Here is a 128,167-nt window from a genome sequence, read left to right as displayed (position 1 = left end):
CTGTGCGAACTCGAGATCGAGCTCGATCTTACTGATCGATCTCGAGTTCGAGTACTCAGCTCGAGCTCGGCTCAAGTTAGAGCATTTTAAGCTTTGAAAAAAAAAAATCAACTGAAAAAATGAACAAATTTTATTAATTAACTTTTCTAAATAACATAACTTAAATTTGCCTAATGATATCACGATCTAGTGCACGATGTGGCACTCCTTGATGGGCAATGAGTGGAGGTAGATCTGCTTCAATGACTTAATCTTTATGGCTTTCACGAGACACCCCAACTTCGTCACCAGCACCCACTTCTGTAATGAAATCCATAACGGCCTTCGGCAATGAAGATCTTAGTATCTACGCAAGGGCCAAGGAGTTATGAGGAAGGAGAAGTTCATGGTGTTTGTCTGAATGGAATATTTGAAATAGAAACGAAATAAGGGGAGAGGGAAGAACATAAGAGATATGAAGATTGGGAAATTGTGGTTTTGGAGTGGATTGGAGAGTTGGAGAAGATATTGATAGGTTGTGACTGTTTGGGGCGTATGACTACTATGGGTGGTTGCGTAAATGAGGGGAAGTGAATGCTCAGAGTTGTGGTTGTGGTTTGATGGCTGAGATTTGAGGGGTTAAAAAATTGGCACGGAAGGGATGAGTATCATGATAAGGGATTTAATTTTTTTTTTCTCCTCTACACGTGTGTAGCTGAAATCAGCTCCACTTGCGATCCTGGCCGTTTATAATAATCACTAATTTGATGATTCTGTTTAAGTCGTTAGATACTATTTAAAAGAGTGTGCTCATCATAATTTGAAACATCATATAATATTTAGTGATATTAGTGCCTTATAGCTGTAACCCATATTCCAACAGCAAACGGCTGCGATTGAAGAAAAAAATTGATCAGACGCTATCGATTAAAGCTTGGTAACTGGTAAGCATGGGTTGTCACTGCTCAGAAAAAAGAAAAGAAAAAAAGCATGGGCTGTCAGGCGTGGTATCAGTGCATATAGCTGTAACCCGTATTTCAAAAACAAATGGCTGGGATTGAAGAAAAAAATAATCCAATGGCATGGATTAAATCTCGGTAACTGGTAAGCATTGGTTGTCAGGCGTCAACACTCAGCAGCCTTGGTCCATGTGCGTGTGGTGTACTGCCGCAATTAATGCCCCTGTGGCCCTGTTTGCCATGTATTAGAAAAAATAAAAACTAATTATATATGACAATTCAGTGTCGTATTAAACTTAATGATTAAGCTCTATTCACTATTATTTATATTGCTGAAATTGTAGAACAATTTAAGATATTCTGTAGGTAAGGTTATTATACAAAAGATAAGAAATAAAAAAGTAATTTAATTCTTTTTTTTTCTAATAAAAAAATAAGGCAATGTTTATAAATAATAATAATAATAATAATAATAATAATAATATTAACAATGATAATTATTATATGGTCATATGTATCTAATAATAATATTTTTTTTTAGTCTAATAATACTGATATCATATGATCTAATGATTATATAGCATAATGTTAGATCATATGATCATGTGATCTAAATTTCAATGATAATACATATAATCATATGATTTAAATTCTACTGATAATATTTAATTTGTGGTTATAATTAACATATTGGTGATTTCAATCCTAATCATTTTATTTAGATACTTAGATACTTATTTTATATACTTAGGGTTTGTTTGGGTTTGTGATTTTAAAAAGTGCGATTTGAAAAAAGTGATTTTTAAAAACACAGTTAAGCGTTTGACAAAATCGTAGTTTAGCTTTTAAAATTATGTGTTTTCAAAAAAGCACAATCTTGCATGCGATTTGAAAAAGTATATTTTCTGCGTTTTCAAATTACAATTTTTAAAAATGTAGTTCTCAAACGATTTATATAACATCATATGGTCCTATGTATCTAATGATACTTTCTTTCTTTTTTTAATCTAATGATAATACTTAGATCACATTATTTAATAATTATATAACACAATGTTAGATTATATGATAATGGGGTCTAAATTATAATTATAATATATATAATCATAAAAATCATATGATATAAATTATAATGATAATACTTAATTCATGATTATAATTAACACATTGGTGATTTCAATTAATCATAATCATAATCATAATCCTTGTTATTGTATATGACTAATGTTATTAAGTTTTGAAATTGTCATTATATCATATGATTAATGTGAATTCTTACTTACATATGTAATTTATATAGCTAACCATTGTATTTAAGTATAATTAATAGTGATTAAATACTTATAATTTTAAACATACTTAATCTTTGTAACTAATTAGCTAGATCCCAATTATTTTATTTGTATGAATTTGTATACATATAGCTTAAGTTATATATTTATATATATGAATCAAATTATATGACTTACAAGATTATCTATGATAAATATGATCATTACGAATCATAACTATCATAATTCATAACTATGTACTGATAGTACATATTTCATATAATTATACGATCTAAGTATTATCATATGATCATATCATCTTATATTTTGAATCACGTGATCTAACGTTTCTTAAGTATCTAATGATAATACTTATAACATATAATCATATTTAACTGATATAGTGATTATATGGCATATGACACAATGTTATATTATTATATGATTATATAAAGCTATTATATTACATGGATAATATGACTGGCAAATTAAGTATGACATATGGCACAATAGCTTCAGCCTCTTGATAATACTAATTAGATCATATCTAACGGTTATATAGCACAAATTTAAATCATATGATCTACATTATAATGATAATTTATAACTTATGAATTGTGGTTATAATTAATATATAAGTTATTTCAATCCTAATAACTTAACTTGGGATTGTATGAATCACATTATTATTATATATGAATAATATGATTAAGTTTCATAAATGTCATTATATCATATGAATAATGTGAATCCATACTTACTGTAACTTACGTACGTAATCTATATACATAGTCATTACATCTAAATATTACTAATAATTATTAAATACTTAAAATCATAAATCATACTTATTAAATGTATCTAAATACTAAACCATTATATTAGTATGAATTTGTATACTATATCATATATGACACTAAACTATATATAGGTATAGTTATATATGTTACTAATATGTATATATATTTATGATTATGAATTATGAATCATATCACATCACTTGATTTATGAGATTATCTATGAATCTATAATAAGTAATTAAGTATGATTATTATAAATTTATGAGTCATAAATCATAATTATCAAATTTTTCATAATTCATAACTACCTACTAATAATACTAATATTATATGCTCATATGATTTAAGTATTATCATATGATAATATATTTAACATATTAACATGATCTAACAATCCGTATGTAATGATTATTAAATATTTAATGATAATACTCATAAAATATTATAAAGTGATTGCATATTTTATATTTATATGTCATATGGTAGTATGGTACAATGTTATGTTATTATATGATTATATAATCCTATAAATTATAATCCTATTATATTACATGAATAATTTGATTAAGTATCTAGATTGTCATTATATCATATGACTAACAATTAATTATTGATATTATTTACTTTTACTATTTTATATACATATGACCAATTAATATATATTGACTAATAACTATTGTTATTTGTTACTTAATTTATTCTTACATAATACACATAGTATATTATTCATTAATATATGTATATATATATACACGAGTCAAGCCTTAATAAACGAGTCGATCCTTATACGAGCGGGTTCACGAGCTTTAGTCGAGTCGAGCCGAGTTTATACGAGTTTGCATCGTTTAATAATCGAGTTTGATTTTCGTGTTCACGAGTAGCTCATTTAATAATCGATTCGAGCACGAGCCGAGTTTATTCGAGCCGATCTCGAGTAAGTTCACGAGTAGCTCAGCTCGTTTACACCCCTAACTGTATGGCTCGTACTCCACACATGTAGGGGTCCATAGTCCTAAATGCATTAGTCTCTTATTATCGTTTTCGTAGTCTTAACTCATTGTTTTGCATTCTTGTTTCATCATCATTTCTTATCACATTCTCATCATGCATACATTCACATTCCAACAATCATATGCAACATCTTGCCATTTATAAAAGGAAATAATTCTTTACTTTCACAATCATGCCATATCCAACATTTTTTCTTTAACTTATTTTTGACACATCTTGTAACACTCCGTATTTTAAAATATTAAATAAAAAATCTTAAATTATGATTTAAAACTTAATAATAAGACAAAAGAATAAATATGAATATTTATGAAAATAAATATTCATTTATTAAGAAACATTTATAGTTTTAGTTTAATAAAAGTTCAAACGGACCTTAAACTTTGAAATAACGAAAATAGGATCAAATGAACTCCGTTTTTGTCGATTCAAAAGCTAGAACGTTTACCTCAAAGTCTTTTAGCTACCTTCCGAATTTCATAATTTTTGGACTTCGCTAAAGGTACAAGAACACCCGCGAAAAATACCACCTCTGTTTTGGACGAAAATTCATATATAGCATTATTAATTATTAGGCCTTTGATTTTTACCAAAATCATCATTACCCATTGATGATTTTGTCTATCCATGAACTTAGTTCCTTAATTTCCAGCTCTTAGACGTTATGAAGATTATAGGAAATTAATTGTCTAGTTAGAAGTTAAGTCCTAGTTAAATTCTCTAGGTTAGAAACAAAGGATAGTTAGTTATAGATAAGAGATATGATAAGGTTAATGATTACTAAGATTCCTTGATGAGTCACTACCAGATTCAGCCCCCTTTCATCACAACTTGCTGCTCAAGTTGCAGCTCCCAACCGTGGATCAGCTTAGCTCCAAACAATCTTAGCCTTCCATTTGTGTTTAAAATAAAGTACAGCTCCCTTAACCAAAAAAATAAAAAAATATCTCACCTCTAAACTTGCTGCCCAAGAACCTCTCCCAGCCGTTGGATCAGATCAACACCAAGCCATCACAATCGTCCAAAACAATATAAAAGGAGGCGAGCACCCCCTTTCATTTCACGCCAACTTCTCCGTCTTAATTCTCTCGGCTTCCTTTGTTTTTGCAGCAACGAAATTGCAGAAAATACACTCTTCCTCCCTCGGTATGTCTTAGTTTACAGCAGAAAAACCAGGAAGCCAGCTCCCCAAAGTACAAACTCACCCCTTCTCCTTTCTCGGCTTGTAACAGAATTAGCAAAGAAAATTCTGTCTCTCTCTCTTTCTGTCTTTCTCATTCGGCCAGTAGCATAGAAAGCAGGAATAAACGACTCGCTCTCTCTGGTTTTCTGTTTATATTTTCTGCAGAATCACTCACTCTTCCTCTCTTTGTGTTTCGGTTAAATAGCAGAAAATTAGCAAAGGAACTCTCAGTTTTCTTTCCCAAAACAGCAGCTCTTTCACGGACAGCAACTCCTCTATTCCTTTTCTGGTTTTGTCTCATGTATAGTAGCAAGTGAAGACCCTTTCCTTCTCTTCTTTGTTGCTGTTTTCTGCAGAAATCTCTCTTTTATTCCTCAGTTTGCAGAAAAATCAGCAAGAAGAAAAACCCTTCTTTGCTCTCACTTCTCTCGGTCTGTAATAGAAAAGAAAAGCAGCAAAGCTGCAGAAAAACATTCCTTGTTTACCTTCCTACTAGAAGCCCGAAAAAAAAAAAAAAAAAGATAAAAGAAAAAAGAAAGAAAGAAGAAGAAGAAGAAAAAGAAGAACCCTCTCCTTTTACTTTATTTCACGTCCAGCAAAGCAGTAAGCTCTCGGCTGCTCATCTCTCTGTTTTTAATCCAGCCCTCTTCTCTGTTTCCACTTGGTCCAGCAGCAAGCAAGTTTCCCCTTCCACCCGTGGTAAGTCTCTCTCTTTTCTCTCTTCCTCTCCCTCTCTTATAACCCTCTGTCTCTCTCGGGTTCACCTGCAGTGAAGAAAACGAAAAGAAAAGAGAAACAGAGGTATATAACAAAGGAAAGAAAAGATAAGGACAAAATAAAGAAAAAAGAAACCTTTGTACATCTAAAAAATATATCACTTTAGCTTTAGTAAGTTCTTATATAGCTTTGTTTATTTATTTCATTAGTATTTTAAATGGTTATGATTTTATGAGTTTAAAAGTATTCTAATGTTTTCATGGTTTATGTTGTTTTTAAACATGGAATTTCAAGTGGCGTATTTAAGTAATAAATCACGCCGTTGTGATGCCCGAATAAAATATGACTATTTTATAAAAGCGCCGTTATAATGCTTGAGTAAAAAGTTCCTATTTTATAAAAGCGCTGTTACGCTGCCCTAAGATTTTAAAGTATTTTAGGCTTTATTAATACTAATGCCGTTATTCTGCCCAGATTTTGTAAGAATAAAATAAGGTTATTATTCTATTAACTTGTTTTGAAACATAAAATTTATTATTTATATTTGGTAAGCTATTATGTTTAACTGATATATATATATATATATATATATATATATATATATATATATATATATATATATATATATATATATATATATATATATATATATATATATATATATATATGCTTTTTAATGTTAAGGCTTTTATAATGACATTTTAACTAAAATTGGTTTGTTTGGGGTATGGAGTGTTGGACTAATGATTAGGTGACTCAAGGGAATTACTGTTTTTGGGGGGAATTTTATGTGGTTTAGGCCGAATGAGTTCTTATTGAAATTCCTAAAATGTTAACGATTTAGTCTATTAAGTAGTAATGTTGATAGGTAGTATAATTTGGAGATCTATGGTTACATGTTATAGGATACCTTAATTTAAGTTTTTAGGTTTCAAATCTCTGAATATTTCTCTAAACTTCTTCTTGCAATTTATTTAGGTAGAAGGTAGCTAAATTACTGCTCAAAAAATACCAGGTAAGGGAAACACTCTCTCAAAACCCCGACAAAGTTTTAATAGAATTTTTTTTAAAAGAAAAAGTCGGAGATTTTCTAAACTTTTTCAACTCTTTTAATATTACTTGTCTTTTTATATTACCATTATAATAATGCTCGTCATATGATGTGATTGAAATCTAATGTGATCATACTTGGTTTATATTTGATACATGTGCACCATATGAATAAAGTTGGTAAAATCATAGTTCCCAAACACTACAAAAAAACATGCAATTAGCCACGTGGCTACTGTAGCCGTTACTGTAGCCACGTGGCTAGATGACAGTTAGCCACGTGTATTAATTACACGTGGCTAATTGGCCACATGTAATTAATACACGTGGCTAAAATATTTATATTTTTTTTTTATAATTTTTTATATTTATATTTGTAATTGGCCACGTGTATTAAATACACGTGACCAATTGGCCACGTGTATTAATTACACGTGGCCAAATGCGTGGCCAAGTAGCCACGTGTATTTATTACACGTGGCTAATTGGCCACGTGTAATAAATACGCGTGGCTAAAATATTTATATTTTTTTATAATTTTTTATATTTATATTTGCATTTAATACACGTGGCCAACTGTTTTTGAAAATATATTTAAAATATAAATATAAAATAAAAATATATATATATAAAATAAAAATATATTTAAAATGTAAATAAAAAAGAATTTGGCCACGTGGCTTCAGGCCACGTGGCCAAAATTGGTGCAAGTAGGTGCGCGGGAGTTGTCCCGCGCGCCTACCTGCACCAGTTTTGAAATATATCATATATATATATATATATTCTCTCAAGCTCTCAATTCTCTCTCTCTTTCCGTTCTCTCTCTCTCTCTCTCTCTCTCTCTCTCTCTCAGTGTTCTCTCTCTCTCTCTCTCTCGCTCGTTCCGTTCTCTCTGTTCTCTCTCTCTCCCTCTCGCTCGCTCTCTCTCGCAGTGTTCTCTCTCTCTCCCTCACGCTCGCTCTCTCTCTCTCTCTCTCTCTCTCAGTGTTCTCTCTCTCTCCCTCTCGCTCTCTCTCGCTCTCTCTCTCAGTGTTCTCTCTCTCTCCCTCTCACTCGCTCTCTCTCTCTCTCTCCCTCTCGCTCGCTCTCTCTCTCTCTCTCTCTCTGTATTGCTCTCTCTCTCTCTCTCTCTCTCCGTCAGACGCGCACCACCGGCCAACTCTCCGTCAGGCGCGCACCACCGGCCAGCTCCCCGACCACCGTGTGGCCGGCCTTCCCGACGTCGACGTCTCTCTCTTTGTCTCTCTCACTCTCTGTCTGTCTCACTCTCTGTATCTCTCTCTCACTCTCTGTATCTCTCTCACTCTGTCTCACTCTCTGTTCTCTGTATCTCTCTCACTCTCGACGTCGGAGGAAAAAAAAAAAAGAATAAAAAGAAGACTCCAGAATATTAAGTATACTGGCCCAAAAAAATATAATTTTTTTTTTTTAAAAAAAAAAAAAAAAATACATTTAGCCGCGTGTATTTTAATACACACGGCTAACCCAAAAAATATATTTTTTTTTTTTTTAAAAAAAAAAATACATTTAGCCGAATGTATTAAAATACACGTGGCCAATTGTTAGCCACGTGTATTTTAATACACGCGGCCAACTGTGCAGTTAGTGTTACCCGGATCCGCCACGTGTATTTACGTGGCCACTTGCACGTGGCCAACAGTTCGCCACGTGTACAGTGACCGTACGCGTGGCGAACTGCAATTGGCAAAAAACAATTTTTTTTTGTAGTGAAAGTATGTGCACCATATGAATAAAGTTGATGATATCATAGTATATATGTTACATGTGCACCATATGAGCAAAGGTTGATGATATCATAGTATATGTTACATGTGCACACAGTTTTACTCCCGCGGTACCATGTCATAGACAATCCGAATCATATATGTGTTATGTGGGTAGCATGGCAACCACACGGAAAGACGAAAGTGTAGGCTATCGGCCGAGTGGCCTTCACCTAGGAAAGTTTCCAACCCGGTACAGCTCTCCCTTGTGACGACAGGATGAGCCCATAGTTGTCCTTTGGGATGAGCCAAACGTGCACCGCTCATGGTTAAAAGTGAAATTGGGCCAATGGAGGTTAAAACTTAGAAGCTATATAAATGATACATGCATTTGATCTAATTATATTTTATTGAACTGTTTCTTTATTTGTAGAAGTATTTGAACTCTATTTAGAATTCCTAAAATGAAAATTACACTTTTATTATTGTGTTTTTCTTACTAAGTTGTCAAACTCACCCCCTTTCCCCCTCCCCCCTCCAATCTTTTCAGATGACACTGTAGACCGGAGTCTTTTCTTTATGGATGGCATATACCCCACCCCTAATAGCAATATATCGAAAAAGACTGGCCTAACTTTTGTATTGTGTATATTTTTTTGAAATTCCTGAAAATATGATATAATAACTAAAGAACTACTATATATATATATATATAATATGAAATATAGCCATGTGCTATTCCTAGAAAAATGTGTGCATGCTTTAAATTATAAGGATGTTTTATAGCTCAAGTTCGCGTTCCCCTTATATCCCAAAACGGGGGCGGAACACATCTCATATCACATATAAAGCACATCAAACCCATCCTTTGTTCAATAAGCATTTCATTTATAAAACATTTAAATCCTTAAAAGTAGGGGTGGGCAAATTATCCGATTACCGATTACCGTTTATCCGCCGACCGCCACCGAACCGACTTCGACCGCTTACCGCCTACCGATAAAAAATATAGTTGGAATTCAGAATAAAATTTTTTTTTCGATTTATTGTCGGTCGGTAATCGGAATAACCGACTTTTTCGTCGGTAACCGACCCGACCCGACCCGACATGAATAGGCTAAACGGTGTCGCACAGCGCTTTAGTTAAAACGACGTCGTTTTTCGACTGTCAAAACGACGTCGTTGCATATAAATTAAAACGGCGTCTTTTTGATTTAGATCAGAAACGACGCCGTTTGAAATGGCATATATATTCATACTTTGTGGAACAGTGGAACCCTAAAACCTTCATTCTTCAATTCTTCAAAGTTCAAACTTTAAAACAAACCCTCGAGTCCTCGACGAAACCGGTCGAGTGGTCGACCCACCGCGGCACCGCCCACGTCACCCACTGACCCACAGCCCACAGGCCACAGGCCACAACGCCGTCTCCCTCTCCCACTCTCCGTCTCTCCCCAGTCCCCACCCAAACGGCCAAACCTAGAAACCCTAGGCAGCCCGTTCGGCCGTTCGCGGCTCGCCATTGTCGCGGTCGCCAATCGCTTTTTCGGCCTCTGGCCACAGGCCCACAGCGGCACAGCGCTCGCCAATCGCCCCACCGGCCGTTCGCAATCGCCGTCTCCCACTCTCCGAGTCTCTCTCACTGTCTCACAGAGTCACAAATCAGTCCGACCGATGCTCAGTCCCACTGAAACCCTAGTCCCTAGCCCGTCCGTTCACCAATCCCCAATCGTCCCTTTTCTGAGTTTCTCAAGGCCCCAAGGTTAGTTTATTTTTTTTGTTAGTTTTTTTCAGTAGTTGTTAATGTTTAGTTGCATAATTGCATTTGTGATTCACTGATTTGTACATCTTTGACTGTTGGTTATGTTCAAGCATGCCAGAAGTTTTTGGCATGAGGAACGGAGTATGTTAGCATAATATGCAGATATAGTAATTACAGATACAAAATTACTATCGGCCTCAAAGAGTAGTCTTACTATTTGTTCTTCATGGATAAGCTCTAGTATATACATATTGTTCCCATCCAAAGGATAAAAATTTGATGTTACAAAATTCATTGGAAAAACAGAAGTTATTCTTATTTCTTTCCTTCACAGTTACATGAATATATAGGTGAAGTTATCATAGGACAAATCACTGTGAAAAAATGATGAAGCAATGAAGTTATATATAAAGTCTTAGATAGTAAATAAACTAATATAAACAATCGACAAAACTTATCTTACTCCACCCCCTTAGAATCAAACCCTATAGCCAAAGTGCAAATCTAGCCCATCCTTTCATTTTATGCGATTGAAGTATCATTTTTGTCCCGAGAGAGAAGCTAATGATTTTGTTGCCTTTAACACTTTGAGACTAACTTAGAATACCCATTGGTGACTAATCATTAGTTATACCACTTATAAATGTTACAATTCTCTACCATAAGAAATCAATGGCTATAAAAAAAATCCCTCATCTTGTTCTCGTATAAGGGACTAGTTATAGGTCTCAAGAGAGTTATATTATTTCAAAAGCACAAACATGAAAGAGCCATAAACAAACCTGATGTTCTCATTTAACTAGCTTCTTCCTTGAGTATCTTGTAGAAACTTCAGTTTGATCTTGTTGAGTGTGATTAAAATACTTTTTGCATTAATCCTCTCCAACAAACATATCATCGGTAGGTTTTTTTTTTTTTTTTTTCTACTTTGATATTTTGCCATTTTGTAATTTTTGTTGATGTCAAGTGCTGCATTTTGTTGTCATTTTTTCAGATGGATGAATCTACACATACTAGTGGTTCTAAAGATAGTAGTGGTGCACCTAAAGTAAAAGGTGGTATTACACCTATTGGTCCTACACCTACAGTACCTACTGGTCCTACACCTACACCACCAGGTCCACCACCTCCACAAGTATGTACACCTACTCATGGATGTCCTGGTCCGATAGGCACACCACCACCACCAGTAGGTACACCTACATCTTCTGCATCAACCACTGCTTCTTGTTATCATTATCCACCATCTCCTATTGATAATTTGATGGGTGGGGTAGATATAGATGAGGATAATGATTCTGATGAGATGGAAACTGATAGGTCTTCTGGTTCTATGAGAGGTCGTGGTGGTCGTCCACCACTCCCTAAGAAGAGAAAATCTAGAAAAGTGGCAAAACCATCTATAGTTTGGGAGCATTTCACTAAAGATTTAAATAGTCCTGAAAATAATCCTGTGGCACACTGTAACTATTGTGAGGCTCCGTATATGTGTCATGCAAAAAATTATGGGACCTCTAACATGTTGTATCATGTCAAGACTTGCCAAAAGTACAGGAGTTTAAAAGCTAACCAAGATACCTCTCAAACTAAGTTTACTTTTTCATCTGGGCAGACTCAGGGTAGTAAGAACCTAATGATTGCCAAGTATTCTGAAAAACTCATTAGGGATACACTCTGTGAGATGATCATTGTTGATGAGATGCCTTTTTCGATTGTGGAGAGGATGGGGTTTAGGAAATTGTTTAGTGTTCTTGAGCCTAGATTTAAGCTTCCTTCCCGGTATACGGTGATGAAAGATTGTGTCAAGATGTTTATGAATCTTAAGAATACAATAAAGGCTGAGTTTTTGATGAGTGGCCAAAGGGTTTGTTTGACCACTGACACATGGACTTCAATTCAGAATATGACTTACATGTGCATCACTGGCCATTTCATTGACCAATCTTGGAAGTATCACAAAAAGATATTGTCATTTCGCCAAGTGTCGGATCACAAGGGGCCAACAATTGCAAAGGAAGTAGAGCAATGTTTGGTAGATTGGGGAATTGGAAAGTTGTTGACAATATCTGTTGACAATGCAAGCGCTAATGATAGCGCAATTGATTTTTTTTAAAAAAAAAGAAATTTGGGTAATAATGATGTTCTTTGTTGCCACGAATTTATTCATGTAAGGTGTTGTGCCCATATTCTCAATCTTATTGTGCATGAGGGTTTGAAGGATATAGATGATTCAGTAGTAAAGGTTCGAAATATGGTGAAGTATGTGAAGGAATCCCCTCATAGATTGGCCCAATTCAAGTCTTGTGCGGAAAGAAAAACAATTGCATGTAATGCTTCCTTGACCCTTGATGTTCCCACTAGATGGAACTCCACTTATACCATGTTAGAGGTGGCGGTGAAATATGAAAGGGCCTTTGATCTAATGATAGACGAAGATTCAAATTTTGTAACATATTTGTGTGATGATGGGCCAGGGAAAAGGGGGGTGGGGCTTCCAAATGATGATGATTGGGCTAATGTTCAACACTTTATAAAATTTTTGAAAGTGTTTTATGATGTGACTATGCAAATATCGGCTTCCTCGTACACAACTACCAACATATATTTCAAAACACTGCAGAAAGTTTATAATTGTTTGATTGCGTATTGTGGTAGTGATGATGATAAGTTGAGTGACATGGCTTTCAAAATGAAACTGAAATATGATAAGTATTGGGGAGATTTTGATAAAATTAATCCATTGTTGTTCATTGCTTCTGTGCTTGATCCTCGTTACAAGATGGAAGTATTGGAGTTTTGGTTCTTGAGTAATATAGGGGAAGCAAAAACAGACCGAATTGTCTCCAAGTTGAAGAATATTTTGGAACAATTATATAGTCACTATGCTATGCATGATGGAGAAAGTGGGCCTAGTGGGGCAAGAATGTCAAATGAAGGTTGGATTTCCTCAACTTCAACCTCATTGGGTGTGGGACTGGGTAGTGGTACTTCTTCTGATCCTCAATTGAATAAAGATGCTTTGAAGGACTTCCATACATTTCGGGCAAGGAGAAATTTGATGCTAGCTCGGACAGAGATAGAAAAATATTATGTGGAGGGTGTTGAGATACCAAGTGATACATTTGATATCTTAATGTGGTGGAATGTAAACTCAGCAAAGTATCCAGTTCTTTCCCGGATTGCGCGAGATGTCTTAGCTATTCCACTTACCACCGTTGCTTCTGAGTCTGCATTTAGCACTGGAGGTCGCGTCATAGATTGTTATCGGAGTTCTTTAGCTCCAAAAACAGTGGAGGCTCTTATATGTACTCAGAATTGGTTGAGATCTACTTGGAGTGAGCATAACGAGCAAAACAAGGACTTGCTTTTGCAGCTTTTTCCTAGTATTGAAGATGAAGAGAGCTACAAGCTTGACTCAGGTAATATACTAATATTTGTTATTTAACTTATTTGTTTCAATTGATTGAGTTGATTTTTACTAATACTTTAAAAATTGCATTGTGATAGAAATTTTGTCTAATTCCGTCACACTTGACGACGAGTAAGGCTCGAGGGATGTACTTTGTCAAGAATGTTTATTTGGTAAGTTTTTTGCATCCTATTATTATCTTACTTGATATTTACTTCTTGTCTTCTTTATAGTTTATATGGTCTTTTATTATTTTTATTTGATCACTAACATTTAACTATGTTTATGACATTATGTGTTGGTTTTTTTTTATTATTATTATTGTTATTATTGAAGGATGCAAATTGAAGGTTTATGAATTTCTGATCGATGCGGCTCATGGAACTTTGGATTTGGGAATGGTTGATACAATGACACTTGATTTTAGATTTGAAATGACTTACTGATTGTAATCGTTTAATTTGCTTTGCCTTGCTTTTTGATTTTGTTTGAGAATGGGTTGAATTGTTTTGCTTTCCTTTCCTTTCCTTTTGAATTCTGCTTTTGTTTGCTTGCTTTTAAGTTTTATGGTTGCTAGGCCTTTAATATATGTATTTTGTTTTTTTGAATTTGGATATTAAAAAGTAGTTTGGACTTTGGAATGTGTTATCAGGTTATGTAATTATGTTGGGTTTATATTGTGAGTATTAGAAAGTAGTTTGGACTTTGGAATGTGTTGTCAGGTTATGTAATTATGTTGGGTTTATATTGTGAGTATTAGAAAGTAGTTTGGACTTTGGAATGTGTTATCAGGTTATGTAATTATGTTGGGTTTATATTGTGAGTATTAGAAAGTAGTTTGGACTTTGGAATGTGTTATCAGGTTATGTAATTATGTTGGGTTTATATTGTGAGTGTTAGAAAGTAGTTTGAATTTGGAATGTGTATGTGGTTATCACTTATCAGATTATGTAACTTATGTGTAATTATGTTGGGTTTATATTGTGAGTGTTAGAAAGTAGTTTGGATTTGGAATGTGTATGTGGTTATCAGCTTATGTAATTTATGTTGGTAACTTGGTAGTTTGGAATGTGGTTATTCAGTGTATTGGAAATTTGGAATGTGGATCATGTGGTAGTTTGATTGTTGGAACTCTTGAATGTTGGTATGTAAATATGTAATGTGTTGGTTGGGTTTATTGGAATGTGGTATGTAAGTTTTTTATTAAAAAAAGAAAAAAACCAGCAAACTTATGTTGGTATAATGGTATGTAAGTACATTTTACAAGTTGGATACTTGGTATGTAAGTATGTATGATGGAATGTAAGTACATTTTTGTTAAAAAAAGAAAAAAACCAGCAAACTGATAAAAGATTTAAATTTTAAAGTTAGAAAGTTTTTACAAGTTGGATATTTGGATCCAACGTCCAAATTCCAATTGTCCAAATTGTCCAATTTTTTCTTAGACATATAATTGTCATTTGTGGGCCAGTTTGGCAATTTAAAAGGCCCAGCTTACAAAACTGAAAATTTCAAATTAAAAGCCTAAAAAACCAACCGGTTAAGGCCCAATTTTGAAAAGCCCAATTCGGGAAAAAGCCCACCTACTACCGATTTAACCGACTAGTTTCGACCGACTGTTCCGATTTCCCGATTTATCCGACAATTTCGAAAATAATGTTTAACGGAAAACTGTCGGGTATTATTCCGACTTTACCGACAAGGGCGGTTCGGTAATCGGAAATAGCATTTTCGACACCGATTTACCCGATACCCACCCCTACTTAAAAGTATTTTAAAGAGATAGTATCATTCTCAGTAAGTAATTATACTTGCTTTGGTAGACTATGAAGGACTCACGACTCGAATATTCACGTTCGTTAGCTCGACTCGAAAATGGGCATCGATCCAATTACCTTGTACGATACATTAGAGGACTAGTTTCAGTCCTAAACCTCCAAAAAAAAAAATTAAATTGAAGATTTGATACCCGGACTCTGAGAGTGGAGCGAAGGTGGTGGTTGATGCCCATATTTCATGCAATCTATACCGAAACAATGCAAGAAAAAAGGAGCATATGCTGTTGCAGCTGTAGTGAGCGACCGTGGAAATAATCTGCCTTGGATTTAATTGTGAGGACTGGGCTGTGAGGAGGTGAAGACGGTAGACAGCCAATTGGCCGAGTTTTCTGGAATCAAAATAAAAATGAATAAAAAAATAAAAGTATGAAAGAGAAAAAACAATAAATAAGAATAGAAAATAATATTTAATTGATATAGAGAAAGGTAAGAGAATCTATTGTGGAGTGTTTTTTTATAGGGAAGCAAAAAATAGTTTTGTTCCCTAAATATAAGAAAAATGGTTGAAAATCTGCTGCTAGTACTCTTATGTATGTAACTGTTATTGGGTAGGAATTTGTAATCTTTTATATATGCGTGAGCCTATTTAAGGCAACGTATTATGAATAAAAAGGCATGCAACATTGCGCTTTGATTTCACGAACCTGTGAATATTCTACAATTATTTGTATCAAAATTACACTTAAAAAAAGAAAAACAAAACAAACTAACAAACATATATACTAGGAAATATATATGGTATGATTCACACATGGCAACACTATGAATTCCAAAATCTTTTGACTTTGATGATTCGCACATCGGCCTTTTCAAGTCGCAATATGAGGTTATGCATGTTACTGGATTCTCAACTCTTTTCTGTGAACCTTGAGTGTTAAGTAAAGTACGTAAGCAAAATATGAAAACAAGTAGCGCGCGCATCAGATTTGGTCCTGTTCTTATATATATATATATATAATTCACCAAATACGTACAAATCAAGCAAAATATGGAAACAAGCAGTGCAGCAGATTTGCTTCATGCAATCCATCAAACATGCAACAATCACACCACCTACCACAAATGATTCAATGCACAGAATCTCATTTATGTCAATTCTAAAGTGAACGACGAAGTTTTTTTTGTATAAATTGAACATCGGATTGTACAGAGAAAATCATGAGTAAAAGAATAATTTTCCATATTACCTCCTTTGTTCAGCACAAGCTAGTTACTAGCTAGCTAGATTCTTGCGCTGCTTGTGGAAAGCTTGCTACTTTAATTTTGTCGAGAGTGAGCGCTGCTAGATCTGCTTTAAAAGAAAGCTCAAATGGAGGTCAAAATTATTTCCAAAGAGTACATCAAACCCTCTTCACCAACACCCCCTAACCTGAAAACCCACAGGCTCTCTCTCTTGGACCAATTCGCTTCTTTCGGCTATGTTCCTGTGGTCTTCTTCTATCCCATGAACCAAAGCATAAGCCATGCAGTTGCTGATATTGTCTCTCAAATATCACACTCGCTAAAGCAATCCCTATCAGAAACCCTAACTCGCTTTTACCCATTTGCTGGCAAAATCAAAGATCATCTCTCCATCGATTGTAATGACGATAGGGTTTTTTATTTGGAAGCCTGTGTGAATTGTCATCTTGTTGAGTGCCTCAGCCAGCCTAATATCCCATCACTCCAAAAATTTCTTCCCCGGGAGTCATGGAAAGATCCAACTGAGGGAGATCATGTTACTATGATACAAGTAACCAGGTTTGCATGCGGCGGTATTGCCATTGGTGTCCTTGTTTCCCACATGATCGCTGATGGAATTTCCTTGAGTATCTTTCTCAAAGGTTGGGCAGCAACTGCTCGTAAGGCATGTGAAGTTGTATGTCCTAATTTTGACGCCCCGTCAATTTTCATTCAAAACGATGAATATTCTAGAGAAGCCGTTGTGACGGCTTTTTCCAAGCCCTTCAAATTGGGCAGGTGTATAGTAAGGAGAATTGTGTTTGATGCCTCAGCCATTGCATCACTCAAAGCCAAAGCAAGCAGCTCAAGCGTGCGAAACCCAACGAGAGTCGAGGCTGTGTCCGCACTCCTATGGAAATGCATCATGACTGCTTTCAAGGCCACTTCTGGTATCCAAAGGCCTACCTTTATTACCCATGCAGTGAATTTGCGACCAAGAGCAGATCCACAATTCACAGAATCTTCCATGGGAAATATACTTTGGTCAACATGCGCATTATGCACGGCTGAGGAGATAGATTTAGCTTCCATGGTGAGCAAGCTTAGAGAAGCAAGAGTGAAAATCAATATTGCTGATTTTGTAAAAAACATACAAGGCGATGGAGGGTTTTCCAAACTCTGGGAGCTTGTGAAAGCAAGGACTGGAGCAGTCTCGAGTATGGCATTTTCTTGTGGAGTACGTGGATTACATTGGGTTTACCAGTTGGTGTAACATTGGTGTCTATGACATTGATTTTGGGTGGGGAAAGCCGATGTGGGTAAGCCAAGTTGGTACAATCGAAGATTCGGAAACCATGTTTCGAAATAGGATATATCTAATGGATACAAGATCCGGCGATGGAATAGAAGCATGGATTTTGTTAGACGCAAAAGATATGATTATGTTAGCACAAGACAATGAACTTCTTGCTTTCGCTTCTTTGGATCGGAGTCCCATAGAATAGAAAATGGTATTTCTCACCTGCGAAGATCAATGTTCAATTCTGGGAAGATAATTGTGTTAATAAGTGGATGATATCATCCATACCATTCTCCTTGTTAGAGCATGGTAGTCATCAAATAAATGCATAATTTCACCTTAGGTGATTGTTAGAGCAATTTAGTCCGAATATGTCCCAAAATAAGTTGATCGACCGCCCTACATATTTCAAATTTGGAGAAACTATACACTTACTTCCCTCAATTTATCTCTTTTCAATTTTTTTAATCGAGTTAATGCATCCGACTGATCTACTATTAACGTTCATTGGGATTGCAATATCCCCATTTTGCCTCAAAATAACAAAAATTCCATTTTTTCTTAAAAAAAAGGACAAAAATTCAGAAAAAAAAAAATAGACAAAATTAGGGGAAAAAAAAAATTATTACCCACGGCAATGTCGTGGGTTAGTTTTTAGTTTTGTTTTGAATTTTTACTTTTTTTTTGGCATTTTTCATATTTTTATGGGCATTTTAGGGGCCAAATGAACACATTGCAATCCTAATGATAAATTAGTAAGGCACATTAACCAAATTGAAAGATTCGGAGACATTGCAACAAGAGTAGTAGATTTGAAGTGGGTAAGTGTAATTTCTCTTGGTATAGAGAAAAAATTACTAAACTGGTATGTGGAATTTGACCTTCTTACCAATAAATTTTTGGAATTCAAATAATGAAATAAATTATTGTGATATTTCTGCAGATTTGCTTCATTCAATCCATCAAACATGCACCAATCACACCACCTACGACAAATGATTCAATGCACAGAATCTCATTTATGTAAATTCCTAAAGTGAACGACATATATAGTTTGTGTATAAAAGCCATGAACATCGAATAGTACAGAGAAAATAATTGAGTAAAAGAATAATTTTCCTGAATTCTTACTAATAGAATTTGAAGTTCAATACTTTCTATTGATGTTTAGTAAAGTATAAATAGAAGAAGAGATTACATGATCTTCGGATCAGTTACGATCTATCTAGAGTTTGAATTACAAACCAGAAACTTATCTAAAGATAATCCTATCTAGATATTTGAATTGAAAACAGAATTCAAATATCTCTATATTTGAATTTACAGAATCCTATCTATCTATTAGCTAGGAGTCTTGTATCCAAGTTTGTTGAAGTAGTTGGACGCCGACTAGTATTTTGCACTAGAGAGGAGTCTTCACATTCAGATGTATTTGGACATGTTGAGATGACATTGGTATTGTTTACAGCCCCCCGCAAGCTAATAGCTAGGTACAGAAAAAACCATAAGCTTGTCACGTAGAAAGAAAAACCGAGCTGAACTGAGTCCCTTAGTGAAAACATCAGCTAGTTGGTCATGAGTGCTGATATACTTGATGGAGATATCACCATTGAGCACCTTCTCTTGAATAAAATGGTAGTCAACTTCAATATGCTTAATCCTAGCATGATAAATGGGGTTAGAGGCAAGTGCAAGTGAACCAATGTTATCGCACCATAGGCCCGCAACCAAAAGAGATCAGTAGTAGCAAGAGCCATGGCACGATATTCAGCCTCTGTACTCGAACGTGCAACCACCGATTGTTTCTTGACAGTCCAAGAAATGAGAGAGGATCCCAAAAGAATACCAATGCCAGTAGTAGACCGACGATCATCTGGATTACCTGCCCAATCAGAGTCACAGAAGGCCTAAAGAATCAAGGGACCTTTGGTGTACCATAAGCCATGATCAATAGTCCCTTTAAGGTATCGAATGACTCGTTTTGCAGCTGTCCAATGAAGTGTAGAAGGGTTATGCATGTGTTGACATAACTGATTCACAGATAAGGCAATATCCGGACGTGTTAAGGTACAATATTGCAAAGCACCCACTGTCTACCGATATGTAGTAACATCAGTTGGAGATAAAGGATCACCAGCTGCATTGGACATCTTGGGACCCGTAATGCATGGAGAAGAAAAAGGCTTAGCACCCATCATTTTGGATCTTGACAGTGGGTCTGAGATATATTTAGCTTGCCTCAAATGTAGACCTTGAGATGACCGAACAACTTGGATGCCTAAGAAGAAACTCAAGTTGCCAAGGTCCTTGACTTTAAAAACCTGCTGAAGCTGAGCTATAACAGAGGCAATATGAGGAGAGGATGTACTAGTGAACAAAATATCATCAACATAAATCAGGAAGTAAAGATGGACACTTCCCTGATGAAATACAAATAAAGAACTGTCAACAGTAGAAGAAACAAACCCAAGCTCCAGCAATGTCTGAGATAGTCGGGTAAACCAAGCACGGGGGGCTTGTTTAAGACCATAAAAGGACTTGTGTAATCTGCAAACATGAGATGGAAACTGAGAATCAATGAATCCTCGAGGTTGTTCCATATACACCTCTTCCATCAAATAGCCATGTAGAAACGTATTAGACACGTCTAATTGGCGAATAGTCCAATTAAACTGAACTGCAAGAGCCAAAATAACCCGGATTGTAGAAGTTTTAACAACCGGACTAAAAGTTTCTGTAAAATCTACCCCACTTTCTTGATCAAACCCCTTAGCAACCAACCGTGCCTTATACCTATCATTTATTCTTGATCTTGTTTCTGCTTGATCTTGTTTCTGCTTGATCTTGTAAACCCATTTATTCTGAATGATGTTGTGCTGAGAAGGACGAGGACATAGAGACTACGTTTTATTAGCAAGTAAGGCATCAAATTCATCACCCATAGCAGCACGCCATTCAGGAGACTTCTCAGCTTGTGTATAGCATGTAGGTTCAAGGGGAATTGACACACTGGAAAGAGCACATAAGGGATGCTTGGTGGAGAGAAAAGTTGTGTAATCCGGGAATGAACGAGACCGCAAAGTTCCTGTTTTGGAACGTGTGGCCATAGGATGAGAAGGAATAAGGGCTGAAGAAGAATCAAGAATTGGAGGATTGATCGGAGCAATAGAACCAAGAAGTGGTGAATTGTCCAGTGTAGGAGAAGCACTCGGTAGAGGAGAGTTTTGTAGCTAAACTGCAAGAGGAACAGAAGTACTAGACAGAGAATCAGCACTTGAAATATTGGAGATCTGTAGTGAAGTAGGGGATGTAAAGCTAGGGAGAGCAGGAAAGGGAACACAAGGGATGATAAAACACCCTATTTAGCAGGAAATCGTGATTCGTCAAATACAACGTGCCTTGACACATACACCTTACGAGAAACCGGATCTAGACAGCGATAACCACGTTGATTAGAGCTATATCCTAGAAAAATGTAGTGTTTACTCCTAAACATTAATTTATGATTGGAGTAAGGACGTAAAAGTGGAAAACACGAACACCCAAAGGAACGAAACAGGGAATAATCAGGACCTTTGTTAAAGAGTTTAAAAAATGGGGAAACATTTTCTAGAACCGAAGAAGGAAGACAGTTGATTATAAAAACAGATGTGATAAAAGCATCAACCCAAAATAAAGTGGAGAGATGAGATTGAGCAAGCAAGGACAATTCCATTTCCATGATATGACGATGCTTGCACTCGGCCACACCATTTTGTTGTGGTGTGTAAGGGGAAGATACACAGTGAAGTATGCCATGAGAGACCAAAAAATTCTTAAATTGATTAGACATAAATTCACCAGCACCATCACATTGAAATTGTTTAATGGAAGAAGAGAACTGAATTTCAATAAGAGACTTAAATTGGACAAAAACAGTGAAAACATCCGATTTATTATGAATGGGATGCAACTAGGTAAATCTGGAAAAATCATCGATAAACAAAACATAGTACGAACAACCACCTAATGACTTTGTAGAGCATGATCAAACATCCGAATGGATGAGATCTAAAGGACACAAAAAGACACGAGGAGAAGATTGAAATGGAAGCTGCTTGCTTTTGCCAAGTTGACAAGGTTTGCAGATACCATTCAAGTTCTTGACACCACTAACCGGAAGGGAAAATTGCTGTAATACTTGAGAAACAGCTTGCTGAGAGGCATGGCCTAGATGAGAATGCCACACAGCTGCAAAAGTCTTGACACCTAAGAAAGCAGTCAAGGCACGCTGCTTATTGACCGAAAAGGACTGCAAATGAAGAGGGTAGAGACCACCTTCACTCCGACCTTCCAGTAGAGTGATTCCCATGAGGTTGTCCTTAGCAAAGTAATGAGAACCATTGAGAAGAAAAAAAAAACAGTTATTATCTCGGCAAATTTGATTGATGAAAAGGAGATTAGCATAAGCTTGAGGACAATGTAAAACATTAGACAAATGAAAGGAGGATTGAGGAGTATGAAAACTCATAGAACCAGTGTTTTGAATGTGCAAACCTGTGCCATTCCCCACGGCTACATCTTCAGAACCCGAGTATGGCTGCTGCAAGGAGAGATTCTCAAGATTGGCAGTGATGTGTTGATTTGCAGCACTGTCAGCATACTAGGGACCATTATCAGCATCTTGGTTGGAGTTAGCTACCATGGCAGAGAGTTGAGCAGGAGGGTGACGGCCTTGGAAGGCATGATCCATCCTATGAAAGCAATCCAACGCTTTGTGACTCAACTTCCCACAAATCTGACATGCGGGTCTAGCAGGGATAGTAGATGGGGTAGACTGATATTTTGGTGAATTGGTGAAGAAGAGTTGGGTTTAGGACCATTCCAACGCTTACCAGAGGGTTTAGATTTATGGTTTTGAGTGTAGGCATTGGGCTTGGAGGAGAACATGGCAAACTGATGACTGTCTGCAGTATTGGAAGCTGTTTGACTATCCAATAGAAGCTCATAAGAGAGCAATTCATCCTGAAACTCAATGATTGTAAGGGATTTATAACGGGAAGCCATAGACAAGGATGTGACAACAGGATTAAATGAAGGGTGAAGTCCACCAATTACATAACCAATAAGAGCATCATCAGTAACTGGTTGACCCACTGCAGCAAACTGAGCAGAAAATTGCTTAGCAGTTTCAATATAATCAATACACCCTTTTGAACCTTGATGCAGACTCTGTAGTTGGTGCTGAAGATGAGAAATATGGGTCTTGGAATGGGAGGCAAAGCGGCTGGAGAGGGAATCCCAGGCTTGTTGAGCGCTGGTGACACCAAAGGTGGTTGACATTACCTTCTCCTTGAGAGTGGCATTAAGCCAAGAAAGAACAAATTGGTCTTTCTTATTTCAAAGTAGGAATACTGGATTCAGAGTAGCAGTAGCTTTCCCCTGGTCATCCAGAACGTACTTGAGAGGGCACAGTTCAAAACCATCCACGAAACCCATCAAGTCGTTGGTCTTCAAAATAGGGATAACTTGGTTGGACCACGTGATGTAGTTAGGTCCTTCTAATTTGAAGGTCATAAGTTGGCCAATATTAGGCAGAATGAATGGGACAACAGGGCTGGATGCCATTGAGAAAAATGATAGAAGCGGAAAAAAAGAAAAAAAAAAAAAAGAAACGTAGAAGAGATCGAAAAAAAATCTGTGTGAGCAATTTAGAATTCTGATACCATAATAGAATTTGAAGTTCAATACTTTCTATTGATGTTTAGTAAAGCATAAATAGAAGAAGAGATTACATGATCTTTGGATCAGTTACAATCTATCTAGAGTTTGAATTACAAACCTAAAACTTATCTAAAGATAATCCTATCTAGATATTTGGATTGAAAACAGAATTCAAATATCTCTATATTTGAATTTACAGAATCCTATCTAAAGGTATTATCTATTAGCTAGGAGTCTTGTATCCGAGTTTGTTGAAGTAGTTGGATGCTGACTAGTATTCCGTACTAGAAAGGAGTCTTCACATTCAGATGTATCTGGACCTGTTGGGATGACATTGGTATTGTTTACACTTACCTCCTTTGTTTAGTCTTTTCCGTTGTAGTAAAAAGCACAAGCTACTTACTATAGCTAGATACTTGCGCTACTTGTGGAAAGCTTGCTACTTTAATTTTGGCTTTTACCAATCCCTATCGGAAACCTTAACTCACTTTTACCAATTTGTTGGAAAAATCCACTTTAAACTTTTTTCATATTTCGTGTTTTAACTATGCTCGGTTTGCTTCGGCGTAAAATGGTTTCTGGAAAATGATTTTGGCATTTTTCGGTATTTGGTGGGAATGAAAATAATAGTAAACCGAAAAATGATTTTCGTTTAACAAAAAATGCTTAGTAAATTTCAGAAAATGATTTACGTTTTTTAAAAGCGTAAATCATTTTCCCCAGACGGCAGACGCATTCAACCATTTTTTAAACGATGCAGTCAACCTTCACGTTCAAATAGTCGACCATCACCAGAATTTGGTCGGTGCCGAAATCCGACAACGTCCGGTCACTATCGTCGGATTCCTGTCACCTTCGCTGAAATCTGGTCAACCTAGATTTCGGCCATCTGGCCGGGATCTTGCCAGTACGGCAGGATTTTGGCCACCTTCGCTGAAATTCGGCCAACCCAAATTTCGACGAAACTGTCTAGATTTTGGCCTTTATTGCCGGAATCCTGCTGGTCAGTGACAGAATCTCGTCATCGGTGATTTTTATATTATTTTACAACTCACAACGTTAATGACAAACATCGATCCCAATGAAGACAATGAAGAGACCATTCATAAAATTTGTAAAATTGAAGATAATAATTAGAAAGGTGAAAAGATCTCACCTCTCATTAATTCATATGTTAGAATATGTATATTTAGATAAGAGATGAATAGTTGTAACCTCTCATTATTGATGTAAAAGTTGTAAGGTTGTATAGTAGTTATAAATACCAATATATGGATCCCTCAATTGAACTGGAGAAATATTGTGAATTCACATTTCTTACATGCAAATGATCTTAAAAAAATATGACATTAGTGTCCTTAGAATAACTCTAATACCATATAATTGTAGTAGAAGTTGAATGGTAGAAAGACCATGCTATTTTTATGTGGTCATTTGCACGTGTTACGTGTAGCACACTTCATAATGGATTAAGTCAAGTTTGAAGTATACAAGTAAAAACAAAAGTGACGTCCTCCAATACCCTGCTTGGAAGTTTTAAGAAAATTTTAATCATATGACTAATTGTATAAAAAAATAAATAAATCATACAAATGATGTAATATATCTGCCCACTCTGCTTAAATGATAACATCGATGTTATCCGCATATATATATTTTAAGAGATTTTTTTTTCTTCTTTTTTTTTTCTAATTATATTTTAATAGACTTGACACCGTCATAATTGACTTCATCATGCTCAATCGAATTGGCCGGTGTATATTAAATTTGAGAGATATATATGTTAGCTGCATAATAATTGTATAAACATTAATATTGTTACTGTGTTCAGTATTTTTTTTTTTTATTTTTTAAAAAAAAAAAAATATTAGGCACATCAATATTGTTGTATAAATATTGTTTAAGAATTATGCAAATAACATCTCTAAATTTGTTAATTGCCACTTGGGTTTTGGAGGTTATATATGCTTGTCGAATATCACTGAATAATCCTCAACTCTTTTTTGTGAATCTTGAGGTTACTTCCGCCGCTTGAGAAAAACTTGCTCTTTTTAGCCAGAGTGAGCTTCCTAAATCTCCCTGTAGAAAGGCTGAAATGGAGGTGGAAATTATATTCGAAGATCGAATACATCAAACCCTCTTCTCCAACGCCCACTAACCTGAAAACCCACAAGCACTCCTTCTTGGACCAGTTCGTTCCTAACGTCTATGTTCCCATAATCCTCTTCTACCCATGAATCAAAGCACGGACCATTCTGTTGATGATATCGTCTCTCAAAGATCACAACTACTAAAGCAATCCCTATCAGAAACCTTAGGTCGTTTTTACCCATTTGCTAGAAAAGTCAAAGACAGTACCCTCTCCATGAAAGAATATTGCACAAGAGAATGAAAGTCTCAAATTATATTTCTTTGTAGTTTACATGTCTATATATACACACTGAGTTTACATGGAAAATGACAATGAATAGCAACTTTACTAATCTAGAGGATTGACTGCGTGTCTGCAATATACGAATTGCCTTTGCTGCATAATTGATTGCTGTATATACTTTCCTTGTGTGGTTGCTTGCCAATAGTGAGGTCTTGCTTGATATGGTTTGATTGCATGACTTGCGATGATCTTAATGAGTCATTGATTGTTGACATCTCTGCAGGTATGGAAGGTTTTCCATGATCTGTGATATCCTTGACAAATGCTTGATTGGAGGGATCTCTGTAAGGCATACTGTGAGCTGTTGGTTGCCTTGGAAGGAAGGGTGCAGCATGGTCTGCAACCTTCGTATCTGTAGGATCTTGGTTAACACTCCATCGATTGTAATGACGAGGGAGTTTACTATGCAGAGGCCAGTGTAAACTGTCATCTTGTTGAATGCCACAACCAACCCAACACTGCTTTATTCTACAGATTTCTTCGCGGAGAGGCCCTTGGGAAAGAGCTAACCGCGGGAGATCATGTTGCTATGATACAAGCGAGCGCCTTTACATGTGGCGGTATTGCCATTGGTGTCCTTGTTTCCCACATGTTCGCTGATGGAACTGCCATTAGTGTCTTTCTCAAAGGTTGGGCTACCACGGCTCACAAGGCCCGTGAAGCTGTATTATGTCCTACTTTTGACACCCAATCAATTTTTGTTCAAAACGATGCATACTCTAAAGAAGAGCCTTGCACCGCTTTGTTCAATCCCTTCTTCAAATCAGGCAGGTTAATTACAAGGAGAGTTGTGTTTGATGCCTCGGCCATTGCATCACTCAAGGCCAAAGCAACAAGCCCAAGCGTACAAAACCCAACAAGAGTTGAGGTTGTCTCGGCCCTGCTTTGGAAATGCATGATGGTTGCTTTCAAGGCCACTTCTGGTATCTATATGCCAACTTTTATCATCCATGCGGTGAATTTCCGTCGAAGAGCAATTCCACCATTCGCAGAATCTTCAATGGGAAATTAATTAGTTTGGCCAGCATTGGCATCATGCACGGTCGAGGAGATAAAGTTGTCGGACACGGTTTGTAAGCTGAGAGAAGCAATAACAAAAATTGATGGTGATTTTGTGAAAAGCCTACAAGGTGATGGGGGGCTTACCAAGCACCGTGAGCTTGTGAAGGAAATGGTTGAGGCATGCACAAGTGTGGCAAGTTCTAGTGGAATGAATTACATTGCGTTTACGAGTTGGTGTAACTTTGGTCTCTATGACATTGATTTTGGGTGGGGAAAGCCGACTTGGGTAAGTTGTCTTGGTTCGAGCCGTAATTCGGAGGACATGTTCTCAAATGTGGTCCTGCTAATGGACACAAGATCCGGCGATGGAATAGATGCGTGGGTGTTGTTAGATAAAGAAGATATATACGGTTGTATTAAGACAAGACAAGGAACTTTTTGCTTTCGCTTCCATGGATCCTAGTCCCATAAACTAGAAAATATATTGCGATGTAGGCTTGATCATGCATGTTGATCAACAAATCTGTTCAAGTGTTAGAACAATATTATCTAAATGTTTAATTTTCATTTTTCCTTTATGCAGTATTGTAATGCCCCTATGACATATAAACACTAGCAAAGTGACTCTGCATATTTCTTGTATATCGCATAGGGAAAAATGAAAAGTCAGGTCCATGTGATTTTAAAATGTTCTAAGAGTTTCTTGTGCTATCAAAAATAACAAATTAATCTCTACTATCACATTCTGTCAAAAAACTTGATGAATTCTTATAATGTCACATTAGATCCAATGAAATTAAAACATGTACATGTCACCTATAATAAAAAAAAATATATACAATATATATAATATTTAAACTAAAAATTTTAAAAAATATATATTAAAAACTAAATATACAAAATTTTTTAGAGAGACAGTGACAAATTTTTGAATTTTGGAGAGTATATTATATAGTTTTGAGTGGATAATGAAGATGAGATAATAGTTTGAAGTGGACATTGACAGTGGCCTATGTTGTGTCCCCCTAATGACAAAAATATCATTCATGAAATTATTAAAATAAAATAAAAATCTAAAAATATATAAAATAACAAAAATTTATACAAAAAAAATAAATAAAATAAAAATTGGTTTTTTTTTTTTTTTTTTTTTTTCCGTTTGTTTTACAATTTTCAGTTATTTTTTTTGCCTTGTTTTTTTATTAAAAAAATAGTTATTTTTCGTTTTTTTTTAAAAAAAAAAATATATTTGTCCTTTTTTTTAAAAAAAAGTTTTTCTTCTTCTTTTTTTTCTTCTCGAATTTATAAGGACATTTTTGTGTTATTAAAAAAAATATGGTCATTTTTGTCTTTTTATTGGTCTTAGGAGGGACATTGACATTTTTTTCGTAGTTTGAGAGGAATATTGACACAGTTGGTAGTTTGAGGAAGACATTAATAATTGAGTGATAGTTTGAGGAGAATATGTGTATTTTTCCCTTCTTAATAATATCTTTCGTCATCCTAAAGATATATGCACGTAATTGTTATTGGGTAGGAATTTGTAGTCTTTTATACATAAGCCTATTTAAGGCAACGTATTATGAATAAAAAGGCATGCAACATTGCACTTTGATCGATTTCACAAACTTGTGAATCAGCAATGATTTATATCAAAATTGAGTAATGATTCATCACCGCTCATAGATATCTCTTTTCGATCACCATCTTGCCTATGTGGCAAAGTGGCTCCCCACTACCTTTTGAGTTTTAAAAATAAAATAGGAAAAAAACAGTTGCACAACTGTTGTGCAATGTCTTAGAGACATGGGGTGGGTCTCATCCCATGTCTCTAGAGTGGTGTACAATAGTTGCACAACTGTTGTACACCAATCACCCCTCAATAAAATAACGTGGGGAATTACCTTACCACATAGACAAGGTGGTGAAAAGTACTGGTATCTATGGGTGGTAGTGAATCATTACTCATCAAAATTATATATAAAAAAATAATAATAAAATAATAAAAACAAAAAAAAAAAAAAAAAAAAGAAAAAAAAAAAAAAAACACAATAGGAATATACACTGTGAATTCCAAAATCTTTGACTTTGATGATAGTGTTATTTAGGGTATTACACTTTTTACTACAAATTCCTTACAAACTGATGTGGTAGTCCATATTTTACATATCATGTTAATCACTAATTAAGGCATCGTTTGGTTCATGAAATGGGTATTCCATTAAAAAAATGAATAGTTATTACTAGGAATGAGGAAGAATGAAACAGAATAATTATTTCAATTCCTTACTTTGATGACAACACATATACCGCAATTGGAATTGACCCAAAATTACTAAAAAATGTACATAATTTCTTTCTTTTTTTTTAAAAAAAAAAAAAAACTCTAATCTTAAAAAGAATAAAATAAAATAAAGAAATGTTGGATCTTAGATTTGTGGGTGGGCGGCCACCCACAAATCTGATCTAAATTATTTGTTTTTTTTTAAAAAAAAAAAAAAATTCTTTAATTTTTAATTAATTTTATTATTATTATTATTATTATTATTATTATTATTATTAAGTTTAGTTTTGAAAAATTAAAGAAAAATATGGTTTTTTTTTTTTGAAAAGGTTGTTTATTTCCTCATGAATAGCTATTCCTTTAAAAAGATGAAAGGAATAGCTATTCTTATTCCTCTTCTTAAGGGAATAGTTATTCCCATAGAATAGTTATTCTAAGGAATAAGTCCCTACCAAATAAATGAATAGCTAATTCAATAGAATAATCATTCAATTCTAAGGACTTATTCCGCAAACCAAACGAAGCTTAAGTTTCATATTAACTGATGAGGTAGTCCATAATTGGTAAAATAAATAAGAGATTGAGGTTGACAAGTCAACCACTTATTTCTTTAAATAGTAAGTCATGTTTTCTGTTTAATCATTTAACCACTGCCACATAACCTGTAAAAAACAATTAGTAATAAAAGATGTAATATTCCTAGTAGCACTTAATAATTAAATTTACTCGTCAAATTTTGTTGCTTGATTTTTTTACCATTAATATACAACCTCGTAAGTTTATAAGAGAATTGTAATAAAAGTTGTAGTACTGTAAGTGTTTTCTATTTTGATAACTAACTCATCAAGGAAAATAAGGATCCATTTGGTTTTATGGTTTCAAAACATGCGATTTAAAAAATAGCGTTTTCAAAATATGTGTTTTTAAAAACACATACACTTTCTTACCTACAATTACAAACGTAAATTTTTCTTCGTTTTTAAGCACCATTTTCTAAAAATATACACTCAAACAAAACATTTTCTACAATTTAATCACTTACTTTAACATTGGCCCACACTTGTAGGATCAAAGTCATTTTTTATTAGGTGATGTCCAACATGTGAAATATTTAATTAAAATGGAAGGTGAATATTTGACGGAAACAATGTTTAAATTCAAGATTTCAGCTTTGGGTTGGAGAGCCGGAGACACACCAAAAAGTTGCTCCCCAACTCAAATTTTGTGAAATCTTTTGCCAAGGAACATCAACCATCACCAGATCTAACCCGAGGGGAACAAAACTCCACAACTCTAATGGCTATGAGACACCTAAACTCCACTTGATCTAATCAAGGAGGGACAAAAACATCCCTAACCCTAGAAGGGCGAGGAGGGAAACACCACCGGGAAGAGGGAGGCGAGGACGCTCCCCCCCCCCCCCTCCCCCCCAACGCCCAGAACACCCAGTTTCTTTCTCAAACTCTCCCTCTCTAGAACGGGACCCTTTCTCTCTGTCACAGTGCTGGGAGAGGAAGAAGGGTAAAGTTGGAGTCTTGAAGAAATGAAGAGTTCAGAAGAAGTTTGAAGAATAAGTGGAGTTGCAAGAGACACATGGCTGAGGAAGATGAGTAGCTGGTGAGATGTGTTCCAGTTGGAGTCACTAGTGCGATCTAAATCGGTGCGTCAAAGAGAGTGTATTTGGGCCACTTAACTTAGTAAATAAAGGCTAGCTTGATAGGGCCTTATGTGGGCCTTTTATTATCTATGTCTTAGTGGCTTAATTGTAAGGGGCTATAAATATAAAGCCTCAAAGTTGTTAGGGTTATCTTTCTGGCATTTATTACTTTTATCTTCTAAAGGGTGACACCTCGAATCTGCCATTTTATTACAATTCTCCTAATTTTCCAACACCATTAATGATACTATCAGAATTCCTCCATTAATCTGCCTTTTTCCACTCTCCCCCAACAAATTTATTCCTATTCAATCAAAGTCCGAAATCAATATCTACCCTAGTGTCCCCCTCTCATTTGAAGATTGACCACCCTCCACCTCGATCCCCTCACTGGCGTTTGTTCAAACTCCCAACGTATTAACCCTAGCTTACACCCACCCCCAAGCCCTAGTCCAACCACCCTTGCGTCCATGATCACTACTCCCTAGCCCAATTCCCGTTAGCTAGGGAGATTAGTTTCTTGAATAATTCTTTCAAAAAGATAATAAGAGGATATATTAGGAACAACTTAACTCAATAAATAAATAAATTAAGGGAATTGGTATGCAGTTAATTGTATCGATCGTATGAACCATTTAGTCCTACAACATTTTTCTAACATGGAACTCAATTCTTTTTCACTTTCGTGTGAGTCCATTACCATATCAACTAAACTCCTCCCTTGAGCAAGAGTTTTTACCAGGTGCTCACTTGTCATCACCAAAAACCAACACTCATAACTATGCATTGAAGCCATATTATTTGCCCAGAAAAGAAAAAGTTTACAGTTGTAGTTCTATCCTCCGTTGAATTTTGATTTCAATTCTCTTTTATTTTGTTACTCAATTTATCACTATTTTTAAGGAAGATTATTTACCGTCAGTTGTTGTCCCCAATAAAAAAAATAAAAAATAAAAAAATCAACTTTAAAACATTTTAATTTTTTTTTTTTTATATCATATCAATAATTTTTTATTATTATTTAAATAAAAATTTTATTATAATAAAAAAAATTTCTATTTTATATTACGTCAAACACTTTTTATTACCGCTTAAAAGAAAAAAAAAAAAAATTCCCCCTCAAATATGAGGGAAAGAGGTTGCGAAACAAGGCTTACTCCTGCATGGCTTCAGCCTCCTTTCTTTCTTTTAATTTGCATTAATGATCCGTACGCTGATTAGCCAACCTAGATCAACTAATATCATAGCTAGCTCTAGCCAAAATGGGAACTAACTGGATGTGCACACGTCTGGCTAGATGAGTGTACCCACCTAGCTAGCTAGCTAGGATACATGTTGGAACTTAATCAATAGGTCGGCTCGGCGCGCGTTTCATTAATTAATACAAAGACAAATTAGTTGTAGAACACAGCTGCTAGCCATAATTTTTTTTTTTTTTTTAATACAACAGAAACCATTACAAAACTAAATATAAAAAACACAAATACAAAAGGGCTTAGGCAACCCAAAATATAATCTAAGAATGTAAGTACGCGGGAGCAATGCTTCTGAAGATGCAAGCCCATTAGCTTGAGGCACGGATGCCACGAAGCCGGGGTCACCAATGAAGGTGATTTCACAAGTGTATTGAGTCACAAGGACCCAAACACCAAAACAGAAGTAAACAAGAGAAGAGAAATACAACAAATAAGCCCAATAAAACAAACAAATAAACACAAAAACAGCAGCAACAAGACTGATGGAGGCAGGGTGGGAGCCCTCCCGGGAGGCGCGTGAGAGCCACGCGCCGCCCAAGGACGGCCTCTTAGCAGTAGGGAACGGCGGAATCGACCGGAACCACCGGGGGTTGGTGCGGAAAGTGGAGGAGGGTGCTATCGAAATCTGCACGCGCCGGTTGAATCCAAGAGAGTACTGGCGCGTAGGAGAAGCACGCGCCTTCTTCCTGGCGACGGAGGAGAAGGGGAAGACCATCGGCAGACTCCAGAGACTCCGGCGAACTCAATGTTGAGGAGCAAGACCAGAGAGAGAGGAAATTATTAAAAAAAATTATGGTCATTTTTATTTTTTTTAATGGTCTTATGAGGAACATTGACATTTTTTTAGTAGTTTAAAGGGGATATTGACAAAATTGATAATTTGAAGAAGACACTAAAAATTAAGTGATAATTTAAAGAAAATATGTGTATTTTTTCCTTCTTAACATTATCTTTGTCCTCCTAAAGAGAATTGTAATAGTACCGTAAGCATTAAGATAATACCGCGTAAGTTTATAATGGAATCGTAACAAAATTTGTAATACTGTAAGCATTTTCTATATAATAGAACTTGTATGTAGAAAATTTATATCCTAAATATATATATTAAGTAATATATTAAGAGAGTTGACGCCGTCATAATTGACTTCATCACAACCATATGCTGGATCGAATTGGCCGGTGTATATTAAATTTGGTTACAGTACTGCCAAAATCGATGACTTGTTCGATTGCCGGCCACTTGGGTTTTGGAGGTTATATATATGTATATATATATATATGCTTGTGGATCACTGAATAATCCTCAACTCTTTTCTGTGAATATATCTTGAGGTTACTTGCGGCGCTTGAGAAAAACTTGCTCTTTTTTGCCGGAGTGAGCTTCCTAAATCTCCGTGTAGAAAGGCTGAAATGGAGGTGGAAATTATTTCCAAAGCATACATCAAACCCTCTTCTCCAACGCCCCCTAACCTGAAAACCCACAAGCTCTCATTCTTGGACCAGTTCATTCCTTCCGCCTATGTTCCCGTAATCCTCTTCTATCCCATGAATCAAAGCACGGGCCATTCTGTTGCTGATATCGTCTCTCAAAGATCACAACTGCTAAAGCAATCCCTATCAGAAACCTTAACTCACTTTTACCCATTTGCTGGAAAAGTCAAAGACACCATCTCCATCGATTGTAATGACGAGGGGGTTTACTATGTAGAGGCCCGAGTAAACTGTCATCTTCTTGAATGCCTCAACCAACCCAACACTGCTTTATTCTACCAATTTCTTCGAGGAGAGGCCCTTGGGAAAGAGCTAACCGCGGGAGATCATGTTGCTATGATACAAGCGAGCACCTTTGCATGCGGCGGTATTGCCATTGGTGTACTTCTTTCCCACATGATCGCTGATGGAATTGGCATGAGTGTCTTTCTCAAAGGTTGGGCTACCACGGCTCACAAGGCCCGTGAAGCTGTATTATGTCCTAATTTTGACGCCCCATCAGCTTTCATTCAAAACGATGGACACTCTAGAGAAGAGTCTTACACTTACACCGCTTTGTTCAATCCCTTCTTCAAATCAGGCAGGTTCCTTTCAAGGAGAGTTGTGTTTGATGCCTCGGCCATTGCATCACTCAAGGCCAAAGCAACAAGCCCAAGCGTACAAAACCCAACAAGAGTTGAGGTTGTCTCGGCCCTGCTTTGGAAATGCATGATGGCTGCTTTCAAGGCCACTTCTGGTATCCATATGCCAACTTTTATCATCCATTCGGTGAATTTCCGTCGAAGAGCAATTCCACCATTCGTAGAATCTTCAATGGGAAATTTAGTTTGGTCAGCATTCGCATCATGCACGGGCGAGGAGATAGAGTTGCCGGACACAGTCCGTAAGCTGAGAGAAGCAATAACAAAAATCGATGGTGATTTTGTGAAAAGCCTACAAGGTGATGGGGGGTTTGCCAAGCACCGTGAGCTTGTGAAGGAAATGGTTGGGGCATGCGCAAGTGCGGCAAGTTCTAGTGGAATGAATTACATTGCGTTTACGAGTTGGTGTAACTTTGGTCTCTATGACATTGATTTTGGGTGGGGAAAGCCGATATGGGTAAGTTCGGTTGGTTCGAGCGGCAATTCGGAGGCCGTGTTCTCAAATCTGGTTCTGCTAATGGACACAAGATCCGGTGATGGAATAGAAGCGTGGGTGTCGTTAGATAAAGAAGATATGGTTGTGTTAGGACAAGACAAGGAACTCCTTGCTTTCGCTTCCATGGATCCTAGTCCCATAAACTAGAAAATATATTGCGATGTAGGCTTGATCATGCATGTTGATCAACAAATCTGTTCAAGTGTTAGAACAATATTATCTAAATGTTTAATTTTCCTTTTTCCTATATGCATGTAATATTGCAATACCCCTATGTAATATTTTAAAATGTTCTGAGAGTTCCTTGTGCTATGCAAAAATAACAAATTAATCTTCACTATCCAATTCCGTAAAAAATATAAACTTGATGAATTCTGTTAGTGTGCCACGTTAGATCCAATGAAATTACGACATGTGTCATCTATAATATATATATATATATATATATATATATATATATATATATATATATATATATATTAAAACTAAAAAATTTAAAAATATATATATATTGAAAACTAAATAGAAAAATGTTTTGAGGGAGAATATATTATATAGTATGGAGTGGACATTGACAATGAGATGATAGTTTGAAGTGAACATTGACGGTGGCCAATGTCGTGTCCCCCAAATGACAAAAATACCATTCATAAAATTATTAAAATAAAATTAAAACTAAAAAAAATATATATATTTAAAAAATATAAAATAACTAAAATTTATACAAAAAATAAATATATAAAAATAAAAACTGGTTTTTTTTTCTTTCGTTTGTTGTATAATTTTCAATAATTTTTTTGTTTGTTTTTTTATTTAAAGAAATCGTTCTTTTTTCTTTTTCTTTTTTTTTTTTAAAAAAAATTCTTCTTTTTTTTCCGAATTTAGGACATTTTTGTCTTATTCAAAAAAAATATGGTCATTTTTGTATTTTTATTGGTCTTAGGATGGACATTGACATTTTTTTGGTAATTTGAAGAAGACATTTTTTTTTTTTTTTGACATGTACGTCCACACAGGAGGGTGGAGGAGGGATTCAATCATGAGGCGTGGTCCCAACTGATTGAACTATCATTTGAAGACATTTGAGGAAAACATTGATAATTGAGTGATAGTTTGAGAAGAATATGTGTATTTTTCCCTTCTTAATTGTAGCGCCCCGACTTTATATAACAAGTCGAAAGTGAAAATTTTATTAATTAACCACAAGATGCTACTTTTAAAACCTCAAACAAATAACGCAACGGAAAACTTGAATAATTTTTTCCTTTGAATTGACCTCATAGACATATACAAGAAACTAACCAAAGCATCTATATCATTATACAAATTCATTACATCTCACAATGCTAATACATTATACAAATTACTACAAATGAGGAGGAATTGACTTTGGCAAAGTCTACGCCTCCCAAAGCACTACAAAAGAATTCCCTTCGATAACGTCTAGGCTCGCACACAATCTATCGCACGTGACACCTAAACCTGCAACACAAACAATATCTAAATAGTCGTAGTGTTGGCCACGTCTGCATAGGTGAAAGTATGAGTCCACCACCTCAGCAGTATAAAACCTTACTAACTTTAAACAATAAGCTGTTTTTAATTTTTCTACTATGGGATTACAATAATAGCTACACTAGGTTTTATGTTTCATCAAAGCAAACCATAACTAATAAAGTAAACATTGTAGAGAAATTAATCTTTTACAATATGCGCACACCTAAGCAAGAATAATTCATAAGCATCAATCTCTATCTCATGAAAACTATTTCACAATATATGGACACATAACATATGTAATGCTTTCATTTATTCTTCTCATACTTTCTCATTATATTTTTTTTTTTCTCACATAAGGGCTCGTACTCCCTTTGGCTTACCAGAGGCCCGTACTCCTCTGCGTTTACGGCTGATGGGGCTAGTACTCACCACGATTAACTTCTTCAATTGTATTACAGCACTGGGGCCCGTACTCCCGATATTATTATTATTAAGTTAACAACACTGTGTAGCCCGTACTCCACACATGTAGGGGTCCATAGTCCCAAATGCATTATTCTCTTATTATCGTTTTCGTAGTCTTAACTCATTGTTTTGCATTCTTGTTTCATCATCATTTCTTATCACATTCTCATCATGCATTACATTCACATTCCAACAATCATATGCAACATCATGCCATTAATAAAAGGAAATAATTCTTTACTTTCACAATCATGCCATATCCAACATCTTTTCTTTAACTTATTTTTGACACATCTTGTAACACCCCGTATTTTAAGATATTAAATAAAAAATCTTAAACAATGATTTAAAACTTAATAATAAGGCAAAATAATAAATATGAATATTTATGAAAATAAATATTCATTTATTAAGAAGCGTTTATAGTTTTAGTTTAATAAAAGTTCAAACGAACCTTAAACTTTGGAATAACAAAAATAGGATCAAACGAACTCCGTTTTTGTCGATTCAAAAGCCAGAACGTTTACCTCGAAGTCCTTTAGCTACTTTCCGAATTTCATAATTTTTGGACTTCGTTAAAGGTACAAGAACACCCGCGAAAAATACCACCCCTGTTTTGGACGAAAATTCATATATGTCATTATTAATTATTAGGCCTTTGATTTTTATCAAAATCATCATTACCCATTGATGATTTTGTCTATCCATGAACTTAGTTCCTTAATTTTCAGCTCTTAGACGTTATGAAGGTTATAGGAAATTAATTGTCTAGTCAGAAGTTAAGTACTAGTTATTTTCTCTATGTTAGAAACAAAGGATATATAGTTAATTATAGATAAGAGATATGATAAGGTTAATGATTACTAAGATTCCTTGATGAGTCACCACCAGATTCAGCCCCCTTTCATCACAACTTGCTGCTCAAGTTGCAGCTCCCAACTGTGGATCAGCTTAGCCCCAACAATCTTAGCCTTCCATTTGTGTTTAAAAGAAAGTACAGCTCCCTTAACCAAAAAAAAATAAAAAACATCTCACCTCTAAACTTGCTGCCCAAGAACCTCTCCAAGCCGTTGGATCAGATCAACACCAAGCTATCACAATCGTCCAAAACAATATAAAAGGAGGCGAGCACCCCCATTCATTTCACGCCAACTTCTCCTTCTTAATTCTCTCGGCTTCCTTTGTTTTTGCAGCAACGAAATTGCAGAAAATACACTCTCTTCCTCCCTCGGTATGTTTTAGTTTACAGCAGAAAAACTAGGAAGCCAGCTCCCCAAAGCACAAACTCACCCCTCCTCCTTTCTCGGCTTGTAACAGAATTAGCAAAGAAAATTCTGTCTCTCTCTCTTTCTGTCTTTCTCATTCGGCCAGTAGCATAGAAAGCAGGAATAAACGACTCGCTCTCTCTGGTTTTCTATTTATATTTTCTGCAGAATCACTCACTCTTCCTCGCTTTGTGTTTCGGTTGAATAGCAGAAAATTAAAAAAGGAACTCTCTGTTTTCTCTCCCAAAACAGCAGCTCTTTCACGGACAGCAACTCCTCTATTCCTTTTCTGGTTTTGTCTCACGTATAGTAGCAAGTGACGACCCTTTCCTTCTCTTCTTTGTTGCTGTTTTCTGCAGAAATCTCTCTTTTATTCCTCAGTTTGCAGAAAAATCAGCAAGAAGAAAAACCCTTCTTTGCTCTCACTTTTCTCGGTCTGTAATAGAAAAGAAAAGCAGCAAAGCTGCAGAAAAACATTCCTTGTTTACCTTCCTACTAGAAGCCCGAAAAAAAAAAGAAGAAGAAGAAAAAGAACCCTCTCCTTTTACTTTATTTCACGTCCAGCAAAGCAGCAAGCTCTCGGCTGCTCTCTCTCTGTTTTTTAATCCAGCCCTCTTCTCTGTTTCCACTTGGTCCAGCAGCAAGCAAGTTTCCCCTTCCATCCGTGGTAAGTCTCTCTCTTTTCTCTCTTCCTCTCCCTCTCTTAGAACTCTCTGTCTCTCTCGGGTTCACCTGCAGGGAAGAAAAAGAAAAGAAAAGAGAAACAGAGGTATATAACAAAGGAAATAAAAGATAAGAATAAAAAGATAAGGACAAAATAAAGAAAAAAGAAACATTTTGTACATTTACAAAATATATCACCTTAGCTTTGATAAGTTTTGTTTATTTATTTCATTAGTATTTTAAATGGTTATGATTTTATGAGTTTAAAAGTATTCTAATGTTTTCATGTTGTTGTTTTTAAACATGGTATTTCAAGTGGCGTATTTAAGTAATAAATCACGCCGTTGTGATGTCCGAATAAAATGTGACTATTTTATAAAAGTGCCGTTATAATGCTCGAGTAAAAAGTTCCTATTTTACAAAAGCGCTGTTACGCTGCCCTAATATTTTAAAGTATTTTAAGCATTATTGATACTAATACCGTTATTCTGCCCGAATTTTGTAAGAATAAAATAAGGTTATTATCGTATTAACTTGTTTTTAAACATAAATTTTATTATTTATATTTGGTAAGCTATTATGTTTAACTGATATATATATATATATATATATATATATATATATATATATATATATATATATATATATATATATATATATATATATATATATGTTTTTTAATGTTAAAGCTTTTATAATGACATTTTAACTAAAATTGGTTTGTTTGGGGTATGGAGTGTTGAACTAATGATTAGGTAATTCAAGGGAATTACTGTTTTTGGGGGGAATTTTATGCTGTTTAGGCCGAATGAGTTCTTATTGAAATTCCTAAAATGTTAACGATTTAGTCTATTAAGTGATAATGTTGATAGGTAGTATAATTTGGAGATCTATGGTTGCATGTTATAGGATATCTTAGTTTAAGTTTTTAGGTTTCAAATCTCAGAATATTTCTCTAAACTTCTTCTTGCAATTTATTTAGGTAGAAGGTAGCTAAAATACTGCTCAGAAAATATTAGGTAAGGGAAACACTCTCTCAAAACCTCGGCAAAGTTTTAATAGAATTTTTTTTAAAAGAAAAAGTCGGGAATTTTCTAAACTCTTTCAACTCTTTTAATATTACTTGTCTTTTTATATTACTATTATAATAATGCTCTTGTCATATGATGTGATTGAAATCTCATATGATCATACTTGGTTTATATTTGATACATGTGCACCATATAAATAAAGTTGGTAAAATCATAGTTCCCAAAGTATGTGCACCATATGAATAAAGTTGATGATATCATAGTATATGTGTTACATATACACCATATGAGCAAAGGTTGGTGATATCATAGCGTATGTTACATGTGCACACAGTTTTACCCCCGCGGTACCATGTCATAGACGATCCGGATCATATATGTGTTATGTGTTATGTGGGTAGCATGACAACCACACGGAAGGACGAAAGTGTGGGCTATCGGCCGGGTGGCCTTCACCTAGGGAAGTTCCCAACCCGGTACAGTTCTCCCTTGTGACAACAGGATGAGCCCATAATTATCTTTTGGGACGAGCCAAACGTGCGCCGATCATGGTTAAAAGCGGAATTGGGCCAAGGGAGGTTAAAACTTACAAGCTATATAAATGATACATGCATTTGATCTAATTATATTTTATTTAACTGTTTCTTTATTTGTAGCTTTATGGATGGCATAGGCCCCACCCCTAAGAGCAATATATCAATAAAGACTGGCCTAACTTTTGTATTGTGCATATTTTTTTGAAATTCCTGAAAATAAGATGTAATAACTAAAGAACTACTATATATATATATATATATATATATTCATATAATGAAATATAGCCACGTGCTATTCCTGGGAAAATGTGTGCATGCTTTAAATTATAGGGATGTGTTATAGCTCAAGTTCGAGTTCCCCTTATATCCCAAAATGGGGGCGTGACACATCTCATATCCTTATACAAGCGAATTCACGAGTTTTAATCGAGCCGAGCTAAGTTTATACGAGTTTGCATTGTTTAATAATCGAGTTTGATTTCGTGTTTACGAATAGCTCATTTAATAATCGAGTCGAGTTTATTCGTGTTCACGAATAATAACTCCGCTCGTTTACACCCGTCTGTCAACATCTGACTGTAAATCATCTCCCTTAAAAGTAGTGATATATTGAGTAACAAAATAAAAGAGAATTGAAATCAAAATTCAACGGAGGATAGAACTACAACTGTAAACTTTTTATTCTGGGCAAATAATATGCCTTCAATGCATAGTTACGAGTGTTGGCTTTCTGTGAGGAGTGTAGTTGGCGCAATTCTTTTTGGCCACCGGATTGAACTGCTTTGGTTTTCTCAAATATGAAAGAGTCATCCTTTCTCCTGGGATAAGCCTCACAATTCTTAAGGAAGATAACCACAAATTTCAAATCTTTGCTGCTGTGACTTGTAATCTTATTTGGTCTTATCGAAATAGAGCCTACCATGATGGCCTATCCTTTGATGCCTTACAAATGTCCAGAAATATTAATCAGGTTTCTCATGAACATATTCCAGCTTGGAAACAGCTTTCCCAATTCCCAGCTCCGGTTGATGACAAATGGAACCTCCTCCACCATCTTGGTTCAAAATCAACTTTGACACAACCATTCGATAAACCTACTCGGCACAAGCTACAGTGTGTCGTAATCATTACGGGCATATTATCAAAATGAACTCTCAAATCAGTAACAGGTGTCTACCCAAATATGGGAGAAACCTTAATTAGCAGCGAAATTGGCTATGTCACTAGCCTCTTCTCTCAACATCAAATAATTCATTCTGGAATGAGACTCTCAAATTGTCATCTTAGCTCTAGAATAGTCTCAAATTGCGCAAGATTAGTGAATCTCTTAAATTATCCATTATACCATTGACTCTATCTCAGCAGAGGCAGTGTGGTCGATCAGTTCAAAAAATCAATAGAAGTGCAAATTTCTGTACCTATTATGTGGCACATTGGGCCGCAACCAGAGTTAAAACTGACAACATTCCCATTACCCCCCTTCTTCCCTTATGAATTTGAATCCTCTCTATTTAAAATGGAAAGAATCCCCTCCTTCCCTTATTCCCTCAATTCCAATAGCGAGCGGGAAATGATCCTCCCTTCGTTTAGTTTCTCGGTAAGTACCAGTATGTTATATTCCCTTTATTCTAAGCCATGGCTTTAGTTTTGTAACTCCTTTTCAAGTATGAAGTATCTATAAAAGTAATAATAATAAAATAAAATAAAATGAAAAAGAAAGATTGGTTGATGCCTTGGTTTTATGCCTAGCTACCTCCTATTGCAATAGTACAGGTCTAAAGACTTGGGTAAGGTTTATATATATATATATATATATATATATATATATATATATATATATATATATATATATATATATATATATATATATATATATATATATATATTTTGTGTAAAATAGACTTGGGTAAAAAGAAAGTAGACATGTATAAGTTGTAATTTACTGTTTATCATAAGTTGATTAGTACAATTTCAAGATTAAAATATCGGCGGGGATGCCAAACAATATTAAGAAAGACTGGAAAGCGGGCTCAAAAAGATTATTATTTTTTTATTTTTTTGGTTGAAAGCGGTAGTTATCGATGTCATCATAAAAAATTAAAAATGGACACAATACGTCTCTCTTTCATTTAAGAAAGAATTGCTAAGTTTATTAGTGTAATTTTGAGATTAAAATATGATTTTATTTTATTATTATTATTTTGATTGGAATCGAGCAATTAACATAGAGGAATGTTAAAGCATTTTCTGGTGTTCTCCTGGTGTACATCTGAAATGACATAGAGGTAATTTTTTTGATTAAAAAATTACATCTATGCCATTCAAGATGTACACTAGGAGAACATTAGAAGATGCTATAGCATTCCTCATTAAAATATGAATTTGCTTGTCTTTGACGCTTGGTTTTAGGTGAGAAATCCGTGGGGATGACAAAAACAAATATAAAGAAAGATTTGCTAAGTCAATTCATATTTTTGGCCTCCTCACGAATCTCTCGCCTTAAACCAAGGGTCAAAAACACGCTCAATAATTATTCTAATAAAATATTTGTGGGGATGCCAAAAAAATTTTTATGTCCATGGGCCACTATCAATGTCCACTCCAAATGGATTAAGATCTCTACAACTATTTGTCCAAATTTGAGAAAATTCGGACAAGTGATTGTGAGATACCACTTATGGGATACACCTGATCAAATAAAAATTGGGTTATCCAGTCACTTATTCAGTCAAATGGGTCTTATAAATAATCTCTCACAATCATATTTGGATAAATAATTGTAGAGGATCTGATCCACTCCAAACTACCATCTCGTTATCAATATTCACTCTAAATTTTATAATATACCCCTCAAACTACAAAAAATTATCAATGTCTCCCTCAAAAATTTTATATATTTTGTTTTTAATATATATATATATATATATCATATTTTCTTTTATAGGTGACACATGTCGTAATTTCATTAGATTTGACGTGGCACACTAACAGAATCCATCAAGTATTTTATGGAATTTGATAGTGAAAATTAATTTGTTATTTTTGCATAACACAAGAAGCTCTCAGAACATTTAAAAATGCACATGGACCTGATTTTGCATTTTTTCCCTAAACGATATACAAGAAATATGCCGGAGTCACTTCGCTAGTGTTTATATGTCATAGAGGCATTACAATTTACAATATTACATATGGGAAAAAGGAAAATTAAACATTTAGATAATATTGTTCAACACTTGAACAGATTTGTTGATCAACATGCATGATCAAGCCTACAGCGCTATATATTTTCTAGTTTATGGGACTAGGATCCAAGGAAGCAAAAGCAAGGAGTTCCTTGTCTTGTCCTAATACAACCATATCTTCTTTATCTGAGAAAACCCACGCTTCTATTTCGTCGCCGGATCTTGTGTCCATTAGCACGACCACATTTGAGAACACGTTCTCCGAATGACCGCTCGAACCAACCGAACTTACCCCTGTCGGCTTTCCCCACCCAAAATCAATTTCATAGAGACCCAAGTTACACAAACTCGTAAACGCAATGTAATTCATTCCACTAGAATTTGTCGCACGTGCACATGCCCCAACCCTTTCCTTCACAAGCTCACAGTGCTTGGCAAACCCCTCATCACCTTATAGGCTTTTCACAAAATCACCATCGATTTTTGTTATTGCTTCTCTCAGCTTATAGACTGTGTCCGACAACTCTATCTCCTCAGCTATGCATGATGCGAATGCTGACCAAGCTAAATTTCCTATGGAAGATTTTGCGAATGGTGGAATTGCTCTTTGACGGAAATTCACTGCATGGGTGATAAAAGTTGGCATATGGATACCAGAAGTAGCCTTGAAAGCAGCCATCATGCATTTCCAAAGCAGGGACGAGACAACCTCAACTCTTGTTGGGTTTTGTACGCTTGGACTTGTTGCTTTGGCCTTGAGTGATGCAATGGCCAAGGCATCGAACACAACTCTCCTTGAAATGAACCTGCCCGATTTGTAGAAGGGATTGAACAAAGCGGTGTAAGTGTAAGTCTGTTTTTTAGAGTATGCATCATTTTGAATAAAAACTGGTGGGCTGTCAAAATTAGGACATAATACAGCTTCACCGGCCTCGTGAGCCATGGTAGCCCAACCTTTGAGAAAGACACTCAAGGCATTTCCATCAGCGATCATGTGGGCAACAAGGACACCAATGGCAATACCGCCGCATGCAAAGGTGCTCGCTTGTATCATAGCGACATGATCTCCCGCAGTTAGCTCTTTCCCAAGGGCCTCTCCGCGAAGAAATCGGTAGAATAAAGCGGTGTTAGGTTGGTTGAGGCATTCAACAAGATGACAGTTTATACGGGCCTCTGCATAGTAAACCCCCTCGTCATTGCAATCGATGGAGAGAGTGTCTTTGACTTTTCCAGCAAATGGGTAAAAGCGAGTTAAGGTTTCTGATAGGGATTGCTTTAGCAGTTGTGATCTTTGAGAAACGATATCAGCAACAGAATGACCCGTGCTTTGATTCATGGGATAGAAGAGGATTATGGGAACATAGATGGTAGGAAAGAACTGGCCCAAGAAGGAGAGCTTGTGGGTTTTCAGGTTAGGGGGCGTTGGAGAAGAGGGTTTGATGTATTCTTGGGAAATAATTTCCACCTCCATTTCAGCCTTTCTACACGGGGATTTAGGAAGCTCACTCCGGCCAAAAAGAGCAAGTTTTTCTCAAGCGGCGCAAGTAACCTCAAGATTCACTGAAAAGAGTTGAGGATTTTTCAGTGATCCACAAGCATATATAACCTCCAAAACCCAAGTGGCAATCAACAAATCATCGGTTAACTGTGGCAGTACTGTAACCAAATTTAATATACACCGGTGTATCATTTAAGCAGAGTGGGCAGGTATATATATATATAACACCATTTGTATGATTTTTTTTTTTTTTTTAAAAAAAAATTAATTAATTTTTAATTTTTAATTTTTTTATACAATTAGTCATATGATTAAAATTTTCTCAAAACTTCGGAGCAGGGTATTGGAGGACGTCACTTTTGTTTTTACTTGTACACTTTAAACTTGACCTAATCCATTATGAAGCGTGCCTCACGTAACACGTAAGGCTCTTAAACAAAAATTACTGCTTGTGTGATAGCTACATGTGCTGATGGAGATGTTCCAATCTGGCCGGTTGCCTAATTATATTGACCAGATTGGTGGAGAAACTTGCATGGGTGAGTGTATCGGGCCTATTTAGGATAATCCTCTCGTCATTGCAATCAAAAGCTGGCCTTTGATTCTTTGGCGAGGGGGTAAACGTTACTTAAGGTTTCTGATAGAGATTGCCTTAAGAGTTGTCATCTTTCTGTGGGGGAAGAAATCATATGTTGGTGGTCATGTATTGTCTAACAGAAATTACTCCAATTGTAATTACGATGTAAAACACCATCAGACCCATCTGGACTGATGGCAAGGGAAATTTAAAATAATCTAATGTTAAAGATTTTTTATTTTTTTATTTTTTAAATAGAACCATTTATTTGTGCTTCATTTTCATTTTACTCTTTAAGTTTAAATTCATCTCTTTTTTCTTTTCTTTTTCTTTATTTTTTTTTAATTTATAGGAAAAAAAAAAATGCAAAATCAGTTTATTTGAATATTGCACCTATTTGCAGCTCCATAGAGTTTAAAGAATTGCTTAAAACTTTCGTAATAAGCGTAAATGACAAATAACTCGTTATTTTGAACTTCTGTTTAAATTTTAACAAAAATTGTCGGAGTGTATGTAACATTTATTTCTTATATTAAAAAAAAATATAAAAAGAAAATAACAAATTTTGTGGAGGCCAAACAATTCGCTGTTGGTCGATAGAAAAGTTGTCGAAGTCATTGCAAGTACTGAAAAAAGGAAGTCTTTCTGTTTCCTCTGGGTGCCCAAAAAAAATTTAATTAGGAGGCGAAAAAGTGTTTAAAAAGACTTGGGTAAGTTTTTTATTTTTATTTTCATTTTTTTATTTTGTGTAAAATAGACTTGGGTAAGTTGTAATTTATTGTTTATTATAATTAAGTTGATTAGTACAATTTCAAAAAGATTAAAATATTCGCAGGGATGCCAAACAAATTAAACAATATTAAGAAAGACTGTCCAAGTCAACTAATGTTGTTGAGCCGCCCGCTTGGTTGATAGCGGAAGTTTTCGATGTCATCATAAAAATGGACACAAAAAGTCTCTTCTTTTTCTACTAGACGCCCAACATGCAAGTCTTTAGGAGGACCAAAGATATTATTAATAAAGACTTGCTAAGTTTATTAGTATAATTTTGAGATTAAAATATAAAATTGCGTCTTTGACGCTTGGTTTTAGGTGAGAAATTCGTGGGATGACAAAAAAAAAATATTTTATGCCTATGGCCAATGGTAGTGTTCACTTCAAATTATATAATATATTTCCTAAATTATAAAAAATTGTTACCGTCTCCTTTAAAAGTTTTATATATTTAGTTTTTGATATATATATTTTAATATTATATATATTATTATTTTTTTATTATAAGTGACGCGTGTTGTAATTTCATTAGATCTAATATGACACACTAACATAATCCATGTAAGGGTTCAATTGGATTAAAAAGGAAAAACAAAGGGATTTCAAGAGAAAGTGAAGATAAATTCAATAAACGAAAGAAAGGAATACAAGATACGGGCTCTTCGAGAGGCCCTAGCTCCCCCGGTTACACTTTAGCTCAATATTCTTTTTCTTACCCTACTACTCACTACAGCCTTTTTAAGTACGCAATTCTGTTGAGATATATTCCAACAGAAATGCATAGCTGTAATCGGTTACAAGCAATACAGAAAAGAAATACAAATAAGGAAATGGAATAACAAGTTCCTTCTTCTTCTAGAATCTTCTACTATCTTCCTGCCAGATACCCAGAAGACACGTCAGCTAGCTGACTCTTCACGGTGCATGACACGTCAGCTAGCATGCACGTACATAACAGATGCCCCCTCTTCGAAGCACCTTGCCCACAAGGTGAGGGTAACGATTCTGCAATGTCTGGAGCTCCCAAGAAGCTTCGTCTGCCAAAGCTCCTTGCCAATGCAGCAATACCTTAGTGACAGCACGAACACGCGGGTTAACCAGACGGTGGAACAGCACCTCGGCCGGTTTTGGTTGAATTTTGCCATAAAGATTAATTGGGAAAGGGTAGACATAGGCGCGGTGCGGGTGGCCCATGTAAGCTGCAAACAGGAGACAGGAAAAACCGGTTGAAGCTGGAAGGAGGGAAGGAGGTCCAATGTATGAGCCACCAAGCCAAGCTGCTGCAATATCTTGAAGGGACCAAAAAAATTCAGAAGACAAACTCTGAGAGTTTGGTATGGCAACCAAATTCTGGTTGGATGGCTAGAGGTGGAGAGAAATCCAGTCACCAATCTGGAATCCCCGCACCGTTCTGTGGTTGTTAGCCTGGAGGTGCATGCGATGCTTGGCCTGTAGCAAATGTGCCTTAAGAAGGTTAATAATGGAGGTCCCATGCCGGAGCTGAGAATCTAACGCCAAGTCGGTGGGAGTAACCAGCACATAAGAAAGTAATGAAGGATGAATAGAGCCGTAAACTGTCGCAAAGGAAGTGAACCCGGTAGAGGAGTGAAAGGTGCTGGTGAACAGAGAATCGGGGGCAGAGATGATGGTCTGGGGCATGCCATAAGTACCCGATTTGGGGTTGGACCGTAGGTATTTTAGAGGCTGGGCGTGAAAAGGGGAGGCCGTCACAATCCACAAACGGTCCTGTTTGAAAAGCAGGCCCTGCTGCAGTGAAAAACGTGAAGTAGGAGAGCCCTCTAGGAGATTAGCTAACAAAGAGGCAGTGTCCATGTCGTGAGCATAAGAGATCCTTAAGTCCGGTTTCCATGAAGGAGTAGGAAAGGAGATCAAAGAAAGGGATAGCTCCTTAGTGTCCATGGAATCTTTATGCTGGCGGAACAAGGCATCCGCAAAACCCTTAGTAGCCGGGACTGTGGAACGGAGTAAAGGAACCGCATCCGTTAATGGCAGCTCAGTTGGATGGAAATCCGTGAGGGTCGTAGTGTGAGAGTGAATAGTATAATGCATGGTCATCAAAGTGAAATCCCAGATGATGGGACCCAAAGTACGAAGCCAAGCAACCCCAACACGACGTCACAGTCGCCCAAGGGTAAGAGATAAAACTCTGACTCAATAGTAGTTCCCTGGACCGTAATAGCAACAGAATTATATTTTCCAGAACACAACAGAGTATCACCATTAGCCACCCGAACAGGCAATTGCAAGGGATGAATAGCACCCAAGGAATATTTCTGAAAAGTCTTTGAATCAATGACGTTATGGGTGCTACCGGAGTCAATGAGGATGACTATCCGGTGAGCACGAATCAACCCTTCGAGCCTCATAGTGTTAGGAGACACTGAACCAGAAATGACATGGAGAGAAATATCTGGTTCAAGAACCTCCTGAATTATGGGCTCGGTAACCAGTTCAACCGGCTCAACCAATGCCACTGAAGGATCATCACCCCCTTCTCCATGGAATATGTCATGGCCATGTAACAAATACAGGTTAAGAGACTTACACTTGTGTGCAGGGGTCCATTTGTCGTCACAATTGTAGCAAAGGCCTTTGTCACGGCGATCGCGCATTTGAGCAGGGGATAGGCGTTGTATATGAACGCCTGAATTAGAGCGAGGGGAAAAAGTGGTGGAAGAGTCACCAGTTGGAGGAAGGGACTCCGATTGTTGACTCCAAGAAGACTGCCTGCTGTAAGAAGAAACACTTTGGGACTTGAGAGATTTCGGGCCACTAATCAGATATTCCTCCTGTAATTTGGCAAGGCCAAATGCAGCTACTAAATTCCGTGGGGAAAGCATCTGCAAGGGAAGACGAATCTCGTCCTTGAGTCCACTGAGAAAGCAACTCAGTTTGTACTTATCCGAGAGACCCCTAAGTCGGTTGGAAAGAGATTCGAACCGGGCCGTATTTTCAGCCACAGTTGATGACTGACGCAATTTCACCAAAGATTCCATAGGGTCGTCGTAAGCCGGCCCAAATCGGACCAGCAAAGCTTGTATAAAATCATCCCACGTTGGGAATTGACCATCTTCATCGGCATCTTGGAACCACACGAGGGCCTTGCCCTCCATATGGAAAGAGGCCATGCGGACTCGCTGGTAGAGGGGTGTTTGATAGTAATCAAAAAACTAAGTTACCTTGTATGTCCATGCGGCTGGATTCTTGCCGTCGAAACGAGGAAAGTCTAAGCGTAATGGCCGGTGGTGCACATGCCGGTCACCCCGAGGATTATCAGCCACTTCATCCTCCTGATACCAACGATCTTCTCTGTCATCATGCCGATCTTGATTAAAACGGCGACGATCCTCCCGACCCTCACGCCGTTCTTCCCTATCGTCTCGGTCCTCACGGTCGTCTTGATAAAAACGGCGAAGATCCTCCTGTTCATCACGCCTTTCAGGACCTCTATAAAAACGATCCTGCCTGTCTTGGCCAAAAGGAGGCAGATGACCTCTATCTCGACCCTCCACTGGCCTTTCCGGAATTGGAGCATTTTGGGGCTGAAGAACTGCATGAAGAAGGTCGGTGAAGTTGTTGAGTTTCTGCTCCAACATTGCGTTGAAGGTCTGCTGGTGAGCGTTAACATTCTGTTGCTGGGATTGAAACTCATTAAACTCCTTGATGGATTCTTGAAGCTGGGAAATCCGAGTACCATCAGCCATGATAATCGAAAAAGAGAGGAGAACGAGAGAAAAAAAAAAAAAAAAAAAAATTTGGTGGGCAAGGGAGGTGAAAAGGAGAAGATCGGTGACGCTCTGATACCAATTGTAAGGGCTCAATTGGATTAAAAAGAAAAAAAAAAAAAAAAAAAAAAAAAAAAAAAAAAAAAAGGGATTTCAAGAGAAAGTGAAGATAAATTCAATAAACGAAAGAAGTAAATACAAGATACGGGCTCTTCGAGAGGCCTGGCTCTCCATATTACACTTTAACTCAATATTCTTTTTCTTACCCTACTACTCACTACAGCCTTCTTTAAGTAGGCAATTCTGTTGAGATATATTCCAACAGAAATGCATAGCTGTAATCGGTTACAAGCAATACAGAAAAGAAATACAAATAAGGAAATGGAATAACAAATTCCTTCTTCTTCTTCTAGAATCTTCTACTATCTTCCTGCCAGATACCCAGAAGACACGTCAGCTAGCTGACTCTTCATGGTGCATGACACGTCAGCTAGCATGCACATAACAATCCATCAAGTTTTTTTGACAGAATTTGATAGTGGAGACTAATTTGTTATTTTTGCTTAGCATGAAGAACTTTTAGAGCATTTTAAAACCACATAAACCCGATTTTGCATTTTTCCCTAAGCGATATACAAGAAATATGCAGAGTCACTTTGCTAGTGTTTATATGTCATAAGGGCATTACAATATTACATATAGGAAAAATGAAAATTAAACATTTAGATAGTATTGTTCTAACACTCGAACAGATTTGTTGATCAACATGCATGATCAAGCCTACATCGCTATATATTTTCTAGTTTATGGAACTAGGTTCTAAAGAAGCGAAAGTAAGGAGTTCCTTCTCTTGTCCTAATACAACCATATCTTCTTTATCTAACAACACCCAATCATCTATTCCATCGCCGGATCTTGTGTCCATTAGCAGGATCACATTTGAGAACACGTCCTCTGAATTACGCCTCGAGCCAACATACGGAACTTACCCATGTCAGCTTTGCCCACCCAAAATCAATGTCATAGAGACAAAAGTTACACCAACTCGTAAACGCAATGTAATTCATTCCACTAGAACTTGCCACAATTGCGCATGCCCCAACCATTTCCTTCACAAGCTCACAGTGCTTGGTAAACCTCCCATCACCTTGTAGGCTTTTCACAAAATCACCATCGGTTTTTGTTATTACTTCACTGAGCTTACAAACCGTGTCCGGCAACTTTATCTCCTTGACCGTGCATGATGCGAATGCTAGCCAAACTAAATTTCCCATGAAAGATTCTGCGAATGGTGGAATACTGGAATTGCTCTTCGTTGGAAATTCACCAGATGGATGATAAAAGTTGGCATATGGATACCAGAAGTGGCCTTGAAAGAAGCCATCATGCATTTCCAAAGCAAGGCCGAGACAACCTCAACTCTTGTTGGGTTTTGTACGCTTGGGCTTGTTGCTTTGGCCTTGAGTGATGCAACTCTTTAAAATTTGTATGATATGCGGATAACGTCGATGTTATCATTTAAGCAGAGTGGGCAGATATATAACATCATTTGTATGATTTATTTATTTTTTTATACAATTAGTCATATGATTAAAATTTTCTCAAAACTTCCGAGCACGGTATTGGAGGACGTCACTTTAATTTGTTTGTACTTGTACAGTTGTACACTTTAAACTTGACCTAATCCATTATGAAGAGTGCTACACATAACACATGCAAATGACCAAATAAAAATAGCATGGCCTTTCTACCATTTACCTTTTATTACAATTATATGGTATCAAAGTCATTTTAAAGGCACTACCGTCATTTTTTATTTTTAAAGATTATTTTCATATAAGAAATATGAATTCAAAATATTTCTCCCGATCAATTGAGGGATCCATATTACATATATTGGTATTTAATACAACTATACAACCTTACAACTTCTACATCAATAATGAGAGGTTACAACTATTCATCTCCTATCTAGCTATACATATTCTAACATATGAATTAACGAGAGATGAGATCTCTTCACTTTTCTAATCATTATCTTCAACTTTACAAATTCTATGAATGGTCTCTTCATTGTCTTTATTGGGATGTTTGTCATTAACACTATGAGTTGGAACTTTAACAGTCTTCGCTATAGAACTCTGCTTTGAATGGAGTTGTGCTTCAACAGCCTTTACCTTGTGATTTTGTAAGTTAAAAGAACGTTTTCAATTAAAAATTTTAACGTAATTGATTAAATGATTAAATTTATCAATTTTTATTAGCTTAAGCTTTTTGGGATAAGTGATAATTTAACATGATATCAAAACCAAGGTCTTGAATTCGAATCTTGTTTCCGTCAATTCACCCTCCATTTCAATTAAATATTCCACATGTTGGGCATCACCTATTAAAAAATGAGTTTAAGCCCACAAGTAAGGGCAGTGTTAAGTAATTGATTAAATGATTAAATTGTAGAAAATGTTTCTTTTGAGAGTATATTTTTAGAAAATGGTGGCTTGAAAACGTAGAAAAATTTACATTTGTAAATCGTAGGTAAGGAAGTGCGTTTTTAAAAACACACATTTTGAAAAGGCTATTTTCTAAATCCCATGTTTTGAAACCGTAAAACTAAATGGATCCTTATTTTCCTTAATGAGCTAGTTATCAAAATAGAAAATTTTTACAGTATTACAACTTTTATTATAATTTTCTTATAAACGTACGAGGTAGTATTTTAATGGTGAAAAAATCAAACAACAAAATTTGACGTGTAAATTTAATTATTGAGTGTTACTAGGGGTACTACATCTTTTACCACTAATTTTTTTAGAAGTTATGTGCCCGTCAATAATTGATTAAATGATTAAACAAAAAACATGACTTACAATTTTAAAAATTAGTGGCTGACTTGTCAACCTTAATCACTTATTTATTTTACCAATTTTGGACTATCTCATCAATTTGTATGAAACTTAATTAGTGACTAACGTGATAAATACCACATAGACTACTACATCAGTTTGTAAAGAATTTTTAGTAAAAACTGTAATACCCTAAATAACAGTACTCTATCAGAATTTTATAATTTGCTAACAACCAGAATCGATCAGATTCGAAATGCCCAAATAGGGTTTGAGTTCATCTCACATAAAGTTGTCCATTGCAATTACTGCTCTCGATCTCCATCCATTTAACACATGTTTGACATTGATCCAAATTCTTTGCAATTACATACGCGGTGTGATGGGTAGCATTACGTGTGAGGCCCATTTTTCCTCATCTGCTTTGACAAGTGTTTCGAAAGTCTGAGCAAGATTGGTTGCAAACCATCTTGGTAGAATTTGAGAGCCTATTTGGTTGCTATTTTCAAAGCAAGTTTTCTGTTTTCAAAACAGCAAATTAAACACGTTTCATTTTGTGTGCAAGCATTTGGGTAGTTGTTTTAACAATGAAAACAAGTAAAAACAAAAATAATGCTCCGTTTGTTTCAACATAAAATATTTTTCATCGTAAAATGGTTTTAGGAAAGTCATTTTTCAGGAAAATGTTTTTCTCCGAAAACATTTTTCAGTGTTTGGCGCGTACGGAAAATCACAAATATTTTTTATATTTTCATTCAATCATATGAACTTATAAAAAATCAATTTTTATTCACAACATAGAAATATTACTGTAAAATAATATACAAATCACCAATGACTAGATTACGTCATTGACTGGCAGGATTCCAACCACTTTCACTGGATTTTGACTACTATTGCTGAATTCCGACGATAAAGGCCGATATCCGGACAGTTTCGTCGGAATCTAGGTCAGTCAGATTTCGGTGAAGGTGGCCGGAATCTGACCATTCTAGTTGCTGGAATTTGGGTTGACCGAATTTTGGCGAAGGTGGCTAGAATCCAGCGACAATGACCTAACGTTGTTGGAATTCGGCACCGGCCAGATTCCGGTGGTGGTCGACTACTTGAACGTAAAGGTCGATTGCGTCGTTTAAAAAATCGTCGAATGCGTTTGCCGTCTAGGTAAAATGATTTATGCTTTTAAAAAACGTAAATCATTTTCTAAAATTTACTAAACATTTTTTGTCAAACAGAAATCATTTTTCGGTTCATTATTATTTTCACCTCCATCAAATACCGGAAAATGCCGAAATCATTTCTCAGAAACTATTTAAAGCCGAAACAAACAGAGCACAAGTAAAAACATGAAATGTGGAAAAAGTTTAAAGTTGATTTTTCCAACAAATTGGTAAAAGCGAGTTAAGGTTTCTGACATGGATTGGTAAAAGCCAAAATTAAAGTAGCAAGCTTTCCACAATTAAGCAGCGCAAGTAGGCTTGGCAATTCGGGTCTGGTTCGTGTCAACCCGACTGACCCAATTACATATTCGGGTCTAACACGAACCCGACCCGATTATTAATCAGGTTGAATTCTGGAACCTAAACACGACCCACTTGCCAACTATGTTACCCGAATATAACCCGGGCAACCTGTGTGACAATCGCCCGAAGAAGAAGAAGAAGAAGGATGAAAGATCGTCCAATCGAGAGAAGCAAACAACACAATCTAGCGAGAGAAGCAATCCAGAGGTTGTGGAAGAGCTTTTTCTGTCTCTCTCTGAACAACACAATCTCATTTTCATCGCATTTCCAAATTGTAGCTAAACCGCACACAAATCACAATCCTCGCTCACTGTCTCTCTGTGAACAAACCCCTGTTTCCAAAACCCTCTACCCCGAGCACGAGCGTGAAGCCCATCTCATCCAAGCCCTTGGAAGACTCGGCCTTGAAGGCCACCACCAAGCCCAAATCCAAGCCAACCTCGTCGGCCACAAGATCGTCGACGGTGACCAAGCGGCCAATTGCCAAGCACAGACAGCGTCGTTTTGCTTGACGACACGAAGGAGTCAACCATCGGAGATGAGAAAAAGCTCTTCTAGAGGGCCGGTGTGGAGTGAAAATGAAAAGGAAACGAGTGAAAGTGAAAAGAAGAAAAGGCCTGCTCGGTTTCCATAAGTTTTTTTTTATTTTTTTTTAATATCTAACCATGTTATAATCGTGTTTGGCGGGTCACTCGCGGGTTAATTAACCCGCCAGATACGATTATAAACGGGTCATAATCGGATCAACCCAGTTATCCCGAACTCAAATCCTGTATTTTCATGTCGGGTTCGTGGATCGTGTCAAAAATTGACAATCCAAAATACAAGTATGTAGCTATATATAGTAAGTAGCTTGTGCTGAACTACAACGGAAAAGACTAAACAAAGGAGGTAAGAAATTCAGGCAAATTATTCTCTGTACAATTCGATGTTCACTTTTATACACATACTATATTTGTCGTTCACTTTAGGAATTTACATAAATGAGATTCTGTGCATTGAATCATTTGTGGTAGATGGTGTGAGTGGTGCATGTTTGATGGATTGAATGAAGCAAATCTGCAGGAATACCACAATAAGTTATTTCATTATTTGAATTCCCAAAAATTTATTTGTAAGAAGGTTAAATTCCACATACCAGTTTAGTAATTTTTTCTCTATACCAAGAGAAATTACACTTACCCACTTCAAATCTACTACTCTTGTTGCAATGTCTCCAAAACTTTCAATTTGGTTAATTTGCCTTACAAATTTATCATTAGGATTGCAATGTGTTCATTTCGCCCCTAAAATTCCCATAAAAATATGGAAAATGCCCAAAAAAAGTAAAAATTCAAAACAAAACTAAAAACTAACCCACGACATGGCCGTGGGTAATATTTTTTTCCCCTAATTTTGTCTACTTTTTTTTTTTCCTGAATTTGTCTTTTTTGTTTTTCTTTTTTTGAAAGGAATTTTTGTTATTTTGAGGCGAAATGGGGATATTGCAATCCCAATAAACAATAGTAGCTAGATCAGTCGGATGCATTAACTCAATTAAAAAAATTGAAAAGAGATAAATTGAGGGAAAGTAAGTGTATAGTTTCTCCAAATTTGAAATATGTAGGGCGGTCGATCAACTTATTTTGGGACATATTCGGACTAAATTCCTCTAACAAGCACCTAAAGTGAAATTATGCATTTATTTGATGACTACCATGCTCTAACAAGGAGAATGGTATGGATGATATCATACACTTATTAACACAATTATCTTCAGAGAACAATGATCTTCGCAGGTGAGAAATACCATTTTCTATTCTATGGGACTCCGACCCAAAGAAGCAAAAGCAAGAAGTTCCTTGTCTTGTGGTAACATAATCATATCTTTTGCATCTAACAAAACCCATGCTTCTATTCCATCGCCGGATCTTGTATCCATTAGATATATCCTATTTCGAAACATGGTTTCCGAATCTTCGATTGTACCAACTTGGCTTACCCATATCGGCTTTGCCCACCGAAAATCAATGTCATAGACACCAAAGTTGCACCAATTGGTAAACCCAACGGAATCCACTCCACAAGAAAATGCCATACTCGAGACTGCTCCAGTCCTTGCTTTCACAATCTCCCAGAGTTTGGAAAACCCTCCATCGCCTTGTATGTTTTTAACAAAATCAGCAATATTGATTTTCATTCTTGCTTCTCTAAGCTTTCTCACCATGCAAGCTAAATCTATCTCCTCAGCCGTGCATAATGCGCATGTTGACCAAAGTTATTTCCCATGGAAGATTCTGCGAATTGTTGATCTGCTCTTGGGCGAAAATTCATTGCATGGGTAATAAAGGTAGGCCTTTGGATACCAGAAGTGGCCTTGAAAGCAGTCATGATGCATTTCCATAGGAGTGCGGACGCAACCTCGACTCTTGTTGGGTTTCGCACGCTTGAGCTGCTTGCTTTGGCTTTGAGTGATGCAATGGCTGAGGCATCAAACACAATTCACCTTACCATACAGCTGCCCAATTTGAAGGGCTTGGAAAAAGCCGTCACAACTTAACGGCTTCTCTAGAATATGCATCGTTTTGAAAGAAAATTGATGGGGCATCAAAATTAAGACATACAACTTCACATGCCTTACGAGCGCTCAGTTGCTGCCCAACCTTTGAGAAAGATACTCAAAGAAATTCCATCAGCGATCATATGGGAAACAAGGACACCAATGGCAATACCGCCGCATGCAAACCTGGTTACTTGTATCATAGTAACATGATCTTTCTCAGTTGGATCTTTCCATGACTCCCGGGGAAGAAATTTTTGGAGTGATGGGATATTAATTAGGCTGGCTGAGGCACTCAACAAGATGACAATTCACACAAGCTTCCAAATGAAAAACCTTCTCGTCATTACAATCGATGGAGAGATGATCTTTGATTTTGCCAGCAAATGGGTAAAAGCGAGTTAGGGTTTCTGATAGGGATTGCTTTAGCGAGTGTGATATTTGAGAGACAATATCAGCAACAGCATGGCTTATGCTTTGGTTCATGGGATAGAAGAAGATCACAGGAACATAGCCGAAAGAAGCGAATTGGTCCAAGAGAGAGAGCCTGTGGGTTTTCAGGTTAGGGGGTGTTGGAAAAGAGGGTTTGATGTACTCTTTGGAAATAATTTTGACCTCCATTAATTCAGCTTTCTTTTAAAGCAGATCTAGCAGCTCACTCTCGACAAAATTAAAATAGCAAGCTTTCCACAAGCAGCGCAAGAATCTAGCTAGTAAGTAGCTTGTGCTGAACAAAGAAGGTAAGAAAGGAAAATTATTCTTTTACTCCTGATTTTCTCTGTACAATCCGACGTTCAATTTATACAAAAACTACGTCGTTCACTTTAGAATTGACATAAATGAGATTCTGTGCATTGAATCATTTGTTGTAGGTGGTGTGATTGGTGCATGTCTGATGGATTGCATGAAGCAAATCTGCTGCACTGCTTGTTTCCATATTTTGCTTGATTTGTACGTATTTGGTGAATTATATATATATATAAGAACCAAATCTGATGCGCGCTACTTGTTTTCATATTTTGCTTACGTACTTTACTTAACACGCAAGGTTCACAGAAAAGAGTTGAGAATTCAGTAACTTGCATTACCTCATATTGCGACTTGAAGAGGCCGATGTACGTGCGAATCATCGAAGTCAAAGATTTTGGAATTCATAGTGTTGCCATGTGCGAATCATACCGTATATATTTCCTAGTATATATGTTTGTTTGTTTGTTTTGTTTTTCTTTTTTAAGTGTAATTTTGATATAAATCATTGTTGAATATTCACAGGTTCGTGAAATCAAAGCGCCATATTAATGTTGCATGCCTTCTTATTCATAATACGTTTCCTTAAATAGGCTCACGCATATATAAAAGATTACAAATTCCAACCCAATAACAATTACGTGCATAAGAGATAGACTAAAACAAAGTATGATAACAAATATCATCTCCAGGATAGCTTGGAGATAGACTACTCCTTATTCCTTCAGAACTAACAGTAATATATAGTACTCCTTATTTAAGTGAGATAATTTGATGTAGTGAAAGATAAGAGAAAGGAGAGGATTAATTTCCAACTTATCTTACTTTACCACGTCGTGTGTGCCTCTTAGTCCAGCATACTACTCCTAATCACGTAACAAAATTATTGGTGAAAATGCCATATTCTAGTTTATGGGACTAGGATCCCAGGAACCCAAAGCAAGGATTTCCTTGTCTTGTGCTAAGATGGCCATAACTTCTTTATCTAAATACAACCATGCTTCTATTCCGCCTACGGATCTTGTGTCCATTAGCGCTATCGTGCTTGGGAACCTGAGGTCTAAATCTTCGTTTAAACCAATGCAGCTTACCCACACAGGCTTTCCCCACCCGAAATCAATATCATAGACACCAAAGTTGCACCAACTGGTAAACCCAATGTAATCCATTCCACAAGAATTTGTAGCACTTGAGCATGCGCCAGCCATTGCTTTCACATGCTCACAAAGCTTGTGAAACCCTCCATCACCTTGTAGGCCTTTCACAAAACCAGGACTTACATTTGTTATTGCTTCTCTGAGCTTACTTACCATGTAAGCTAACTCCATCTCCTCAGGCGTGCATAATGCTCCTGCCCTCCAGTATAAATTACCAATAGAAGACTCTGGTAATGGTGGAGCTGCTCTTCCGCGCAAATTCACTGAAAGGGTAATAAAAGTTGGCCCCTGGCTCTGGATACCCGATTTTTGATTGGAGGCAGCCATGATGCATTTCCATAGGAGTGCCGACACAACCTCAACTCTTGTGGGGTTTTGTACGCTTTTGCTGGTTGCTTTGGCCTTGAGTGATGTAATGGCTGATGCATCAAACACAATTCTCCTTGTAGTAAACTTCCCTAATTTGAGGAATGGACGGCAAAAAGACATAAAAGATGCTTCTTCTCTTAAGCATGCAACGTTTTGTGGGAAAATTGATGGAGCATCAAAATTAGGATATACAGCTTCGTCACAGGCCTTACGAGCCATGGCAGCCCAACCCTTGAGAAAGATATTCAAGGAAGTTCCATCAGCGATCATGTGAGAAACAAGGATACCAATGGCCATACCGCCGCATGTAAAGCTGGTCACTTTTATCATAGCCACATGATCATCTCCCGCACCTGTCTCTTTCCAGGTGTAGTCTCGGGGAATAAATTTTTCAAATGATGGGAGATTAGGCTGGCTGAGGCAATCAACAAGACGACAGTTCACTCGGGCTTCTAAATAATAAACCCCCTTGTCATTACAATCAATGGAGAGATTGTCTTTGATTGTGCCAGCAAATACATAAAAGCGAGTTAAAACTTCTGATAGGGATTGCTTTAGCAGTTGTGATCTTTGAAAGAAATTATCAACAGCAGCATGGCTTGTGCTCTGGTTCATGGGATAGAAGATGATCAAAGGAAAATGGGCGGCAGCATCGATTTGGTCCAAGAGGGAGAGCTTGTGGGTTCTCAGGTTAGGGGGTGTTGGAGAAGAGGGTTTGATGCACTCTTTGGAAATAATTTCCACCTCCATTTTCGTCTTTCCTTCAAGCAGATATGGGAAGCTAACGAATGGCTGATTTTTCACAAGCAGCGCGAGTACGTCTATAAATAGGCGTCGAATTAACAGAGGAAAATGTAGGTAGGATGATTTTTTCACTGTAACGAGCAGCATACCCTCACGTTGCGCCTAGCAAAAGCCATGCTCCAATTATAAATGTCAAGAACTTGGCAAAATTCATGATGGTGGCTAGAGCTACCATTTACTTTCTAAATTTGTAATGGAGGCTACTATGCCGTGTACGTCGAAGTATGCAAATTAATACTAATTCATCCCTCTTTATAAATTATTGATCTCCAAGTTATTCTTATCAAAATATTAGGCCGGCCCGTTCATTGAATGTGCGGGCAAAATACTAATTGTTTGGATTTGGATGCAAGTTTTTTTTTAACCTAAAAAAAAAACAAAAGGAAAAAGTTTATACCCAGCAATGACTGAGTGACCCTCAACTGTTTTTTTAGTTGTGGTTTGACTACCCGTAAGATTTGATAGTGGGCAACGGCTATTAAAAATATTACTGAACGACTAGATTTGTTCTTTCATATTTTCTTGGCATGAAAAAAAATGTCATTTAAAGTGAAAAGTTAATTTATTCAAACAAGTAGCTGAATCAACTATTCAATCAAATGATATTGATCAGCACGTTTCCTATCTCTTCTCAAAAAATAAATAGTCTATTTCTTTGTAAAATTGTGCTCAATTTCATATTTGACAATACATTTATATTAATTAAATATTTAAAATTAATCTAACCTACCAAAATTTGTCCACAATTCTTGAGCCTCCTACAACTAATGAAACGCGCGCCGCGCCTAGCCGACCTATAAATTAAGTTCCAATCAATACACATCATAGTACGCATCTAGGCTTGCCAAAACAAGGCCCAGTCGAAAATAGACTACTTCCTCTCAATGGCTTCAGCCTTCTTTCATTTAACTTGCATTAATGATCAGCCAACCAAGCTAGATCAACCAATGTCATAGCTGGCTCTAGTCAACATGGGAACAGACGTCAGTTGATGTGCACACTTCTGGTGAGATGTAAAAATAGCAGCACAGAAAATGGAGTAGAGGAAACGGCGCATGAAGGAAAATAGAAACAGAGGCAAAATATGAAAATGCCCTTTTCTCTGCGGTTTAAGTAAATCGTGCAGAATAAGTTTTTTAAAAATAATTTCCCCTGCAAGCGTGTATACGTGAAACCAACATTTAGTGTGAAGCATGTCCATTGACTACATTAACCTATTCAATGATTTAATTTCAGTAGTTGGATTAAATCAATGGTGCGTGCTCATAGAGCTGTAATGCAAAACACCATTTACTCTCAAGTGGACATATGGGGAATAAGAACACCAATTGCACCGCTTCCCTCGAATCCTTTGGCTTTTTGTTTTTCAATTTTTAGGCTTTTAGCTGTCAGTGTTAGTGGCTCAGTGCAAACGACACCGTGCTTTGAAACTTAAAGGAAATAATTAAAATAAAAATTTGGTTTTTTTTACTTTTCATCTCTTTGCAATAGTTCTGCGGTCTACACCATCTTAGTGTAGGATTAAAGTTTGATTTTGGCAGGAGGGATAGGAATGGAGAAATAATCAAATCAAGGTAAAAAATTGGAAACGCCACTATGAATTTGTTTATCTCCTTATTTGGCCAAAAAAATAAAGAAAGAAAAAGATTTGCTTTATTCCAAGCAAGGTCTTCATAAAAACTTTTATTTTCTGCACAATCTTTTTAGCTAATAGAGCGGCAAGCCTTGAGGCATTGCCTATAATTTCTTGAGACTTTGTAGTGAATTTCAAATAGTTCAACTATGCTTTAGTATGGGCACTTACATAAAGACCGATCGGACTCGCAACATTATAAATTCATGATGAAAGCTAACAATTGATGCAATTCACAAAAAATACTAGTTAGTACTCAACATTAAAGTTTCCTTTTAAAGAAATTAAGATGCATTTTACTATTTTAGGGCATTACAGAATCATACTATAGAGAGCTCGTTGTTGTTGAATAATCTTCTAGCGATCTTGATGGCGAAGACAAGTAAGGCTTGGGTGGTACTTGTAAGGATTCGAGACTCTCTTCCAATATATTTAGGTCAAAATTTCTAAAATATTCACAATTTTTGTTTTAAAAAAAAAAATTGCAAAGATGTATGTGTTAGTAAAAAGTTAACGGAATTTGCAAAAATACTCATGCTGGTATCTTTAAAAAGTTCTATAATTTTTTTTTTTTTTTAAAAAAAAAAAAAAAACTAGGATATTTTTAAAATTTTGACAAAATTTAATGGAATTTTAACGGATGGTTAAAATCGAAAGAAAAAAAAAAAAAAAAAAAAAAAAAAAAAAAAAAAGAAGATTGATACCCTAAATGTCACTTTTTAAAGTATGAAGTTATGATGAATTGCAAAAGTGATGAATCATCAAGGTTGTAAGAGAAATTTTCCAAAAAAAAAAAAAAAAAAAAAAAAAAAAAAAAAAAAACTTCTTTAAAAGTTATCATTCTTAAACAAGTTATTCATCACATCATAGCTTTTCTTAGGGATAAAGCTCTTTGTCCATTCTTAAACTAAAAAAAAGGTAAAAAATAAATCTCTATTTTGAAACTAACCCATAGATATATAACAAGTGTTTGGACTTTGTATATACATGTTAAACATTTAGCTTCCACATAATATATAGTTTGAAAAGAAAGTGAGAAGTTATGGATTGAATTGGTAGAATGAAATTTGTGTGGATGATGATGATGGGAATATTGAGTGTAGTAAATATGCAAGAAGTACATCTCAATATATGGCCCACCACTACCAGCAAGGGAGAGTATGTTCAGCCATGCAGGCTTTAGATTTAGATTTTTGTTCTAACCACCTTAATCATTAAGAACAAATAATGAGCATTTCTACTCCAGCATCGACCAACTGTGAGCTCTGAATGAACGACGGCAATCATAATGGACCGCTCACTCCAGGGAAGAGTTCCGATAATTTATTGAAAAGATCCATAACCTGGAATTGGAAACAAAAAGGGAAAAAAAAAAATTAAAATAAGGACAACTCTTGGATGCATAGTTTAATTTTAGAGAAAAAAATTGGGGTCGAATTTGTATTCTTATAGAAACATCAATTTAAAAGCGCGCAGACACTTCTAGGAATGAAAAATCATGTCTAAGGTCAAAATTTGGCCTTACCTCCTTGTCATTTTGATATTTTGCAATGCTCAGAGGGTTCTGTGAACTCTGGAAAGGCAACATAATGTTTGAGATTTGGTATTAAAGATTGAAAAAGAGCTTCAGGAAGAACATACATCCATGATTGCTGCTTGGACTCTTGGGTTTTGAAAGGCCTGAGCAACTTCAGGGTTGGCCATAATTTTTGCAATAGTTTCTTCAGGTGAAAGCTAGCCCAATTTGATCTGCAAAATGTAAAATAGAAGCAGAATTAAAAAAGGGAAGTTAAAACAGGAAACTAAATATCCACCCAAAGAGGGTTTACCTTGATTACACAACAATGTAATGAAACTGTATCCAAACAGAAATGTGAAACAGAGAAAAGTAAACATTATGAGATACTTAAAAGTATTCAATAAATTTATGGAAAAAGAAAGAAGAGGAAAACCGAAAAGAAAAAAATTTGGTTGAAGAAAAGCAAAAAAAAATTATAAAAAGAAAAAAAAAAAGAGGCCAAGTGGATATATTGTTTCGGCCCTTTGTTGGCCCAATTGTTTGATCTTATTGGTTCATTTATTGACCAAGACCCATCTTTTGGCCTTTGAGTTATAACCTAAAACCTAAGCCCATTAAGCAATTTGTTGGCTCTCTTATTTCGGCCTTTAGTTGGCCCATCTCTCCTGACCTTTGTGATATTGTTTAAAATTCAGGTCTATTTCAGCTCATAGTTTGCTCTTACTTTGGTCCATAGTTGACCAATTCTTTTTTAGCATTTGTGGTATTAACTGTTTAAAACCAATACCCATTTTAGCCCATAGTTGGCTTTAATTTTTGCCTATAGTTGGACTATTAAAATTTAAGGTGCATCTCCAATCGCCGTTGTCCATCGCCTCCGGCCATCGTCGTTGACCGTCGTCCGACAGAACAAAAATAAAAATTTATTGCAAACTCAACTTCCTAAATCTTTGCACCTTGAGTTTGAAGGGGAATGTTAGAGTATATATTGGATTACTTAAAGTTAGGGATTTGATGAGGATTGTATTGCCTTTGATAAATATTATATTACCTTGTATTTAGGGATTTGATGATATTGATCACCCTAAATTCAAGGTAATATAATATTTATCAAATGCAATAAAATTTTCATCAAATTCCTAACTTTAAAGTAATCCATTATGAGTAATGATTCACTACCACATAAATATACAACTTTTCACCACCTTGCTTATGTGGCAAGGTGGTCCCCCACCTTAATTTATTTTTAAAAAATAAAAAAACTCAAAAAATAGTGGGGGACCACCTTGCCACATAGGCAAGATGGTGAAAAGTTGTATCTTTAGATGGTATTGAATCATTACTCAATCCATTATACTCTAACAAGGAGTTTGTGCGAGAGAACGCGACGAGGTAGCTCGTGAGGGTTCATGCCTTTCTCTCTCACCTACAGCCCTCCAATCTTCCTAGCGTTTTCGATGCGCCCCCCAATGTCTCAAGTGTTTGCTTCTTTATATATATATATATATATATATAATTAAAAAAATATGGGAAAAAATACATATATGTCCTCCAAATTATCAATTGTGTTAATGTCCCATCTTCAAACTATCAAAAAATGTCAACGTCCTCATAAGACCAACAAAAAGACAAAAATGTCTTTATGAATATGAAAAATAAAAAAATAATAATAAATAAAAACCAAAAAAAAAAATATATATTTTTAAAAAAAAAAAAAATTAAAGAAAAACGAAAAATAAAATAAAATTAAAAAAATAAAATCAGATTTTATTATTTTTATAAATTTTTCTTTTTTTTTTAATTTTAATAATTTTATAAAGAGTATTTTTGTCATTAGGAAAAATATTGACATTTTTTGATAATTTTAAAAGAGACATTGACGTACAATTAATAGTTTGAAAGGGATGTTAACAATTGAATGGTTGTTTAAGAGAGATATGTGTATTTTTCTAAAAAATAAAAAATAAAAATCCCAACCCAATGTTTCACGATAGCTCACAAACGACGTGAACAAAAAGACATCAATTAGTTGTTTCAGCGACCCTATTTAGCCTGTTGGAGGTAACTGAATCACTGCATGGGCCATAAGGGTTGCTCACTACTCCTAAACTCTTTGGAAGGTGTTGGAGCCAACCAGAAGGCAATGGGGGTCAAGAGGGGGCACTCAACCCCCTCACCTAGCCATGATAAAAATCTGTAAGGCAGAATTAATGCCCATGTGTTCTAATTGGCCCCGTGAAAAAAAAAAAGGGTTATAGTTATGAGCAACCCTTGTAAACCCACGTAGAATTGTCAAACTTTCAAAATCAAAAGGCAAGGGAAGGGCACTGTCTGCCTTGAAAAATAAAAAAAAACATATGTGAAAAAGAAATGCTACACGGACTTAAACTTTTATAATTGAAGCCTTACGAATTGAAGTGGAGTTTACACATTAGTACTCATAATATTTTTTTTTATTAATTGTTTTAATCATCTTCAATTAATAAGCTCCACATCAATTAATAAAAATTTTTTTGTAAAAGTTTAAATATATATAGCATTATATTTATCTATGTGAATGCAATTACAATATGTGGCTACATTTCTTTAAGTGCTTATAAACCAACCCTAAAATGCATAGGCCTCTTAAAAATAATTAATACCAAGAAAAATGGAGTACACGTAGCGAAGATGATTTTTTTTTTTTTTTTTTTGGAAAAAAAAAATGGAAAAGAAAAGCTAGAACAATAGGTTTTTTTTTTTTTTTTTTTGGAACAATAGAACAATAGTTATTGGTCCAGATGATAGTTTTCAAGGCATTGTGATTGTGGGGTTGAGGTGGCCGTATCCACTCCTTTTTTTTCTTTTTTCTTTCTGTTTCAATTTTTTTAAAAAAAAAAAAAAAAAAAAATGAGAGCATTTTGAACTTTTCGTTCCCTAAAAATTCATGTGTGGTGCACATAGGCCTTCTTCCATAAGAAAAGACAATGATTATTAACAGATGGATTTCATTAACAGTTTTAAAAACTTAGTAAAAAGACGTTGCTAATTTTTGAACATTTGAAGCAGGAAAAAAAAAAAAGAAGCGATGCAACTTCATGGAAGGGATAAAATTTATTTTTTCTAAAAAAAAAAAAATTATTGGAACGGAATAGTCTTTTTTTTTTTTTTTTTTTTGAAGGGATCTTGTAATATCATTAAATAACTGGCAAAATAAGCTCAGAATTTACAAGTCCCGACAGACATGTCGGGTAAGAGTCAAACCACACTTTGTTTTGCTCGGAAGAAATAGCAAATTTTGCAAGATTGTGTGCAACCCGATTACCTTCCCGTTTTACATGAGAAACAACCCAAGACCCAAACTCCCGAAGAGTAGCCCGAGCATCCGCAATAAAATTGCCAAACTTACCAACGTTGTCTTCGGTATTGTTCATAGAGTTAGTGATTTCTAAAGCATCGCCCTCCAAAAGAATTGATTGAATACCCAGAAAGAGCCCAAATTGCACTGCTTGGCGCGTACCGTAAGCCTCTACAATAGATGAGTCCATAATATACCTTTGAGTTGAACACATAGAAGCAATTACTCGACCAGCTGCATCCCGTGCAACCACTCCCACCCCAATCATTTTCTTTCGACGACTGAGAGCTGAGTCTCAGTTCACTTTAATCACATTCCCCATTGGATGAGACCACTTCACTGTAGAAGGACTAAAACCAAGCCCGGCATTTGACATCACACCTTCACTGGATTTCCGAAATTCCTCTAGATCTTCAATTGCACATTTCATCGAACAAATGGGGGGCACAAGCTCTCCTTCAAAAACCCATCGATTCCTCCTAAACCATATCTTCTGGGCAATCATGATCAGTAATTCGATCTCCTCCTTCTCCAATCGGACATGCAATTTCCCAAATAAATCCATAAAACTAGTCTCCATCACCGGACACTTCTGAATTCGGACTGGGCTCTCATTCCACACGGCCTTAGCTGCTTCACAACTCCAAATGGCATGGACAGTAGACTCGGCTTCTAAACCACACATGGGACAGAGTGGATCATCAGCAATCCTTCGTTTGCATAAATTGTGCTTTGTGGGCAGAATCTCATTGCAAGCTTGCCAAAGAAAAAGCAAAACATTCCGTGGAAGATGCAGCTCCCAAAGTTTCTTCCACAGTGGCGTAGTCAAAGCTGCAGAAGAGGTAGATCCTTGTAAACTTGAATGACGTTCCATTTCAAGATGATATGCACTCTTTACTGAAAAATGCCCTGTTTTTGTATCTGCCTAGATCACCCGGTCTTGCAAAAATCGTGGAGAAATGGCTATGCTGCATATTTGTTCAACAATATCAGCTGGGAATAATTGCTCAATTACAGGTAAATTCCACCAATTCACAGTAATGTCAATTAAATCACTGACTTTAGCCTCTGAACTAATCCCTGAAATTGGAATTTGAATTTTGTGAGAAAAAGTGTTTGGTATCCATTTATCCCCCATAATTTTAACATTCAACCCATCACCAATCCTCCACATAATACCATCTCTGAGAAGTTGTTTGGAACCCCAAATGCTTCGCCATGCATAAGATGGATTAACCCCCAATGAAGAACTCAGAAAATCACCTTCAGAAAAATACTTCTCCTTAAACACCCTTGCTGCCAGTGTGTGAGGATATTTCAATAAACACCACCCCTGCTTAGCAAGAAGGGCTGTATTGAAACTGACCAAATCTCTATACCCCAGCCCTCCTTCCAATTTCTTCTTACCCATTCCCTTCCAAGACATCCAAGGAATTTTAGATAGATTTTCCTTGTGTCCCCACCAAAACCAACCCATCATCGCATTTATCTCCTTACATAATGTCTTTGGAAACCTAAAAACACTCATTGTATATGTGGGGATTGCTTGAATGACCGATTTTAGGAGAACTTCCTTCCCGGCATGGGAAAGAAACTTCTCCTTCCATCCGTTAATCCGATTCCAAATCCTACCCTTTATGCCATTGAAAGTGGAGATCCTAGATCTTCCAATTAGAGCCTGTAAACCAAGGTATTTCTCAAAATTTGCAGTTGAGTTGAGCCCCGTACCATTTAGGATTAACATCCTATCATCCATTTGAGTATTACGACTGAAAAATAAAGACGTTTTCGCACGATTTAGTTGCTGCCCTGAAGCTGCCTCATACTGCCCAAGAAGTCGATGTATATGATCCCATTCTCTTAAATTTGCCCGACAAAATAGGAGACTATCATCGGCGAAGAGGAGATGATTAATCCGAATCCCTCCTCTAGAAATGGGAATGCCCGTAATAGAACCTTCGTAAACTGAATGTTGTATCATTGTAGACATTGCCTCCGCACATAAGATAAAAAAAAATAAGGTGATAGAGGGTCACCTTGACGAATACCTCTAGTCGGGATAATTTGACCAAAAGCTGTCCATTAACAAGAATAGCATAGGAAACTGTACGGACACAAGACATCAAAAGGTTGACCCACCTATTATCAAATCCAAGCTTCCTCATCATCTCTTCCAAAAAGTCCCACTCAAGCCTATCATAGGCCTTGCTCATATCCAATTTCATGGCCATGACCCTTTAACCACGTATCCATAGTATGTAATGTTTCGAAAGCCACCAAAATATTGTCCGTTATGAGCCTTCCTGGAATGAATGCGCTTTGTTCCTGTGAAATGATATGAGGCAACACATGTTTCAACCGATTGGCAATGGCTTTTGAAATTATTTTATAAAGCACATTACATAGACTAATTGGCCGAAACTCGGTTACACTTGTAGGGTTAGTCACCTTAGGAATTAAACAAATGTTAGTAACATTCAGCCCAGCCTCCATAGACCCTCCATTTAAAACTAATAAAACTGCCCGAGTCACCTCCTTACCCACAACATCCCAAGATTTTTGATAGAAACCTACAAAATACCCATCCGGACCCGGAGACTTCAAAGGATGTATTTGGAAAAGGGCCACCCTAACCTCCTCCTCCGTAAAAGGTTGAAGAAGCCTTTGATTCATAGATAGAGTTACCCGGCCATTCACAAATTGTAAACAATTTGAAATGCCAGTAGGATTAGTAGTGGCAAACAAATCCCTATAATAAGAAAGGAACAAATTGCTCAAATCTTTCTTCTTTCTCCAAACCCGGCCTACCCCATCTGTGATACTTCGAATAGTATTAATCTTCCGACGGTGATTCGCCCAAGAATGAAAAAATTGAGTGTTCCTGTCCCCATGTTGAAACCAATTCTGTTTTGAGCGTTGTTTCCAGTACAAGTCCTCCCTTAATAATATCTCCTCAATTTCAGCCTTTATCCGTTTAATCTCCACAACAGTACCCGGTCTCGAACTAGATTGAAGATGAAGGAGCTGATTTTTCTTTCTCTTTAAACTCTCCTCGGATTGGCCAAATTTCTTTTTACTCCAACGTGAGAGCTTGTGTTGACACGAAGATAATTTGATCTGAACTGCCCGAATATCTGATTCTCCAAAACTATTTCCTCCCCAAGCCGATTGGACTATACTACTATACTCCACATCCTTAGTCCAAGCTTCTTCAAATTTAAACCTCCTTCGATATTGCTGCATCTCCTCTTGAAATTCAGAAAATTGGATCAAAAGAGGATTGTGATCCGAACGTGATGCAGCCAAAACAGTCACAGATACAAAAGGGAAAATGAGATTCCATTCCCGGTTTGCCACAGCTCGATCCAAACACTCTTGCATAAAATCTTCATCATCTCGTCCGTTATTCCAGGTAAAATAGGGACCAATGAACCCCAAATCTCCCAAGCCACATCCCTCCAAACAGTGTCTAAAATTATTCATTTGAGATTCACGTCGAAGTGTAGCCCCCTCCTTCTCTTTTTGCTCCAAAATTTCATTGAAATCCCCTGCACATAACCAAGGCAGGGGCTGAAACCGGCTTAAATGTTTGAGCAAAGCCCATGATTCCATTCTTTTAGCACTGTTCAGTTGGCCATAAAACCGGTGAAATGCCATTATTCATTCCCATCCAAATCTTTCACCACTGCATTTATATGAAACCTAGAATAATTATAAATATCAAGAGCATTTGAATGCAACCACAAAAGAGCTAAACCTCCGCTTCGACCCACCAGATTAACAACAAACATACTGTCAAAGCCCAACCGACTCCTTATACGATCCATATGCCTTTGTGCACAAAGTGTTTCCATAAGAAACACCATGTTTGGCCTCTTTTCCTTCACCAATTGGTGGAGGTCCCGAATTGTCCGAGGGTTGCCAAGCCCTCGGCAATTCCAGCTTAGCAGAATCATTGTGGCAGGCGGGGCTGTTCAACAGCCTCCTCCATCGCCAATGGATCATTAATCGACTCATCCTTCCGTCCTTTCTTATTTCCTGCAGCCTTCTCCTTCAAAGAAAGAGGAGTAATATCCACTTCTTTCCGCTTGCCTCTAATAGCCGACACACACGTCCCCAAAACAGAATCTCGTGGCCTCCGTTTCCAGGTACGAGAGAGACGCACACTGGTATGTTCCTCAGACATCCCTGGAGTTTGGACGTTGTGCTGCATAATGGAATTTTCCATGGGAGAAGAAGACCCCTGTGTATCGTCCACTATAGACACATACCCTTTGCATACATGAAGATCGTGCGAAAGAGAAGCAGCTACAAAGACAGCTGGACCAGCCAAACTATTTTGTTTAGAAACAAGACCCCCATGATCCTCCTGCACGTAACATTCCATAAGCTCCTCCGAGAAAGGCTCTACCGAACAACCCTCTTTTTCCACATTTTCTGTGTTCCTTAGAATTCCTCCCTCAATAGGAAATTGAGAGATAGACTCCTTCAGACCCACATCAACAGGATGGTGAGAAGTATGAACAACTACCGTCTACCGCAACTCTAGCCTCAACTATCGGAATTATTGGAACATTTTGATTATTCCTACTTATACAGCCAATTTTTGATTTGCCCTTATCAACTGAACTACCATCACCAGCTGCCCCCAAATTGCCGAAATCCTCTGACTCCGTTGTTGCTCCACTTGAATTCCCCTTCGAAAATTTCCCCTTCTGGAATCGAAAGTCATCTGCCCACATCCATGCACCCCACTGTTTGACCACTGCCTCACCATTCAAACGAAATCCTCCACTTCCCCTACAGTTGTTCTTCCCATGGAAAATCCGACCACATGAATAACAAAACTGAGGAAACTTTTCGTACTTGAACGAAATCCACACTGATTTCCCATTAATAAGCAGAGCCCTACCTCGTTCAAGAGGTTTAGTGAGATCCAAAAAGATTCGAATACGAAGACATCTCCCCCATCCTATACCTTCACTCGTGACATCCACTTCCTCAACCTTCCCTAGAGATTCCCCAATACGGAGCCCCACTCCCTTATTCATGCATGTTAAAGGCATATCATGCACCTGTACCCAAAACAAAGCTTTGGTAAAATCCATCTGAAGAGGAGGTGTACTGTCATCCACCTCCTTTAGAACCAAAACGCTTCTATCAAATAGCCAAGGCCTACCCTCCTTAATTCTTCTTTTATCCGATTCATTGGCAAACTCCAAGAGCCACATGTTATCATGTATTTCCTTGAAGGTTACCGACGCAAATGTTTTCCATAAACGAGACATCATAAGATGGAAAGCTTCCTTTTGAACCCGTCGTTCTGAAAGCAATCTACCGATAAGACAAAGCCCACTTTTAGAACGCAAGTCGGCAGTGTCATCTTCATTAATAGTGATACCAAGTTTTTCTCCTTCCGTCAAAGTCATAACGTCACCCAGTTTATATAATATATCCTCCATAGCCCAATGAAAACCAATCACCCACAAGCACAAGAGATAGTACCACACAGCAACCAAAAAATACCTGAACTCCCAGCAGTGAACAGCAGGAGACTAATGGTGCGTTTGGGTATCGAATATTTCGAATATGAATAATATTCTGAATCTGATCACGGATTTCAAGGCAATGAAAATGTGTTTGGATGTTGAATATAATTTTAGATTCTTTTGAATATGTGTTTGGGTGTTGAATTTGAAAGATTGGAAAAAGGTGTTTTATAATAGTATAAAGTGATTGGAAATGATTGGATTGTATGAAAAGTTGTGTATAATGATTGGTATGGTAAAAAATAATAATAAAAAATATATGATGGGTTTTAAAAAAGTGTTTTATAATAGTATAAAATGATTGGATTGTATGAAAAGTTGTGTATAATGATTGGTATGGTAAAGAATAATAATAATAAATATATGATGGGTTTATTCAAACTATTCAAACTTTATTCAAGTGACCCATGGGTTTTATTCAACTTGGATCCGGGTATGGGTTTTTGAATAAAAACCCGGTTCGAATATTGAATATTATTACGAACCAAACGCACCATAAATCTTCTCAAAACCCTAAATTCCTCGAAAGAGAAAAACTAGAGAGAGGAAACCGACTTCTTCTGTCAACGGAGTAGTCTTTTACGCCTAGAAAAAGGATCGGCTCCTTTTCATTTTAAGTGAAATGGTGGAGGTCCTACTCCTAGAAAAAGTCATGAGCGCCGATATGGTCATCCATTGAAGGCTTGAAGCCAATGGTTTTGGAATTCATAATGTTACCATGCATGGCCATACTATCTTTGAAAGTATCAAATACAAAAAGTCATTTCTCTCTTTCTTTTTTTCTTTTTTTTTTTAATATAGATACATGCAAAAGAAATTACATTAACTAGGGCTAACAACCTAAAACATAAAGAAAAAAGAGAAACTATGAATGAGAGTTTGCAAAGACAATGAGCCTGTTTGGTTATTGTTTTGAAAACAGGTTTTCTGTTTTCAAAACAGCAAAACAGGTTTTATTACTGTAGCTAAGCGTTTGGCTACTTGTTTTAAAAACAAAAACACTGAAAAACACGAAAATTGAAAACAAGTCTAACTTGTTTTCAAAAACAGTTCTCATTTGTATGTTTGCGGAACAACTAAATGCGCCTTATCTTAAGTGCACAGTAACGAGGGAAGAAGTGTTGATCTGGGGTTCGATTCGTGGGAATGATGAGGTAATTAAAGCTCAAATCCAGCGAGACCAACTAAGAACAATTGTGCAAACTTGCGAGAATCGACCCAGTAAACATAGCTCTTCCTAGGGGGAATTTCGCCCTAGAATCTGTTTCCGGCAAGGTAGAGGTGGCACAGATTCTCCATCAGGAGTGCCGAAATGGGAATCGGTTGCTGAAGATGTTCAAGAAGGCGCGGTGGTCGCACAAGGAGAGGGCGCCGGCAACGTCCCCTGAGAACTTGTTGGCAAAGATGTCGAGGTGCTCCAGAGCCAAGCAATTACCGAAAGAGGGAATAGCCACAGAGAAATTGTTGGACAATTGCTGGAGGTAAGGTCCACCACTTGTGATTTCCCTTCCGTCACTACCTTTCAGTACCTACCACTGTCTTTCTTTTCTTTTTTTCTTTGTCATTTCATTTAATGGGTTTTGTAGGTGAGAAATCTGATTCTTCGAATTTATGGGATAGTTTGTTAGTAATTGGGTACTGGGTCTCATGGGGATTATTACATTGTTCCATTTCTTTGGGTTAGTAAGACCATTGCTCATTACAAATTATTCCTTGAGTATCGCATTTGGATAATTGGATGTTCATCATGTTCTTGAGACGAAATTTATTTTTTGTTAGTTTGAAAAAATTGAATGTATTTATAGGAGGAAGATGGGGACGAGACATTGTGGAAGTTGGACTTGAGGTTGTAGAATCTGTAGTTGACATGAGAAAGGGTAGGGAAGGTCTTTAAAGAAAAACCTCAATGAAACAGATGAAGAAAATAGAGAACGTCTAGTCGTATAACTATGATACCATACTGAATTTTGAAACAATGATTGGATTGAATTGTTTTCCCGTGTGTTTTGGGATTTCTTTAAGTATTGATATTTGTAGAAAGTTATCCTTCTGATTTTTAGAAGTGGACTGATTTTTATTATTGTTTTTTGACTATTAGATGTTGTGAAGGCCTGGAAAAATTGTGTTGTGCTATATTCAGGAAATTGTGATGAAATTGATCAGTTAGATACCTTATGGAGAGCATGATAAGGAAGATGAAGAACAGTATACAGTTGATAGCATATTGTATGGTGATGAGAAGCTACATAATGGAGATATAGGGGGTGAAAATATGGTTGATGTTGGAGTTGACCTACACGTTGAAGATGGTGAATCCCCACAATGGACAAGTTTAATGTTTCTGGACGATGGCATCTATTGTATGCGACATGAAGTTTTATTGTGTGTATTGGCATGATCTCTACGGTTTGATTCATCAAATTGTATGTGAAATATTGTAATCTCCTACCATGTAAATTATGTATCTGCACTTAAAGCTTCCTTATCAAAAGTTTGGAGTATGATATGAGGCAGATAATTTGTAGTTTTATTATTAAATATTGGAGTCATAGACTCATAGAGACCAAGCTTTTTGTATCAAGATTGTTAGAAAAAAATAGGCTTTACTTTTATTGCTTGGTTTGATTTCTTTGTAAGTAACAGTTGTCCAAACACCTTAACAACTGTTTTAGGTTTTTAAAATTGTTTTTAGAAACAGTTTGTCAAACGCTTTTTTAACAAAAAATTACAGAAAACGGTTTTCAATTTTTATTTTTGAAAACAGTTCTTAAAAAAAAAAAAAAAAAAAAAACCAATTTGTCAAACAGGCTCAATACTTCCGAAGATGCGAGCTAATTGAGCCTTGATACGAATGCCAAAAAACTTGAACCAAAGCGAATGTAGGATTCATAGGATCCAAACACCACGAGGGTAACCATTACAAAGACCACAACATTACATTACAGAGACCACAACAGAATACACAACAGAAAATCCTACAGAACATACAAATATAACAGAAACACACAAATTTAAATGCCCAGAAATACAAAAGATGGAAAAAAATCACAACACAACAACAGCATCTAAACGGCGGTGGGGCAAGGACTGGGAGTCCCTGGAGATGGCGCGTGTAGTCCACGCACCTACTTCGGAGGACCTCTCTCCATCGGCTAACACCAGGAACAGCTCTAGACCACCAACAGCAGAGGCGGGGGAAGGGGGAAAGCCGGATCTGTCCCTTTACGCACCGGCGCGTGCACAACACTCTCCGATTGCGGGAGGCCGGTGGAACCGCTTCTGATGTCAGTGGAGTCGGAGGGTGACGGCGAAGTTGATGGAGAGGCGCGTGTCCAGCAAATAGTGGCAGAGGATCGTAGATCTAGAATAAAAAATTCTAATCCAAGAACTGAACCAAAATAGACAGTGAACACGATGGACGGAGGAAAAGACCGGTAGATGAGTTGTTGAGGAGCAGAAAAGCAAGAAATATAAGGCAAAAACAAGATCCAGCGAGAGAAAGGCTAGATCATGATTGAGCAGGATAAAGGCTTCTCCAAAGGAAGAAGTAAGAGCCACAACGGAGGCGGCAGGAGAGGGGGAAAAAGGGGGAAAAGGAAGAGGGAAAAAAGTAAAGGGAGAGATGACGCCGGAACAGAATAGCGATTATTCTGTAGGCTAATCAACAGGCAATTTGCAAGGAAGAAAACAGAAAATTCACCCCAAAACAGAGAGAAAACTCTGAATTTGATAAAATATCAATAACAATAAGCTGTCAGAAAAACGCCCACAAGCCGGGCTAATATAGCTGAAAATTCGACCTCTAGGATTTTACCAAAAATAGCAAAACCCTAAAAAAATCTCCTAAGACTTGAATAAATACAAATAAGCATATTATGGAAATACTTGGTACCAAAGAATATCTCCAAATTAATGAAAAATACTTGGTGCCAAAGAATGACCATATTTAGGAAAAAAAATAATAACTATAATATTACTTAACGACAACGTAAATATAAATATGAGAATTCTTTAAAAGATTAATCAAGAGATTTGTCGATAGTCTCTTCTTTCCTTCTTGGTCTTTCTCTTGATGGATGTTGACAACTCGGTAGAGAATATCTTTTAAATTACAATTTGTTGACAACTCAAGATTTTGTTGAAGGAAGGGAATGTTGTTGCTGCTGTTTGTGCTGTTTTGGATTACTTTGCACTTGTTAGGAGGAACAACAAGAGTGATTTGTAGAATAATTACATGTTTTTTTGTTTTTTGTACTTGATTCTGACGAGGTGGTTTCTGCTATGCGGATTGATTTGGGGAGATGGGTGGGGGGGGTGGATTTGGTAAAGTTTCGCTTGGTTTCTATTTTGATTCGCTTTTGAGAGTGCTGCTCCACCAAAACCAGATCTACGAGCAGCTCCACCATTTCGCACTGCCAACATGAAATCCTCCTAGGCTACCAAGCCTGCCACGAACATCTCCAAGAAGCAGTAGATGCTCCTCTCTCAGCGCATTTCTTGATTGTTTATGTTTTAGTGAGTTAGCTGTTGAAAATTGCAAATTCTTCCATTAGGGTTGAAGAAAAAAACTATAAATCATTTATTCTCTCAACGAATGAAAGCAGAAAAAATGGAGAATGGAGGGGTGGGCACCGCGGGCTTAATTTGCAGAAAAAGAAGGCTTTTAATTTGTTGAAGAAGAAAGTAAAAAAAACTAGTTTCTGTTTTTTTGGCAATAAATGTCTTTTCACTCTCTGTTTCGTGGCCGGCCGGTTGAAAAAAAGAAAGTAGTGAAAATATGACGTGGTTTATGCCAAGTCAGGGTGTAAGGAGATGGGAGTAAAAATAATCCAAAAATAAAAACATAATAAAATATGTATATTTTATCATGGGGCAGTCAATTGCACTTTAGGACACATAATTGCTCTTACAAAGCACCTGGAATGAAACTCATGAAGTGCATTAATTATTTTTTACTACCATTAATCTCTAACAAGGAGAATGGTGTGGATGATATATATGTTCCATTGAACAAAATCTTCCATTTATTTGTTGGTAACCATGATCAAGCCAAACTTAAAAAAAAAAAAAAAAAAAAAAAAAAAAAAAAAAAAGTGCCATGATCCTTCCTACGTCACAAGGGCTAGAATGATCTTCACCGGTGAGAAAAACCATTTTCTATTCTATGGGACTAGGATCCAAAGAAGCGAAAGCAAGAAGTTCATTGTCTTGTGCCAAGATAGTCATATCTTCTTTTTCTAACGCAACCCAAGCTTCTACTCCATCGCCGGATTTTGTATCCATTAGAATTATTGCTGTTGGGAACACGGTCTCCGAATCGCCGCTTGAACCAACACCGCTTGCCCAAATCGGTTTTCCCCACCCGAAATCAATGTTATAGATACCAAAGTTAACCCAACTGGTTACCGCAATGAAATTCATTCCATAAGAAGATTCTATTTTTGAGAGCGCTTCATTCGTTGCTTTCATAAGCTCACAAACTCTGGAAAGCCCTCCATCACCTTGTAGGCTTTTTACCAAATCAGCATCGATTTTCATTATGGCTTCTCTAAGCTTGCTCACCATGTAAGGTAAATCTATCTCCTCAGCCATGCATAATGCGCCTGCTCCCCAAAATAAATTTCCCATGGAAGAGTCTGTGAATTGTGGATCAGCTCTTCGGCGGAAATTCACTGAATGGGTCATATAGGTTGGCTTTTGAATACCAGAAGTGGCCTTGGAAGCAGCAATGATACATTTCCATAGGAGTGCCGACACAACCTCAACTCTTGTTGGGTTTTGCACACTTGAGCTGGTTGCTTTGGCTTTAAGTGATGCAATGGCTGGGGCATCAAACACAAATCTCCTTACAATACACCGGCCTAGTTTGTAGGCCTTGGAAAAAGTCGTCATAGCTGCTTCTTTAGAGAATGCATCGTTTTGTATGAAAATTGATGGGGCATCAAAATTAGGACATACAAGTTCAGTGGCCTTACGAGCAGTGGCTGCCCAACCATTGAGAAATGCACTGAAGGCAGTACCATCGGCGACCATGTGGCAAACAAAGACACCAATGGCAATACCGCCGCATGCAAAGCTGGTCACTTTTATCATAGCTACATAATCTCCCGCAACTGGATCTGTGAAAGTCATCGGTTGTGGAAAAAGTTGTTGCAATGATGCGAGATTAGGTTGGTTGAGGCAATCAAGAAGATGACAGTTTGCATAAGCTTCTAAATATAAAACCCCCTCGTCATTACAATCGATGGAGAGATCATCTTTGACTTTGCCAGCAAGTGGGTAAAAACGAGTTAGGGTTTCTGATAGGGATTGCTTTAGCAGCTGTGATCTTTGAGAGACAATGTCAACAATATGATGGCTTATGCTTTGGTTTATGGGATAGAAGAGGATCACAGGAATATAGATGGATGAATGGACCTGGTCCAAGAGGGAGAGCTTGTAAGTTTTCAGGTTGGGGGGTGTTGGAGAAGATGGTTTGATGCACTCTTTGGAAATTATTTCGACCTGCATCTTCATCTTTCCTTCAAGCAGATATATATGGAAAGCTAACAAATGGATGATTTTCACAAGCAGCGCAAGTATGTAGTAACTAGGTGCTGAGTGGAGTTGTGCCGAACTATAATCACGTTGTAATATATATAGCCTCGTGGTTCACAGAAAAGAGTTGAGAATTCAAGATCTAATATGTGGTAAAGTAACGTAACTACCAATTACTTGTAAGCATGGAAATACTATCATAATTTTTTTTTTAAAAAAAAAAAGAAGAAGAAAATACTTGTCAATGGTCATGTGCTGATAGTCAAAGTCAACGAAACCATATCCGTAGCTTAAGCAATTACTCTCTCTATCATCATAAATTATTGAAAAATGATTTTTACACATCACTATTACCATACATCTTTTTGGATTAATCCGGTTTCAACCTTCTTTTTTTTTTATATAGATATCCGGTTTCAACCTTCAACAACGAACAATATGAAAAGTGGAATTTATGGGCTTGTTTGACAAAGACATGTACAGAATAGAACAGAACAGAGTAATGAGTTGTTAATTTTTGAAATTAGTAAAAAGTGATGATGTGATATAAAATAAAATGAATTTGTATAAAAAAGTGAAAAAGTTTTGTATTGTAGTGAATTTTTTATTTGAATAGTAATAAAAAATTATTGATATGATATAAAAAAGTGAAAAAAAAAAAAAGTAAAAATATTTTGATATTGATTAGTAGTGAAAAATATAAAAAAATGATAAAAAAAAAATATATATAAATAGTACATTATTCCTTCACAAACAAGCCCTATATGTGACGAAGGCCTTTATAAAATATAAACCGTTAACGAACGCCGCCTTTATAGACCTGTTAACGAACGCCTTTATGATAAGGCCACTGAAAGTCAGCTTACAGATGTTTGAATTTTGAATTTTCCGATTGGCGTGGTCCCCAGTAGAATGTCGTGGTTCCCATATAGAATTTCGTGATTGAATATTATATAAATCTTTTGGTTAGGTTGATTCTATTAAAATATTTATTAAAGGATGAAAATTTCATTTTTTTTATTAATTTAAACATTAAAAAAAAAAAATGATGATTTAACATAGTATTAAAATTAAAAGTTTTGAATTCAAACTTTGACCCCAATAATTCTTTTTATTTTAATTAAATATTTCACGTGTTGAGCCACACCTATTAAAATAGTGTTTAAGCCCACATCTGAGGAAGAGTTTTAAAATATTTATTAAATAATTAAATTTACTTATTATCACTAGTTTAAGCTTTTAAAAAAAGTAGTGAACCAAAAACTCAATTCACATGCACCAAATATACGAGGGATCACGTCACATAAGTTTTGGAGTAATGGAAGATAATAGGGTGATGTGTAAATTACTCAAGAAAAAGCATTTATATCTTATCAAATTAACATTCAATTTGTAATGTCCTTTCAAACTAAAGATTGCATCAATGTCCACCCAATTATTAAAATTTGCAATGTATGTCTTTCTCAATTTTAGTATTTCTCAGATTCCCTCCCCAAATATCAAGAGCTGAAAAATAAAAGCTAGTTCGTTTTTTAATATTATTTCGTTTTGGCGCTAATTAATTTCCTTCCAAAGTGAAAAACATGCTATGAGAATTAAAATAATAATAATAATAATTAATTAAAGTAGATAAAGATGTAAAGAGTTTGATGTTTGGTTCCTTTGAAAAATGGCTCCACAAAATTTTTTAAATAAAAATGTGGAACCTTCTCTTCAAACTTAGAGAAATTTTGAAAAGTAAACTAGTCGTACCCTAATTAGGTGAATAGCCCAGTAGGACCTACCAATGCAAATTTCAAAATTTCAAATCCATGATCTTTGACATTTGACAATATAGGTATACTATAACGACAGAAATTCAAATATGACATTCAAAAATACCATGGATGTGTTGGATAAACATCATAAACCTTTTTAAGAGGCTTTTATATATATATATATATATATATATATATATATAGAATAATGATTCAATGCCACCTAAATATACAATTTTTCACCACTTTGCCTATGTGGCAAGGTGGTCCCCCACTACTTTTTGAGTTTTTTTATTTTTTAAAAATAAATTAAAGTGGGGGACCACCTTCCCACATAGACAAAGTGGTGGAAAGTTGTATATTTAGGTGGTAGTGAATCATTACTCATATATATATATATATATATAATTTTGATTGATAAGAGGAAAAGATTACAACTTACAAGGGAGTGGTGTTAAAAATTGACATCGGTTGCGATCGTCTTTTATTTCTTGGGCGCTACCTTAGTAACTAGTAAGTACACCATTTACTACTAGAATAATGATTTACTGCCACTTAAAGACACTACAAGAAATTACTACATTTATATCCTTTTTAAAAAGACTACATACAAAGAAATAAGACTTAAAAAAAGTGGGTGTCCTTTTTATGTAGTCATTTATAAAATGTAGTAAACCTTTAGTCTAGAAAATTTTTTGGAAGCCTTTTAATTTAAAAGGTGGGCAACCCACGTCATTCTACCAATAAGGTCTTGAATAGTCTTCAAGTCCTTTGAAAAAGGACACACAAATTGTTCACGCTTTTACAGGGACGGAAATTAACGTGGGCAACGCCCGTCTTAGTTAATGGGTCTTCAAAGCTTGAAACCTGCTTCGCGTCGTTATAAAGGTCGTAAAACCACGTCTCAAGCCTGCTTCCTTCTACCTGCTACACGACTAGAATTCTTGAATTGCACAGCACAGCACGTCATTTATTTGAGGACGTGAATTGTGCCCAATAACGTGAGCTACAAAAGGTAGCTTAAAGAAGTCATTTTCAAAAGGTTCTAAAATTGTATTCTTTGACTTTTGTAAAAGGTAGTGATTTTGCTCCATTTTATTCTTTATATTTAATATATTTCAAAAATTAAAATTTAAAATCAACTTTAATGTTTCCAAATCTGAGAACCTATATACCTATACATATATATAATTGCTCTCCCAAAAATTACAACCATACACAAATCATACACATTGACATCTCCATATACACAGACATCAATTACAATAACTGGTCAATTATAATTGTTTCACCAAAATAGTTATGCTTGTAACGAAATTTAAAATACATAAATAATGGAGTTCAGTCAGTCTCTCTTACCAAAAAAAAAAAAACAAAAAAAAAACGCATCGTCCATAATTAAATGTGAATAGCATACAACTTTCACATTCTGTCTAAGACGAACGGCCAGCAGCATTTCAGCATCTCCCAATACTCAGATAACTACATTAAAAACAAAAATAATCTCGTTATGATCCATATAAGAGAAATGTATATACTAGTTAATTAATAAATAACCCAAATATGTATTAGTAAACTTCAAATACACATATCTATAACTTGAAAACTGAAAAGGAGTGCTAATGTGGTTGTTTTTAATCTTTTATATAATGAATGAGAAGTAAAGGTTTTGAAGTGGGGATAAAATCTCAGTAGAAGACCTCATCTATCATTTATAAGGTGAATATATTCAGAACTTCTATCACATAGCATGCAGTAAAATTTTATGAACCAGGTGAATATAAAAGAGAATAAATTTACTGAATACCTGAACTACTCTTCAATCTTGTAGAAAAAGACAACAAAAAAATAATTGCGAAAATAAAAAAAAAAACTGCATGTGCTTGTCATAAATTCAAATTCACAATGATACCTCTAAAAAAAAAAAAAAAAGTTACAATTGATTGGGCAGAACTCAAAAAGCTTTTCTCCTAAAATTTTCTCACCAAACACACAACTTCCCAAGAGCATGCTATGCCATGTTGTATAAACTTCTGATTTCACTTCATTAACAACTTATGGATGTCTTACTCATAGCTCAGTGGAAGCCAAATATCAGGTAAATTTCTGCATTATCATATCACCCAATGGAACCCAAACGTCCCATAAAATAATGAGGATTAATCCCTCACAACCTGTGTAGTATGAATACTTCTCAGAGGGAGTTGGTATCCTTACACATCTTGAATGTTTTTAATAAGTACTAGATACAATGTTAATATTAGAGGATATAAACATAGGAAGGATAACACAGCATGTTTGGAATAACATACAAAAGAAGATGGCCTGCATGCTAAAATTATTTCACTTTATGAGCATGAAATGTTTAACGTTAATAGTAAAACAAGTACAATATATTAAGAAAGTCTTAATTAAGATTGTGGATCCCCAAACTTCTAATCTAGATAGAATAATGAACCACTTTCTAATTTACTCGTGTCCAAGAAATATAAGCATGTACAGGATCAAGAGGTAAGCATACTAGTAAACAATTGTCTTCATATTAGTTTAAATAACTTTACCTTCACAGCCACCAACTTCACAGCTACCTCGCTACAAAGTTCCTTTAGCATCCATTTCCTAAACACGTACAACATCACAAGTACAAGACTAGAATTAGTGGATTGCATATGTACGTTATTTCATTAATAAAATTTGTTCGAAAATTCACCCGGTGTCCTGCTGTCCTCTTCCCCACCATCATCTCTCGCTTGCACGACATCCGCATTTCGAACAATAGGGTCTTCATCACCTACATAATTAATTGTAACACATTCTCATGACAACAAACTTTCATATGTATAGTTTGCTCTTACAGCATTGACAACAAATTACCATGTGTTGTTCATTTTCTTGGGGATTCAACAAAGTATGTAAGACAAAAAGATGTAATTTCATATCCTAAATTTAGAGTGCACTCTTCTCCATATTAGTTAATTAACACTGGCTGCTTGTAATATTTCTATATATGTGCTGATTAAAGCAATGTTAGGTATTGATGATACCTGAATTAACATTGTAATAAACTGTCGTAGTACTTAATCTTAACAATAGAAATACTACAAAATACACCATTAACATTAGTGAAATGTCGTACCTGGAATGTTTGCGGCATTGCCGACACGCGCTGCCCATGGAACATCCTTTTCCCGCATAAGCAAATCAATCATGTTTCGCATCTGATCCACGGTTGTTTCCAACCTACTAATCTGACTTGCACAACCTTCATGATTGTTAGATGTAGATGCCCCATTAAAATTGAACCTTGCTCTACCAGAAGTACGCCCGAAGCCAACTCCACGGACATGGCCAGGCCGTTCCGAGCCCATTACTTGTGCATATGGGTCGTCGGGTGACCATGATATTGACCCATTCGCACGTACCCCACTTGTCGGAGCATCTCGCGACATTAATTCCTCCATTTGGGCCTGTAAAATATAGAAAACCTTATATATATTTTGTCGTTAACCTAATTAATTAGAATATGTGCATGTGTACATCTATAGATCTTTACGCATATTCATAAAGTGAATACACTTACCATCATCCTCGCAGCCTCTTCATTGACAGGGTTGCCGTCCTTCTTTTTGTGAGTCACCATAAAAAGTTGGCTACGATTCGGGGTATACCCTGACTCTTTTTCCTGCATGTAAAAAGTCATATATTTATACAACAATGTCAAACAATAAATCAAGCCAACACATATTTGTTCCGGATAAAACACGTACCATTTGATATGCAAGACGTGCAAAGCTTTTTGACCCAGAGGTGTGGTGAAATTTCTGCAAGGCCCGGCTTTCTTTGTTTACATTGGCCCTTTCCTATATTATTTATTACCATAGTGAGATATAGAACGCATGTAAATCATAATACATCATAATAGTCATGTTATGTATTACCTTATCAAGTTCACTTTTCCATCTCCGAACCATTACTTCCAGAGTTTCAGGAGGGAGCCCGTGGTTGGTAGGCGTCGATTCAAGGATTTCTTCAACTGTCTCACCCTCCTTAATTTGTAGTGAATGCTTGATCCCATACCTATAATCCTTCCTCTTTTTCCCCAGGTCCATGAATGTGATCCTTTTAATTTCACTCAGTTGTTGACTAGTCTCAACATGGAATTTTGACTACATACAAATTGACAATTATAATGTTATAATTTTGTAGCTTCAAGTGTAACAAAACAAACATTACCTACCATTAGAGTAGCCCAAATATCTTCCTTCTTTTGAGTTGATACCCTCCTCCAATTATGTGTTTCTAACTCGCTAAATTGACTGCTTCTGATCAGCTTCCCCCCAAGGCTTCTCAATTTTTCACTGCCAGGGCCAACCGGCTGACATCCTTCATTAAATTCAATCACTACCCTTTCACCTCGTGGCAACTGCCAAACATTAGCAGGCGAAGGCATTGGCCTGACATTCACTCTACCATCGCTATCTGTAGTTCAAATCTAATAGATGTTAGACATGAACCACACAATTCAATAAAAAGTTTGAATTTTTACAACATACCAATAGTGCGGACCTCTCCCGGCCCAACGACCTGTGGTTGTGGCCGTTCCGTGTCTAGACCAGGTGTGGATGTGCGTAAAGATGCATGTAGGTCACCGGTGGAAGGTGATGGCAGTTGGTTTTCACTTCGCTCTGGAATGGGTACGACGGTGGTGGACCCAATACGTTGTGACGCATCCTCCCATCCCATGTACCAACCCGGTGGAGGGGGGGGCATAGTAAATCCTTTTTCAAATTGTGAATGAGACAGAGTATCATTCTCTTCAAATGCAGGTCTGTATGGAGATTCAGCATTAGGATCTTGTGTCTCGTCGTCATCAGAGGATGGACATGAACCAACGAGTGGTTCTTTACCTTTATCAACTCTTGAGAACGCAGGGAATCTTGGTCTTTTATTGGGTGCCATTCATACCTGCATATTTCAATTTGTTAGATGCAATTAAAAATATGTAATTGTCCAAAATATAATTTTTAAAAAGAGAAAGAATATGCATACAACATATTAAATACTATTTCATTGCTTCGTAATTTCAACTGGTTGTTGTTTATTCACCATTACTACAATCCCACTTCAGTGACATCTACGTCATTTTGAGCGCAATCAACGTCATCATTGCCAAAATCATTCGTTTCTTGGAGCATGTTCAGATTGAAAGGCACGTTCTCACGGTAGTCCCCAACATCATCGTCAAGACCCTCCCCTTGGCCGACATCGTATACATTTCGTGGTTTTGTCTTAACAACAACAGCCCAATCTGGGTGCCTTGGATCCTCAACATAATAGACTTGTGATACCTGAGAAGATAATACAAAGGGTTCATCATTTATCCTCTCTCCCGTGTGTATCAGGCGTTTGAAGCTCACTAATTCTATACCATATCCATCCTCCTTGTACCCCTTATCTTTTTTTATATCCGCCCAATCACACTTGAACATCACATATCGAGTCCCATCATAATATTGCACTTCAATTATGTTAGTTAGCTTGCCGTAGTAGGTCGGGCCATCTATTGTGGACACACTTACTCCGCTATTTTGAGTTCTCTTTCCAATATCATGAGCCAAAGTCCGAAACATCATGCCATTAGTGACATATCGGTTAAATGAGACAGCGGATTGCATAGGTCCTTTTGCATGCCAAACAAGCTTGGACCCCAAATAATTTCTGTGTACCTCATCCAAGCTGTCAACCTGATGATTGGATAACGTTCATCAGAGTGATTATTTAAAATAAATGTGGTGGAAGTAAGTCTTACCGGTGTTATATAAATTAATAGTCACAACATGACACTTACATAACCCAGGTACCAGTCACAAAATTCTTGTACATGCTTATTTTGCAAATCCTTTTCAGATCCATCGTGAGAAACCCTTAGAATCTGTAGGTGCATCCTACATAAAGATCACAACTAATCGTTACATTAATGTTCATAATCCTTTGTACACTTCTCAATTTGGTAAATAAAATTATGAAACTCACATGCGCAACGGTAGGAAATCGTCAGAGTTGAAAACTATATATCGATGTGCTTGTTTCATGCTCAATCCCCCAAGATTGATATTAGTAACTGCTCCCCTTGATTCCTCTAGGTTCCGTGGTGGTCTATTGTGAATTGTGGGTGCGTTTTCTAAATAACGAGAACAAAACGTCAATAATTCATTCATTATGTACCCTTCTGCAATAGAGCCTTCTGGAGCAGCTTTGTTGCGAACGCTACATTTGTATTGATGAAGGCACCTATAATAATGACGCAAAATCTCACTCAGTTGCACAAAAGTGATGTTAATAATTAACTTTTTCAAGTCAAGAACTAATACCTCTCAGCAGGATACATCCATCTAAAGTGGACCGGTCCACCTAGTTTACATTCAGTAGCTAGATGTACAACAACATGCACCATCGAGGTAAAAAAGCCCGGTGGGAATATTTGTTCCAGTTGGCATAATATGATGGGGATCTGAGACTCAAGACGATCCAAATCCTCTAACCGCATTGTTTTGGAACATATCTCCCTGAAGTACCCAGACAACTGTATCAAAGGTTCTACAACATTCTTTGGTAAGGAACCGCGTAGGGCAACCGGCAGCAGTTGTTGCATGAGGATGTGACTGTCATGACTTTTCATCCCTCCCATAGTATGTTCCTTGAGTTTAACACAACGTGACACATTTGAAGCGTACCCATCTGGCACTCTTACATCCTGTATGACCTTTAAAAAGTTATATTTCTGCTCCTTAGACATTGTGAAGCAAGCAGAGGGAAAGTATGTCTTGTTTTGCTCTGTGGTAACCTGATGCAGATTAGGTCTTAAATTCATTTTTTGAAGGTCCATACGTGCTTCGTCGTTGTCCTTTGTTTTCCCCTTCATGTCCAACAACGTTCCAAGAATATTATCAACCACATTTTTTTCAATGTGCATTACATCAAGGTTATGACGCAACAAGTTATGTCTCCAGTAGGGGAGTCTGAAGAAAATACTTTGCTTCTTCCAAATACTTTTCTCTTTGTTGATCGAGGAATCAGTTCTTGGTCTTTTGCCCATAGAGTGCCCAAACAAAGATTCTACACCCTCTAACTGTCTCATTAGCTCATCACCATTTGGCGTCACAGGCTTTGTTCCCGCTTCTTTTGTACCATCGAAAGATTTCTTCATCTTTCTCCACCTATGATCCTTATGCAGCCATCTCCTATGCCCCATATAACAATATTTTCTCCCATAAGTTAACCAGATAGAATGAGTTGAATCCATACAACAGGGACATGCATGAGGGCCTTTTGTACTCCATCCAGACAAATCGGCATATGCGGGAAAATCATTAATTGTCCACATCAATGTTGCACGCATCGTAAACTTCTTCTTCGATGATACATCATAAGTAGTAACACCGACATCCCACAATTCCATCAATTCGTGTACTAGAGGTTGTAGGTATACATCTATATTCATTCCTGGTGCTCTTGGACCTGGGATAATTGAGGATAACATAAAATAAGGTTGTTTCATACACATCCAAGGAGGAAAGTTGTATGTTACCAACATAACTGGCCAAATACTGTGGGAAGTACTCATGTTTCCGTAAGGGTTAAATCCATCTGACGCTAGGCCAAGCCTAACATTGCGTGGTTCTGAGGCAAAATCAGGATACCGTTCATCAAATGTCTTCCAAGCTTCACCATCGGCCGGATGCCTTAGGACACCATCTTTTGTGCGCTCGTTAGCATGCCACTGCATGTGCGATGCTGTATGATGTGACATAAACAACCTTTGTAACCTAGGTATCAATGGAAACCATCGCAAGACCTTCGCTGGCTTTTTTTTTGGCTTTCGAGACGTCCCATCAATCATACCATTATCTTCCTTCCACTTAGACATTTTGCATGTTGTACAGTTTTCTAAATTCTCGGACTCCTTCCAAAATAACATACAACCATTACGGCAACACGGGATCTTCTGATATTCAAGTCCCAAGTCCTTCATGTACTTTTTCGCTTCATATGTGTCTTTTGGCAATGGTGATTCGGTTGGAATCAACTCATTGATAAATTCAAGCAAAAAGGTGAACAACGCATTACTCAATCCACCCATACACTTCAAACTATAGAGACGTACAATGGCCCCCAATTTACTATGTTTTGTGTTATCATGGAGGGGCTTATCAGCATCCTTAAGCATTTCATAGAACTTCCTAGCATTCTCATCGGGACCCTCAAGATCTTCTTCCACTTCAGTGGGATCCACGTCTACTCGAGAATCGTGCATAGTGAAGACATCATGCAACATGGCATGCATTCCAGTTGTTGACCCTTCATGTGTTGACATCTCATCAACGGGTGACACACTATAGCCTACATGACTCGGCTCCCTATGAATGGGTGTGCTAATGTTTTCCCCATGCATATACCAATCGGTGTAACCTTGCAAAATTCCCGCCCCCGACGTCAAATGGTCATGAACAACTTGTTGTCGTAGTGTCTTGCGAAAGCAACATCTCTTACATGGGCACAACATGAACCCAGGTGTCTTAGTATTTACTGCTGCAAATTCCACGAAAGATTTAACACCGTCCATATACTTTTTCGAAGTTCTATGCTCTGTCATCCAACTCTTATCCATGGCTTCACTAGATTAAGATAAAAATACCATTAACTTTACAACAAGAAATTTAACACGGTAGAAGCACGTCATGCTATATATGCATATTTAATGTAAAACCATATTCTATACCATTCTTTTTCTACCTTTTGTTTCTTAAATTTCAATCTTAGATGGGATTTTGGAGTAGGTACAGCTGAAAGTCCTTTGGCCAAACAACATATTGAGCCTCGAGGGGAAAAGGTAATGCTTGTCACCGTTAAAAACATAACGGAAGAATAGCATTAATGCTTGTAACATTTTAAAAATTTGAGGTAGCAAAAGCTGGTCTTAATTGAAAATAAATTCATTTATTACATCTACAATTCATGAGAAGGTAGCTTTTTTAAACTGACGGTCAAAGGGAGTAATATTTCATTGTCAAACTTCTTGATGTCAGGGTGGGGAAATGAAATCTCTAAACTTTCTTTTTATTCATCATGAACTCAGTGAGAGAGAACCTTAATTAAAATCTAAAACTATATATATAAATACACACACACACACACACACATATACTATACATGCAAACTCAAGGTACATATTTGAGGTTAAGAAGAAAAATCCTTGTTAGGCTATGGTTAAATTGGGATTTCCATATGATAGAACTAGAGAGTGAAATTCAAAGATAAATGACAGCCACAACATTGGTTCAGAAGTCCCAATCATAATATTTCACCTTCGACCAGTGAATTCTTTCAATAATTTTTTGTTTTTACATATTTTCGAGTTGGGTCTTGCATGCGGGGATGGGAGATATATTTATGGTTCTACCTTTTACTTATAGTATGTATTTTTTCTTTGGATCTCTTGCATTGGAACTCATATCACAGGATTAGAGAGGTCGAAAAGATAGAAAAATTTGGAAGCATTTTAAAGTGGTGTGAAAGGATTTTTATTAAGGCAATATTTCGTTGTTCTTGTTTTGGCTACAGAGGGCCATACCTACAGGCAATGTTAGGCATTTTCATATGCACACAGTCCATGCTATGTGCATAAGCGTTCTAAAAATATTTAAACTCCAAAGTTCCAAAACACTATAAAGCATAAACACCATTCTTCTTAAGAATAGGAATAACGCTCTAGTCCAAAGAGAATATTTCAATTTTTTGTACATCAAATTGTAGACATCCATAGTTTTATATATTTAATAAACTGAAGCTACTCTTAGATGGGCCCCAATGATAATAACTAAGCAATGGATTTTGCTCTCACTCTCCACGAGAGCTTAAGGCATTGTGAAAGTAAATGAAATTGAATTGATTTTAACTGTCCAAAACATCTAGGGTGTATTTAGATCATTTAAATATAACATGGAAGCCCTTTTTTGTTTCCTAAAAAAGGCTTGTTTTTCATTCAACAAGGGGGGACATTTTCAGAGAATTGAGGAGTATATATGGCAGCATTTAATGGATAAACATAACTTTATAATGATCTTTGGTTAGGCTTAGAGATTATAGGGTGTTTGCATGATAAAATTCTCACGGAAGCAGTACATATATTGCACATTTACATGCTGTATTTCTGGGAATTTCTAATTGTCTCCATGATGATTTATTGCATGCTTGGTTCACAATTATAACCCAAATACACTAATTACACCTAAATCAGAATGTAATAGTTATCCAGCACCATTTTCCCCAAATACCTCACTAGCTAGCATTTGTAATCAAGAGAAATGCAAGGACGAAATATGTTCTACCGGTTAACAATTATAACCCAAATACACTAATTACACCTAAACCAGAATCTAATAAGAACTACAGCGTCATCTTTCCCAAATATCTCACTAGCATTTGTAATAAAGAGAAATCATAGGATGGAATATGAAAGAGATCAGCTAGAGGAGAAACTCACAGAATTTTTTAAATGGCAGCTAGCTAGCGATCCAAGTTGACGACGTCTAGACACAACGGTGGTGGAGAGGGATTTTTTTGGCTGTTTGCGACTTGCTATGCACTGATATTGTTATCAGTGAGGGAGGCTAGCAAGGCAGAGTAAGAGATCGAGCGGGAAGTGTAAAATTCACCCGCCCGTTTCTACGAAATACATGGCAACGTGGGATACCTGGCGTCTTATATCATCGTGGGGATACTTAGCGACACATAGCAAATCGTCTGCAAGTCCTGCGTCTTTCAGCTTAATCACGGCTTCAACCCACGTCCTTTGCGTGTAGCACGTCTTCATTCCTTCACGTCTTCAACCCACGACGATAACTCTGGCCAGCACACGTCTTCAGTCCTCCACGAAAGTGAGAATTCGGACTTGAGTACAAGTCCTTTGAAGAAGGACTCAGCAAACGCACGTCCCTTTTACGAAAGTAGTGCTTCTACGTTTTTTTTTTTTTTTTTTTTTTTTTAAAAGATTGAGTCTTCAAACTGGACTTGAAGTCCTCTGAGAAATGACTCATCATCATCACATCTAACTTGTAGTACTCATGACTCTAGTGAATAGGCAGGGACGTAATTTGTTTTGTTTTTTTTTTTTTTTTTTGTTTGAAAGAGCAAGGACGTCAGTTTTATGGCTATTTAGGATTTTTTTTTTTTTTTTTTGAAAGAGCAGGCGTCAGTTTTAGGAGAAATAACTGGTCAATGGTCAAGTTTGAATTCAAACTTTCTTGACCATATCATATCAGATGGCTATTGCCTATTTAGGTTTTTACTTTTTTTTTTTTTTTTTTTTTTTTTGGAAAGAACAAGGACGTCAGTTTAGGATATATTGCTCCAATGGTCAAGTTTCAAACTTTCTTGACTGTATCATATCATATGGCTATTTAGGAATTTTTTTTTTTTTTTAAATTTCTTTTGTTTAAAAATAAAAAAAATTATCCACGAAAATGTATTTCAAATTAATTTTAATCTATCTCTTCAATGAGTAATATTTTATTCTGACGAAATTCAAGAGAATTTTGAGACCTTTCTAATAAGGCAGCGTAATATTCATCCAAAAGTAGTTAAAACTCTGTATATTACATCACTTTATTGAAGGGTAGTAGGAAAAAAAGACTTAAAGACCCTGATTCTAACGGCTTCCTTAAAATAGGACTTTATCTCTTAGATAAGGAGTCATTTTTGTAAAAGGTAGTGATACTCTGCAATTAAAGAAGTCATTTTTGTAAAAGGTAGTGATTTTATGCAATTCACAACCTTTTTGCAAAAGGTAGTGAAAAAAAAAGACCCTAAATACCTAATTTTTTTGTAGTGAGATACAACTTTTCACCACCTTGTCTATGTGGCAAGGTGGTCTCCCACTACTTTTTGAATTTTTTTATTTTTTAAAAATAAATTAAGGTGAGAGACCACATTGCCACATAGGCAAGATTGTGAAAAGTTGTATATTTAAGTGGCAGTGAATCATTACTCTTACTACTATTACTACTAAAAAAAAAAAAAACTTAAAATCAAGGGGAAACTTCACAAAAGGGTATCGAACTATAGGCCGTTTTGACGAAAGGATACTAAACTTCAAAATTTGTCGAACCCGAGTATTCAATTATCCTAAACCCTCACTTTAGAGTATTCCGTTTGGTTTAGGCGTTAAAACCAGACGGAATCGCAATCACGTGACTTACTTAAGCCACACTACCCGTTTTGCCCCTCAACTCTTTCTCTCAAAAAAAAAAAAAATTGAAAACAAAAACCATAAACCATGCCACCTTCAACCTCCCACGTCGACGTCGTTTGATCTCCACCATCCGTCTCATCTAAGTCCGGTCTCCGACAGAACATCGGCGACGTCCCAGTTATTAAGTTGATGAAGAAAGGGTGAGAAAATTCACTGGCTACATGCGAAAACGAAGCCAGGACCCATACGTGTGGCCCGCCCTGTAAACATGAGATCTACTAGCTGTGCCTTGTTTCCCTGGGATAAACATACAAGTGGACACTATGATTGAAACACTTACAAGAATATGCAGACAAGTGTGGAGAATGGCCTGGAAGGTGTCTGATCTCATGAGGCTTGCAGCAAGGTGAAGGCCGAAGAAGAGCCAAGAGAAGGGAGACGTGGAAAGCGGATCTTGCACATGCCGATGGTGATGACCCTTATAGAACACGTGTATGTTTGGCAAGCACTTTGGCATGCACGTGGCTGAAGAATGTGTATGAAGAACGTGGGTTGTATTTAGAATATCTTTAGAGGAAGCCTTCCCACCATTTTTGCTTCCGATTGGCCTCGAGTCTGCACACATTGGTCCACTCTTCTTGTACCGAAGATCATCGGCTCTCAACCAAATCCCCCATTGCTTGGCTGGTGCATCATTATTTAACCAGACTCCTCCTCTGCCGGTGCAACTCTGTTGTGCATGGAAGATTCGTCCACACGTATAACAAAATTGGGGTAACTTCTCGTATTTGAAGGTCACCCAAACAGATTTCCCATTGAGGTTGAGTGTGCGTCCCCTATTCAATGGTTTTGTCAAGTCCAGGTGGACCCTAATGTCCAGGCAACGACCCCACCCAACTCCATCTCCCGTTACGTCCACGTCCCCCACCGCTCCTAAGGTTGCCCCAATATTCTTGTACACAAAAGGCATGTCGTGCACTTGGACCCAGAATGGAGAATGTGTAAAGTCCATTTGTGTTGGTGGAATGCTGTCTTCAATCTCCTTATGCACGAGGAAACTGCCATTGAACAACCATGGTCATCCATCTTTAACTCGGTGCTTGTCGGACTCTGTGGAAAATTCAATAAGCCAGAGATTTTCATGAAGCTCTTTGAACACCACATTGCCCACAGTCTTCCACAACCGCGACATCAGTAGTCGAAAGACTTCCTTTTGCATGCACCTCTTAGACATGAGCCTTCCAATGAGACATCTTCCACTCTTCATCCTCCAAAGGAAGTGGTCTAGGCCATCTCAACAGCTCACGTAATTGAGGACCGGTGATTTTTTTTTTTTTCGATGAATAAGTAAAAGTGAAACTATATAAATTAGAAAACTGTACAAAGTTCCATCGAAACAGAGAGAGTACAAGCTTTGAAAAAAACCAAAACAACAAACCAGCAACTAAACAGGGATTTGTCATTCTGTAAAGCTGCCTTTAGCCCGAATGCTAAATGATCATAACTTAAATCCTTATCAGGCCAAAAGCAAAAATTCAAAGTATCCAGAACAAACAGGTATTGAACCGTGGGCTGACCATTGTCAAAGTAGTGAATCCCTTCGAAATCCCATTCCACTTTCAGGATAGGGCCAATACTGTCAACGACTTTCTCAATCCTAGCGGAATCGACGAACACGTTGGAGGAGTGGCTGGAGACCCACGTCGAGCTCTCCCCGATGCTCTGTTTTTTCAGCTAAAGTTGTTCTCCATAAAATTTTCAAAATCTTTGAAATCTATCATTCCAAGAACCAAGCCCTGTGGTGCTCTGGCAATGGGAGGGTCCCGACCTAGACTGAGATCATGGAGATGACGAGCGGCTCGGTACGATACTAGAAGAAGGTGTTGAGAAAGGAAAGGAGCGCACCCGCACGAGAGTAGGGCCAAGAACCAAGTCCAAAAGGTTCGCATGGGGAGGCTTGGGTCGTCGTAGCTGGACATCGTTGGATGGATCTCCTCGATGGGCGACTCGTTGTCACTGCTTTTGGCAGTGGGCTCGGTTTATAGGGCAGCCATGGCTAGTGTGCGCCTAAGAGAAGTTTGTCTGCATGAGTTGATAAAGTGAAGAGACAATGTGAGAACGACGTCGTTTTTATTTAGCAGATGGGCAAAACGGGTAGTGTGGTTTAAGTAAGTCACGTGTATGTCACGTGATTGTGATTCCGTATGGTTTTAACGCCTAAACCAGACGGAATACCCTAAAGTGAGGGTTTATGGTTATTGAATTATCGGGTTTGACTGTTTTTTAAGTTTAGTATTCTTCCTTCAAAATGGTCTATAGTTCGATACCCTTTTGTGAAATTTCTCCTAAAATCAATGATATGTGTATAGCAGTAGTACTAATTAGGGTTGTACATGTAGTAATAGTTTGTAGTTATTGTCTTTAACTACTAAATGCGAACCTTACTGCCTTAAATAGTTAATGATTTTGAGTAACTACTGATTAGTAGTTATTTATGCCCAAACTGCACTGCAGCAACGCCTGCCAGATAAGGGCTTTTGGGACATATTTTTATTTTTTTAACCTTTTTTTGGCCTCTTCTTAGAGCTTGATTTAGACGGTTTTTGGATTATTTTGAACATGTTTTTGTGTTTTAGTATGAAACCTTACCAAAACGATATTGTTTTTCTCTATTATATATAAGGATAGACGGTTAGTAGTTATTAATCGCATCCGCTTATTTTATCACCACTAGCCACACTATCTTAGGCAGTTAGTTGAGAAAAGCCAACCATCCACCCATGCGTAAAGGTGACAATTCTTGTTCGCATGTTTAGTTTAAATCATTTCAAAGTATGTGTATAAGACTATATAGGTCGACCCTAACCCAACCAATTTAATTAAACGGGTCAAACATTTCATTTATAAACCATTAATTTTGTATTAGGCTTGTGTCGAGCTCACAGGTCATGACATCAAAATTTGTCAGACATTATGTCGGGTTCGAATTGTGTCGAAACATGAATATAAAATTATATAGATCAATTCTAATCAAAATCATTTAATTAAAAAAGTCAGACCCATTTAAAAGAAAGCCTTAACTAATTAATTTGCGGCAATATGGGGAGGAAGAAACATTACAAGTGGCCAAAAGGCCAGGGTCCTTAATGAGATTGCAATGTAAGGATAATTGCAAGCCGTCTGGATTGATAGCAAGGAAATTTAAAATTGGAAAAAATGTAAAATTGTTTCATATGTTTGACTTAGTTTACAAATTATTTTTTGTAGTATAAAAAATAATTCATAAATTTTTGTGATAGGTAAAAATAATAATTTACCCTTTAAAATCAATTTTCGTCCATAACTTAACTGAAATTCATTTACTTACCACACGGGTCACTCACACAAACGATCTCTGTCTTGTTAAATTTTGTGTGAATTAATTTCTTCTGGTTCTGAATTGGGGGCTGAAGAAAATGTGAGAAAAAAAGAATGAGGAATTTTTTTTTTTTTTTTTCTAAGTAAAAAGAAAATTAGGAACTTTTAATGGGGGCAGGGTACGACGCATTGGGAAGAGAGAGAGAGAGAGAGCGACATGACAGGGGTTTAGTCAGCCGAGTTCGTACAGGGAGATGATGGTGTTGGAATGCTTTTCCACACGTGGGTTGAGAGGATTGGGCGAGGCAGTGGATTGTGTACTTGTTATCTGGATTTCGTTTGCTGTGGATTTGGATTGGGGTTCTTCAAGTGCAATTTTACCTGGTTTTTACGCCGCGCTTACCGTTAATTAATCCGTGGGTCTGATTAATACTATTCACGTGATGATTACTTTGTTTCGTCACCTTGCCAATTTTACAAACATCTTTCTAATTATAAGCCTTTGCGGTTTACCTTTCATTAAAATATATATATATATATATAAATAATAATAATAATAATAATAATAATACCTCTTAAATATTTGTTCAAACTGTTGATCATTTATTCGATCAGATAAAACTTGAGTGCCTTTTTCTCATATTAAGGGTAATTTTTATTATTTGAATTAGATGTATGTTCATGTGCTTTCTTTTCTTGTGGTGCGTTGCTCTTTAGTAGTAAAATTCCACAGTAAGTTCCGATTATACACAAATTTTGAGCGGTCGGAGGGTTGTGCTACCTACAAATAGACAGAGAAAGTTACTGCAGGGCATGCAGTCAATTACATTTTTGGACACATCAATACTACCGTGCTCTAAAAAGGTAAATATTATGGACGATATGGTCCATTGAACAAAATCTTGCATTTATTTGTTGATAACCATGATCGATCAAGAGAAAATAAGAAGAAAAAAAAAACAAGCAAAACAAAAGGGCCGGCCGGCCGCATGATCAAGCCGACATCACAGGACAATGATATTAATTCATTGCCATAGGTGAGAAATACCATTTTTTATTTTATGGGACTAGGATCCAAAGAAACAAAAGCAAGTAGCTCTTTGTCTTGTAGTAGCATAGTCATATCTTCTTCTTCTAACGTAACCCATGCTTCTACTCCATTGCGGGATTTTGTATCCATTAGAATTATCGATGTCGGGAACACTGTCTCCGAATCGCCGCTTGAACCAACACTGCTTACCCACATCGGCTTTCCCCACCCGAAATCAATGTCATACATACCAAAGTTACACCAACTGGTAACCGCAATGAAATCCATTCCATAAGAAGATTCTACTCTTGTGAGTGTTTCAGTCGTTGCTTTCATAAGCTCACAAACTTTGGAAAGCCCTCCATCACCTTGTAGGCTTTTTACCAAATCAGCATCAATTTTCATTATGGCCTCTCTAAGCTTGCTCACCATGTACGGGAAATCTTTCTCCTCGGGCATGCATAATGCGCCTGCTCCCCAAAATAAATTTCCCATGGAAGAGTCTGTGAATTGTGGATCTGCTCTTCTGCGGAAATTCACTGAATGGGTCATATAGGTTGCCTTTTGAAGGCCAGAAGTGGCCTTGAAAGCAGTCGTGAAGCATTTCCATAGGAGTGCCGACACAACCTCAACTCTTGTTGGGTTTTGCACGCTTGAGCTGGTTGCTTTGGCTTTAAGTGACTCAACGGCTGAGGCATCAAACACAATTCTCCTTACAATACACCTGCCTGATTTGTAGGCCTTGGCAAACGTAGTCATAGCTGCTTCTTTAGAGAATGCATCGCTTTGCACGAAAATTGATGGGGCATCAAAATTAGGACATACAGCTTCAGAGGCCTTACGAGCAGTGGCTGCCCAACCATTGAGAAATGCACTGAAGGCAGTTCCATCAGCGACCATGTGGCAAACAAGGATACCAATGGCAAAACCGCCGCATGCAAAGCTGGTCACTTTTGTCATAGCTACATAATCTCCCGCAACTGGATCTGTAAAAGTCATCTGTTGCGGTAAAAATTGTTGCAATGATGCGAGATTAGGCTGGTTGAGGTAGTCAACAAGGTGACAGTTTGCATAAGCTTCTAAATATAAAACCCCCTCGTCATTACAATCGATGGAGAGATCATCTTTGACTTTGCCAGCAAGTGGGTAAAAGCGAGTTAGGGTTTCTGATAGGGATTGCTTTAACAGCTGTGATCTTTGAGAGACAATATCAACAACATCATGGCTTATGCTTTGGTTCATGGGATAGAAGAGGATCACAGGAATATAGATGGATGAATGGACCTGGTCCAACAGGGATAGCTTGTAGGTTTTCAGGTTAGGGGGTGTTGGAGAAGAGGGCTTGATGCACTCTTTGGAAATAATTTCGATCTCCATTTTCATCTTTCCTTCAAGCAGATATGGATCGAAAGCCAACAAAATTAAGGATGATTTTCACAAGCAGCGCAAGTATGTAGTAAATAGGTGCTGAGTGGAGTTGTGCTGAGCAATGATCGTACGTGTAATATATATAGCCTCGAGGTCGAGGTTCACAGGCAAGAGTTCAGAATTCATATATTTTGGGAACGTAAGCATTCAATTAACACTAGTCATCCATTTGCTAATCGTCAAGGTCAACGATTTTGGAATTCAAAATTCATTATTTAATGGCTCGTTTGGTGTGGGATGTTTTTAAAAATATTTAAAATTGTGAATATTACGAGAATTTATTTTTTAAAATTATGTTCGAGTAGTTTAAAAAATATGAGATAAAATTAAAAAAAAAAGTTATGTTCGAGTAGTTATACCGGGTCTCATTTCGCGAGGCTGATGTGACAGTACACATCAACTTTTGAATCATGCTCAAAGAAATTCAAAGGTTTGTAAACAGTATTACTTCGGCTGAATAAGATAAAAATCACATCAACTCAATAAAATAAATTAAAAGTTTATTATGTAGCTTACTCTTACACATAATATAAAAAGAGATTTGATTGTTGCGTTTACTATGACTTTTGACTTTCAGAGTAGATATATATATATATATATATATAAAGATAGACAGAAAATTATTTAAAACTTCTCTTGTTATTGACACTCTTTTAGAATCGAAACAAATGTGAATTAATTACATGTATCTCAAAGTCTATCATGTATCTCAAAGTCTATGTTCATACTTACCTAAAACAAAAAGGCCCAAAAAAAAAAAAAAAAAAAAAAAAAAAAAAAAAACAAACGACTTTAAAAACGAGTTGTTAATTTGTTAAAAACGACTTTAAATATCTGGTGAATAGTGTTAGAATATTTTATATAGTTCCATATATGCTAGGTAAAAGGATAATTACTTTCTAGGATTGATTGTAATTAGATTTAATGGTAATTAAATCATTTTGATTTGTTATGCATATTTATCTTTATTTTCACCTATCTCAAATTTTCTGTAAATAAAAATATTTTGTATTGTAAACATTATTAAATGAAATAATAATAAATAAATAAAACAGGATGTAGCCTTTTTGCACTTTGCCTACGACTAGGTTAATTTTTTTTTCTTAAACTCATTTTAAAAGAAAACTTTCCAACTTAATTAGACATTGTAATGAAAAGTAAATAATTAAGTAATGCTTACATAAAAATTTATATGACCGACTCTCTTTTATATTGGGCTGACTTATTTTTGGCCGTCTATACATATGAAGGACATCACATTAATTGAATAAACCATGTTGAGGTGGTTGGGCTCTCGACTCTCGTCAGCCATTTGCAAATCTTTAAATTCTTGGGTCTGTTTACATCAGGCCCATGTGGTTCTATGGAGTGGATATGGTAGATGCATGCGCATACATGCCATCATCACCACGCACCAAGAACTAAACAACGGGTATGTTTGATAACCAACACAATAATCGATTTCTTTATTTTCACTTCTTCCAAAAAAAAAAAAAAAAAAACTTCAAAACATTATAACAGAGAGGAGAGAGAGCGGCAGAGAGACGGGGAGAGGCGGAGAGCAGAGATGTCGGCAGTGGGCAGTGAGCACCGAGCGGAGAGCAGAGACTGAGAGAGAGAGAGCGTCGAGCGGGTCCAGTTTCCGATTGGGCCTTGCGGGAGGAAGAAGAAGGGGCGGCGGAGCGGAGCTCGGGAGCTGAAGAAAAAGAAAATTGAAGAATAAGAGAACGGGCGGCGCGGCGAGGTTGAAGGGAAAACCACAAAAGAAAGAAGTAGGTTTTCACTTTTCCGAATTTCCGGTTTTGTCACTTTTGTGTTTTGATTTCTTCCAAAATAGATCATTTTCAAAGGGCGAAGGCCGAATCCCAATTTCGGAATTTCCCATTCCCCTTTTTTTTTTTGGGAAAAAAAAAAAAAAGTTTAATCGTTTATGGCGGGTGACCCACGACCCGACCCTCCAGACTAAGATAAACGGGTAGACCCATTTAAGACCCAAACCCGTTTAATGTAGACCTAGACCCGCTAATTTCGTGTCGTGTTCGTGTCGGGTTGTCGTGTCGTGTCAAAATTGCCGGCCCTAATTTTATATATCAAATGTATACATTTATAGGTAGAAAATATTAAAAATTATTTGGGTTGTACATGCATCATAATTAGATTCTTAAATAAACTCATGGAAAACGGGTTGTGCATCATAAGAATTATTACACATTTGTTTATGTCCCCTTCATCAACATAACGGTCAAAATTGACGAATGTGTTAGATCAAAATATTCTTAAATTTATGGGTTAAATATTATTTAGGCCCTTCAATTAACAGTCATTTTTTATGAATTATAATGAACTAACAAGTGTCATGATTTGACTTTTAAACTATCAATATGTTATTATTTAGTCACATTCGTCAATTTTGACCGTTATGTTGGATAAAAAATCAAAGTCGACTAATGTGTTCCGAAAATGTCAATATTTTGACAATTGGAAAACAAGAATTGCCTCTTTTATTTATTAATTAGTAGAAAAACACTTCTTCTTTTTTTTTTTTTTTTAAAAAAAAAAGTAATCCCTTCGTATTCTTTCATTTTTTTTTACTAATTAATAAATATAAAGGGTAATTTTGATTTTTTCAATAGTAAAAATGGGAGCACTTTCAAAACTTTTGGTCAATTTTGATTTTCCATCAAACATAACGGTCAAAATTGACGGATGTGGTTAAATAATAACATATTGACAGTTTGAAATGCTAAATTATAACACTTGTCAATTCGTAGTACTTCATAAAAAAAATGATTGTTAGTTGATAGAGCTAAATAATATTTAACCCTAAATTTATTGTTTTCAATTGTCATCTTTTAAAATGAACACAGAACACACATTGTAATTAATGCTATATATTATACCGAATCTCATCTCGCGAGGCTGATGTGACAGTACACATCAACTTTTGAATCATGCTCAAAGAAATTCAAAGGTTTGAAAACAGTATTACTTCAGCCGAATAAAATAAAAATCACATCAACTCAATAAAATAAATTAAAAGTATATTATGTAGCTTACTCTTACACATAATATAAAAATCATTGTACTCTAAATGGCCCGTACTATAGAGTCCTGTTGATCGAAAACCGTTATCGGTGAGAGCCTGATGATAGTGCCTGTCTGAGTACCGGCTGAAAAAGACGCCAAAGCTTATTTCCGAATGCCAACATTGCTTTCATGCTGAATGTATGGATGAATGGCATGATCCGGTCTCCACCATTCCCATCGATCATGATGATTTGGAGACCACGCTAACGATATTAGTACTTTTCCCTTCAAATTTTGTATGCTTCTCTTGTTTGACCCGTAAACACCCAAAATCTTCATGAACACGGTAGTCGTTGGAATGTGAAATCGACATGCATGGATGATCTGCAGACAGAAACGCCAAACAACGTACCGTTCTGCCTTTGAAATGTCAGCAAGGTTTGCAACTACTCAGCAACTTTGTTGCGTTTACTATGACTTTTGACTTTCAGAGTAGATATATATATATATATATAAAGATAGACAGAAAATTATTTAAAACTTCTCTTGTTATTGACACTCTTTTAGAATCGAAACAAATGTGAATTAATTACATGTATCTCAAAGTCTATCATATATCTCAAAGTCTATGTTCATACTTACCTAAAACAAAAAGGCCAAAAAAAAAAAAAAAGAAAAAAAGAAAAGGAAGTCAATGTTCATGCAGCAACATGAATGGCGTGAGAAATCTCACTTGTTAGTTTGTTAAAAACGACTTTAAATATCTGGTGAATAGTGTTAGAATATATTATCTAGTTCCACATATGCTAGGTAAAAGGATAATTACTTTATAGGATTGATTGTAATTAGATTTAATGGTAATTAAATCATTTTGATTTGTTATGCATATTTATCTTTATTTTCACCTATCTCAAATCTCCTGTAAATAAGAATATTTTGTATTGTAAACATTATTAAATGAAATAATAATAAATAAAAAAACAGGATGTAGCCTTTTTTGGACTTTGCCTACGACTACGTTAATTTTTTTTTTTTCTTCAACTCATTTTAAAAGAAAACTATCCAACTTAGACATTTTAGTGAAAAGTAAATAATTAAGTAATGCTTACAAAAAAATTTATATGACCAACTCTCTTTTATATTGGGCTGACTTATTTTTGGCCGTCTATACATATGAAGGACATTGCATTATTTGAATAAACCATGTTGAGGTGGTTGGCCTCTCGACTCTCGTCAGCCATTTGCAAATCTTTAAATTCTTGGGTCCGTTTACATCAGGCCCATGTGGTTCTATGGAGTGGATATGGTAGATGCATGCGCATACATGCCATCATCACCACGCACCAAGAACTAAACAACGGGTATGTTTGATAACCAACACAATAATCCCTATCTTTATTTTCACTTCTCAAAAAAAATAATTAACTTCAAAACATTATAACTTTTTTTATTTTTCATATCACATTAATCATTTTTTATTATTATTAAAATAAAATAAAAATTTACTATAAAACAAAACTTTTTCCCTTTGTCACATAAATTCTTTCCAGGCCACTTTATATCACATCAACCACTTATTTCCTTTCAAGTCCAAATTTGATTTTAAAGTTTGTTTTCCACCAAAGCTAAATTTCACATGGATTATGCCCGAAGACTCCAACAACCCATGCAATTTTTTAATTATAAGATGGCCCAAAAGGTAATCAGATATATATATATATATATATATATATATATATATATATATATATATATATATATATATATATATATAATTAAAAAAAAAAAAAAAAAACCATTTTTTATTAAATTAAAAAAAAAAAAACCAAAAAAACTCAATATTATAAAAACAAGATTTTTTTATTTTTTTTTAAAAAAAGAAAACCAGTTTTTAATTTTTTTTATTATTTTTGTATAAATTTTTGTTAATTTATACTTTTTTAATAATTTTTTTACTTTTATTTTATTTTAATAATTTTATTAAATGTAGTTTTGGGGGGGGGGACATTGACACAATTAGTAGTTTGGGGATACATTGACAATGTGGTGGTAGTTTGAGGGGGTTATGTGTACTTTTTTCATAAATAAACACAGCTTCACATGACTCCGTTATCTTATCCATAACAACTTTTCCACATTTCAAGACGAACATACGCGTACTTGGACCTGTTAACGAATGCCACCTTTGTAGACAATTAAAAAACGTCTCGTATATAGACCGCTTAACGAACCCCTTAAAAGTCAGCTCTAGTGACAACACAAATTTTGAATTTTTGTGAAAGGAAAGGAAAGCTACGCGTCATGTTTGTACAAGCAGTTACGATTAGTGATTATTAATTCTAACTGCTAATTGCAATCATCTAAGGTGGTTATTCAATTTTAACAACCGCAACTGCTTCGCTAACCAGTGGTTAGCGGTTATTAAAACCTATAACCGCGGCTGATAACTACTTTATATATATATATATATATATATATATATATATATATATATATATATATATATATATTGACTTTTGGACCTTTTGAAATGGTTTTTTGGCTTAATTTAATTTTTTTCTAATTAAATTAAGCAACGACGATTTATGAACTTGTGAAAAAATATATATATATAAAATAAATGAAACAAATGATCAATACAGAGACTATCTTTTGATTACAAGCAGACGTTTGTTCTATAACCAACCAGAGAAATGATTTTTGTACATCACTTGTACATCACTCTTTTAAATCAACCATTGGATTTGTAGGACTCACAAAAATTCACACGTGGGTCCTACAGATCCAATGGTTGATTTAAAAAGGTGATATACAAAAAATATACAAGTGATGTGCATGTAACATATCTCAACCAACCAAAGCATGCAGCTTATAACAACTTGGCAAGAATAAAACAAAATGAGTAATGCTACACATCATCCTCTTGTCCACCTTTTATCCTCCCAAAATTGATGTGGCTCTTAAAATCACCATTGGATCAAAATTCAATAATGATTTATCATAAATTTAATGGTGATTTTAAGAGCCACATCAAATTTGGGAGGACAAAATGAGGACAAGGGGATGATGTGTAGCATTACTCAAACAAAATATAACACAAAGCGGTGATACAAAGGTACACCCATTTCGTGTTGTACAACCTCCTAATCGATGCAGATTTTATTTTTTATTTTTTTTAATTCCTTTTCTGGTTGAGAATGTATTCTCTTTTTCTTTTTATTTATTATTTTAAGTCTTATTTTGATGAACTATATATATTAAATATATATAGTATAAATATTTATATTTATATGATTTATATATAAGGGTAGGCGGCTAGCGGTTGTTATTAGCCGCTTACCCCTACCCCTAAAACCGCTAATCGCTCCACCTTAAGCGATTAACGATTATTTATAACCGCATTAAAAAGTAGTTATGCAGTTAGGCTTGTACAAGCGATATGGTTATTGATTATTGATTCTTATCGCTAATCTTAACTTTTTAAGATGGTTATTAAATTTTAACAAATAAAAAAAATAAAAAATGAAACACTTGTCAATAGGCATGTGCTAATCGTCAAAGTCAACGAAAGCAATGCATGTGCTAATCGTTAACGAACGCCGCCTTAATAGACCTGTTAACTAATGCCTTTATGATTGGCCACTAAAAGTCAGCACTAACAGATGTTTGAATTTTTCCCTTTCGATTGGCGTGGTCCCCCATTAAGAATGAATTTGGATCCTCACCATGTTTCTCACAATTTAGGCCGCGATTACTAATCTCCCTCCCCTCCCCGCCCGTTAAAGGAAAAATTTTTTTGTTTGGTGAAAATAAAAAATGATTGATGTGATATAAAGTAGAAATAATTTGTATGAAAAAGTGAAAAAAAAAAAAAAAAAAAATTGTATTGTAGTGAGTTTTTTTATTTAAATAATAATAAAAAATTGTTGATGTCATATAAAAAGTAAAAAATGTTAAGAATGTTTTGAAGTTGATGTTTTTTGGGAGAAGTGATAATAAGGGGAGGGGGAGGGGAGAGGGTTACACTTATCTTTTTATATTTTATGAAAATGTTAAAAGACAACTATGCCATTCCTTTATAAGTAAATGGAGTGAATCCTTTTCCCACTAGAATGTCGTGGTTCCCATACAATTTTGTGATTGAATATTATATAAATTTTTTTGTTAGGTCGACTATATTAAAGTATTTATTAAATGAGCTATTAGTTTAAAATTTTAAGAAAAGTGATGATTTAACATAGTATCAAAGTCAAAGTTCATGAATTCGAACGTACTCTAACAATTCACTTCATTTCAATTAAATATTTAACATGTTGGGTTATACCTATTAAAATAGAGTTCGAGCTCACACGTGATGGAGAGTTTTAAAGCAGCAGCGGAGTTAGAAGTTTAGTTCGAGGTTCAAGGGTCAAGATCTTTTGAAAAGAATAATTAAAAATATTAAATAATATCACTCAATTGTCAATGTATCTCCCAAACTACCAATTGTGTCAATATTCTCCATCAAACTACCAAAAAATGTCAATGTCCATTTTTTATTTTTTTTTAGTTTTTTTAACCCCTTTTTATTTATTTATTTCAATTTGACCCCCAAACGATGATTATGCAAGGGATATGTATCTAGCCTCGAGGTCGAGGTTCACAGACAAGAGTTGAGAATTCATAATCTAATAGTTTGGTAAGCGCGGAGTAAGCATAATTTAAAGCATGCAATACTGTCATGCATTTGCCAATCGTCAAGGTCAACGATTTTGTAATTCATAATAAAATATATCCATTACTTAGGTGGATTGTTTTAAAAAATATTTAAAATTGCGAATATTGAAAAATTTTATTTTTTGAAATTATTTTTGAATTGTTTAGAAAACCTAAAAAAAAATTAAAAAAAAAAATTGGATAAAACCTGTCTAAAATTTAATTCTTAAAAACTGTATTTAAAAAGTATTTGAAAAACAATTGGCACCCAAACATGCCTTAAAAAATTTCTAAGTCATCGCAAGTAGCAAATACTAATTAAACCATTTGTACCAGAACGTAAGCAAATACTTATAAATCATCTCTCTTCATAAACTATTTACATTTCATTGATGTTATGCAAATGTTTCAAGCTAGCGATTGAAAAATGTTTGTTGCATATCTTTTGTTCATATATGTAAATTGATGTGCAAATCAACGATTAAATTTATAAGACTACAAGTGGGTTCTACATATTTGATAGTGAATTTACCAAAAAAAAAAAACTATAAAAGAATAATACAAAATACATCTCTTACAACTTAAACATGCAAATGCTAGTCATGTGCTAATTATCAAAGTAAACAAAAACATGTCTGTAATGGAAGAAAATACTCTCTATTTCGTAAATTATTGATATCTCCTTAATGTTCCGCAAATGTTTTATGGGATTTGCTTACTAAGAGAAATGTCATCTATGCACTGTGCTTCAATATGCATATTCGGTTAGTAGTTGTCATTTAAATATTGTAAGTATAAATATATATTTATATTTATTAGAAAAATCAAAATTAATCTTTAAGTTTTCATAATTTTACAAGGTGACCTGTCTTTCAGCTCATGGCACCTCTTGTTGTTGGAGGTGGCTCACGGCCGCAATCCACCACCCTAAAAGAGGGGCAGGGTGGCTGTGAGCCATCACTCATCCCTTTTTTTTTTCTTTTTTTTTTCTTTTTTTTTTTTTTTTTATCTTTTTTTATGATGTGACATTTTCATAGTTTTTAAGTAGAGATTAGAATTATAATTTTTTAAGGACTCTTTCAAAACACAAATTACACTACAAAAAATAAAAAATAATAATAATAAATTCTGGATGGTTTTAAACTATCCAGAAATGCTGAAAAACCATCTAGCATATAATGTTGCTAAATGAATTTCTGACCGATTTGGATAAACCCGCCCGGAATTCCAGACGGTTTGGGCAAAACCGTCTAGACTTAATTTTTTTTTTTTTCTTGTTTCGATTAATTTTTATATTAATTTTTTTTTGATATTAAAACTAATTAATATGGTCTGATACCTTTCCAAAAAAAAAAATATATGATTTGAACGTTTCATACGCCGGCCGACGACGGAGAAGGGGAGAGGAAGAGAGACCCGGACGGCGATGGGGGAAGAGAGAGAGGAAGAGAGGTCCGTAACCCACGCACACCGGCCTACGACAGAGAAAGAGAGAGAGGAAGAGAGAATCGGCTGAAATACGTGGTATTCGTATTTCGACTGGATCTCTCTCTCTGTGTATCCAGTCAGAGAGAGAGGCTAAGTGTGGGTTTTGGCCGGATCCGGCCGGAAACCCAGACGATCTCGCCAGATCTGGCCTGAAACCCACGCACACCGCGCGTGGGTTTGACAGATTTGACACTCTCTCCTGTCGTCTCAATCCCGCCGTTCCGGCCAAATTCTGTCGCCCGTGTGAATTAATGAGCCCAAAAAGGAAAGACCCTTTTGATCCAAAACAAATAAAAAAGTCACTGAATAGCAAAGCCTCAGGACTGTCGTCGGCCGACTGGGGTTCAGAGGGGCTGGGGTTCACATTTGCGATGTGGGGTTCAGAGGGGTTGTACGCCTTCTTTGCTTGGTGAATATGCGATGTGGGTTCAGCTAGAGGGGCTGGGTTCACATTTTGCTCTTCTTCTTCTTATTCCGCGTCATTTTCTTTAGACGTGTTTAAGCCGTTGATGGTGTTTCAATCTACAGCTGAGGGTGTTGATCCGTGTCATTTGACTACCCTCTGAATTTTCAGACGGTTTGAAACAAACCATCCGGAAATGTAAATTCCCAAACGATTTGTCCCAAACTATCCATAAATTTATAAACGGTTTGATCAAAACCGTCTGAAAATTTACATTTCCGGACAGTTTTTTTTCAAACCGTCCATAATTAATAATTTTTATTTTTATTTTTAATCCATGCGATTTTTGTCATCATTTTTTTTACAGACAGTTTACTCAAACCGTCCATATTTATTTATTTACATATGGTTGTTTAAAAACTGTCTGTAAAATTTTAATTCTAGACATTTTTAGAAATCGTCTAGAAAAAACCGTCCATACTTGTCCTTTATTTTGTTGTGTTATGAAATTTGATAGAAAATCGATTTGAGAACAAAGCTTACTGCATTTAATGTGTTTTAAAGAAAAGTGGAAATGTTGAATTTTCCCTAGCTTTAAGATGTGTTTCTGTAGTCGTTATCTACAAATTTTTATATATACATGAGATAAGCGCGGTTTACTTGAACAAAAAAAAAAAAAATTAAGGAGAAAAGTACACATATCTTCTTTAAACTACCATTCAATTATCAATGTATCTCCCAAACTACTAATTGTGTCCATATTCCCCCTCAAACTACCAAAAAATGTCAATGTCCCCCCTAAGACCAACAAAAAGACAAAAATGACCCTAAATTTTTTTTGAATAAGGCAAAAATGTCCTTATAAATTCGGGGGGGGGGGACTAAAACTAAAAAAAAGTGACCAAAAAATTAAAAACTAAAAAAATTATTTAAAAAATAAATAAATAAAAAAAGAAAATTTTTTTTTTAAAAAAAAAACAAACGAAAAAATTACTGAAAATTATAAAAAAACAATTTTAAAAACAAAAACAAAAAAAAATAAAAAATAAAAACCATTTTTTATTAAATTAAAAAAAAAAACCAAAAAAACTCAATATTATAAAAACAAGTTTTTTTTTTTAAAAAAAAAAAAAAAAAAGAAAACTAGTTTTTAATTTTTTTTTATTATTTTTGTATAAATTTTTGTTAATTTATACTTTTTTAATAATTTTTTTACTTTTATTTTATTTTAATAATTTTATTAAATGTATTTTTGTCATTAGGGGGACATTGACATTTTTTGGTAATTTTGGGGGGGGGGGGGGGGGGGAACATTGACACAATTAGTAATTTGAGGATACATTGACAATGTGATGGTAGTTTGAGGGGGTTATGTATACTTTTTCCATAAATAAACACAGCTTCACATGACTCCGTTATCTTATCCATAACAACTTTTCCACATTTCAAGACGAACATACGTGTACTTGGACCTGTTAACGAATGCCACCTTTGTAGACAGTTAAAAAACGTCTCCTATATAGACTGGTTAACGAACCCCTTAAAAGTCAGCTCTAGTGACAACACAAATTTTGAATTTTTGTGAAAGGAAAGGAAAGCTACGCGTCATGTTTGTACAAGCAGTTATGATTAGTGATTATTAATTCTAACTGCTAATTGCAATCATCTAAGGTGGTTATTCAATTTTAACAACCGCAACCGCTTCGCTAACCAGTGGTTAGCGGTTATTAAAACCTATAACCGCGGCTGATAACCACTTTTTATATATATATATTGACTTTTGGACCTTTTGGAATGGTTTTTTGGCTTAATTTAATTTTTTCTAATTAAATTAAGCAAACGGCGATTTATGAACTTGTGAAAATATATATATATATATATATATATATATATATATATATATATATATAAAATAAATGAAACAAATGATCAAAACATAGACTATCTTTTGATTACAAGCAGACGTTTGTTCTATAACCAACCAGAGAAATGATTTTTGCACATCACTTATATATCTTTTGTACATCACTCTTTTAAATCAACCATTGGATTTGTAGGACCCATAAAAATTTACACATGGGTCCTACAGATCCAATGGTTGATTTAAAAAAGTGATATACAAAAAATATACAAGTGATGTGCATGTAACATATCTCAACCAACCAAAGCATGCAGCTTATAACAACTTGGCAAGAATAAAACAAAATATAACACAAAGTGGTGATACAAAGGTACACCCATTTCGTGTTGTACAACCTCCTAATCGATGCAGATTTTATTTTTTATTTTTTTTAATTCCTTTTCTGATTGAGAATGTATTCTCTTTTTCTTTTTATTTATTATTTTAAGTCTTATTTTGATGAACTATATATATTAAATATATATAATAAAAATATTTATATTTATATGATTTATATATAAGGGTAGGCGGCTAGCGGTTGTTATTAGCCGCTTACCCCTACCCCTAAAACCGCTAACCGCTCTACCTTAAGTGATTAGCGATTATTTATAACCGCATTAAAAAGTAGTTATGCGGTTAGCGGTTACAAAGCGATTGTAACTGCTCCATTTGTACAGGCCTAGAACGTGGCATTAAAACAATGGGAAGTGATCCTTATACTCACACTACACAACAATAACACAACACCAATACACAATGGAGTGGGATCCATGTGTAGACCCCACTCCATTGTGCCTTGGTGTTATATCATTGTTGTGTAGTGTGAGTGTTTTAAAAAACCTACCGCACACAACTAAGCCAAATCCAGATTAGATACAACCAAATTAATTTCTCTCAATTGTATAAATGGTTAAAAATAAATCATCAAATTAATAAACTCCATGTGAGGGTTTGCACAAACCTTGTCAATTAAGTGCCTAGAGGTAAGAACATAAAGTGGATCGGAGGAGCAACCAATTTAATGTTCACAGGACATGCAGTCGTCATTGCCAGCAGCTTCAATTCAACTTTCTGCATGCATGGCATCCTACAAGGTTCAAGTATAATGCTATATATACTATGTCCATTTCTTACTCTCATCTTATTAGGTTAATATGGCAGTGTCAATTAGTCTAATATATAAGATAGGGGTGCAGTAATTAATTCTAAATGTCACCCACATGCATGTTCTCATTGTGCATGTCCCCCTAAACTGGTTGGTGTGACTTTTAAAATCATTACAAATTTAATGGTAATTTTTAAAGTCACATTAATTTTGAAGAGACACAAAAGGAACATGTAGTAGTAACATTTAGTGCGATGAAAATATATAGTGTATAGCATTACTTCAAGATCCAAAGATTAAAACATGTGCAACCAGGATAGCCCTTTGCAACTAAAGACTGGCATTTTATTTTTTATTTTTTTATTAATAATGGGAAAAATGTAAATCATTTTTACATTTGATATTCATGGACGCATGCACAGGTGAGATAAGCCATATATGGTAGTATTTTATATATCAAATGTATACATTTATAGGTAGAAAATATTAAAAATTATTTGGGTTGTACGTGCATCATAATTAGATTCTTACATGAATTAATAAACTCATGGAAAACGGGTTGTGCATCATAAGAATTATTACACATTTATCTATATATGTCCCCTTCATCAATACATTTTTTCACAATGTTTCGCGCGCATCTCTACGTACTGGTTGTGAATCTTAATGTTTGTGTTAGATCAAAATATTCTTAAATTTATGGATTAAATATTTTTTATGAATTACAATGAATTGACAAGTGTCATGATTTGACTTTTAAACTATCAATATGTTATTATTTAGCCATATTTGTCAATTTTGATGTTGGATGAAAAATCAAAGTCGACTAAAGTGTTCCGAAAATGTCAATATTTTGACAATTGAAAAACAAGAATGACCTCTTTTATTTATTAAGTAGTAGAAAAAGACTTCTTCTTTTTTTTTAAAAAAAAAAAAAAAAGAAACGAAAGAATACCAAGGGATTACTTTTTTTTTTTTTTTTTCTAAAAAAAAGTTTTTTTTACTAATTAATAAATATATTAAAGGGTAATTTTGATTTTTCAATAGTAAAAATGGGAGCATTTTCAGAACATTTTGGTCAATTTTGATTTTCCATCAAACATAACGGTCAAAATTGACAGATGTGGTTAAATAATAACAAATTGACAATTTGAAATGTTAAATTATAACACTTGTCAGTTCGTAGTACTTCATAAAAAAAATGATTGTTAGTTGATAGAGCTAAATAATATTTAACCCTAAATTTATTGTTTTCAATTGTCATCTTTTAAAATGAACACAGAACGCACATAGTAATGCTATATATTATACCGGGTCTCATTTCGCGAGGCTGATGTGACAGTACATACCAACTTTTGAATCATGCTCAAAGAAATTCAAAGGTTTGTAAACAGTATTACTTCAGCCAAATAAGATAAAAATCACATCATCTCAATAAAATAAATTAAAAGTGTATTATGTAGCTTACTCTTACACATAATATAAAAATCATTGTACTCTAAATGGCCCGTACTATAGAGTCCTGTTGATCGAAAACCGTTATCGGTGAGAGCCTGATGATAGTACCTGTCTGAGTACCGGCTGAAAAAGACGCCAAAGCTTATTTCCGAATGCCAACATTGCTTTCATGCTGAATGTATGGATGAATGGCATGATCCGGTCTCCACCATTCCCATCGATCATGATGATTTGGAGACCACGCTAACGATATTAGTACTTTTCCCTTCAAATTTTGTATGCTTCTCTTGTTTGACCGGTAAACACCCAAAATCTTCATGAACACGGTAGTCGTTGGAATGTGAAATCGACGTGCATGGATGATCTGCAGACAGAAACGCCAAACAACGTACCGTTCTGCCTTTGAAATGTCAGCAAGGTTTGCAACTACTCAGCAACTTTGTTGCGTTTACTATGACTTTTGACTTTCAGAGTAGATATATATATATATATATATAAAGATAGACAGAAAATTATTTAAAACTTCTCTTGTTATTGACACTCTTTAGAATCGAAACAAATGTGAATTAATTACATGTATCTCAAAGTCTATGTTCATACTTACCAAAAAAAAAAAAAAAAGAACAAAAACAAAAACAAAAACAAAAAAGAAAGGAAAAAAAAGAAAAAAGAGAAAAAGAAAAGGAAGTCAATGTTCATGCAGCAACATGAATGGTGTGAGAAATCTCCCGTTAGTTTGTTAAAAACGACTTTAAATATCCGGTGAATAGTGTTAGAATATATTATATAGTTCCATATATACTAGGTATAAGGATAATTGCTTTATAAGATTGATTGTAATTAGATTTAAATCATTTTGATTTGTTATGCATATTTATCTTTATTTTCACCTATCTCAAATCTCCTGTAAATAAGAATGTTTTGTATTGTAAACATTATTAAATAAAATAATAATAAAATAAAAAAACAGGATGTAGCCTTTTTGGACTTTGCCTACGACTAGGTTAATTTTTTTCTTCTTAAACTCATTTTAAAAGAAAACTTTCCAACTTAGACATTGTAATGAAAAGTAAATAATTAAGTAATGCTTACAAAAAAAATTATATGACCGACTCTATGTTATATTGGGCTGACTTATTTTTGGCCGTCTATACATATGAAGGACATCGCATTAATTGAATAAACCATGTTGAGGTGGTTGGACTCTCGACTCTCGTTAGCCATTTGCAAATCTTTAAATTCTTGGGTCTGTTTACATCAGGCCCATGTGGTTTTAGGGAGTGGATATGGTAGATGCATGTGCATAAATGCCATCATCACAACGCACCAGGAACTAAACTACGGGTATGTTTGATAACCAACTCAATAATCCATTTCTTTATTTTGCAATTCTCCAAAAAAAAAAAAAAAAAAAAAAATTAACTTCAAAACATTATAACCTTTTTTACTTTTCATATCACATTAATACTTTTTTATTACTATCAAAATGAAATAAAAATTTACTATAAAACAAAAGTTTTTTACTTTGCCATAAAAATTCTTTCCAGACCACTTTATATCGCATAAATCACTTATTTCATTTCAATACGAAATTCGATTTTAAAGTTTGTTTTCCACCAAAGCTAAACTTCACATGGATTATGCCCGAAGACTCCAATAACCCATGCAATTTTTTAATTATAAGATGGCCCAAAAGGTAATCGGATACATATATATATATATATATATATATATATATATATATTAATGAATAAGCACTTTTCATTCCAAACAACTACAAAATGTAATCATCGGTCTAAATAGACCAACAAAACGCCAAGGCCCTAGCTAGAAAACAAAAACAAACCAAGGGCACAAAACAACAAAGAAAACAGGAACATTCAAACCAAAACATAACCAGTTATGTTCCACATTTGACAAAAATTAATATTTTCCTTAGACTTAATAAACCTGCTATTCCCTGAAAATCCTTAATCAGTTTATAGAGACTTAGATTGTTTTGTAATTCTGCATACGTAACATGTATGGCGGTAGTTGTATTTATATAAGAATCCGAGACATCTAGATAATACCTAGATGTGTTTTACATAAAACAAACTATCTATCTAATCTGAACATATAACTCTAGAGTCCTAGTAGATTACATTCACAACTAGTCTAGAGTTAATCTAAATAGAAGTCTAACTAGAAGAGTCTTTGTTTAACTCTAAAGCTTTAGAAGAATCATTATTCAAGTCTATAGCACTATCTTTAGCCAAATAGGATTCTGATCCAATACGCCCCCTCAAACTTGACGTGGGAGGATGCACGTTGAGGTTGGACCGTAGCATCCCGAATCGAACAACAGGAAGAGGCTTGGTGAGAACATCAACCAATTGATCTTTCCTAGAGATGAAGCAAACATCAAGAAGTTTTTTAGGAACCATATCTCTAACAAAATGATAATCAATCTCTATATGCTTTGTTCGTGCATGACAGAGAGGATTAGACGTGAGATATGTGGCACCAATGTTGTCACAATGTAAAATTAGTCGATGTGGAGAAGTAACACCAAGTTCACTAAGAAAAGATTGAATCCATGCTAATTCAGCTGCTGCATTGGCCACTGGTTTGTACTCGGATTCAGTACTTGAGCGAGAAACGGTTGGGTCGACGTTCGGAGGAGCAGGAGGCGACGTCCGTTTATGGGTCGTCGACTGGTTGCCGGGGAACTGACTTCCGGCGAGGCAGGGACGGTCCGGCAGGGGCTTTGCAGACTGAACAGTAATTGGAGGCTTTAGAGCTTTGCTTGTCGATTGATTTGAGAAAAGGAGGTTTTGCTTGTGTGTGTTTTGCATATTTTCATTTGGTTTCTGCCAAGTCTGAATTGAAGTTAATCCCTTTATCTTTTATTTTAAAGTCTAATTTCTTATAAATTACTGCGGTACCCTACTACATATTAATTCTATCATTTGTTAATTGATATCTAACCCTTACATTTAATCTAACTACATTTTATCTAAACAATTAATTATTTATTACCCAATGACTCATTAGTAGTATTTTATCATTCTATTTCCATTACTTTACCTAAAACACAGTTTATTTTAATAATATAAATATCATCACTTACGATCTAATATTAATTGCATCTTATGTAAAAATATAATTTATATATGCTAACTCTTTATTTATTTTATTGGGCATTACATTAATAATATCTTTCGTCATTCTAAAGATATATGCATGTAATTATTATTGGGTAGGAATTTGTAATCTTTTATGCATACGCCTATTTTTTTATTTTTATTTTTTTTGAACAAAGAAGCATGTGCTCCTTTCATTTCTAAAAGCTCAGAGGCATTACAGAGATAGAATGAGAGGTACAAGACACCCCAAGTTCCCAACATTCAAAGTCAGACACAAATCTGACAAAGCAGTTGTCTAAACAATACACAAATATTACATGAACAACCCTTAAGCACCACCACTACAAATAAGTCCAGTAAGTATTTGTCCACTACAAAGACACACTGTGAGACACACAGTCAACAAGGGAATATACAAACAACACAGAAAAAACTCAAAACAACAGAGCCACCGTCGGGGAGGAATTCCGACGCCGGAGAGACAGCGTGTGGAGGCCACGCACCATCCCCAGAGTTATCCCTGCACGACCGACCACCAGAGAGCACCGGACAGCACCGAACACAGACGGAAAAGCAGAACGTGGCCCACACGCGCGACCCAAGGCGGAAACCACCCTGACGCGTGCAAGCACGCGCCGAGCAAGGAGGACCCACACGGCTGTGGTTGGCGGCGACTGGACCGGAAGAAGACTGGGAGGCCAGTGGAGGGGCGCGTGTCGTGAAGAAACCGGCAACAAACTGTAGATCTGACTTGGAACGCCGGAGACACAAGAAGAAAAACTTCCCCAAAAGCCAACTCTAGATGAGCTTTTCTGCCATAACAATTAAGGAAAAACAAAGAAACCAAACCAAAGAAAAGCTCCATAGTCCCAGAGGACTAGGAGGAGATCAGCTCCACTGAAGACAAAATCAGGGAGAACAAAACTCCCCTGGAACAACCAGGAGAGAACAAAAGCCTCCATAGCCAGAAGGGCTAGGAGGAAAAAAACACTAGGGAGGAGGGAGGCGTCAAGCCTCCCTCCCCCTTCACTGTGAAAACGAGGCCTCTTCCCCTCTGAAGGAAAATTTCTAAGGCAACATATTATGAACAAAAAGGCATACAACATTGTGCTTTGATTACACAAACCTGTGAATCAACAATGATTTATATCAAAAATTGAGTAATGATTCATTACCATCCATTGATACCACTTTTCATCATCTTGCCTATGTGGCAAGGTGGCCCCCCCATTACCTTTGGAATTTTAAAAATAAAATAAAGTGGGGGATCACCTTACCACAAAGACAATGTGGTGAAAAGTAGTATTTATGGGTAGTAGTAAATCATTACTAATCAAAATTACACTTAGGTCTCGTTTGGTTCGCGGATTAGACCCATGAAAATGAATAGTTATTCCTACGGACTATTCCTTTGTTTGGTCGTATATTATTTAATAGAATAGTTATTCCCACAGAATAGCTATTCCCTTATTAAGAGGAGTAGATATTCCACTCAAACAAACAAAATAGGAATATATGGTATGATTTGCACATGGCAACACTTTGAATTCAAAAATCTTCGGCTTTGATGATTCACACAAAATTCTGATAGTGTTATTTAGGGTATTTCACTTTTTACTACAAATTTCTTACAAACTGATGTAGTAGTCCATGTGGTACTTATCACGTTAATCACTAATTAAGTTTCATACAAACTGATGAGGTAGTCCATAATTGGTAAAACAAATAAGAGATTGAAGTTGACAAGTCAGCCACTAATTTTTTTAAATAGTAAGTCATGTTTTTTGTTTAATCATTTAACCACCGCTGCGTAACTTGTAAAAAACAATTAGTAATAAAAGATGTAATACCCTTAGCAAAAAATTTACACGTCAAATTTTGTTGCTTGATTATTTTACCATTAATAAACAACCTCGTAAGTTTTTAAGAGAATTATAATAAAAGTTGTAGTACTGTAAGCGTTTTCTATTTTGATAACTAGCTCATTAAGGAAAATAAGAGTCCATTTGGTTTTACGGTTTCAAAATATGTGATTTAAAAAATAGCATTTTCAAAATATGCGTTTTTAAAAACACGTACACTTCCTTACTTGCAATTACAAATGTAAATTTTTATATGTGTTTAAGCACCATTTTCTAAAAATATACTTTCAAACGAAACATTTTCTACAATTTAATCACTTACTTTAATACTAACCCTCACTTGTAGGCTCAAAGTCATTTTTTAATAGGTGAGTCCCAACACGTGAAATATTTAATTAAAATAGAGGGTGAATTGACGGAGACAATGTTCAAATTCAAGATTTCAGCTTTGATACCATATTAAATTACCACTTATCCAAAAAATTTAAATTAATAAAAGTGAATAAATTTAACCATTTAATCAATTATATTAATTTTTTCTAATTAAAAATGTAGTTTTAACCTACAAAATCGCAAGTAAAGGCCATGCTATTTTTATTTGGTCATTTGCACGTGACGCTTTATAATGGATTAGGCCAGTCAAGTTTAAAATGTACAAGTGAAAACAAAGGTGACGTCCTCCAATACGTAACCTGCTCGGAAGTTTTGAGAAAATTTTAATCATATGACTAATTGTGAGTGTGCATATATATATATATATATATATATATTAAGAGAGTTGACACCGTCATAATTGACTTCATCACAACCATATGCTCGATGACTTAGCTCGATCGATCGAATTGGCCGGTGTATATATATATATATATATTAATATTAAGAGAGTTGACCCCGGGTTTTAATTGGAGGTTATATATGCTTGTGGATCACTGAATAATCCTCAACTCTTTTCTGTGAATATATCTTGAGGTTACTTGCCCCGCCTGAGAAAAACTTGCTCTTTTTTGCCGGAGTAAGCTTCCTAAATCCCAGTGTAGAAAGGCTGAAATGGAGGTGGAAATTATTTCCAAAGAATACATCAAACCCTCTTCTCCAACGCCCCCTAACCTAAAAACCCACAAGCTCTCCTTCTTGGACCAGTTCATTCCTACCGCCTATGTTCCCATAATCCTCTTCTATCCCATGAATCAAAGCACGGGCCATTCTGTTGCTGATATTGTCTCTCAAAGATCACAACTGCTAAAGCAATCCCTATCAGAAACCTTAACTCACTTTTACCCATTTGCTGGAAAAGTCAAAGACACCATCTCCATCGATTGTAATGACGAGGGGGTTTACTATGTAGAGGCCCGTGTAAACTGTCATCTTCTTGAATGCCTCAACCAACCCAACACTGCTTTATTCTACCAATTTCTTCGAGGAGAGGCCCTTGGGAAAGAGCTAACCGCTGGAGATCATGTTGCTATGATACAAGCGAGCACCTTTGCATGCGGCGGTATTGCCATTGGGGTCCTTGTTTCCCACATGATCGCTGATGGAACTGGCATGAGTGTCTTTCTCAAAGGTTGGGCTACCACGGCTCACAAGGCCCGTGAAGCTGTATTATGTCCTAATTTTGACGCCCCATCAGTTTTCATTCAAAACGATGCACACTCTAGAGAAGAGTCTAACACTTACACCGCTTTGTTCAATCCCTTCTTCAAATCAGGCAGGTTCATTTCAAGGAGAGTTGTGTTTGATGCCTCGGCCATTGCATCACTCAAGGCCAAAGCAACAAGCCCAAGGGTACAAAACCCAACAAGAGTTGAGGTTGTCTCGGCCCTGCTTTGGAAATGCATGATGGCTGCTTTCAAGGCCACTTCTGGTATCCATATGCCAACTTTTATCATCCATCCGGTGAACTTCCGTCGAAGAGCAATTCCACCATTCGCAGAATCTTTCATGGGAAATTTAATTTGGTCAGCACTCGCATCATGCACGGGCGAGGAGATAGAGTTGCCGGACATGGTTTGTAAGCTGAGAGAAGCAATAACAAAAATCGATGGTGATTTTGTCAAAAGCCTACAAGGTGATGGGGGGTTTGCCAAGCACCGTGAGCTTGTGAAGGAAATGGTTGGGGCATGCGCAAGTGCGGCTAGTTCTAGTGGAATGAATTACATTACGTTTACGAGTTGGTGTAACTTTGGTCTCTATGACATTGATTTTGGGTGGGGAAAGCCGATATGGGTAAGTTTGGTTGGTTCGAACGGCAATTCGGAGGCCGTGCTCCCAAGTCTGGTTCTGCTAATGGACACAAGATCCGGTGATGGAATAGAAGCGTGGGTGATGTTAGATAAAGAAGATATGATTGTATTAGGACAAGACAAAGAACTCCTTGCTTTCGCTTCCTTGGATACTAGTCCCATAAACTAGAAAATATATAGCGATGTAGGCTTGATCATGCATGTTGATCAATAAATTTGTTCGAGTGTTAGAACAATATTATCTAAATGTTTAATTTTCCTTTTCCCTATATGTAATATTGTAATGCCCCTATGACATATAAACAATAGCAGAGTGACTCCCACATATTTCTTATATATCGCTTGGGGAAAAATGCAAAATCGGTCCATGTGGTTTTAAAATGTTTTGAGAATTACTTGTGTTATGCAAAAATAACAAATTAATCTTCACTATCAAATTTCGTCAAAAACTTGACGGATTCTATTAGTATGCCACTTTAGATCCAATGAAATTACGACATGTGTCACTTAAAATAATATATATATAGACTAAAAATTTTAAAAAATATATATTAAAAACTAAATATACAAAATTTGTTAGGGAGACAGTGACAAATTTTTGAATTTTGGAGAGTATATTATATAGTTTGGAGTGAATATTGACAATGAGATGATAGTTTGAAGTAGACATTGACAGTGGCCAATGTCGTGTCTCCCTAATGACAAAAATATCCTTCATAAAATTATTAAAATAAAATAAAAACTAAAAAAATTATAAAATAACAAAAATTTATACAAAAAAATAAATAAAAATAAAAACTGGTTTTTATTTTTCGTTTGTTTTATAATTTTCAGTTATTTTTCGTTTGTTTTTTTTTTTTTAAAAAAAATATTTCTTTTTTTATTTTTATTTTTATTTTTTAAAGTTTTTCTTCTTTTCTTTCGAATTTACATGTTGAGCCGCCCGCTTGGTTGATAGCGGGAAGTTATCGATGTCATTATAAAAATGGACACAAAAAGTCTCTTATTCTACTAGATGCTCAACAAGTCTTTAGGAGGACCAAAGATATTATTAAGAAAGACTTGCTAAGTTTATTAGTATAATTTTGAGATTAAAATATAAAATTGCTTCTTTGACGCTTGGTTCTGGGTGAGAAATCCGTGGGATACCAAAAAAATATTTTATGCTTATGGGCCACTGTCAGTGCTCACTCCAAACAATCATTTCATTGTTAATGTCTATTCTAAACTATATAATATACTCCCCAAACTACAAAAAATTGCCCTATCTCCCCCAAAATTTTTGTATATTTAGTTTTTAATATATATATTTTTAAAATGTTTAGTTTTAATGTTATATATTTTATATTTTTTTTATTATAGGTGACACTCGTTATAATTTCATTGGATCTAACGTGACACATTAATAGAATCCATCAAGTTTTTTGACAGAATTTGATAGTGGAGATTAATTTGTTATTTTGTATAGCACAAAAAACTTTCAGAACATTTTAAAACCACATAGACCTGATTTTGCATTTTTCCCTAAGCGATATACAAGAAATATGCAGAGTCACTTTGCTAGTGTTTATATGTCATAGGGGCATTACAATATTAAATAGGGCATTACAATATTAAATATAGGAAAAATGAAAATTAAACATTTAGATAATATTGTTCTAACACTCAAACAGATTTGTTGATCAACATGCATGATCAAGCCTACATCACTATATATTTTCTAGTTTATGGGACTAGGTTCCAAGGAAGCGAAAGCAATGAGTTCCTTGTTTTGTCCTAATACAACCATATCTTCTTTATCTAACAACACCCACGCATCTATTTCGTCGCCGGATCTTGTGTCCATCAGCAGGACCACATTTGAGAGTACGTCCTCTAAATTACGGCTCGAGCCAACGGAACTTACCCATGTCGGCTTTCCCCACCCAAAATCAAGGTCATAGAGACCGAAGTTACACCAAGAACTCGTAAACGCAATGTAATTCATTCCACTAGAACTTGCTGCAATTGCGCATGCCCCAACCATTTCCTTCACAAGCTCACAGTGCTTGGTAAACCTCGCATCACCTTGTAGGCTTTTCACAAAATCACCATCGATTTTTGTTATTGCTTCTCTCAACTTACAAACCAATCAATAAGATGCAATTGCATGTGCAACATTTTCTATATATTCTGCCAACAATTTATCTCCTCGACCGTGCATGATGCGAATGCTGGCCAAACTAATTAATTTCCCATGGAAGATTCTGCGAATGGTGGAATTGCTCTTCGACGGAAATTCACCGCATGGATGATAAAAGTTGGCATATGGATAACAGAAGTGGCCTTGAAAGCAGCCATCATGCATTTCCAAAGCAAGGCCGAGACAACCTCAACTCTTGTTGGGTTTTGTACGCACGCTTGGGCTTGTTGCTTTGGCCTTGAGTGATGCAATGGCCGAGGCATCAAATACAACTCTCCTTGAAATTAACCTGCCTGATTTGAAGAAGGGATTGAACAAAGCAGCTAATGCAGCGGGATCCGAGTCAGATGATGCTGAGTTGTCAGATTGCACATTGATGGCACTGGATTGTCTAAAGCAGGCAGATCAATGCAAGATTGGTAAGAAATCGTAATCTAACCTAATTGGGGCAATTTTCGAGTGCGTTGCAATATTTTGGCCATAACTTTGGTTACGAGTATCTCCTTCGCGCATAGGTTCCCAATTCGGAAAGCTCTCTTCGGTGCGCACGTTGTGGCCATCGAATTACATTGGTGCGCCTCATTTCGAGCCCAAAATCCGCTGTTTTCCTTCCAAAACCCTAATTTTTTTATGGTAACTTTTCCTTTATCGATTAGGAGGTGATTCTGAGCCCGATTTGGGCTAGATTTTTGGCAACCGACTTATTTTGTTCTATATTTTGTTTTAATAAGGTTATTAGGGTTTTGTTATTTTTGGCAATTTTCAACTATAATAGCCCTACTTGTAAGCGTTTTTCGGTAGACAATTTTGATTAATAATATTTTTTCTCAGAGTTTCTCTCTGTGTTTTGGGATCATTATTTTGTTTTCTTCTTGCAAACTGTCCATTGAATAGCCTACAAAATAATCATTATTCTGTCCGGCATCAAAAGTGGTGTAAGACTCGTCTTTAAAGTATGCATCGTTTTGAATAAAAACTGATGGGGCGTCAAAATTTGGACATAATACAGCTTCACGGGCCTTGTGAGCCGTGGTAGCCCAACCTTTGAGAAAGACATTAATGGCAGTTCCATCAGCGATCATGTGGGAAACAAGGACACCAATGGCAATACAGCCACATGTAAAGGTGCTCGCTTGTATCATAGCAACATGATCTCCCGCGGTTAGCTTTTTCCTAAGGGCCTCTCCTCGAAGAAATTGGTAGAATAAACCAGTGTTGGGTTGGTTGAGGCATTCAAGAAGATGACAGTTTACACGGGCCTCTAAATAGTAAACCCCCTCGTCATTACAATCGATGGGGAGGGTACTGTCTTTGACTTTTCCAGCGAATGGGACAGGTAAAACCGAGCTGAGGTTTCTGATAGGAATTGTTTTAGCAGTTGTAATCTTTGAAAGACGATATCATCAACAGAATGGTCCGTGCCTTGATTCATGGGATATAAGAGGATTATGGGAACATAGGAACGAACTTGACGCCAAACAGAATTGCTATTATTTTGCATGCTATTCAACGGGTAGTTTGTAAGAAAGAAAACAGAATAATGAGTCCAAAACACAAAGTGAAACTATGAGAAAAATATTATTAATCAAAATTGTCTACTGAAAAAACGCTCACAAGCCGGGCTATTATAACTGAAAATTGCCAAAAATAATAAAATCCTAATAATCTTATTAAAACAAAATATAGAATAAAATAAGTCGACTGCCAAAAATCTGGCCCAAATCGGGCTCAGAATCACCTCCTAAACGATAAACGAAAAGTTACCATAAAGGAAAAAAAAAAAAAATCTAAAATTAGGGTTTTGGAAAGGAAAACAGCGGATTTTGGGCTTGAAATGGGGTGCACCGAGCCTAGCTCGGTGGCCACGACGTGTGCGCCGAAGAGAGCTTTCCGAATTAGGGTCATGCGCGAATCGGATACTCGTAACTAAAGTTATGGCTAAGATACTGCAGCGTACTCAGAAATTGTCCCAATAAGATTAGATCACGATTTCTTGCCAATTTTGCGTTGATTTACCTGCTCCAGATAATTCAGGGCCATCAAAAGCAATCTGACAACTAAGCATTGCCTAACTTGGGTCCCCTGCACCAGAGCTGGTCCAAGGAGTGCTTGTGGAAATAATTTCCACTTCCATTTCAGCCTTTCTACAGGGAGATTTAGGAAGCTCACTCTGGCTAGAAAGAGCAAGTTTTTCTCAAGCGGCGGAAGTAACCTCAAGATTCACGGAAAAGAGTTGAGGATTATTCAGTGATATTCCATAAGCATATATAACCTCCAAAACCCAAGTGGCAATTAACAAATCATCGATTTTGGCAGTGTAAACAAATTTAGATATCTTATTTTCATAATTCTTATATAATAATTACACAACAATACTAATGTATCCAATAATTTTTTTTAAAAAAAAATAAAAACTATTGAAAACATCAACAATATTAATATTGTACAATTGTTATGCGGCTAACATATTTCTCAAATTTAATATACACCGGCCAATTCGATTGAGCATATGGTCGCATGTGATGAAGTCAATTATGAAGTTGTCAAGTCTATTAAAATATAATTAGAAAAAAAAAAAAAAAAAAAAAAAAAAAATCTCTTAAAATATATATGCCGATAACATCGATGTTATCATTTAAGCAGAGTGGGCAGATATATAACATCATTTGTATGATTTATTTTTTTTTTTTATACAATTAGTCATGTGATTAAAATTTTCTCAGAACTTCCAAGCACGGTATTGGAGAACGTCACTTTAATTTGTTTTTACTTGTACACTTTAAACTGAACTTAATCCATTATGAAGAGTGCTACAGCCTACACGTAACACGTGCAAATGACCAAATAAAAATAGCTTGGCCTTCCTACCATTTAACTTTTATTACAATTACATGGTATTAGGGCTATTTTAAAGGCATTACAGTCATTTTCTTTTTTTTTCTTTTTTTTTAAGATTATCTGCATGTAAGAAATGTGAATTTAGAATATTTTTCCCGAACAATTGAGGGATCCATATTATGTATATTGGTATTTAAAATCATTATACAACTTTACAACTTCTACACCAATAATAAAAGGTTACAAATATTCATCTCCTTTCTAACTATACATATTCTAACATATAAACTAATGAGAGGTGAGATCTCTTCACCTTGCTAATCATTATCTTCAACTTTACAAACTCTATGAATGGTCTCTTCATTGTCTTCATTGGAATGTTTGTCATTAACACTGTGAGTTTGACCTTTAACAGTCTTCATTATAGAACTTTGCTTTGAATGGAGTTGTGCTTCAACAGCCTTTACTAGGGACGAAGCCAGACATTTTAATAGAAGAGGACCAAATATTTTTTTTTTCTTAAGTAAGGGTTAAATTATATATATATATATATATATATATATATATATATATATATATATATATATATATATATATATATATAAAGGCAAATTTTAAGTAAATTAAACATAACCCAGTTTTGATATTTTTATTATTCCATTCAAATTAAAAATCAATAATTAAGCAAAAGTGAAAAGAGTTTTTAGAAAGAAAAAAAAAAACGTAAAGAAAACCTCTGTCCAAAGATTTAGAAAATAAAAAATAAAAATAAAAAGGGTCTCAGTTATTTTTTCCACACATTCTTAGGAAATCAAGTTTGGTCAAGCTTGTGACTCCTCAAATCCACACCTGTCTTCTTCTAATGCATTACTTGACTAAATCCTTTTCGTTTACTTTGAACAAAGCCTCTACAACTTTGTGAAGATTCTTCCATTTTACCTTCTCAAGCATGTCCATTGTTATCCATGAAATATTAAAAGAAAAAGTTTTGACAATAGTTAAAGAAATGATAAAAGGGAAGGGGCCAAGGATAAAAAAAAAATAAAAAAAAACCTTTATTTATTTTATTTTATTTTTTGTTTTGTTTTACCTTAATTTATTTTTATTTTTTTCTTAAGAGTTGAGGGGGGCCAGGCCCCCCACCGCCCCCCCCCCCCCCCCTCTCTGCGTCATTGGCCTTTATCTTGCGATTTTGTAAGTTAAAAGTACATTTTCAATTAAAATTTTTAACGTAATTGAAATAATGATTAAATTTATCAATTTTTATTAGTTTAAGTTTTTGGGATAAGTGGTAATTTAACATGATATCAAAGCTAAGGTCTTGAATTCGAATCCTGTCTCCGTCAATTCACCCTTCATTTCAATTAAATATTCCAAATGTTGGACATCACCTATTAAAAAATAAGTTTAAGCCCACAAGTAAGGGCAGTGTTACAATAATTGATTACATGATTAAATTGTAGAAAATGTTACGTTTGAGAGTATATTTTTAGAAAATGGTGGCTTGAAAACGTAGAAAAATTTACATTTGTAAATCATAGGTAATAAGGAAGTGTGTTTTTAAAAACGCACATTTTGAAAATGTTATTTTTTAAACCCCATGTTTTGAAACCGTAAAATTAAATGGACCCTTATTTTCCTTAATGAGCTAGTTATCAAAATAGAAAATGTTTACATTATTACCACTTTTATTACAATTTTCTTATAAACGTACGAGGTAGTATTTTAATGGTGAAAAAATCAAACAACAAAATTTGATGTATAAATTTAATTATTGAGTGCTACTAGGAGTACTACATTTTTTACCACTAATTTGTTTAGAAGTTATGTGGCGGTCAATAATTGATTAAATGATTAAACAAAAAATATAACTTACAATTTAAAAATTAGTGGCTGACTTGCCAACCTTAATCTCTTATTTATTTTTCCAATTATGGACTACCTCATCAATTTGTATGAAACTTAATTAGTGTTAATGTGATAAGTACCACATGAACTACCATATAAGTTTGTAAAGAATTTCTAGTAAGAACTGTAATACCCTAAATAACACTATCAGAATTTTATAATTTCCTATGAACCAGAACCGATCAGATTCGAAATGTCCAAACAGGGTTTGAGTTCATCTCACATAAAGTTGTCCATTGCAATTACTGCCCTCGATCTCCATCCATTTAACTCATGTTTGACATCGATCCAAATTCTTTGCAATTACATACGCGGTGCGATGGGTAGCATTACATGTGAGGCCCATTTTTCCTCATCTGCTTTGACAAGTGTTCCGACAGTCTAAGCAAGATTGGCTGCAAACTATCTTGATAGAATTTGAGTGCCTATTTGGTTGCAGTTTTCAAAACAAGTTTTCAGTTTTCAAAATAACAAATTAAACAAGTTTCATTTTGTGTGCAAGCATTTGGGTAGTTGTTTTAACAATGAAAACAAGTAAAAACAAAAATAATGTTCCGTTTGTTTCAACGTAAAATGATTTCCATTGTAAAATAGTTTCGGGGAAGTTATTTTTCAAAAAAATGTTTTTCTTCGAAAACATTTTTTGGTGTTTGGCACGTATGGAAAATCACAAATATTTTTTATATTTTCATTCAATAATATTAACTTATAAAAATCAATTTTTATTCACAACATAGAAATATTAATGTAAAATAATACAAAAATCACCGATGACTAGATTCCGTTTCTAACTGACAGGATTCCGGCCACTTTCAACGGAAATATTTTTTATATTTTCATTCAATCATATTAACTTATAAAAATTAATTTTTATTCACAACATAGAAATATTAATGTAAAGTATAAAAATCACTAATGACCAGATTCCATCGCTAACTGATAGAATTCTAGCCACTTTCATCGGATTCTGGCTACTGTTGCCAGATTCCGACGATAAAGGCCGAAATCTGGACAGTTTCATCGGAATCTAGATTGGCCAGATTTCGGCGAAGGTGGCCAGATTCCAGCAAAGGTGGTCGAAATCTGACCGTTCTGGCAAGATCCCGACTAGATGGCCGGAATCCGACCATTCTGGTCACCAAAATTTGGGCTGACCTGATTTCGGTGAAGGTGGCAGGACGTT

General features: G+C 35.7%; 10 protein-coding genes, 2 long non-coding RNA genes and 5 pseudogenes across 12 annotated transcripts; 6 read left to right on the top strand and 11 right to left on the bottom strand.

The window, feature by feature from the left end:
• Positions 1–5,103: 5,103 nt before the first annotated feature.
• Positions 5,104–14,680, top strand: LOC133870284 (zinc finger BED domain-containing protein RICESLEEPER 2-like). The gene is made up of 5 exons (XM_062307372.1): positions 5,104–5,902; positions 6,899–6,935; positions 11,451–13,875; positions 13,964–14,038; positions 14,202–14,680. The coding sequence occupies exons 3-4, from the start codon at positions 12,708–12,710 to the stop codon at positions 13,999–14,001; spliced, it is 1,206 nt and encodes a 401-aa protein (XP_062163356.1). The 5' UTR covers positions 5,104–5,902; positions 6,899–6,935; positions 11,451–12,707; the 3' UTR covers positions 14,002–14,038; positions 14,202–14,680.
• Positions 14,681–17,012: 2,332 nt separating this feature from the next.
• LOC133871705 (stemmadenine O-acetyltransferase-like) lies at positions 17,013–18,369 on the top strand (annotated as a pseudogene).
• A 7,090-nt stretch (positions 18,370–25,459) lies between these two features.
• Positions 25,460–27,871, top strand: LOC133871703 (stemmadenine O-acetyltransferase-like; annotated as a pseudogene).
• Positions 27,872–33,788: 5,917 nt separating this feature from the next.
• LOC133870149 (stemmadenine O-acetyltransferase-like) lies at positions 33,789–35,427 on the top strand. Its single transcript, XM_062307207.1, has one exon. The coding sequence runs from the start codon at positions 33,911–33,913 to the stop codon at positions 35,273–35,275; it is 1,365 nt and encodes a 454-aa protein (XP_062163191.1). The 5' UTR covers positions 33,789–33,910; the 3' UTR covers positions 35,276–35,427.
• A 2,794-nt stretch (positions 35,428–38,221) lies between these two features.
• On the top strand, positions 38,222–40,782 carry LOC133870116 (uncharacterized). Its single transcript, XR_009900639.1, has 2 exons — positions 38,222–39,025; positions 40,387–40,782. It is a non-coding gene; the product is annotated as an uncharacterized LOC133870116 (long non-coding RNA).
• Positions 40,783–43,706: 2,924 nt separating this feature from the next.
• Positions 43,707–45,433, bottom strand: LOC133871188 (stemmadenine O-acetyltransferase-like; annotated as a pseudogene).
• An 11,096-nt stretch (positions 45,434–56,529) lies between these two features.
• LOC133871702 (stemmadenine O-acetyltransferase-like) lies at positions 56,530–57,894 on the bottom strand (annotated as a pseudogene).
• A 674-nt stretch (positions 57,895–58,568) lies between these two features.
• LOC133871344 (stemmadenine O-acetyltransferase-like) lies at positions 58,569–60,347 on the bottom strand. The gene has a single exon (XM_062308775.1). It carries the CDS (start codon positions 60,294–60,296, stop codon positions 58,926–58,928), a length of 1,371 nt encoding a protein of 456 aa, XP_062164759.1. The 5' UTR covers positions 60,297–60,347; the 3' UTR covers positions 58,569–58,925.
• A 2,737-nt stretch (positions 60,348–63,084) lies between these two features.
• On the bottom strand, positions 63,085–63,892 carry LOC133870247 (uncharacterized). Its single transcript, XR_009900665.1, has 4 exons — positions 63,813–63,892; positions 63,625–63,732; positions 63,509–63,556; positions 63,085–63,326 (listed from the first exon to the last, which is right to left on the bottom strand). It is a non-coding gene; the product is annotated as an uncharacterized LOC133870247 (long non-coding RNA).
• Positions 63,893–66,678: 2,786 nt separating this feature from the next.
• Positions 66,679–67,107, bottom strand: LOC133871701 (uncharacterized). The gene has a single exon (XM_062309120.1). The coding sequence runs from the start codon at positions 67,105–67,107 to the stop codon at positions 66,679–66,681; it is 429 nt and encodes a 142-aa protein (XP_062165104.1).
• A 657-nt stretch (positions 67,108–67,764) lies between these two features.
• LOC133871700 (uncharacterized) lies at positions 67,765–68,829 on the bottom strand. Its single transcript, XM_062309119.1, has one exon. The coding sequence runs from the start codon at positions 68,827–68,829 to the stop codon at positions 67,765–67,767; it is 1,065 nt and encodes a 354-aa protein (XP_062165103.1).
• Positions 68,830–77,311: 8,482 nt separating this feature from the next.
• Positions 77,312–79,007, bottom strand: LOC133871228 (stemmadenine O-acetyltransferase-like). The gene has a single exon (XM_062308627.1). It carries the CDS (start codon positions 78,902–78,904, stop codon positions 77,546–77,548), a length of 1,359 nt encoding a protein of 452 aa, XP_062164611.1. The 5' UTR covers positions 78,905–79,007; the 3' UTR covers positions 77,312–77,545.
• A 3,027-nt stretch (positions 79,008–82,034) lies between these two features.
• On the bottom strand, positions 82,035–85,641 carry LOC133870146 (uncharacterized). The gene is made up of 9 exons (XM_062307204.1): positions 85,236–85,641; positions 84,920–85,161; positions 84,621–84,848; positions 84,450–84,542; positions 84,263–84,364; positions 83,819–84,149; positions 83,393–83,473; positions 83,244–83,301; positions 82,035–82,164 (listed from the first exon to the last, which is right to left on the bottom strand). The coding sequence occupies exons 1-8, from the start codon at positions 85,639–85,641 to the stop codon at positions 83,288–83,290; spliced, it is 1,497 nt and encodes a 498-aa protein (XP_062163188.1). The 3' UTR covers positions 82,035–82,164; positions 83,244–83,287.
• A 152-nt stretch (positions 85,642–85,793) lies between these two features.
• LOC133871699 (uncharacterized) lies at positions 85,794–89,350 on the bottom strand. Its single transcript, XM_062309118.1, has 4 exons — positions 87,054–89,350; positions 86,908–86,973; positions 86,531–86,627; positions 85,794–86,426 (listed from the first exon to the last, which is right to left on the bottom strand). Exons 1-4 carry the CDS (start codon positions 89,348–89,350, stop codon positions 85,794–85,796), a joined length of 3,093 nt encoding a protein of 1,030 aa, XP_062165102.1.
• Positions 89,351–97,146: 7,796 nt separating this feature from the next.
• LOC133870243 (stemmadenine O-acetyltransferase-like) lies at positions 97,147–98,808 on the bottom strand. Its single transcript, XM_062307329.1, has one exon. It carries the CDS (start codon positions 98,700–98,702, stop codon positions 97,344–97,346), a length of 1,359 nt encoding a protein of 452 aa, XP_062163313.1. The 5' UTR covers positions 98,703–98,808; the 3' UTR covers positions 97,147–97,343.
• Positions 98,809–118,755: 19,947 nt separating this feature from the next.
• Positions 118,756–120,416, top strand: LOC133870065 (stemmadenine O-acetyltransferase-like). Its single transcript, XM_062307108.1, has one exon. It carries the CDS (start codon positions 118,861–118,863, stop codon positions 120,223–120,225), a length of 1,365 nt encoding a protein of 454 aa, XP_062163092.1. The 5' UTR covers positions 118,756–118,860; the 3' UTR covers positions 120,226–120,416.
• A 1,360-nt stretch (positions 120,417–121,776) lies between these two features.
• On the bottom strand, positions 121,777–123,739 carry LOC133871698 (stemmadenine O-acetyltransferase-like; annotated as a pseudogene).
• Between the last annotated feature and the right edge of the window lie 4,428 nt (positions 123,740–128,167).

Source organism: Alnus glutinosa, chromosome 6 (assembly GCF_958979055.1).
Source record: "Alnus glutinosa chromosome 6, dhAlnGlut1.1, whole genome shotgun sequence".
NCBI classification, from domain to species: Eukaryota; Viridiplantae; Streptophyta; class Magnoliopsida; order Fagales; family Betulaceae; genus Alnus; species Alnus glutinosa.
Note: the sequence above shows the minus strand (reverse complement) of the source record. Positions and strands in the feature narration are given on the sequence as shown.

Bases quoted from the DNA above. Each gene is read 5' to 3' on its own strand.
- LOC133870284 (XM_062307372.1), top strand. From the start codon at position 12,708: ATGGTGAAGTATGTGAAGGAATCCCCTCATAGATTGGCCCAATTCAAG. The intron at 13,876-13,963 runs GTAATATACTAA...GCATTGTGATAG, and splicing joins GAGCTACAAGCTTGACTCAG to AAATTTTGTCTAATTCCGTC.
- LOC133870149 (XM_062307207.1), top strand. From the start codon at position 33,911: ATGGAGGTGGAAATTATTTCCAAAGCATACATCAAACCCTCTTCTCCA.
- LOC133871344 (XM_062308775.1), bottom strand. From the start codon at position 60,296: ATGGAGGTGGAAATTATTTCCAAAGAGTGCATCAAACCCTCTTCTCCA.
- LOC133871701 (XM_062309120.1), bottom strand. From the start codon at position 67,107: ATGATTGGGGTGGGAGTGGTTGCACGGGATGCAGCTGGTCGAGTAATT.
- LOC133871700 (XM_062309119.1), bottom strand. From the start codon at position 68,829: ATGTCTACAATGATACAACATTCAGTTTACGAAGGTTCTATTACGGGC.
- LOC133871228 (XM_062308627.1), bottom strand. From the start codon at position 78,904: ATGAAGATGCAGGTCGAAATAATTTCCAAAGAGTGCATCAAACCATCT.
- LOC133870146 (XM_062307204.1), bottom strand. From the start codon at position 85,641: ATGGCACCCAATAAAAGACCAAGATTCCCTGCGTTCTCAAGAGTTGAT. The intron at 85,162-85,235 runs GTATGTTGTAAA...TTTGAACTACAG, and splicing joins GGGAGAGGTCCGCACTATTG to ATAGCGATGGTAGAGTGAAT. The intron at 84,849-84,919 runs GTAGGTAATGTT...ATTTGTATGTAG, and splicing joins ATATTTGGGCTACTCTAATG to TCAAAATTCCATGTTGAGAC.
- LOC133871699 (XM_062309118.1), bottom strand. From the start codon at position 89,350: ATGGATAAGAGTTGGATGACAGAGCATAGAACTTCGAAAAAGTATATG. The intron at 86,974-87,053 runs GTATTAGTTCTT...TCATTATTATAG, and splicing joins TGGATGTATCCTGCTGAGAG to GTGCCTTCATCAATACAAAT. The intron at 86,427-86,530 runs GTAAGTGTCATG...TCCAATCATCAG, and splicing joins GTGACTGGTACCTGGGTTAT to GTTGACAGCTTGGATGAGGT.
- LOC133870243 (XM_062307329.1), bottom strand. From the start codon at position 98,702: ATGAAAATGGAGATCGAAATTATTTCCAAAGAGTGCATCAAGCCCTCT.
- LOC133870065 (XM_062307108.1), top strand. From the start codon at position 118,861: ATGGAGGTGGAAATTATTTCCAAAGAATACATCAAACCCTCTTCTCCA.